The sequence below is a fragment of the Chelonia mydas genome, chromosome 2 (genome assembly GCF_015237465.2).
Source record: "Chelonia mydas isolate rCheMyd1 chromosome 2, rCheMyd1.pri.v2, whole genome shotgun sequence".
In the NCBI taxonomy this organism is placed as follows: Eukaryota; Metazoa; Chordata; order Testudines; family Cheloniidae; genus Chelonia; species Chelonia mydas.
The window spans coordinates 132,820,300-132,948,083 of NC_057850.1; the positions used below are offsets into that span (position 1 = coordinate 132,820,300).

Consider the following 127,784-nt stretch of genomic DNA (forward strand, 5'->3'; position numbering starts at 1 on the left):
AAACTGCAGAACTGGAATTAATTTGCAAACTGGACACCATTAAATTAGGCTTGAATAAAGACTGGGAGCGGATGGGTCATTACACAAAGTAAAAACTATTTCCCCATGCTAATTTTTCCCCTACTGTTACTCACACCTCCTTGTCAACTGTTTGAAATGGGCCATCCTGATTATTGCTACAAAAGTTTTTTTTCCTCCTGCTGATAATAGCCCACCTTAATTGATTGGTCTCATTACAGTTGGTATGGCAACACCCATTTTTTCATGTTCTCTGTGTACATAAAATCTTCCTACTGTATTTTCCACTGCATGCATCCAATGAAGTGGGTTTTAGCCCACAAAAGCTTATGCCCAAATAAATTTGCTAGTCTCTAGGGTGCTATAATTTTTCAGTTACACATAACACAAGACAGGCAACAAGTAGTAAGACTAGAGGGGAGAAATGCACAGACTATGTGGGAACAACAAAAATCAGACACCTGACTGCAAAGTTCTCATCTCTACCACGTAGGTGCTCCGATACTACAATAATGGGAGTCATGTAAGTACCTAGCTAGGTAGCTGGATAACGAGCTAAGGTATCTGCTATATCTTCCAACACATTCCAGTTTCGGTGTTTTAACTGTTGCCACCTATGGGCCCAACCCTGCAATCTTCACTCAGAGCAGCTGTTGCTGTCATAGGTAAGCGCTCACTGAAGAATACTCAAGGGCACAAGAGTAACTGGATCACACCACCACTCTCCTTCTCCATCCACTATCTCAGTTTCTTCACTTATTGTCTCCACTGAGGTGGCATCCACCACACTGTAGGCTTGTTCAGCGAAGTATAGGAGAAAATATAAGGGTCTGAAAGCAAATTGTCCACTCTGGAGCACCAGATAAAGGAAACACTGCAGTCAATATTAAAATTTAATATATTTGAAATAGATGTTTAGTTGAACATATGTATACAATGTAACTGAAAACTGAGTTTTTTGCATTAAAATATTTTCATGAGTGTAACATGCAAGGCCGTTTCTATTCTCTGAATATCCTGAAGTGTCCTGTTCCCACTGATGTCAGTCGTAGTTTTGCCACTGACCTCTACAGAAGCAAATTCCAAGTTTTTAGCAGTATTCAGGCTTCCACCATATTCTATGGATAACAATTATGCAAGTCTTTTGGGCTTGATGCCACAACCCTCACTTGCACATGTTGCCCTACAGGCACCAGGACTGCTCACATAAGTAAGGACTGCAAGTCTGCACCCTAAATATACCTGCACATTGCACAACTCAAAAAAACCCATGGATTTTTTAAAGTGTTTTGTTTAGGCTCATACATTTTAGTCTCAAGTACAATAACCCTTCTTACAAGCAAAAAGACAACAATGTTCAAGATAGAAAATTAATCAGAAAAAACTGCTTATGTACTATTTTTCCATTAAAGTCCAGGTGAAGTGAAACAACTAACGTAAATTTTTAATTTGTAAGTGTCTTCTCCTTTGCTATCGGTAACTTCTCCGGCAATTTCTTGGTTATTCCCATGCCACTAGTAAGTTGATAGAAACTGCAACAAGCCTTAAACCCCCCGTTTGATCTCAACATATTCTTTATCACAACGTTTGTTATGCTCTGCCCTTGCAGCTTCTAGGAACCTTTAACACAAAACATCATGCTAATAATTTTCCATAGGGTAGATATAACAAAAAGATAGAGCCATTACTTATTGCTAGTGTGTGAGATCTAAGTGTGGTCAATACATACTGTATACTCTAGTAAGCACGCTACACTCAGAATATCCAGAAGCCTGCAAATACTACATGGAAAAAACACAGTAACTACTTCAGACACTAGTTAAGAACTGGGGGTCAAATTCTGCCTCCCTTTATGCAGGTGAAAAATCAGGAATAACTGACAGCAGAAGTTGGCCCTCACCATTTAAAATGAAAAAACTTAAATCCCACGTAAATTGAGGAATTATCATCAGGCTGTTTTCAAAAAGCAGTTGTTATGGACTAAATATGCAAGAGAAGTTTAGAAGATAGTTCAAACAAACAGTACAACCCAATTTTCCATATTGCTGTGTTTTTTAGTATACCTTTAAATAAAATGACCCTAACAGGTGCAATCCTATTGGACAAAAAGTGCGTCGTAGAAGAGGACAGACACTCAATCACCACTGTCTGGTTTGCATTCCATTTAAAGTCATTTTTACTCCTATTCTGATCATTTGCATGCCACATTTCAGATTTAAACCAATTCATATGGCTATGATAGAAAATCCTGAAACTATGACCACATTGCAGGGCACTGCTGCATTACTATTCCAATTTATTTTTTTAGAACACTTGTGAAAGGTGCCAGATTGAAAGCCCTGAAGAATGGCTGGCCCACAGGAAAACCAGAGGCAGCAGTAGGGCTAGATTCACATTGCATGCTCATTTGGCTCAACCCCAGCCAGGTTTCTAGTGCAGTCTCCAGATCCATTCAAATCCTTAGCCTCTCCACTGAGACTTCCCATAAATATGCCAATTATGAGAACAACTTTTGTGATATGGGCATGTGTCCACTAGGAACTGGATTGACACTAGTTTATTTCACATACTCTCCCAAAATGCCACCGCATGTTAATGGCTTTCAGACAATACAGAGCTGAGGAGGATCTAAACTTCTGACCTCCAGGCAAACTACTCTACAACCCCAATCAAGTCTCTTTGCCATGCCCTTTCAGGGGAAATTATTATTATTATTTTTTCCATCATACCTACCCCCTAGTTTACACATTTTATATTCTATTATACATAATCCATTTAAGAGATTTGTTCCAGAGAGTGCCATGAAAATTCATTTACACCAAGCAACAGAGACCAACTTTATTTCCTAGTCAGGTATTCTTTAAAGGGAGGTTGTGTGTGGGGTTTACAGACCACACACAAAGGCTAAGGGAGTGAAGGAGCAGTACAGGGCCATCGGGCCCCGCCTCTCAGCAGCTTCAGAACATGCTCCAAAAGGAGGGCCTGCTTAAAAGGGGACTCTGACTGTCAAGCAGGAGAAGAGTGAAGAAGAGGCGACTTGCATGGAGGGAGCCAGTTTGCAGCTTCTGGGACAGAGCAAACCACAGGAGAAGGGTCTCGACTGTGGGTAAGACCTAACTGGAAGGCTGGGGGCTTGACCCTTTTCCCTCCCCTGCTCACTGACAAGGGAGAATCTCTGGACACTGAGAAGTGAGCTACCCGTTTGCTATCTGAACTGCTGAGACTTATGGGGAAACTCTCTGCTGGGAGGGGGCAGAGTGCTGCAATCATCCTCCAAAATGAAGAGAGAGAACGGGGATGTAGGAAGTGGCTCAGAGGAAGCTGGTCTGGGTTTATCAGCAAGAGACGCTCCTCTCCCCTTTCCCTTGGGTTGGGATCTGGTGGAGAGGGAGGACCCAGGTCTCTCTACCTTCTTCCCACCAGGGAACGACAGACCCTAACTCAGCCACCATGCCCATGGACCATCCAAGCAAGGCCATCTCAGGACTTTGGGGACTGCTGAGTCGTGGCATGCCCACTAGGCCTGCTAGCCCCAAGTCAGCCCACTACAAAGATCCTATTTGGAATTTCAGTTCAATCCTTTGTAACTCGAGATCCAAAGTACTGTAGGTTTCACCATGTAAATCTCATCATGACTTTATTTCAAAATAGTGTTGGAAATTTAACATCCAGGTGAGACTTGGATATCAAATTTATAAATCTGCCAAAATCTCTTGTTTACAAACTAGTCTCTTCACACATTCTGACTGGAATATTATAATGTCTGTCATCTTCAGTTATAAGAGTCACCACAGGCCAGTCCTCCTCTGGGTCATTGGGATAAAGTGTGATGAATTCATCAGTGCTGTATTTATACAATCGATAAACTCTGATGGTATACTGCAGAGCATACGCAAGAAGAAACATTTCCACCTAGGTTGGAAAAAAAAAAAATCAATTAGAATGTAATGCATAATACTAATGTGTATTTTTCCAGGCACATTATTCTGTACAAGAGGACCCTTAAAATGGAGAATGAAGCTCAGATACTGAGATTCCCTTGCATGAGGAAATTCGCTGAAATCCCATCCTCAGGGTGCAAGTACACAACGATTTCACACTGTGTACTCATTACACAGTATAGCCAAAATTTTTAATCTCAAGTGCTTAAGGCAGTGAAATAGTTTGTTCAAATGTTTGAAAATCAAGACACTTCATTTCAAAATGAAAGCTGTGTGTTCAAGGCTTTTGAAAGAAATAATGCCACTTATTTCAGTGCTTAAGGTATTTAGCTTTAAGCATTCCTGATAGAAAATTGTGGACCTACACCTGTATCATTTCCTGAACAGAGGCTACCAACCACTGAATGCTCCTTTACTCCACTGAGACAGACAGGAGTCAGTCCAAGTGCACTAGATGTTCAGAATTCAGTCTAAGACACGTAACTACAATGGGGTCAGATAGATTTGACTCCCCTTGGACAAAGCCTGAAGTCTTACATTTAAAAAACAAACTGTTTAAAGCACTTTGATATACATTTGCTTTAGTATAACTAAAGCAGCACTTAATACCTGCTATAATTTTTTAAACTTACACGTAAGAATTGTAAGACAGTGAGGGGGAACCTCTGCTTGATGCTGCTCGTGCTGTAGAAGTTGGATTATTTCAGGACTTTAGTTTCTAGTGCTACACATGTTAAAAGCAGTAACACTCTCTTTATAAAAGAAATAGAATTTTAAAAAATGAGAATGCATATGCACTCAGAATCCATGTCCCTACTCGTCTTTAGATAGTTTAATGTCCCTCAAAGGAGGGAAACGAGGACACGACTGCAGAAATTATTCTACAGACTAGGGACCGAATGGCTAGGCAGCAGTTCTGCGGAAAAGGACCTAGGGGTGACAGTGGACGAGAAGCTGGATATGAGTCAGCAGTGTGCCCTTGTTGCCAAGAAGGCCAATGGCATTTTGGGATGTATAAGTAGGGGCATAGCCAGCAGATCGAGGGACGTGATCGTTACCCTCTATTCGACACTGGTGAGGCCTCATCTGGAGTACTGTGTCCAGTTTTGGGCCCCACACTACAAGAAGGATGTGGATAAATTGGAAAGAGTCCAGCGAAGGGCAACAAAAATGATTAGGGGTCTAGAGCACATGACTTATGAGGAGAGGCTGAGGGAGCTGGGATTGTTTAGTCTGCAGAAGAGAAGAATAAGGGGGGATTTGATAGCTGCTTTCAACTACCTGAAAGGGGGTTCCAAAGAGGATGGCTTTAGACTGTTCTCAATGGTAGCAGATGACAGAACGAGGAGTAATGGTCTCAAGTTGCAATGGGGGAGGTTTAGATTGGATATTAGGAAAAACTTTTTCACTAAGAGGGTGGTGAAACACTGGAATGCGTTACCTAGGGAGGTGGTAGAATCTCCTTCCTTAGAGGTTTTTAAGGTCAGGCTTGACAAAGCCCTGGCTGGGATGATTTAACTGGGACTTGGTCCTGCTTTGAGCAGGGGGTTGGACTAGATGACCTTCTGGGGTCCCTTCCAACCCTGATATTCTATGATTCTATGATTCTATGAAATAGCTGGAATAGAGTTGAATTGTGCCTTTAAGGCACAGCGGTAAAAGCTAAGGCATGGTACTTCCCCAGGAAATGCCAGGAAGAACATGAGCGTTGCACCACCACCACACTTGAAGGTACGGTGGGCATCCACTCACATCTGCACCCAGCCAATTCTTCCAGTTGGAGCAAGGCCGATGGTAATGTGTGTATGCATGCAGGTTAGGACCATTGCCCCCGCCCCATTTCGTAGAGACTAGCACTGTCAGCATCATTAGCCTCTGTAGTCCTTGTGCTCAGCAAGACAAGAACCTTATTAGGCCTGTTGCCTGCATGGATGTGAGGTAGCAAAGGAAGGGTTTCCCCCAGTCCTTCCCACCTGTCTTGTGAACTCATACAGGGCCAGGCGTATCCTGTTCTAGTCATAACTTATCAGAACAGTCTCATTGATTTCAATAGGATGAGTCATCGAGTAAAGTTCAACTCCATGTGAGTAAGGGTGACAAAGCTGGACCCCAAGAAAAGCCAACAAGTTAAAGGCAGGTGATAGCCGACTTTACTTGAAAAAGGTGGAACTAAGCACCTAGTCAATGAGAGTTTAGTACAAAAACTTAAAAATGGGAACAGGATCCGGCCCTTAGCTATTCTTGATTAACAAATGCACGGTTGAGCACTGCACTTAGGGTTTTTATCCTGCAACTGCACTTCTGAGGGTAGTTACACTGATTTAAGGAATCTGGTCTTTTGAGATCAGGCTCCCTGATTGTTTTTTAAATGTTTGTACTACCTTTCACACCAATATCTTCATTAACCAGTTTGTGCTCTATACATTAAGTCATGGTTCACTTAGGTAGCTGCAATTCCTCAAGGATGAATTACGCCGTTTTTCAGGTAATCAAGACCAGTAAAAATGTCTATTAGACAATGGATTTATTATGCAGTTCTTGTTTCATATATGTTTGCCTTATGTAATTAATTCAGTACTGCTAGCTTTTCATATATTACAATTATATTTTATGTATTATATTATATATATATATATATACACACACACACACCCTTTATTTTGACATTTAAATCAACATTTTAAATAATTAAAGAGTAGTGGCGTTTTCTGGTACAATAATAATCGTTCAAGACAATCTAATTCTTCATTTACTTTACTAAAAAACCTATATGTAAAAAAAATGAGCAAAATTTCTTCTCCAGGAGTTATACGCTCCAGAAAACGGGTTTACAATTACAAGCACAGACCCTTAACTAGACCACCATTAACGAGTATGGCTATTATTCCATTTACTGAGCAGTTATCCTTTTACAAGCATCAAACCACATCAAACTTAAAGCTGCTACAGCTTTGCTGATTTCCCAAAGCATTTCAGAAAGTGTTTTTGTGCTGATTAGTTCTGCTTCTACCACAGCATGAAAGTCCTAGACACTAGAAAACTGCCCGTATACTAGAATGCATAAATAGCTCTCCTTACTTGCTCAAGGCCTCCAGTGTGACCTATTTGATTCAAGTGATTATTCATTAGCTGACTGGGGTTGCTGGATGTATCCCGGGCAAACAGTAGCCATGAAAACACTGGTACTTTCTTTCCTTTTTTATCATCGTCATATAATTCGATAGCTGTGTTCAGCATCAAAAATTTCACAGCTTCATAGAGACTGTACTCCTCCTCTTCATTTGTAAACAATTCGTCACAAGCTGTTTGTCTCTCTGTGGGACTTTTCATTTCACTCATACTCTCCCACTATAAAAGAAAACAGGATCATCAAGGTAAGTGACAGCATATCATTCATAATTGCAAAAGGAAAGAAGGACTTTTTCAAGTGTAGATTGCCACATTTTCAGCACAGCTACTTTGAATTAGATGTATAAAGGACTCTCATGCACTTACTTTTTTTACTTAAAAAAAATAAAATCCATTTATTTTAAATCCTCCCATAGCTGTAGCTGCTGCCTTTTTCCTGTAGCAACAAGTATCTGATGAGGCCGAGATCAACAGGAAAAAAAAGGAAAGGGGAAAAAGTAATGGGGTGGAGAGACAGATTCTGATAGAAGAGAGGCAGTAACCTTTTCATTGGCTGTAACAGTACCTATAATTTTCATATTCTCCCTGCATCTCAAATACCTACAGTGCTTTAGTTATTTAGCTCCTACTGCATATAACCAAACATTAGAATTTGACATAGTAAATCTGTGCCTATTTAAAATATTTAAAATAAAATTGTAAACGTATGCACACAAAAGACATGAATAATGGAACCAATAAAACAAACATTCTACTAAGCCAGGGGTTCTCAAATTGTGGATCGGGACCCTAAAGTGGGTTGCAACCCCATTTTAATGGGGTCGCCAGGGCTGGCTTAGATTTGCTGGGGCCTGGTGACGAAGATGAAGCCCGAGCCCTGCCGTCTGGTGACGAAGGTGAAGCCCAAGGGCTTCAGCCCTTGGCAGTAGGACTCAGGTTACATGCCCCTTGCCTGGAGCTGAAGCCCTTGGGCTTCGGTCTCCCAACCCAGGACAGTGGCACTTGGGCTTTGGGCCCCCCAACCCAGGGCAGCAAACTCAGGCTTCAGTCCCCACTCCTAGGGTCATGTAGTAATTTTTGTTGTCAGAAGGGGGTCACGGTGCAATGAAGTTTGGCTACCGTTGTACTAAGCAGATTCCATATTGTAATAAGAAAACAAATCAAATGCTAATCTATAAAGAGTACAACACTTGGGAAATGTTGGATAACGAATGATAAATGCTGTAACAGCTATATGTACATACATAAACATACACAAATGATAAGGGGAGTAAAGGATCATTTTGCTATGTAAAGATTCAGTCATTCTATCACTGCTTGCAGCCATCCACCACCCCACTAAGAGCATTTATCCAATAGTGAACACACCTCTGCTCTCACTAAGGATGTATGGTAAACATGAACCAAAATAGTGAGAGTGAACACAGAACTACGTATTTCTAGTAATAAAATTTTATCTTGACAACAGACTAGTCTATGCATCAGCTAATTCAAGAAGGGAAAAGAAAGTTCCCACAAATTAGGAAACACAAGAAGATTCATTAAAAATGTCACACTGTAGTGGTGAAGTATAGTTCCTCACACCCTTCTGGTATCTTATATTTATATGGCACCTTTCATCCCTAAGGCTTCTAAAAACACTTTACATGGTACTACATAAATGCAGGAAATCCCTTCACCCCTGGGACTGGGAACAGCAGCTAGGTGGCATGCCAGTAGATCGCCCAACAGCAATAGTGAGGGGGTAGATGGAGGTCTGTCCTAGCACTCTGGTCCAATATTTTCCAAGTCCTTAGAAACAAGGGATTTTTCCTGCCCATGAAGACTAGAAATGTCCTCCGTTTGTAAGGTCTCATCCAGAAAGCACACAGCTCTTCCCCAAATGAGCACTCTTACTTGGAACGCAATTATCTACCTAAGTAGAGTGAAAGGCTGAATCACCCTCACAGGAGTGTTACACTACCAAGTAGTGCCATATAATATGAATTGTGACACTAGGTCAGTGCAACACTTACTGTGTTGCAGTCATCCAACCCACATTGTCTTAAGCTGCTTCCTTCATTATGTGTGTGTTCTGTTCATCATAACATGAAGGTTTTATCAGTTCCGTAACTGTATGGCAGGAATATCCTGGCAAAACTGCTCTGGGAATAGGTTAAAGGCTTCCCACTTTTCTTGTGCCTTTAGGCAAAGAAATACTATGCCTTAACATGGAAGTGGTGAATTCTAAGATTTAAATATTAACTTAATACTAAAGAATTCTAAATTCCATTTTCTATTCTTAGAAGTTTTCTGTTGCCTTTAATTAGTGTCATAAATTCTAGATATATTAAGTAATTAGTTACCCTTCCTAGAATAATAATTTTATTCTGTTAGAATTTAGGTTGAATTGGTGGAGAGCTAAACATACTTATTTGTAACTCACTAAGGAAAGTGAACATATAATTTATCCAACCTTCTTCCTTAGAAGTATTAAGTAGTCTTTGATTTCGTCACTTAGTTCTCCCATCTTCCTGCCCAGTTTCTGTCTTAGCTGCCACTGTTTGATCCAATCGTATCTGCTCAACAGCTTTTCTGGAAGCTACAAAGTTGAGAAAGAAAAACGAACAACTTATTAAGTCAAATCTTGGAAGTAAAATTGTCAAATTGTGGTATTTTCCTGAAGATATTGCTACATATTCCTGCTTACAATGGTACCCTCATATATTCTTCAAAAAAGCGGTCGTGTACAAAAAGGATACGCCACCATTTTTTGCCCCTTTTTTAAAAAAAGAACGAGCTTGTTGCATCTCTTGTTGGACAATAGCTGGAATTAAATCAGCAGCTGGGAGATTAGCCCGTTACCAGGCCACGAGCCAGCCACAGATCCTTTCCAATGGCACAAATTTAATTAAAGCTCAGGTGAATGGTAACAGTCACCAACTGCTGGTGGTTTGAGGGACTGTGTGAAATTAATATTGGTTCAGTTCCACATTAAAAAAATATATAAATATATATATATATATATATATATACACACACACACACACACACGCACACGCACACGCACACACAAGCCAAGGACTGAATGGGGGATGAGGACTCTGCTAGTGGCGTCACACCCACCACTAAAAACAGACCACTTAGGCCACCTAAATAAAGCTAAGGTAAGGCCAAGGGTTCCCCCCCATATTATGAATATTTTGTAGTCTTCAGTATTCTTGAAGGAAGGCAAAAAGTTTTAGAAAATTGCAAAATACTGTAATTAACTCTTGCCTTCTATTTATCCTTTTTATTTTGGCCTACATGCCCAACCTGCACTTAAGGGGTTTCTTAAAACCTTATAATCAGCTTATAATCAGCACAGCTTATGCTCACGCTAAAGGACAGTCAAAGATCTGCACCGATTGTGAACTAACTGTCAAATACTAATGAGCTGAAATAATATAGTATTCAAAATTTGGTCCTAAATCAGTTTTAAGTGTCTTGAGAAAATAGTCCAAAGAAATACATATTCAACCCAAAGTGTCTGGTGTAACTGAACTCTAGAAGCAGTTAACATATGATCAAAGAAAGGCAGACTTGGTTTAAGATTTTCCTTGAAAGAAAAGAAAGGGATAACTTAGAAGATGCTAGCATCCACATCTGCATAGATCCTGATTTCTTGAAAATGTAAATTCTACCGTAATAGCATAGAAGGATGATCTACTCACCTTGTAGTTACTTGAGTTCTTCAAGATGTGCATGGACACCAGGGAGCGCCCATAGGGTCAAAAGAAGAACCCGAGGGGCTGTGCAGATCCAGAGGGACAGCTGGTGCACAGACAATCCAGGAAGTTTTTGGAGAGTGTTGGGGACAACTTCCTGGTGCTAGTGCTGGAGGAACCAAGTAGGGGCCGTGCTCCTCTTGTTCTGCTGCTCACAAACAAGGAAGAATTGGTAGGGGAAGTAGAAGTGGCTGGCAACCTGGGCAGCAGTGACCATGAGATGGTTTGAGTTCAGGATCCTGACAAAAGGAAGGAAGGAGAGCAGCACAATACAGACCCTGGACTTCAGAAAAGCAGACTCTGACTCCCTCAGGGAACTCATGGGCAGGATCCCCCGAGAGGCTAACATGAGCGGAAAAGGAGTCCAGGAGAGCTGGCTGTATTTTAAAGAAGCCTTGTTGAAGGCGCAGGAACAAACCATCCAGATGTGCAGAAATAGCAGCAAATATGGCAGGCGACCACCTTGGCTTAACAGAGAAATCTTCGGTGAGCTTAAACAAAAAGGAAGCTTACAAGAAGTGGAAACTTGGACAGATGACTAGGGAGGAGTATAAGAATATTGCTAGAGCATGCAGGGGTGTAATCAGGAAGGCCAAAGCACAAGTGGAGTTGCAGCAAGCAAAGAATGTGAAGGGTAACAAGAAGGGTTTCTACAGGTATGTTAGCAACAGAAGGTGGTCAGGGAAAGTGTGGGACCCTCACTGAATGGGGGAGGCAACCTAGTGACAGATGTGGAAAAAGCTGAAGTAATCAATGCTTTTTTTGCCTCTGTCTTCACAGAGGAGGTCAGCTCCCAGACTGCTGCACTGGGCAAGCCAGTATGGCGAGGCGGTGAGCAGCCCTCAGTGGTGAAAGAACAGGTTAAGGACTATTTAGAGAAATTGGACATGCACAATTCCATGGGGCCGGATGCAATGCATCCGAGAGTGCGGATGGAGTTGGTTGATGTGATTGCAAACCATTGGCCATTATCTCTGAAAGCTCTTGGCAATCAGGGGAGGTCATGGACAACTGGAAAAATACAAATATAGTGCCCATCTTTTAAAAAAAAGGGAAGAAGGAGAATACAGAGATCAACAGACCGGACAGCCTTAACTCAGTTCCTGGAAAAATCATGGAGCAGGTCCTCAAGGAATCCATTTTGAAGCACTTGGAGGAGAGGAAGGTGATCAGGAACAGTCAACATGGATTCACCAAAGGCAAGTCATGCCTGACCAACCTGATTGCCTTCTATGATGAGATAACTGGCTCTGCGGATATAGGGAAAGCGGTGGACTCCTATTCTGATCATTTGCATGCCACATTTCAGATTTAAACAGACATGATAAATCTTGACTTTAGCAAAGCTTTTGATACGGTCTCCCACAGTATTCTTGCCAGCAAGTTAAAGTATGGATTGGATGAATGGACCTGTTCAACGGGTCAACGGCTCGATGTCTAGTTGGCAGCCGGCATCAAGCGGAGTGCCCCAGGGGTCTGTCCTGGAGCTGGTTTTGTTCAACATCTTTATTAATGATCTGGATGATGGGATGGATTGCACCCTCGGCAAGTTCGTGGAAGACACTAAGCTGGAGGGTAGGGATAGGGTCCAGAGCAGGGGTGGGCAAACTACGGCCCAGATCCAGCCTGCAAGCTGTTTTAAGCTGGCCCAAGAGCTCCAGCACCACGTGGCTCCCGAAAGCTGCAGCATGGTCCCACTCTGGGACGCAGGGTCAGAAGCTGCAGTATGTGGCTCCCGGAAGCAGCTGCATGGCCCCGGGGTGCAGGGTCAGGGGCTGCTCCATGCGTAGGATCCGGAGAAGGGACATGCCACTGCTTCCGGGAGCTGCTTGATGTAAGTGCCACTTGGAGCCTGCCCCTGAGTTTCTCCCCACGCCCCAACCCCTTGCCCTGTTTCCCCTCCCGCTCTCCAAACCCCTCGATCCCAGCACGGAGCACCCTCCTGTACCCCAAACTCCTCATCCCCAGCCCCACCCCAGAGCCCGCACCAACTAGAGCCCTCACCCCAACCCCAATTTTGTGAGCATTCATGGCCTGCCATACAATTTCTATTCCCCGATGTGGCCCTCAGGCCAAAAAGTTTGCCTGCCCCTGGTCCAGAGTGACCTAGACAAACTGGAGGATTGGGCTAAAAGAACTCTGATGAGGTTCAACAAGGACAAGTGCAGAGTCCTGCAGAAAAGGAGCTGGGGATTACAGTGGACGAGAAGCTGGACAGGAGTCAACAGCGTGCCCTTGTTGCCAAGAAGGCTAATGGCACACTGAGCTGCATTAGTAGGAGCATTGCCAGCAGCTCAAGGGAAGTGACTATTCCCCGCTATTCGGTTCTGGTGAGGCCACATCTGGAGTATTGCGTCCCCGTTCCCCCCCCGCCCCCCCCCCCCCCCCCCCCACTACAGAAGGGATGTGGACAAATTTGAGAGAGTCCAGCAGAGGGCAATGAAAATGATGGCACACATGCCTTATGAGGAGAGGCTTAGGGAACTGGGCTTATTTAGTCTGCAGAAGAGAAGAGTGAGGGGGAATTTGATAGCAGCCTTCAACTGCCTGAAGCGGGGTTCCAAAGAGGATGGAGCTAGTTGTTCTCAGTGGTGGCCGATGACAGAACAAGGAGTAATGGTCTCAAGTTGCAGTGCGAGAGGTCTAGGTTGGATATTAGGAAAAAAAAACTTTCACAAGGAGGATGGTGAAGCACTGGAATGGGTTACTTCGGGAGGTGGTAGAATCTCCACCCTTAGAGGTTTTTAAGGCCCAGCTTGACAAAGCCCTGGCTGGGATGATTTAGTTGGGGTTGGTCCTGCTTTGAGCAGGACGTTGGACTAGATGATCTCCTGAGGTCTCTTCCAGTCCTAATCTTCTATGGATTCTAGAAGATCCTGTCAAAATGCCGGTTTCAAGGATAGCAGTGGCTGGGAAGGGAAAAACGACTGACCCTGTCTACCCTTTGTGTGTCCTCTGATGCTTGCATGGCAGTTTGTACTGTCACTGATGATAAAAGGCAGGGCTAGTCATCTGAACTGCAGCTTATTGGTTTCCTCTTGACTCCAGATGCATAAATACCAAGCAATCACAGTGGACTCACGATTCTTTCAACAGTTAGAGAGTGTTATCCATCGTAGCATTGAAGAAAATGATGGTCTCAAATAGAGGGTCCTCCACTGTCAGTTCAGACTCAAGAATTTCCAAAGAGAGCCACGGTAAGTTTCATTATTACAGCAGTCACCAGGGATCTCACTGCCACATCCACTACATCTTGGGCAGTCTGACGTGACAATCTCATTACTAGATTTCCTTTGTCAAACAGGGCCCAAAACTGGTCTTTAGTGTCCTAAGGCACCTTATCAGTGAACCCAGACAGCAGGTCATAGATGGCAAAAATCATACTTTACCATCAGAGCTTGTCAATTTGAGACTCAGAATTTCAGAGGCCAAGACCCAAAGAGACCAGGCTTCTCTCTCCCGTGGGCAGTGGGTTACCCCTAGAAACTATTTTTAAGAAGTCCCTTGTATTGTACTGTTGCTGCAGATGTAAATCGGTAGCAGTATTGCTGTCAGAAGTTACAAAACAGCTTTTCAACAGAAGTACACAGACAGTTATCACATTTGGGAAGTTTTAAAACTGGATTTAAGTAAAGGGATTAAAGCTTTATTGTCTCAAAAGTAGTAGAAAATTAGGGCACTGAGCCTTTCTATACCAAAACAGTTCTGCGATTAAAATATACAAACTATGACTGTACAATAAAGGAAACAAAATATCCATTTACTACTTACAAGTGCATTTGGCATTACAATAAAAACCTCAAGGTAAAGTATAAGTAACATTCAGAACATGTAAGAGTTCCTCAATTGCCCTTTTTAAGGGTACTTTCAACTTGTCTCATTAATGAAGTACCTGAAGCAATCAGAATGTTTCACGATAGCATTGTAATAAGAGCACTGTTCAACTGCCAAATACTTTGGCTTGGCTTGATTTAGAGCGTATGATAATTTTGACCAAACTCCGCAGACAATGAAAAACATATCTGTCATGGGTTCTGAACCTTGTGTATTAGACAGAATCTGCACAGCTACAAATAGCAAACCCTTCTTTTTTGAAAAGTGAATTTACTGCTGGTGAAGCAACAGAATGCAAGTACCAAAAGCTGAAACAGTCTAGTTATCCACAGAAGTAGTACAGAAACGTTTTTGACATAAGCTTCATCATACTACCAGTGCACCTTCAACTTGATGCAGGGAAGAGAACAGAGCTATAGGTGTATGAAGGAGTTACTGAACTCAATCTCTTTCCCTTAATACCAAAAGATTAAGGTTTCTAAGAGGAACAATACATTTAATCTGAAGGTATTTATTCACAAACTGTTGAAGTTGCACTGAAGACTAATTCAATAGAAATCTCAAATATTTAACTAAAATTAAGGCATATTAATTCTTTTGAATATTGTCAAACACAATAAATTCCATATAGTGACTTTCATGTTATATAAAATAAAGGAACCAAGAACAGTAGTTGAGGATGGATGGTCCTGTGGTCAAATAACTGGGCTGTGACTAAGGAGACTTGGGTTCAGTGCCCAGCTCTAAGAATCCCTTTATATCTCTCTCTCTGCTTCAATTTCCCACCCCCATCTTTAAAACTGGATTAATAGTTATGACAGATATTGCAACTCCATGCAGTATCTTCAAGGACCACTGTATTAAATTGATGAATGGTTTATATGTGAAGATGCTACTCTATGGGAGAGGGTTACCACAGCTCCTCTAGGAACTAAAAACAGTGTGTGTGTGTGCGCGTGTGTGGTGGGAGTGTGATTAAGGCACATCACTGAGACTACAACTCTAGAGATGTACGACTCCCTGGGGAGACTGGTTCAAACTGAGTTTTCCAGAGCCTCAAACAAAGTGACTTTGGTATAAAAAGCTGAGTTTTGAACTGACAGAGCGCGTTCCTTATGATCCAGCAAATGAATCTGAGCTTTTGTCCAAGGGGTCTGCTATCCTGCTGAAGGGTTGGAAAGACGTTGCCCTATTAGGCCCATCAGACAGAGGGGCTATTTCTGGTATGTTTATTGATAAGCATGTAGGAACTTTTGTAGGTATTCTGTGCCCCAAGAATAAATCTGCCTGCTGAGAAAGAGCTGTGTGGTAACTTGTAAATGCTGGCAGGTCACTGTTCATAGCCCTTGGAGAGAAAGAAAAGCCATGTTGCTGGCCTAGAGGAAGACTGGCTTGCTGGGGATCTCATACATAAGGCTACAGAGCTGCCTGCCATAAAAAAAACACTATCAGAAGGAAGTAGGACAAGGGTCCCTACCCAGAGACATGTGATGGCTGGAGACCTGAGCCCTGCCTGATCACTCCTGGAATCAATGACAGAAAAGGAATAGAGGTGCAGTTATCTCTGAATAGTACACCTTGATTTCACCAGAATGTTGTGATGATAGCTTCATCAGCGTTTTGCGTTGCTCATGCAATACAGTAATGAGGCCACAACATTGCGCAACAGAGAAAAAAAATGTTAGTTCTTACTTATCAGGAGATACAAGTTTGAAGCATACCAACGTTAAGTCCTCATTCTGAAGCCAGTCAGGAAGTTCAGAAGTTTGGCTCAGTGCCTGGAACAACGTTGCTCTGAGAGCACAATAGTTATCACCTCGCACTCTCCTTATAGAGGTAAACTTCTGAGAAACTGCTTCATATCCCTGTATAAGAATACAAAATAAACTGCAATAACCCTATGCATAAAATACATCAAACACCCTCATTAGTCCTGACATAATTGCTCAAGTTACAGATCTAGTTAACAGTCAACAGCATTTGGCCCAATATTCCACACAGAAAGCTCAAATGCCTTTATCTGAGAAATCTAATAGGAATAGAAGCTATAAAAAAGCAACAACCCACAGTAGCTGAAGTGAGAAACCAAACCAATCATTAGAAGGAGGAGTTTATTAGAAGGTTCAGGGAATTGCCAAAGTGACTTAAGGAGCACAAATCACAGACTTTCAAGGAGATCTGTGCTCCTGAGTCTCTCAGGCACTTTTGAAAATTCTGCCTATTGTACGTTTTGGACCAAAGGACATTACTAAAGATGCTGGCTGGACCATGTGAAATATCAGCATCAGAACTGGCCCGTTAATTAAAACGTGTAGAATGTTCCTGAACCAGCCGCCTACAACCTGCAGGTGTTCGCCTCACTGCAGAGTTGGGGCTCTCTGGCAGGTAAGTGTGGAGACACGTGCATGGACACTGCCTGAAGCACATTTCTGTGTAAATATAGAGGACTCCAGTTTTATAACAGCATTACATTAACAAAATTGTTAATTTTACATGTTGAAAAATTAGATTCTTCAACAATCATATAAAAATTGAGAGCTAATGAACGATAGCAAGCAAATAAAGGATCTTCATTTTCCCCCTCATTTTTTTAATCATACTCTTTGTTCAGCTACCCTCACTCCACCCAAAACCCCCTTTGTTAGCTGCCTCCGCCTCCTCCTCCCCCCCATCCACCAAAGTATAAACTTTTATTGGGGAGGGGGGGAGGGGGGGACTGCAAAAGAGAGACTGTGTATCTAGTAATGTTCTTGCCAAGACAAAACACATGACATAAGCCAAAAATATGATGCAGGAAGACACCCTGCATGACAGTGCTGAGAACTATGGCAATGGGTGCTTTAGAACTAGACGCACACTGATTGAAAAGAAAAAACCTTGAATGGCCCTAAGCAGACTTTATTTCTGTTGAAATTGGCAGATACATACAAAATCATACAATCCTCTGGTAAATGCAGCAGACAGTGTTTTGACACCCAGTTGCAAAAGTATGACAAAAAACAGCCTTGCTTTAGTTCAGCTGTTACTAAGCAAAATTGCCATAGAGGTGCGTCTTGTTTACACCGTACCTCACCAGACACTTGTTTTATTTAATGCCTTCTTCTATTATTGTATATTTATTTAATACTGCTTGGATTTCTGCTCCAGTATCAGAGTTTGTTTTAGGATATGCTTAAGAGATCATTTTAATGATAAAAAATAAGTTCTTGGGGTTTTTTCTATGAGTACTGCCAGTCACTCTGTTGCAGTGCACACTACCAATGCACTCACCAGCAGAACAAGGGAAGATACTTTACAATCAATTCTGCCCTCATTTTCTGTTTTCTTGGTCAGGCCTGAACTGAAGCCCAGCAACACTACACACTTCATTCAAAGGGTCAAATTCTGCTCTCATATCTTGCAGCAAGTTGCAAGAATAGAATCTGGCCTAATGACACTTAAAGCCCACTGCAAAGTAATAATAAGTACTCATGGTCAATAAAAAGGCTTTTAAAAGTTATTTTAAAAACAGTAGAAACTGCTTAGGACTCCAAACAAACAGAACATTTAAATTTAAGATTTTAAAAATAAATCAAATTTAAAACAAAAGCGCTCTATTCTCTAAGTTCTTATTCTATTCTCAGCTCCATCATCTGAGCATCTTTCAGCAGTTCATTAAGCAACATGACCAACATTTGTCACGTGTGGTTCATTCTCTTTTATTCTCCCTCCAGCAAGGAAGTGTGTGCATTTGAAGTGTTCTGGTAAATTTCTCCCCATCTAAAAGACATATGTTATTTGTTCATATTGAGAAAGCAAGGCCAAAGAACTAAGACTAAGCTGAAGATCAGTTCCTCCTTTGCTTATGTAAGAGGACCCTAAGTCTAGATTCTGTATTCTCTGTACTATAGTCAATGGCATTTACAGCTAAAGCAAAGTTTGGCCTTTATTTCTCTCATCAGCTCTCAGAGAGGACATTTATCTTTGAACTTAAGTAAAAAGTCTCTCTCATTTAAAGGGAAAAAACTGTATTTTATAAATCTCCTTGTGTATTCTGTTAATGATTTTGCAAACTATTTAGCAATCAAAACAGATATTCCAAGAACTAGTTAGTTAAAAAAAAAAATCAGAAAAAATTATGATTTTTAAATTCTCCCATTCTAGATCTACCTGAAAATAAAAATAAAAAAAAAAAAAAAAACAGCAGTTTTTCAAGAGAATTAAAGGCTCAGGTTAAAGTCTCAAACTTTTCTTTTTCAAAGTTATCATTTCTGGTCATCCACCCAGCCACAGTTGCTTTCAAACTGCAAAGAAAGTGTTGGCAGCCATTTGTTATACGCAGATAGAGGGTTTAAAATTGGTGGGAAGGAATCATCTCAATGACCTGGTACCACAAACATCTTCATGACAGAGGGTATCTATCAAAGTGCCTTTGTAGAAATAAAACCTTAATAAACGAAGTCTCTCAAAACTCTGTCACCACCCTCACCAGGTAAAGAAATTTAATAATTAAACAAACTATTGTGAACAGCACATAGTTCATACTTGTAAGCCAAATCAACATAAAAGAGTCATGCACTGGAGTAAGTGTTTCCACGATATGGGCCTATTTTAGCAAAAAGTTACAAAAAACCTTCGGGGGGGGAGGGGAGGGGGAGAGGGCGGGGTCATACCTTTTTCATACGTTTTGCCACCGCTGTATTGCCTCTCCATTCTTTTTGGCAGTACTCTATGATGTCCATTTCAGGTGCAACACTGAGTTTATTTTCTGCCAAGATTGATCACATATAATATACATTAAATTAAGGAGAAGTAAAAAACAGAGCTACACAATGAAGTGGTTGTACTTTATTCATCAATACAAACAAAAATAAAACCAGTGCTAATCAAAGAGAAACTGGTGTAGCACAGCTCATAGCCAATGATAAAAAAATAGTATCTTCTGTTAGTATCAGAAAAAAAAATGCTCAGGAAAGCTGTGAGCAAGCAAAAATTATGGTGTGATCCAGCAAGGAAGAGACCCCAGCAACTCCCCCTTCTCCTCCCCGCCCCTAGGAAGGGGGGGGAAAAAAAAAAAAAAAAGCGTGAGAAGGAAAGGGGAGACCAGTAAACTCTCTCCATCCCTCAGCAGCCAGACAGAATGAAAGGAGAGCTTCCCTCCCTCCCCTCAAAAAGTAAAGAGACAGAGGTGCAAGAACCCCACCCACATTTATCAAACACTTACTAGCCAAGTATGGAAGGAGAAGTTTATTTCCCCAGGGAGGGCTGAGGAACACAACCCTTCCTGGAAATCCCACAAACTTCCATTCCAAGTAGTTGGTAGTGGTGTGCTAGCAGTGAAGAACACAGGCCACAGATTCCAGCCGGGGGAACTTTCATATTGCCTATTAGCTAGTAGTGTTTGATAAATTTTTCAAGCACAACACACAATGGTCATCCATCATCAACTCTTTCAATTGGGTGTGAGGAAATTTTGAGAGCAAAAGAGAGAAAAATTACAGGTAGACTGTAAAAGTCCGATCGTAGCCAAAGTGATTTTATATTACATAGTTTTCACTGGATGAAAATGTGCATTGTGTTCAACTGTGAGCAGTAACCGCCATCACATTTACACACAGATACAGTTGAGCACAAGATCTTTGCAGATGAGGGCAACAAAGCTAGAAGTGTCATAACAATAAGCTATTCTACTGTATGTGTGTAATGCCATATACTAAAGTTCAAATGTACCTGAGGAGCCTGTCTCACAAACAGGTAATACTTTTTCTCTCTCTATTTCTTCTGCATCACGGTACATGTCCTCCTCACTGAAACAACATTGATACACACTTCATGTAACACCATAGATCTTGTTGGCATTGACATTTACTCCATTTACCACTCGATGTAGTACTTTAAATCATTCTCAAAAATATTACTAGAAAATTCAACGTTTTAAGATTATCTACATTTATTATGCATTTTTAAAGGAAATAAAATCTTAATTATGTGGTGAATGCTTCCGCTTTCCCCCCGCCCCCAAAAAGAGAGAGTTAGATCATATTCTCAGTTCCAGGACATCCATGCCAGTAATAGATTACTGCCTCCTGCCCTAACATGTGCTCTGCTGGTGATGTGAATCCCACTGGAGACAGCACAGAATGGTAAAATAAGTCCCCTTTTTATTTTGTAATTATTTTTACAATATTGGCCAACTCTAGCTATGTTTAAAAGGCCTTAATTACTGTTATTTATCATGTGTGATACACAAGTACTGTAAAAATATATAAATTAAAAATACAATACTTACCGTAACCCTATGCATAGGCTCTAACTGGGATTGAACGGCAGTAAAAAGCATGCTAAGGTGTCATACTGAGTAGGAGCCAGTAATCCATGATTGATTTGGATGTCATGAACTTGAAAGACAAAAGCATGTCTTAAATACTGATGTATTGCATATTCCTCTAACCCTGATTCTGCCAGGCATTCAGCATATAATTACATAGTAATCTGATGGTAACACAATCTCAGCCTTACAAAACTTCATGAATATTTACCATCAAGCATGTTATCTACTCATTTGCTCTTTACTAGAACGGAAAAAAATACTTTTACTCACACTTCAAAATCTTAACACTCCCTCCCTCCCCCCTGCTTTCCATGAGGAAGAAAAAAATTTTACAAGACTGCTATGTATTAGTCTCTACTAGCAATTATTCTAGTCTATGCTTCTACGTATTATTAATTAGCATCCAGTACAGTGCCTACAATATGCTTGGTGTTGTTCAAACAGAAACAAAAGTAGTGTCCTGCCCCAAAGAGCTTACACCCTGAAGACAAGACAGCTGAAGGGTAGAGAGAAAAGGTAAACAAATGGATTGGTGTGGTCAGGTGGTAACTGGATATGTTCTGTTAAAGTTTTAAGAATATGGATATGTTATTTACAGCCTTAATAACATGGTTATTTATAGCTCTTGATTTCTTTTATTCAAGTCTATGCCCACTTATCTTATAAAAACTAACTACAATTTCTGAAATTATTTGCAGAAATACCTTCATGGCCTAACTCATTAGTCCTCTCCACACCAGTCTGAACATGCTAACCACAACTGTGCTTAAAAGATCACGGTTTTAGGACAGTTTCCATGATTATTGTGGGGAGGAATCTTTTCGTCTGAAAACAGTAACGCTATAAACAGCCTGTTGCATAATTATAAGCTTTGTTTTCAGAAAAACCTTGCTCTCCACTAGTCGGAAAAAAAAAGTTAGACACAGCTGTGGCCAAACATAGTTGAGGCTAGCAAACTTTCATCTATAGAGCAGAAGACCTACAACAGTTTCAATTTAGACTTTACTAAGGCTTAAAACTGAATGACTGGAAGCCTGCATAGCTAAATACAATTTCGTTTCCAAGTGGACACATCTGTGTTTATGAATTTTATCTGTGACAGAACTGATTATCTGTACTACGTATAAAGAAGGACTCAACCAAGATTCTTCAAGGAGGCTCAGACAACCTTGGAAGACACCAAATGGTTAGCATCACAACATTATCTCAATATTAAATGCTTTTAAATAGTCTTATTTAACTATTTATACTCAGAGTCATAAGTCTCCTTCCTGAAGATTCAAGCAATAGCATAAATAGATTATAAACAGACAGAATTGTTCCTCTGTGACAAATCTTGATAAGACTGAGTTGTCTTAAAAGGGGAAAAGCTGTTAATGACATAAAATAGATCCTCATTAAAGATTATATATTTGGGAGTACACTCTCCACCAGCTGCAATTTAGGAACCTGAAAAATAGATTTCTGTACGTGCCAAGATATGATGAAACATTTCTAACAGAGATATCATAGACAGGCTCCTTTTTTCAGTATACTTGCTCAAAGGTGGTCAGACAGCCTTATGAATTCCACGAGAGTAATCCACAGTTAACAGGCATAATGGCTTTAAATAGTATTTCATCAAACATCTGTAAGTAGACATATTAAAGTTTCACAGCACCTTTTGATCTTAGGTGATGACAGCAAAGCTCGAACACATTTTCTGTAAAGTTCTCTTTGGAAACATACTCTATTATAGGGAAGGCTGATATTGACCTATATATGTCGGTTACCAAACTCTTTCCATTATAAGAGAGATACTTGCAAGTTCCCACTCCCCCTCACCACAAGTCTGCCCCAAGGAGAAAACTGAGGCCAGATAAGTGCCATTTCTTTGTCCTTGAAAATTCTGTTCATTTCTGTTCAGTTTGGCTGACATATAAACTTTGAGTCACCGTTTTCCTTTTGGGAGGAAGGTATGTTACCATTGAACATAATACTTTTTTTTTTTTTTTTTTTAAACCTTTTTTGTTTAAAAAAAAATCTAGTAAATTACATGTAAGAAAACTATACTAAAAGGCGGCTATTTAGGATGCGAAGTTGACCACTTGAAATTCTGACATTTCATAGACTCGTAGAACTGGAAGAGACCTTGAGAGATCATTTAGTCCAGTCCCCTGCACTCATGGCAGGACTAATTATCTAGACCAGAGGTGGGCAAACTACAGCCCACGGACCACATCCAGCCCACAGGAACATCCTGCCTGGCCCCTGAACTCCCGGCCGGAGAGGCTTGCCCCCGGCCCCTTCCCCATTGTTCCCCCTCCCATGCTGCTATGCCACCGTGGGGGCAGTGCAGCTGCGAGCTATTGCCGCTCTGAGCAGCATGGTAAGGGGGTGGCACGCAGACACAGCGGTGACAAGGTTAGGTAGCGGGTCCTGGGGGGCAGTCAGGGGACAGGGAACGGTTGGATGGGGCGGAGGTTCTGGGGCGGTCAGGGAACAGGGGCGTCGGATAGGGCATGGGAGTCCTGGGGGGCCTGTCAGGGGGCGGGGGTGTGGATAGGTCAGGGCAGTCAGGGTACAGGGAGCAGAGGGGGTTGGATAGGGGGTGGAATCCCAGGGGAGGGGCTCAGTTTGGGGTGGGGGGGTCTCAGGAGGGGGCAGTCAGGAGACGGGAGGGGACAAAGCCTTCCCTACCCAGCCCTCCATACAGTTTCACACCCCGATGTGGCCCTCGGGCCAAAAAGTTTGCCCACCCCTGATCGAGACCATTTTTGACAGGTGCTTGTCTAACCAGCTCTTAAAAATCTCCCATGATAGAGATTCCACAACCTCCCTAGACAATTTATTCCAGTGCTTAACCACACTGACAGTTAGGAAGTTTTTCCTAATGTCCAACCTAAACCTCCCTTGCTGCAATTTAAGCCCATTGCTTCTTGTCCTATCCTCAGAGGTTAAAAAAACAATTTTTCTTCCTCTTCCTTTTAAGAACCTTTTACATACTTGAAAACTGTTATGTCCCCTCTCAGTCTTCTCTTTTCCAGACTAAACAAACCCAATTCTTTCAAATCTTCCCTCTTAGGTCATGTTTTCTAGACCTTAAGTCATTTCTGTTGCTCTTCTCTGAGCTCTCTCCAGTTTGTCAATAGCCTTCCTGAAATGTGGTGCCTAGAACTGGACACGATACTCCAGTTGAGGCCTAATCAGAGCAAAGTAGAGCAGAAGAATTATTTCTTACAACACTCCTTCTAATACATCCCAGAATGATGTTCACCTTTTTTGCAACAGCATTACACCTTTGACTCATATTTAGCTTGTAGTCCACTATGACCCCCAGATCCCTTTCCACAGTACTCCTTCCAAGGCAATCATTTCCCATTTTGTATGTGTGCAGCTGATTGCTCCTTCCTAAGTCGAGTACTTTGCATTTGTCCTTATTGAATTTCATCCCATTTACTTAACACCATTTCTCCAGTTTGTCCAGATCATTTTGAATTTTAATCCTATCCTCTAAAGCACTTGCAACCCCTCCCAGCTTGGTGCCGTCCGCAAACTTTATAAGTGTACTCTGTATGCTATTATTTAAATCACTGATGAAGATATTGAACAGAACCAGACCCAGAGCCGATCCCTGTGGGACCCCACTCATTATGCCCTTGCAGCATGACTGTAAACCACTGATAACTACGCTCCGAGAATGATTTTCCGACCAGTTTTGCACCCACCTTATAGTAGCTCCATCTAGGTGGGATTTCCCTAGTTTATTGATGAGAAGGTCATGTGAGACAGTATTAAAAACTTTACTGAAGTCGAGATATACCACATCTAACGCTTCCCCCCTACACACAAGGCTTGCTACCCTGTCAAAGAAAGCAATCCGGTTGGTTTGACACGATTTGTTTTTGACAAAGCCATGCTGACTGTTACTTATCACCTTATTATCTTCTAGATGTTTGCAAACTGATTGCTTAATTATCTGTACCCGGAAAGAAGTTAAGCTGACTGGTCTGTAATTCCCTGGGTTGTCCTTATTTCCCTTTTTATAGATGGGCACTATATTTGCCCTTTTTCAGTCTTCTGGAATCTCTCCCCTCTTCCATGACTTCTCAAAGATAATTGTTAGTGGCTCAGATATCTCCTTAGTCAGCTCCTTGAGTATTTCATCAGGCCCTGGTGACTTGAAAACATCTAATTTGTCCAAGTAATTTTTAACTTGTTCTTTCCCTATTTTAGCCTCTTCTGATCCTACCTCATTTTCACTGGCATTCACTATGTGAGACGTCCAATCACCACCAACCTTCTTGGTGAAAACTGAAACAAGAAAGTCATGAAGCACCTCTGCCATTTCCAACCTTTCAATTGCTACGCAACCTTAATTCCGCTTTCCTGTGCGTATACATTAGGATAACTCCTTAGTTACATGATCACATGCTATTTTTTCAATTCAGTGCACAGGATGAATGGAACTCAGGGTTACGTGGCGAATGAGATTGTAAGTTCTCTGCCTCATCTGTTGCAGAAGCTCGGAGGCGTGTAGTGAATGAGATAGTGGACTGAAGGAAGAAAAAGGATAGTCCTATGGTTAAGTCCGATGAACACCACACAGAACTCGTTTGTATCCCTGCTTCCATCAGAGTTTCTATGTGATGCTGAGCAAGTCACTTAAACCAAAGTGTTTCCAGGTAATTGCGCGTTCCAAAATTTCCCAGGTGCCCAACTTTAATCATCCAGGACCTGATTTGCAGGAGTGCTAAGCAGTCAAAAACAACTGCAGATGAAGTAAATGGGAGCTGCAGATGTTTAGCATCTCTGTCAGTAAGGCAGTGTGGTCTGGAAAAATGAACAGAGTTTAAGGCCAGAAGAAACCAATGGATCATCTGCCTCCTGTACATCACAGGACACCGACTTCACCCTGCATCCATCCACACATTAACTGAAATTAGCCCAAAGTATTACACTCTCAGGAGACGAGACTATTGTGCGCCACGGGCAAAGAACAGGAGGGACCGAGGTGCACCATAGACCTAAGCACCCCACAAGGGCAGGGAAATGATTAAGTGAAATATACCTAGATGATCTTGGCAGGTGACGGCACCTACATGCTGCAGGAGAAGGTGAAACACCCCTGCCCCCTTTAGGTTTTCCCAATCTGACATAGGGGAAAATTCCATCCCGATTCCACATATGACAATCGGATCCTGAGCATGTGAGCAAGAACTAGCCAGAGAGAATGCTCAGTGCCACCTCAAAGCATTGGTCCACCCCACCCTGTGTCCCATTTCTCCAGCTGTGGCCATCTTTTATCCTTCAAAAGGACAAAAAAAAAAAAAAAAAAAAAAAAAGAGCCACCCACCCACCCACCACAATACATTGTGGGGTGAGGGGGAGGATCCCTTCCTGACCCCTGCTGGTGGCCAGCTGAAACCCTGAAGCATGAGCTTTTAGGAACATGAGACATAAACCAGAAGCAAGCCTCAGGGCTGCTGAGCTCTGTCCCCTACCATTACAACCAACCTTGTCACACAGTCGCACTCAAATTTGTCCTGCTCTCTCAAGTTGGTTTTTCCCCACAACTCCTATTGGTGAGAAGTCCCGAGTACTTATCCTGGTTCTGCAACTCATTCATTGTGTAGCCTCAGGCAAATCTCTCTCAGTGTTTCCATCAGCAAAATGGTGATAATGCTCTGACCTCTCAGTGGAGATCAATTCATTAATGTTTGTGACATACTCTGGTATTATGGGAATGAGTGCCCTACCAAAGACCAGGAGGAAATGAATAACTCTGTATTCGCAGCAGACTTTGGATGGTGTTCAGTAAATAGATATGGGATCACTAACAGTTATAAGAATAAAAATATTGGACAGCTACCTCATTCTCTTATCACTATCCAATCTGTGCACTGAATGAAGCAGAGGGTCCTATGGAAAAAAAATGCACTGGAACACAAGATTTAATGAACTGCCTGTATACAAAAGAACAAGGAAGGTGAATTGAAGTTAAATGAGCAACCTAACTTCTGACACTTCTAAGTTTCCAGTGTTCGACTTAGTCTAAATAATGTTGTTTTTTCCAGGAACGTTTTTTGTTTGCAATAGTTCATTGATTTCAGGGCAAGATAATATCCAATTCTTTTAGGATATTGCCCCACTTTCCGCTTGCAGGGTGTCAGCAAAATTGGTGTGAGCAGCACTTGCTTTAAAATTTTGAGTGAAAAACACTCTCAAGTTGAGTGTACACAAAAAAGGTTGCACCCACTGCAATTTCTGTGTGTATCTGGGTCAAAGGAAGAGACAGAAATTTCTTCTCAAAACAGGTGCCATTAGAAAACTTGAGAATACAATGGGCATAAAGGAAGATGACCTGAATAGAACAAGAACCCCTAACAGGCTGTAAGTAAAGCTTCTACTTTAAATTCAAACAAACATTAATAGTAATTCTTAAATAATAACACTTTCATGAAGCAGATTTTGTTCTATTGTAAAAACAGTCAGGAAGAAAGATGGTATCCAAGAACTTTAAAAGGGGGAGAAAGAGCTGCATGTTGTACACCCAAGGATACATATATCTGGGGTTATTTTTAGGAATCTTAATAGATGAAATAACAGAAGTGCAAAGAGGAGAAATGGTAAGTATGAGACCACCATGAACTAGGGCAGACCAAGAATTTTCAGTGCGACCAGAGAAAGAAAAAAAATGAACAAAAAAAACCAACCAAACCCTCCAACGGAGGGAGGTAGGGAGGAACAATGGCCCAATTCTGCTAACAATTATTAATATGACTAGTCTCCATTTACTTCAACAGGACTACTACACAAAGAAACATTACCAGGACTGAGACCAGAGGATTCAAAATACTGTATGAAGCGTCAGGGGGGTGGGGGGGAAGCTCCTGTTTTATTGCATTTTTACTACAGTTAATTACCATTTTCATTTTACTTTTTTAAAATGAGATCTTATTAAGGGAGGATTATGTAAATCCTTTTTAATGATGGTGATGATTAGATGTATTATTCATAATACTGATAAGTCCAGATACTCAACTGCATAAATTATATGGAAGCACAAAAGCCTTTATTACACAGCAACAGCTAATTTCAAAAATTAAAATAAATGAAAAAAATAGACTTCATGAAGTCTATGAGATCTATCTATGAGAAAACAGAAAATCTATTTATGTGCTGGAAGTTTCAAATACACAAAATTGGAATACTTGTTTAAGGGGATTACTTACTTAAATGGCAAGTTTGTGAAAACATGAAATAAGTAGCATTTTCAAGCCCATGGTCATACTTATTCACTTTTCTCAACTAAAATTAAAAGTAACGCTTTTTGATGAGTACCTTAGAAAAAACCATGAGGAAATGAATAATTTTGTACTCACTGTTCACATTGGATGGGTGTTTAGTAAATAAGGCATGGGTCACAGAATAATGAGGATAAAGCACTTCCTTGCTCTACCATTTTATCAATCTACACTAAGGAAAAGGAGCAGCCACATTTATTTATTTTCTTTTCACTTTCCACTGTTTATAATACCCATTTCAAACGTGAATAGGTTAATTTCCCTAAAGATTCCCACAGCCCTCCCCCTTTGAGGACACCCGTTTCTCTTTATGGAGCCTTTGCAGCAAATCCTCACTCAGACAAGTAGTCCCCAACTTAATCTTACTTCTCACGCAAGTAAGAGATCACAGATTTGGGCCTGACACACATTATTTATACACATACATACATGAGGGAGAGGTAGATTATATATAGATATATATAAATAAGAGAGAGAGTTGAGATTATTTCTGATCCTGCTCTCGCTTCAGTAAGGGCTTGTCTACACTCAAAATGCCAGAGCAGCACAGCTACGTTGCTGCAGCTATGCCCCTGCTGCACTTCAGTGTAGACACTACCTATGCCAACAGGAGGGATTCGCCCACTGGTGTAGGTAATCCACCTCCCTGAGAGGCCGTAGCAAGGTCTAACAGATCTAACAGTGTCAATGCAAGGACTCAGGTTGGCTCAACTACACCAACCAGGGGTGTGGATTTTATCTTATGCCAACCTAATTTGCTAGTGTACACCGGGCCTTACAGTTTTGCCTTTGTTGAGGGAAGCAAAATGTGCGTTCTTCACATACCAGCATTCCTCTATATCAGTGGTTCCCAAACTTGTTCCGCCGCTTCCAGCGGCTCCCATTAGCCTGGAGCAGCAAACCGCGGCCACTGGGAGCCGCGATCGGCCGAGCTTGCGGATGCGGCAGGTAAACAAACCGGCCCAGTCCGCCAGGGGCTTTCCCCGCCCAAGCGGCAGAACAAGTTTGGGAACCACGGCTCTATATTTAAGTAAAACCTTTCTTTAAAAAGTCAGGGTCAACAGATCAAAACTCTAGAAATACACAGGGTTGGAAAAGTTCTGGGAATAAAACTATTTAGTTAAACTAATCCTGAAGATACAGCAGAGGGTGCTCACAAAGTGATAGGCTAGTTCCCGTCCCGCCATCTGCCCACCTCCCTATTTTTTCTTAATTTGTCTTTTTAAAGATTGCAGATGATGTTTAAACACATCTACTCTTGTGGTCCTTGCAGACAGAACTTCCACAGAGTTCAAAATATCAGAGCACACAGCATTCTTTCGAAGCAGATGCTAAGAATCTTAAGATAATAAAATATATTCCTATTCCCAGTAGTTAGCCATGCCCCTAGAAGTAAGTGTTTATAAAATTGGTCCCTTGACTTACAGTACCACCTTGTATTCCTACAATTCTCAAGGCCCTGTATCCAGCCTAAAGATCTTCAAAGCTCATCAGCACGTCTTCTAGACTTGCCAAAGGGGACTGCTATGGAGTACCAAGAGATCCATCTACCCACAGGTTACTGAGATGCAGCCAAATCCCTTCAACACAGGAAGTGAAAGATTCAAGCTAAGTGTCATGCAGCAACACTAATTACCTACATGCAACTACTAATTTCTTTGGAATTTATGCCTATTTTACTTACATTAATATTACAAACAGAAATTAAAGTACCTGATTTTACAGAAAAGTTTCGATAAAAACTCACTTGTCTACAGATGACTCCTTTGCTGAAGAGCTACTTGACACCGACAGCTTTACTTCACAGTTTTTATGGGAATCGTGGCTGGTCAGGGATGCCTTCAGGTCATGTGCCTGAGCAGCTTTTCCATGTCCTGAATGAGCATGTTCTTTTTTGGTTTCTAACGCAGGTTTCTCTTTCTGGTCACCAGCTGTACTTGCTGAAGAAGGTTCATCACCGGGAATATATTTTTCCTTTTCATGTCTAGTCAAATTTATCATTGCAGTGTCTTTCTTCTGTGTTTCTTCTGCACTAGCCGAAGGGCCAGTGGACTTGCTTGTCTTTCGCTGAAACATACCCTGGCTTTGAAATACATAAATATGTAAGGTACATTCATGAGGATGAAGGAGTATATTTTTGCCAAAGGTACAATATTTTGACACAAAATATCTCCTGGCTGTTCTCAGTGTAAGATTAATGGATCATGTTTTCAGCATACAAAGCTGAAACAGTTTATCAGAAAATTTGGATATGAAGATGTATTTGATCATCTAGCCAACGCAGGATTCTTAGCTACAGTGTCTATTTTCTAACATGGTAGTTCTCAAGCTTTTTCATTCTACAGACTACTGCTCAAGCTAAAGTTGCTCTCTCAAACACCTGCCCTTTCAAATACGAAGTATCCCCTAAAAGGCCATTGGGATTAACCAATAGTCATGCACAAGTATAAGAATCACTATTTGATTGCTTTATCCATTCCAGTTTTAAGTTACTCCAGAGAAGGGACTTCTATAGATAGCAGAGAAAAATGTATATGTATCGGAAATAAAAAAACCCAGAAATCATTTCTACTATTGTAAAGTGTATTTACAATAAACACACATGAACTGTATCTCTTTCCTTATATCCTGCCCTTATATCCTGCTACACTTCTCCCTGCTTTATACATTGTACCTATTGTTCCCTTTATCTTTTGCTTTTATCACTCCTACCATTTGGCAATCTCTCAAATTAATGAATCCTGAGTCCAACTCCTGCAGGGCATTTCTGAAAATCTACATATTCTACTAAACCTGATAAACAGACACCATTTTATTCTAAGGTTTCAATATTCTAAGTATTTTACCTCTCCATACCTTTAGATTGTGAACTCTTTGCGGGAATGGATAACAACAACTACTGAAGTGCCATTTACATTTTTGGCTCTACATAAAAGAACACTGTGAAATCTGATCAGCTTAAAAAATGTAATTAAAAGTTTCAGATACCAGATTTTCCCTGGACTCCACTGTCAATTTTTTGGTCTCCCAATCTGTAAAAAATGTTTTTCTCTCTCTCTAATGTTATTTGAAGACCACAAATAGGACAAACTGAATATAGAGCAACAGTGAAATTGACTATATACAAACTATACCAGATGGAAAAATGTCTGTATCCACTTTACTATTTCAGTTATGGTAATCTTCAGCATCACTTACATCTTGTAATAGCAGCAGGTAAAATACGTACAGACACGTTTTAAGTTTGTCTCCATTAAAAAAAAAAGAAGAAGAAGTTTTTTACTTCTTTGATATCCTTAAAACATCCTTCTCCTGTTTTCATTTTTTCCCTTCAGACACTTACCCATGGGTAGGACGCTCTGCTCCTATTAGTTGACTCTTAATAAGGGAACAAAAAGGTAGACTGGCTAAATCACATGACTTCAATTATTAAACTAAGATTAAGCAACTAAAATGGGTGTGGAGGATTAATTGATGTTTGCAACCTACCTGAAAATGTTAAAGGCCAAGATTTATAATTATACGAAAAAACCTAAATGCAATATTCTAGTTGATTGATACTCTAAATCTGCTTCCAGTAGAACAGAACCTTTATATAATTTCTAAAGCTTTCCAACAAGGTTAATGCACAACGTTACACCTTTTAAATCACCCAATTCCATGCACTGTATCCGTTCAAACCTAGTATTTATTTACAGAATAATCAATCCTGACATAGAAAAGGAGTAGACAGATGCCAAAGAACACCCAATAAATGAAACAGTCTCAGCTAATATCCTTCCCGTGTGACTTTAAATATAGGCACAAAACCCAGAAAGGGTTTTCAGAAACCGCCCGCCCTGGCTTGACACGGCGCAGCTCGGGCGGGACCCACCGTGCTGGGAGCCCGCCGCGCGCGTCGTTACTCAGCCTGGATCTCTTGGTGCTGCCTGGGAAGCCGAAGTCACGCCGGGCTCACGGCAAGGTGGCCTCTAAGCACGGGCCTCTTCTCCGCGAGGCTGTGCGGATCCTCATGCAGCCACCGCGCCGGCTCCAGCAGCAGCTGCCAGCTCCTGCTCACTCGCCTGCCTCCCCCCCGCGCGGAGCTGCTCCTTGCCGAGAAGCAGCCCGGGGCGCCTGCTTGTTGAAAGTTGCTCTAAATTTCACAAAGTTGGGCGTCTGGGGGGGTTAGGACTGGAGCTCCCGCTGCTTTATTTTGGGCTGGGAGTGGGCTTCCGCCGGAAGTGTTTGCTTCTTATTCTGCCCCATGCAGGTTCCGGGGCGGCCGCGGAGGCTGTATGTGTTACTCAGCTTCCCGGGTTCACCAGTCGCCTCCCTTGGACTCCAGGGCGATGACTGGTGAACCCGGGAAGCTGAGTAGCACATACCGCCTCGGAACCTGCAGGGTGCATATAACAAGCTCAGCATTTGCATCCCCTAGCTGTTGGGGGGGGGGCGGGGGGGAGGGGCTCTGAAGTCTGAACGTCAAGCTGCAGTCACCCAAAACAGCTGGTGCAGCTGTTCCCCAGGCAGTCTGTGACTGGGAGGAGCAGGAGTGAGTGGAGGCACTGAGGGGTGCAGTCCCAGCCCAAGTAAGTATGGGGGGAGGTGGTGAAACCCGGCTGGCTAAGGGGAGCCATAGCCCCACCCCCCCGAGTGGGATGTTACAGCCCGGAAAAGGTGCACAGGAAGCCCACTGGGCTTGCAGGGTGGATGCTGCATTGCAAGTCCCACTCCTCCCACACCCACCCTGCAAGGAGCTTGGAGTAGAGGAGGGGGGATAGATGCTGGATTGGAAGTCCCACTCCTCTACCCTGAGCTCCTTGCAGGGTCGGGGGGGGGGGGGGGGGGGGCGGAACAGATCTGTATGCAAGTCCCAGTCCTCTACCCCTTTATTATTTCTAGCTCTAGTTTTGCTGCATACAACATTGTTACACATTACACTTACTAAAATAATACATGTGTGCGTGTTTACATTACTAAAAAAATTATGGAATTTGTATAAATATCCCCCCTTCCCTCCCTCTGAAATGGGTTGGGCTTGTTTTGAAAGGCAGAGCCATTTTTATTTTTTTTGAGACTTGGCAAGAAACACTCCCCTGCTCATTTCCACAGGTGACTGATTTGAGCTTGCATGTCAGAGAGCTCTGCAACACGTAAAGAGTTACCGAAACAGGAACATTAGTGTTGATCGTTAAACCTCGAAGGATTTTTATCAGTAAACTTGAGTCAACGCCGATTTCACCGTACATGCACAGACCAACAGAAAAACATTTCCAGCAATAATAATCAAAATGTACAGCTATGCAATGTAAGAAAAACACTGCTTGAGAACTGCTCAGAGTTGGTCACTAAATAATTATTGCCTCACATGCATACACAATTTCCTGCAAGTGTGAAAACAACAAGAAACAACAGTGCTTTAAAAAGACCATGGCTATTATCTGCCAAGCTCACAGACGAGTAAGCTATTGCAAGTCCCACTCCTCTACCATTCCGGCCCAGAGAGCAGCAGTGGCAGGTGAACAGCCCTGGTGCCAGCCAGGCCCAGAGGGGCTTTGCCTCCGCTAGGGCCGTGGAACCGGCTCAGCTACATTCACCATCACACAGTGACCTGATCAGACCAGCCCAGGCTGGGGACAGTGGGGGAGCTCCCTCAACACAGGGCCTACCCTCATCCGTTTCCTCAGCCCCCTGCCTCACGTCAGCAGACGGGGGGGGGGGGGCGGGGGGGTCTTGATGTCAGGCCTGTAGTCCTCATGCTACAACAGCGACCTGTTACCAGTTGCCATGACAGCCCCACGACACACTCGGACCTCTGCAGCCAGGGGTGCTCCCAGCTCAGACCGGCCAACCCATGCGGCAGCCATGGCACAAGGCGGACAAAGAAGAGAGCCAGCAGCCGAGGGGTTAAACTGCAGCGCTCCCTCATCCAGTGCAAACGCATTGCGCGTGACGTCCCTCCCCCCTTTTGTTCTTATACGGCTTCCAAAGCTTTTTGGCAACAACTCTGACTGCCCATGTGACATCACAATCCACAGCTTTGCTGATACAGAGCGTGCTCAGTAACACACACTGAAGCCGCCCAGTGCCCTCACGTGGGCAGAGTTAGGCCGCACTCCCTGCTGTGCGGCCAGGGGGGAGGAGAGGGCCAGGGTGGACTGACTGTACAGGTGGGTCAGGGGGCAGCATCAGGAACTCATTAGCATTGGTTTGGCAGGGGACACAGTGCTGACCTAACTTAGTCTGCTTTTTCGTGAAACTATCGTGCCTTATCTCCACTATGTTTTTACAGTGGGAAAGCTAATGCATGTTCGTTACCCCACAGTAAAAACATTTTCTTAGCAGTGAGGAGACACACTATGCTGACTCAGAGGTGTTTAATGCACCATTATTGTTCGTGGCTTGACAACTCTGACACTGATTGTGGGGAGAACATAATCAAAAGTATTTGCATCTGAATGTCTGCAGTGTGTGTGTGTGTGCGCACATGCACGTGCATTTCCCCCCCTCAATTTCCCTTATTCCCTTCCCTTTACTTACTAAAGGCTCATCTACATAGACACGCTAAAGCTGTGAAGTTAATGCCCAAGCAGGCCTGTCATAAATATAAAGGGAAGGGTAAACACCTTTAAAATCCCTCTTGGCCAGAGGAAAAAACCTTTCACCTGTAAAGGGTTAAGAAGCTAGGATGAACTCACTGGCACCTGACCAAAAATGACCAATGAGGAGACAAGATACTTTCAAAGCGGGGGGGGACAAAAAAGGAATGGAGTCTTAGAACTTAGTAAGTAATCTAGCTAGATATGCGTTAGAGTCTGTTTGTTTAAATGGCTGATAAAATAAGCTGTGCAGAATGGAATGTATATTCCTGTTTTTGTGTCTTTTTGTAACTTAAGGTTTTGCCTAGAGGGATTCTCTGTTTTGCATCTAATTACCCTGTAAGGTTTTTACCATCCTGATTTTACAGAGGTGATTCTTTTTACTTTTTCTTCAATTAAAATTCTTCTTTTAAGAACCTGATTGCTTCTTCATTGTTCTTAAGATCCAAGGGTTTGGGTCTGTGTTCACCTATGCAAATTGGTGAGGATTTTTATCAAGCCTTCCCCAGGAAAGGGGGTGTAGGGTTTGGGGAGGATTTGCGGGGAAAGACGTTTCCAAGTGGGCTCTTTCCCTCTTATATATTTGTTAGGCACTTGGTGGTGGCAGCAATAAAGTCCAAGGGCAAAAGGTAAAATAGTTTGTACCTTGGGGAAGTTTTAACCTAAGCTGGTAAAAATAAGCGTAGGGGGTTTTCATGCAGGTCCCCACATCTGTACCCTAGAGTTCAGAGTGGGGAAGGAACCTTGACAAGGCCAGAGCCCTGGCCCGCCTGCCACAGCTGCCTTGAGCTATGGGCCACCGCCTGGCCCGAACAGGCCCTGGCCTGCCCGCCACAGCCACTCCGGGCTGCTGGCTGGCCCAAGCTGGCCTGAGCCACAGCCTGCTGGCCAGCCTGAGCTGACCTGAGCACTGGCCCGCCAGATGACCCCAGCCTCCCCAAGTCCTGGGCAAGCCCTGAGCTCTCGCACACTTCGGGGGGGGGAAGTGGAGCGAGGTCGGGAAGAGCAGCATGGGCAGAGCCATGGGGGAAGAACAGAAAGTGGGAGCAGGGCCTTGGGGCGGGCCTTATTCTAGGCATCCAGATGCCTATCTCCCACCAAATCCCCAGAGCAACTCACCAATCAGGGCAGATAGGCTGGCAAATGCCTATTTTGTGGGTTAGGCCCAATCTGGTAGGAGTGCTCAGGGGCTGCCTACTAGATGGGGTTTCATTCAAAACCTGGCCAGAGAAGGAGGTGGGGTGGTTGTGCCACTGTTCACCTTATAACTTTTAGCATAGCGATTAGAGCACTCACCTGGATGTGGGAGACTCCAAGTGCAACTCCCTCCTTGGCAGAGGGAGAGAGAGGATTTGAACAGTGGTCTCCCACATCTCAGGTGAGTTCTCCAACCACTGGGCTAAAACTTACAAGGTAGGCACTACCACCAGCACCTCCTCCAGCTGCTTTGTGTGGAATTAGGCACCTGCCTAGCTCATTCTGACACAAAACAGCTTAGCGCCTAAGACGCCTGAGTCCAGGAGAGTGGTTCCCAGTTGCAGATAGCTCGCATGGATAGGTGCCTCCTTGCAGTCCCAACTTCTGTGAGAGGGGCAAGGCTTGGGACACGTGCCTCTCACTGGCATCTCCCATTGGCTACATTGGGGGAATCCAGCTAGTGAGCTGGCTTTTGTGAATAACGTTTTTAGAAGACAATTTGTCCCCATTCATTATATAGGGAGCACAGGCACCTAACTCAGCTTTTGTGAATGGCAGTGTTGTTCCTGTGATTTTCTAGCTAGACACTTAAAAATTAGGTGTTGTGATGCTCAGCATCACAATGCCTAAGTCCCGGTATGAATCTAGCCCTTATGCCCTTTCCTCACTGCTAAAAAGGGTGATTTTTTTTCTACCTCAAAGTAACTAAGGTACGTAAGCTATTCTGAGGTAAAAACACAGTGAGGTCAAGGCAGTTCAGTTTTAGCAGTGAGGAAAAGGCCTGAGACAATATCTCTGAAATAAGATCAGAGGGAAGTGTGCTCATGTGTGCAGAACTGCAAATTTTATGTTGAAAACTAGTTGTTCAATATGTGTAACAGTGAGAAAGGGGGAAGTCTGTATAAGGAACAAAGGTAATTTTTCTGCCTAATAGCTTGTGTTTAAAAAGTATACATAGTATTCCAAATACTGTTTACAATGTGTTATGCTGTTTTCAATGTTTTGTGTCTGTTAAGTGTTTGTTTAATATATAAATTGTTTGGACTAATCTGTACAGGAAAGACACTAATAAAGAATATCATCTCCATTCAGGGTTTTATATATAATAGTCCTGAGGTTTAGCTCTGTAGAATGCATTTCCAAACTGCAAAAATACCTTTCTTTATTTGTGTCTAAATTTAAAATAGAGATTTCACAATGGTAGCAATTTGTGCCTGCAGTGCCCCCATCCTTGTGTCTCTAACCTCTGTTTGCCAGAAGCTGGGAGTGGACAAGGGGTGGATCACTCCATGATTGCCTGTTCGTTCCCTCTGAAGCATCTGGCATTGGCCATTGTCAGAAGACAGGATACTGGGCTAGATGGACCATTGGTCTGACCCAGCACGACCGTTCTTATATTGTTAGCCAGACTACAAATTATGACAGGGCGGCAAAAACCAGTACCTAGAGATCAGTAACTGCTATCTGGTGCAAATTGTGCTGGGAGCAGTTTGAAAACAATACACCAACATCACCCCTTGCCTGTGATCTACAGTGTCCCTGCATCAGACGTGCAACTTCAGAAGCAACCCCAACATCAAAGAAAGTGATTGCAGAAGATGCACATTATCTCACTCCTGAACCACAAGTGTACAGTAAGCCTCTTCTTCTATCATGCTCAGCTGTTGATGCATGCATGAAAAATCTCTTTTCCCTTCCTCCACTTCTCCTATAGCAAATGTGCAGAACGCCTTAGCTCACTCCCATGCCCTGCCTTCAGCACATGCATGCTGACAATGGCCATTTCCTCCTCCTCCCCGCCCACTCCAGTGATATCATCAGCCCTGCTAAGATGCTGCTAGGCAGCCCAGAAGGAGTTGGGCCATACCAATTTCACAAGTGGGTAGTGAAGAAAGAGATAGGACTTGCGGGCAATAAAGAAGTCAGGAGGGAGCAGGTAGGTGGGATATAGAAGCTTGGGCAGGGATGGAGGCAGTGGGGTGCCATATGCAGCTTCCCATGGGCTCAGGGTACGCAGAAGAAGGGGAAGCCATGTTGAGTCACTCACACACCTGTCACACATGCACACAGGCAAACAGAGTTACTCCTGGGGGAATTCTGCGCCAAAAAATTAAAAATTCTGCACACAATGTTTTAAAATTCTTCACATTTTATTTGTCAAAATAACACTACATAATCACACCAGTTTCAATTATTTTGGCAATTTATTTCAAAATACCTGTCAGCAAGTATGTCTGTAACAATACAGACACACCCAAAAATTCCCCCAGGAATAGAGTGTTAAAGAAACCCCTATGACAGCCCAGTTCCTGTTTCTCTGCTCCACTCCAGAGCCCAGCTAGGGGGCCAGATGTCCACAACTCCCCCGCCCCCTGAGCCCAGTAGGGGGGCCAGACACCCACAAGCCCTCCACCCCCAGAGCCCAGCCAGGGTTCCCCCCCAAGCCAACACACCCAAACCTCCTCTCCCCCAGAGACCAGTTATGGGGGCACCCTGCTCAGATACCTGAACCCCCTCCCCCCAGAGATCCAGAGGGAGAAACAGCCTGATGCTTGGTCCCAGGCTTGCATGGAGTTTCCTGCGCGCTGCCATCTCCTTCCATCAGGGAGTGCTGGGAACTGCAGCTGCCAGGAACCCTCTAGCTCCCTCCCTCTCCCCGGCCTTGTCTTCTATGTGTGAGCTGGGCTTTGCTGGGTCCAGCAGCCTCTAGTGGCAGCCAGCAGCACTGCAGCCCGTTTCTGTGGGGGGAATGAAATTCTGAGTGCATGTTAATTTCTGCAAAATTTTGCATTGCGCAATGGCGCAGAATTCCCCCAGGAGTGCAGAGCGCAGGGGAAGGAGAAAACAAGAGTGCTCTGAATAAAGGAAAATGAGAAGGGACTAGAATGAGAGCCTGTCTGGGTAACACAGAGCCTGATATGTCTGGGGAGAAACAATCCAAGCCAGACCTGGGATGCAGCAGGGGGTAGGGAGGCAGATGAACACTTGTAGTGCTATGCAAATGCAAGCCTGGGCTGCAGTACATAAAGGCAGAATGGCATGACAAAGGAACTGCCCCTCTCCACTGCGCAGTGCACATGTTCAGTTTTAGGCAATTTCTGAGGAAGATACACAGAAATGGAAAGGGACTACAGAAGCAGTCCAAATTAACAAGAATTTATCGGAGACATGAAAAAAAGAGTGAAATATCATGTACATATCATTTATCATTGGGAGACATGAATAGTTAGCAGGTATTTGAATGGGGTGTGCCTGAAAAGGAAAGAGAAATTAAATTTAAGATAAAAGCAGAGGAAGCAACTCGATATAATAAGAGGAAATTATGAAAAGCCTATATAGGTTGAAAAAAATTAGTGATAGTAATTCCTTTGACATCTATGACTGAAAGAAGATAAATTGAAATAACTAATACTCTGAAAAGATTATAGAAAACCCATGCTATTATTTCCATAAGAAATTGCTATAGTAATGTCCAAACTATATTCACATGGAGGTTACGTAGAAAAAAAATCAGCCTTTACTGGAAAGTGAAATGTTAAGGAAATCACTTTTTCAGTGATATCACCAGTGACTTTCAATAGTCTAAAACAGTGTTTCTCAAATGCGTCCACCAGCGGCTTTTCTTGCAGCCACATTCTCCTGGGCAGTGATGAAAGGGTGGGGGAAGAGGGCAAAGTAGCACCCCCTCCTCCTCCCCAGTGCTCCTGGATGCATCGCCTTGGTGTTGGTTGCTGGAGCCAACAGCACGGGTTGGGCCCTGCTCTCTTCTGGAGTCACCTGGGGCACACTGCTGTAGGAGCAGGCAGCCTGTGAGTTCCCTACCGGCTCAGGGGCAGTGGGGCTCAGGCTTTCGGCTTCACCCCAGGCATGGTGGGGTGGCAGGCTCTGGCCACAGGGCTTTGGGCTCCAGCCCTGGGTTCTGACTGCGCAGAGGCAGGCCCCAGGCTCTGGCCCACGGGTCTCAAACATGTGGGCCGCATGCAGCCCACAGAGTTATTTGCTGCGGCCCGCCCAGCTCCCCGACCCCCCTTGCGCCCCCAGTGTGCCGCATCCCCGCTCCTCTGCCCACCTCCAGGCGCTTTCCACCACCAAACAGCTGTTTGGCAGCGCTTAACGCTTTCCAGGAGGGAGGAGGCAGGGCAGGGGTGGGGATTTGGGGAAGGGGTTGGAATGGGGTAGGGAGGGGGCGGAGTTGGGGTGGGGACTTTAGGGAAGGGGTGGGAAGAGGCAGGGGTGGGGCCTCATGGAAGGGGTGGAGTGGGGGCGGGGGGCTTTTGTATCTTTATATGAAAAGGTGTCAGTAATGCGGCCCTCGGGCCAATGTATTAGTCCTCACGTGGCCCTCATGGTGATTTGAGTTTGTGATCCCTGCTCTGGCCGCAGGGCTTCAGGCTCCAGCCCCCCCATTGCCTACCCCCCGCTCCGATCTCCTCTGGCCCCCACTGCCTTCCATGACCCTCCATCCAGGGCTTAATTTGAACCCAGGCTTGCCAGGGCTGAGTAAATCTGCTGTGAAGTGATACTTGTATGTTTGTTAATATCACTTTTCACAACAGACTTACTAGCTCGCAATAAGTAAGTTACAATGATTTGGTTTTCCTAAAGCTAATTAAGTATTTTAGGAAAAAGTGTGAGAGCAGCCACCAGCAAGAGTTGATGGCCGCACTCTGAGGCCACCAAAAAATTTGTCCTGAGAACCCTGAAAGGAGTTAATGCCTATGTACAGTCCAATACTCTTTTCTACAGCAATGTAGAATTAATCTGGGCAAAAACATGCTGAAGAAATCTAGGGGTAATAAACACTAAAATATAGGGAGAAAATAATCAGAGGAGGAAAAGGAAAAAACACAAAACTAAGTAACGTTTTCACTTTAGAGCAAATTGTTTCAAATGTTTTGAGATGAGCTATCCATTCGTAAGTATAGTACTCCAAGAGTTTCTTCTGCTAAGACAATGAGAACACTGCACAAGGACTGTATAATATAAAAGCGAAAACACTAATGACCACACTCATAACATTACAAACAAAAGACACATGAACGAAGGTCATAAATAGAAAAAAAAGACTAATAAAATAAATACTTTTTGGAACTACAAATACAAGTCAGGATTATGCTCAAAAATTTTTTGAATACAGTCAAGGCCTACACTGTTACATAGAGAAGAAAAATTATGAGGACATCAGTGTGAATAGACAAAAAGTGAGAAATGTAAGTTTTGAGAGAAAAACTAAAAAAACCCACCATTTTGATCAGATTTGCCATGGGATATGAAACCTTTCATTTATAGATCCCCAGTTCAAACGCAGCCAACCTTTGTAGTGACCAAAACCTGATAGCTACTCTGTGTCCTATATAAAGTGAGTTAATGGACTTAGTCTAGTTCCTAATGAACTGGTGCTTGCATCATAAAAACTATCACAATTAGGATCCCCATTGGCAATTTAAGATGAGAGGCCAAGAATCAAAGGGTCAGATAGTGCATTATTCTCAGTACTAGAGCTGGATCACTTAGTTCACTAGGATTGAAGTGTGTAGCAGGGGTGCTGAAGCAATTTTTATAGTGTGGGTGCTGAGAGCCATTGAACCAAACTGTAAACCCTGGATATAATGGGTTATATCCATTATTATTATCCAGCAGCACTCCTAACATCCCTAGTTCCAACACCTATGGTGGGGGCAACACTGGTAAATCTACATTTGCACAGCCATTGTTCCGGCTATATGAGTTCTATGTACAGATCTATTTTAAATCCTTTTCCTTTCACAAGCATCAAATTCACAAGCACCCACAAAGTTGAAAACTGATGGTAGAAAGGAATAAAGACTTTTGTCTTCATGCAGTATCTTTTTCCCTCAAAGGGATACAATTTTTCTAGATAATATAGGTGAGAATAAAAAGAGGAGTAAATACTTATACAATAGTTTGAAAATGTTCTCATATAGAAAAAGAGAAAAGAACTTCAATAACTAGAGAATGGGTATACATCTAGCACACAGTAGCATTTAGCACATATGTAGCTCACAATTTTTAAAGAGGAGGACACTTGTATAAGGATATCTGAAGTCAAAGTGATCTGGGATGGCACTATCCTCTGTAAAATAGTAATGTGCTTATCTGTTTAGACAAATACAGGGTGCTGGGTTATTTTTTAATATTCATTTTTAAAAATGCTTTGAATATACTGAGACATTCAAACAGAAGGCAATGCCATCAGAAACATATAAAATAAAACCCAAAACGTTACCTTAATTTGTCAGAGTCTTCAGAAATGTTACCATCTTGCTTTTCCTGGATTAAATCTCTGTTTGCTTCCCCTTTGCATGATTGTAGATTGCTCTCCTGTGGAACTTCTTGGTTTGAACAACTGTTTGACCTAGTCCTCTGTTTTAACATGGGTTTCTGTTCACCATTCGCTATTTCTGGGTTACTCTTTCTCTGGCAGCCATCCCAACTTCGCCAAGTGTTTCCCATGTTTCTATAAATAACATTTATATTTCAATGCCATTAGAATTATCGAAGTCAACATCTTCTAAGATTTTAATTATTTTCTTAAGACGTAGTCTTTATTGCAATTCTATTACCAGCATTTTAACAGTAACACACATGTAGGAGTACAGGCTAAGTTGTTGACAGCTGTCCAAATGTAATATTGAGTATCTCATTAATAAGTAGGGCTTTAAAATCTGCAGGATGATGCAAGCTAGGTAATTCTTCTTACTTGTAAAAGAGAAGAATATACTTTTTTTTTTTTTACACTAGTAATATATTGCTATATTGTCACTGACAGAATCTACTATATTGAGACCTGGTTACCACGAAAGATTGTATCTGCAAATTTTTTGCTCATTCTTTATGGAATTATCCCCACATGACACCCAGGCCTACACAAGGCACTGACTTGTGTTTAATTATCTCAGGTTCTTCCTTCACAAATTCTGAAATGTAAGTCAATCTAATGCTGTTAGTGGTTGCATTGATTAGACTGCCATACACTACTGTTGTGAACATGCCACATATACAATTAGGGTTGCCAACCCTCCAGGATTGGCTGGGAGTCTCCTGGAATTGGCATCAATCTCCTGGTGACTACTGAAAGCAATCCAGGAGTTTTTAATAGGATATTTTAAGAAAATGACATTATGTCATGTTGGGGGGAAAAAAAGCTCCTGAAATAGCTTCAGTCAGAGTTGGCAACCCTATACACAATGTGTGCGGTAATCTTTTTCACTTGCTAGTTATCTCATTAACTAGCACACCAAAGATCTGAACAATCGCCATTTGGCAATTCGGTGTTTATTACTGGTCACAGAACACTATTAGAACAGATATTTAAGATAGCACTATTCTTGTACAAATTCACCATGTCTGCAATAACTGAATAATAAACCAAATATACTGTTTCATTTACCCTTAAAGTGGAATGAATAAATGCAAAAAACACTCCTAAAAAAACCATGCAGAACAAATAAAAAAGGAAAGAATAAAATCGTTTAAAACTAAATGTATGGAAATATAATTCCACATTTGGAGTTGTCATCTCATAGATAATTAAGCACAGTATCCATTCATTTTGTTAAGCAACTTTCATGAAAGTTTGGATCCTGGTTCCTGGGAAGCCAGCCATCTCTGCAACAGACTGAAATCTACTTTATTAGATAGAAAAGGAAACTTTTAAAGAGTAGGCCCTAGTTCGTGTTTTATGATTTTGTTTTGTATTATAATCATTTGTTTCCATCATTCTCTCTTGTTCCTAGTGGAATCTCTATTCGTTCTTAAATAAACCTTCTTTCGTTGCATTACAAGGGCTGTGTAGTTTATATGAACGGTGGTTAAAGGTAAAACTAGGGAACACTGCTCTTTTGGGTGCGGAGGATCTCTGGGATTTCTGAGAGTGGCCAATTTCAGGGAAAAATCAAATGCACAACTACAAAATGGGGAATAACTGGCTAGGTGGTAGCACTGCTGAAAAGGATTTCAGATTTATAGTGGATAACAAATTGAATATGAGTCAACAATGTGATGCAAGCTGCGAAAAAAGTCTAATATTGTGGGGTGTATTAACAAGAGTGCCACACGTAAGATGTGGGAGGTAACTGTCCTGCTCCATTCAGCACTGGTGAGGCCTTAACTGGAGTATTGGGTCCAGTTCTGGGCACCACACTTTAGAAAACATGGAAAACTGGAGAGAGTCCAGAGGGTAGCAACAAAAATGATAAAAGCTTTAGAAAACCTGACCAAAGAGGAAAGATTTAAAAAACTGGGCATGTTTATTCTTGAGAAAAGAAGACTGACAGGGGGACTTGATAACAGTCTCCATATATGTTAAGGGATGCTGTAAAAACAATGAGAATCAATTATTCTCTGTGTCCATTGAAGGTAGGACAAGAAGCAATGGGCTTTATCTGCAGCAAGGGAGATTTAGGTTACATATTAGGAAAACTTTCTAATGATAAGGGTAATGAAGCTCTGTAACAGACTTCCAAGAGAGGTTGTGGAATCCTCATCATTGGAGGTTTTTAAGAACAGGTTAGACAAACATCTGGCAGGGATGATCTAGGTTTATTTGGTTCTGCCTCAGCCTAGAGGATTGGGCTTGATGACCTCTGGAGGTCCCTTCCAGCCCTACGTTTTTCCTAGGATTCCACCATTTACAGCTGAATGGGAGTCTGCCCCCCCATACTGGCGGATGATTTGGCCTTGGTAATAATATATGCCTTTGTTACCTCCCAACTGGACTACAGCAACATAGCCTATTTTGGCATAAAACAGTAGCCCACAGGAAACTACAACTAATACTGTGTGCAAACTTCAAAGATATCTTCAAATCACTACATTGGCTAGCCAAAGAATATCCTATCTAGTTGAAGATTTCAGCACTTACCTTCAAAATGCTTAAGGATTTGGGTCTACAATGCCTAAAAAAATCATCTAAAACACCAGGAGGATGACCATTATAACCTTGCTCCTCTGATGCAATGGAACTGTGTACTGGAAAAATAATTATTTTATGCAGGAGACACCTTTCTTGGAGGCTAATCCAAGACTGGAATGAATACTGGCAGAATCTACGAACTATTTTAAGCTTCACCATCTTCCATTCCAAGTGCAAGGCACACTTGTTCGACCTTGCCGTCACTAATAAAAGTACATACCACAGCATACATTAAAAAAAGAAAATCCACACACAATTAGGAAGAGGAAGAGAGAAAGAAGAAATCAGTGATATGAGAACTGAAATAAATACTGTGGTAATACATTTTTGCCCAAGAGCTCGCAACTGCTTAAATCTTGGTTTTCTAGCTAACTGGTACAGCTGTAGGGAAGCACGATGCTTTATCTCAGAGATCTTGACTGTCTCAACTCAAGCTTTATATACATACAGTGCCACTGACATGCAGACAGCTGATGGGTGAAAGGCAGCAGCCAGCACTAGACATTTTTGTGGGGAGAGCTCAATTTTGGCCAATGACCCACAGACAAGCCATTTCTCTTGTGAATATTTCCATGGAAGCTTGAATATCTATGCAGAATAGACAGAATGAATTGGGTGTTAGTTGCAATGTCTCATTTGATTTTAGTAAAAGTTAAGGGAGAGGGATTGGCTCACACACTCATCGAATGGCTTTAGCACCATTTTGAAGTTTAAGAAATTTACACGTGCAATGCTACACAACACAAAATTCAACAGAATACTGTGGCTAATTTTGTAGCTCTGATGCTCTCTCATAAACAAAATAAAACCACAATAGCTTCAGTGAGTCAGCATCCTGTACTTGTCAGTTTCTGCTTAGTGGACACACAGGCTGAGCTTTCATTTAAAATGACACCCAGCAAAGAAACTAGTAGTTCTGATTACTTAATTTTACCTTATTTAATCCATCTCAAGGCTTGTCAGATTTTTTTCTTCCTCATTGAACTGGCTCCTGTACACTACTTAAAAGTTGTTTTAAAGTCTTGTGGAGCACAGTCTGAAGCTCCAGGAGTGACTAATTCTGCTTATGACTTCTGGGGAATGCCCTTGAGAGAAAATAGATGGGAAATACCCACCAACTGATACAAAGTGTACAATACAAGATACATTATATGTTTTTGTGATTTATACAAACTTTTTTTCCCTTTTTATTTTTCAGTTTGACAGAATTTGCAGATCTGTTTCCAGAAAGATTTGCCTTCCACTTTTTGTGCTAAAGATATATAGTACTTTCTACACACGCTGACAATTTGCTATTTAATATTCTGAACTTCCTTGGTGGAAATAATAGATGGGCAATGGAATGTGAAAGAGTGGACATTTCTCACCATGGAATAGTTTAAACAATTACAATAATCTATCTTTATGGGCGACAGGGGATGGATAACTTGATGATTACCTGTTCTGTTCATTCCCTCTGGGGCACCTGACCTTGGCCACTGTTGGAAGACAGGATACTGAGCTAGATGGACCTTTGGTCTGACCCAACATGGCCGTTCTTATAGGAGGAATTTGATAATGCAGTTCTAGGAGCTCTAAGTAATTTAACCCTAAGTTCTCCACCCTGCCTGCTTGGTATTAGCATCTAACCTAGCAGGCTGTACATCTTCAGGATTTCACTTAACATGGTTCAGACTGTGCCCATCAGTAGTTCACCAGACTTCTCTGATCCTCCATTTTTTGCCTCTCTCAGTGCAAGTGAGGTTACTTCTGCTGCTCCTGCCGTCAAAAAAGCTTTCCTGTGTCTCTCTCCTTCATCAGCTTGCAATCATTTCACACCTTAGCTACAAGTATCTGTTTTCCCTTGCTATATACTATGCAAATTCTTTCCCCCGCTATTATTTATTATTCTAAAGTGGGATCATTTATGAAAATTCTATAAAGTGCTTTGTGATCAAATTTGTATGGCAGATGTTCTACCAATTATAAATGTGTAATTACTTATTTTATATATGGTAAAGTTTACCTAATTCCTTCTCTGAAGAGATGAAATTAGTCTTCTCTGCCCCTACATAAACTAAACCTCCCCCAAAAATTTCATTTTGGCTTCAAAGTCCAAATCAGTGGGTGGCCACAGACTGTGTTTTCCCTGGTTGGGTCCTTCTTGTCATATCTATGGTCCCCAAACCATGGCTAGTGCAACCGCAATGACCGTGTGTGTGTGTGTGTGTGTGTGTGTGTTATATTGCAGCTGGATTGCATATTTCGGCAAATTTGATAGCCATGCTTTTTGGGCGGCTCTGGCATCCTTCAGGCTTATTGGCAGCTGCATGCTGAGAGATGAGTTACAGCCTGTGTTAGAGGAGTGGGTGGAATAAATGTCTTTCTCTCCCTACGGCCTCTTCACATATTATTCCCACAGAAGACCATACCTGGCCAGGATTCTCATGCTCTGAAAGAAGAGAGTAAGAACTGGACAGATAAAGAGAGCATGTTGACTACTGTTATAATCTAAACAAAATGAAAGTCTGAAAAACTGATCACTTCTGCTCATGGGAAGTATTCTCAAAATACAACATGCTATCCAGTGATCCCGTACACTACCACCTCCCTCTCTTCAGGAACTTTCAGTTCAAGCCCTCTTCACCCCTGTGTTAAATATAACACGTTTCAAGCTTCCCCCAGAGGACCGCAACAAATTTCCATGTAACACAAAACCAGGAGGAGAAGCAAACATAGAAATGAAGAAATAATAAATAGAAGATTGGTTGGTATTAAATGTGAAATTGCTACAATGAGGGAGAGGAAATAAAAATAGATAGAAACAGAGAACATAACCAAGCAGATGCCCCATTCATGTCATTGAAGAAAGGATGGTTTGTTTTTAACCTGCTGTAATGTTATTTTTCATGCTTCCTACAGGAGGGTTTAGAATTGAGGTTAGGAAGAGAATTAATCCATGAGAAAATCACTGTCTTAAGTAGCAGTCCACAATAGGCAAATGTGCACTCAATGTGCAAATGAGATGTCTGATCATGTTCCTGAGTTAGGCCTGAGGATTTCACATTTTGCCCAGGAGAAAAGTCAGCTACCTGTGTACGACTTGTTAATTTTAGTTCCAGTCTTAGAGTAAAAAGTCTTCTACCACCGAACACATACATAGGCAGAGCACTCCTCCACCATTGTGCTGTAACCTGGAGGGAAGCCCCTCAAGGGACAAGGTAATTCAGTCTTCTTTACCAGTAAATCACTGGCCTCTGCTGAGACTGCTAATTGTGAGGGTAGTTTTTGGTGATAGGGATGCTGGTCTTCTAGAATTGTAACAACGCTAAACTTAATTTACACAAGACACATCAAACAGCTGCCAATCTGGGCTGAATCTGCAGCAATCTAGGCCTCAGTAAAACTCCTTACCATCCATCCCTCTCTCTCATAAAGCTTTCAAAGGTATCAAAGATCAAATACAAATCAAGTTTTCATTTAGTGATGGATGAGACCGTTTTCTCTGTTGCTCCCTTGCATAGTGTGTGGAAAGTTACCTAATGCCATTAAATAACAAATAAATACTACCAGTACACAATTGATTATCTGACACTTTGTGATCCTAGGAACACTTAAATTAAGCTTTCTTTAATCAATTTTTTTATTAATGTAAATGTTTATTTTCTTTAACTTAAAAAAAATTATGAAGTTTAAAATAGCATCACAAAGCCCCATCTCAAACAATAACAAGGGCTCCCTCAATCAGATTCTCAGGTAACAGTGTGAGGAGGAGTGTTAAGAAAAAGTGACTGAATTTTTTAAAAAGATGTTAATTACCTATACAAAAGTCTATAACCATAATTACATTTCAAGTGTCAGTTCAATACAGGAATAGCTATCAAGGTGGAGATTCAACTTCTGTAAATGCCTAGATTACATAATATATAGGGACAGACTTTTAAAAAACTGCTTAATAAAGTCAGAACATAAAATACAGAAACAACGTAATGCCAAATTCAAACCAAGTCTCTAATCAACAACATGATAAGGTTCATTTTCAATGGACCAAAGCTTAGTCTATCAAGATCATGCAAGAAGTCTTAAAAAAAGCAAATAACAAAGAGCATCACTAATAATGAAGCAAGCCAGTTGATTTTTCTGCTCTTCAACATGGATATCTTCACTTTATCCAAGATAATAGTCACAAGATATGTTACACTGTGTTTCCAAGCCAATATGGAACACTAAAAAGAAATACAACGCCTGCAGTCACTGTGCATACAGGGCACAGAAAAACCTCTCCCTTCCAGTTGGCAAGTTAGTCAGTTCAGTTGCCACCATCTGTGTGCATCTATTGCAAAAAAAGAAGTGTCAACCTTCTTGTGGGACAAATATTTTTAAACAGCCATAGGATTTAAACATCCCTGCACCCAATGACATTCAGCGACCCACATGTTAGATTGTCCACTGGATCAGCATGCATCATGGGGGGAAAGGGAGAGACGGGACAGAGAAATCCAGAGATCCAACTAAAAAGGAAATAAACCACATGGTCACTAGCCCCTGGCATTACTACTGATTAAGGGAACATGCACTTTGGTCATCACTTTCTATCTTGTTAAACTCAGACAGAACATGTCTCACAGTATACCAAGCAGACAGTAAAATCAGGTTAGGTTTAGAAAACATACCCTTCATGTCCACCCATGTTAACCCTTGCTCTCATCAAGCAAACGGCTAATGGCATCTTGAGTTCAGGACCCAGATGGTCCATGAGGTCATCATCCCCATTGGTCCCAGACCCACAGTCACTACGTCTCAGAGACATTAAGGGAGGTAGCCGCAAAGTGACTAACGGGGGGGAGGCTGTGAGGACTGGGAGGATGATAGTGGCTGCCGGGAAATCCCCACACCCACAGCCCTCAGCAGCCCGCTCAGAATGTGCTAGGTTTGCTCATAGAACACTGTGCTCCCCAACTCCAGAGACTGAAATGATCACTTTGCAGCACCTTCAAAGCATAGGGTTCCCTCTGCTGTTAGTATGTATTCACTGTGGGACTTCATTCAGATGACTCACAGATGTGCCCAGAGCCTTTCATAGATGCCACCTCAGTCCCAGGTGCATTCTTCCTAGTGGCTGCTTGGTTCTTCTCAGAAGGCTGCTTGATGAAACGTGTCAGGCTCCCACTTAGAAGCAAGCCAAACCCTCAGCCACAGACAAAATATCATCAATCACCAATTCTATACTTAAGGAAACTTTCCAAAGATTTAGAGGCAGTATTTGATAACCTCTCTATGAAAGGACAGGACCTGCTGAGGCTTTATATATTAGAAGGGATTCTTCTAATGGGACTAGTGACCTAACCATATCTTGTAAAATCGCTGGTCAGCAGCTCAATTCCCTATGAAAGGGAGCACATGAGAAATGGCAATGCTAACAGCTAACACAGAGGGAGGCAGAACAAGGACACACAGGTATCCATCACACAGCAACCAGATTAACAAGGCTCAGTGTGCTAACAAACAGCTTTGCTCATGCAAGAGGCACACATTATATTCTTACAAGTGATCTGCTTTCCCCTCGCCAGGGCACACTCCTTCATGGAAGCAGATTTTTGAAGGTGAGCTCTGCAAATCATCACCATAGATCAAGAACCTTACCACCTGTGAGAATGGGTGATGTCTGCACCCCACGGCTGGGGAGTCAAAGGAGTGCCAGCAAGGCTGGCCTGCAAGGCCAAAACTCCCCAAAACTACACCCACAACCAACACCAATCCGAAACAAAACAAAAAAACCCAAACCTTACATCAAACAAAGAGAAAGCAGCAACAGCAGCACCACTCAGCTCCAGCCTCACTCCCAAACAGACCCACAATCACTTGCAGGAGAGAGAGTGAAACTAGAAATAGCCCGATAAAAAGCCATGGTTAGCATTAATTGATACTAAAACAGAAGAAGAGCTCTGAGCACTGTTCCCTCTAAGCTGTGCGCATGTGTGCCACACACAGATCCTAAACTCCGTGCACACGGCGAAACACCGAGCGCATAAAAATTTGCACAGAAATTTTTTGCACACACGGCCAGTTAAAAATTAGAGGGAACACTGACCCTCAGAGGGAAATACAGATCCCCGCACCACCACCACCGAAAAAAAAAGTTGCACAGGTCTCTTCAATAATTACTTCTCATCTACTTCCCTTGATCTCTCTTTAAATCCAGTGTTTCCTTCAAAAAACTGGCAGATAAGAGTCTTTAGTAAAATATTTCGTAGACAGTCTTGGCTCCTTATCCTCAGGGTGTAGTAAATTTGGAATTAAAAATAAAACCACCTTGGCATCATAAATAAATATTTGCTTGTTTAATCCCTCCCAAAATATCTTCGTTTGCTCAGACAAGGGACTGCAACCCCAAACACAGACCCTCATTATTAGGCTATCCAATCTATTTCTTAATAGTTGAGACTAAAATTGTTTGCTTTTTAAAAGTATAAAACTCTCCCTTATACTTAAATCAAACTGCTGCAGAGAGTTAGCTGCTAGCTGACTCCGATTTATTTATATCTCTGCTCTCATCCTGGGTAATTTTGTCACACTTCCTTCTTCCTGATTCTCAGACCAAAACGGTTGCAGATCATAGAATAGAATAGCAGGGACCTCAGGAGGTCATCTCGTCCAACCCGCTGCTCAAAGCAGGACCAATCCCCAGTTTTTGCCCCAGATCCCTAAATAGCCCCCTCAAGAATTGAACTCACAACCCTGGGTTTAGCAGGCCAATGCTCAAACCACTGCGCTATCCCTCCCCCCTTTTGAGTTCTCCCCTCATGGAGAATTAAAACAGAGGCCGTTTTGTACCTTATTTGGTTTTCCATCGGCCTTCCTTGCTGTTCAGGCTTGCGATTACCTCCATTTTTCAACCTAGATCACCATGTCAGTTATAAACAGGAACATATCTTTCTTCACGCTTTGTCTTGTCTGGGTGCTTCAGATTCCTACCAGTGTCGATACAGTCGCTTTCACTTTCGCTTTTTCATCGCCTGCCACGGGACATACTTCAACGCCTGCCCATGTAATTATCTTTGACGTGACGTGGGGGTTTGTTGTTGTGTACGCGTCTCATCAGTACAATACATGCCAAAAATAACTCGTTAAACCTTTGCTTATTACAGCCAGGCACAGATCACACACCCGCCGCCACCACGTGCTGCAGTCACCCTGCTTCCCACTGGCAAGGTACGCTTCAAGGGGATATGTAAATCCCCATCTACCGCACTTCACTAGCCTTACCAAACGCACACGGGTATTTTAGAAAAAGCTGATAAGGTATACCAGCTTAGTCACTCTATTTAATTTAATTGACTGATGGTAAAAATACTGAAAAGACAAGCTCAAGTCGACTATTGTAATCTTCCAGACAGGAATCCATTTGGCCCAAAGTGTCTGTGGTGTGCTTGTTTATACTTTAGGTTATGTATTTCTCCTAGAATTCGCTCTACATTAAACATTTTAAAATACATGCTTGTTATATGTCTAGTTTTTAATTGGTTTAGCAGTTGAACTTTTATTTTGTTATGTAAAACACATCTTGTCACTCGTCAAATCTAAAGTATTACTAGGTAGGTTTAATGCGAAGATATTTTCTCTGTCTGTATGAACTAACTTACAAATCAAACTGATTTTCTTACACAACATGTACTTTTGGCAGAGGGACTTTCCTGCCTCTGTTCCACAACCGTTCGTGCCTTCCCCCAAACCCTTGCTAAGCACCATAGCCTTTCAGCTGGAATTTCAAAAGGGGATAATTTTTATACACTTCCTGTGCCAAAGTTAAATGTTTCACTGAGAGATTATAGAAAATGCAATTGCCCAAGGAAGAGTGAGTGTGTTAAACTGCAAGACTAGATTAAAACACTGAAGTGTGAAATAGAAGTCATCTTGACTATGTTTTTACATATACTAGCGCTCATGCAAGAAAGTTATTACCCATGCATGACTCACATAACCTCTAGTCTGAAGGCTTTGAAGTAGGGTGACCATATTTTCTAAAGTAAAAACGGGTCAGCCGGGGCTCGCCTGAGCCTGAGCCACCCCACACGCCCACAGGACTCGCCAGAGCCACCATCCCCCCACCGCCCAGGGCTGGGGCTGAGCTCCCCCCGAGCTCTGCGCCCCATGCCGCCCGTGGCCAGGTTGACACACCCCTCCCGGAGCTCCACGCTGTCTGCGGATGGGGCTGACCGCCCCCACCCCAGGGGGGCTGGAACAATTTGTATAGTGGGGATGCTGAGAGAGCCAATGAAAACTGTAAACAATGGAAACCACTTAAAGCCAGGGGGCACCTATGCCCCACACCCCTAGTTCCAGCACCTATACCCTCCCAAGCTCTGCGCTGCCTGGGGCTGAGCCTCCCCCTCCCTCCCGAGCTGTGTGCCCCATGCCACCCACAGCTGGGGTTCGGGCTGAGCACTGGAGCCCTGTGCTGCCTGCGGCTGGGGTGACCCCCCCGAGCTCCATGCCCCATGCTGCCCGAGGCAGTGGCTGGAGTTGGGACTGATACCCTCCCCTCAAGTTCCACGCCGCATGAGGCTGGGGCTGATCCCCCCAACCTCTATGCCGACCGCGGCTGGGGCTGACCCCCGCGAGGACTGGGGCTGAGCCCCATGCTACCTGGGGCTGCGACTGACCCCCAAGCCCTGCTGCCCAGCACCTCTCATCACCACCTCCTAACATTCCTCCATGCCCCCCCCCCCCCCGGGGGAGGCGCCCCCTACTTTTTTGGTAAACTGAGCATTTTTTTTTTTGCTTTTGCCAACTGATCAGTTTTGACAAATGCCCTTTTTTGTAAAAAAAAAAAAAAAAAAAAAGAAGAAGAAGAAGAAGAAAAGAAAAGTCGCAAGGGCAGGGACAGAGCTTAAAAAGGGGACTGTCCCGGCCAGAACAGGACGTACAGTCATCCTACTTTGAAAGGAGTTGGGAAGGAATTTTCCCAGCTAGGATGTGGCCTGGCTGAGGAAAGGAGGAAGTAGCGGGGACTTGGCTTAGCTCTGAGAGGCGGGGAGCAGTGGTCACAGCCAGAAGTTGGGAACAAGAGTAGTTCTAGCCAAAGGCTAGTGTGTGGAGATTTGCTGCTCACTAACTTTGCCCATTCAACCCTAATGGCAGTTGCCACAGAATATTAATGTTGTGCCCCATCCCTGAGCACTGGTAGGGGCTGGGGAGTGGTGGTAGCGGCAATCGCAAGCTGGAGAAGAGCCAGAGAAAGCCTCTCTGCCCTGTGGAGATTGGGGACATCATAGAGTAACAAAGCCTGGAGGCTTCCTGAGCAGCAGAGGAAAGGGATGGGCACTTTGGGGAGCGATACTTCAGTGGTTTAAGCATTGGCCTGCTAAACCCAAGGTTGAGAGTTCAATCCTTGAGGAGGCCATTTAGGGATCTGGGGCAAAAATTGGGATTTGTCCTGCTTTGAGCAGGGGGTTGGACTAGATGACCTCCTGAGGTCCCTTCCAACCCTGATATTCTATGATATTCTATGATTTCAGCCTCTGAAGGAAGGCAGCCTATTTCACAGAGAGAGGGTGAATCCCTATGGTCTGAGGCCTCATTGGACCCACGGTTTCCCCACACTCGCTAGTTAGCTCAGCAGAGTGCTGAGGGTACTGCCCTGTCTTGCTTCCTGCCCAAACTTTTAGGCTGTTAAGGAGATTTCGGCAGATGGTGCTTTGTCCCCTATATTGCCCCTTACTTCACGAGCATGATCCTTTGTACGTTAAGGAGGATGATCACCTGGCAGTTTCTTGCAGTTGCCAGATGCAGCTGCAGCTGTCCCAGCATCCTCTGGGATTCATTGTGGGATGTCAGATATGCTGAGTCCTTCAACAAGCAGCCCACCGGATGAGAAGACTGAGGGTGTCCCAGTCCTAAAAGGGGTTTTCAAGTCATAGGCCTTTCTTTTCTCTCCAATCTCTAGGTCAGCCAACAAAAGTATGGGATCTCCACCTTCTGGAGACAGCAGCGCTGGAGCTATGTAAGCTGGCAAGCCTATTAAATACAGGGTGGGGGATTACATAGCTGAAAGTGTTTTGTGCATTGTCTTCATCTGCTGGCAGGGAGGATCTATCCCCAAGTATCTGGACTGGCACAGAGGATTCAAAGAGAAATAAATAGTAAGCTTTAAGCTTTGAAATCTGCCCACAAGCTGAATCACTGCATAGGATATCACTGTCAGGCTACTGCCAATGTGGACCACAGCATAACTGTTACACCAAAAAAGAATCTCTAATCTGGAAGATGTGGGCAGTGATTGTGATTGCAACAAGATAGGGAAAAATTAAAGAATCCAATATCCTTTATCAGCCCTTGCCAGGCCCACTCTGAGCGCCATCACTACACGCTCTGTTCACTGTGAAATTCAATACGCAAGTCAATGCAGTTTGGTTCTTCCCGAAGATATCCTATTAAGCCCACATAAACAGTTTCTGTGCTCCTAAGTACTTCCTCATTTCCTTAGTGACTCTAGTGAAGCAGAACGGGTACATTACTCTGCCTCAAACTGGAAACCAAAGGCTGTGACCAGGGGGCACCACACAACAGGCAAAATTCAAATGTCAAATAAGGGCTTCTAATTGACTAATGTTCTTAGCCCAGAGTGCACCCAAAAATTAATTTTTGCAGATTTTCCACTGTAGTGACCCCCTAGACACAAAGTTGCCACAGGGACCCTTCGTGTAACTGATTTCTGCGTAGGTGGGGCCCGTCACTTGTAAATTCCAAGAAACAAATGATACCTACAACAGGTGCAAAACCATGATAAAACTCAATATGCAGTTTGCTTTTTAAAGGAGGAGGCACTTTATTTAAGAAAAGCATGGGGAGAATGAAAAATTAGGATAAATATGTTACAGACGACAAATGGAACCAGTAATGACAAACAAACACACCAGAACCACCACTCAGGAAGTATAGTTAATATGCCCAGATCCCTCCACTACTGGGTTGTGTGAGTGTGGGCACAATGCACCTCCTCTACCCAGATTTCCTTTCATCAGCTTCTTTCCACATCTTCCAACACGTACGGTTGTTTAAAATGAAGACAAAGGAGTAGCCTCATGTCCTTCTTGACCCACCCAGAGGCTGTGGAGCCAAGAGAGGAAAGGGGTGGAGGGCAGCAAACCAGGGTCATGGCCTGACCACTTTTAAGCAGGTACATGGAAAATAGAGTTGTCACCCAGCTGGTTTCTGACTGGCCTGGCCAGTTTTTCTACTCTCTTGTCAGCTACCTGTCAAGAGATGTAATCTCATGGGGAGGGGAGTTGGCTGCAGGTGAGAGGGGAAGAGGAAGGTCAGGTGGGAAAGGAGCAAATCTATGGCCTCCTCCACTTTAAATGGCACTCTGAAGCCCCTGGACCCACCCACCCTTTCCATGGGTCCTCTAGCAAAGAGAGGCGGCTTATACAAGTCTCTACTCCAGCATCATTTAGAGCAGCTGTTCCCAAACTGTTTGGGATTGCATTATCAGCAGATGGGGTCACAGTGATCCTTAGCGTGCGGAGGATGCCATTTTGCTCTGCACAGCATGACCTCACACATATGGTGCATCCTCCGCATAGTGTGACTTAGTACGTATGAGGTCACACTGTGTGGAGGATGCCATTTCGTGCTACAAAATGGCATCCTTCGTGCAGTGTGATCTCACACTTATGGCACATGTGAGATCATGCTGTGCATAGGATGCCATTTTGCTCTTCAAAATGGCAGCCTCCACACTGTCTCGGATTCTGGCAGCAAATAATTAAAATGGGGTTGTGCCAGCAAAAAGTTTGGGACCCCGATTTAGAGCCAGGGATGAGGTGACTAGAAATCTGGGTTATACCACCTTCTCCCTAGGAAGCTGGGAAATATCACACTAGGTGTCCATATGAATACCCAGCTATGGCAACTTGGATACTGGAGGTTCCATATTTCCCCTGTAACTTAACTGTCAGCACCTTCTAAAATCCCACATATTCCTGAGCTGGCCCGACCTGCAAACAAAATAATTATCCAAATACCATGCAGCATGATGTAACCCTTTTTTCCAAATAAAGGCCCATTCCATAAAGTTATGAATTTCATAAAGACAGCACAGGAAACCAAACAGGCTTAATTCTCTTACTAAGCTTCCTACATGAAAGACTGATAATGTGTATTTCACCTTTACTGAATTTGGTCCGATCTCTTGCTTCCTGAACCAGCACCTAAACCCTTGGCCATCTTTTGGAATATAGTCTATTGGTTGACTTATTTCTTGATATAAGGAGTGTGTTAATTTCTGTGAGGTATCCTCTTCTGCTCACTACCTTTGTCAAACTCCAGGTATCAAGTCTGGATCCAGATATAGCACTGGGCTTTGAAAGTGAAGATCAGGACACGTAGGTGAATGAAGACAGACACGGATAGATTTAAGTGGCAGCAGCCCCCAGCTTTATTGAAGTAACACTGGGGAAGGGTGCTAAAAGATCATAGATTTTCATAATGAGGTTTTCACAGTTAGCTATGCGCTACACAAACTAAGTATACTGTGGATAATATACACAGGGCCATTTACTTTAACTATATGCTCATTTTCTGCTTTCAAGCACTGTTAAGCAGACTGTAAATTGTGGAAAGAACTATTCATTCTGACTGCTGAATATGCAGAAATACTGCTTCATTTCGGTGATGAAATAGTAATGAATTGTTGCCAGTATCTGGAATGCTCTTCTACAATTCATAGCACTCCTTTACAAAATCGAGTAACTTATCAATATGGTGAAGTTCAAAGGTTAAAGGATGTAATGCAGAAAGAAACAATTTAAGAACATAAGAATGGCCATACTGGGTCAGACCAAAGGTCCATCCAGCCCCGTATCCTGTCTACTGACAGTGGCCAATGCCAGGTGCCCCAGAGAGAGTGAATCTAACAGGTAATGATCAAGTGATCTCTTTCCTGCCATTCATCTCCACCCTCTGACAAACAGAGGCTAGGGACACCATTCCTTACCCATCCTGGCTAATAGCCATTAATGGACTTAACCTCCATGAATTTATCCTGTTCTCTTTTAAACCCGCTTATAGTCCTAGCCTTCACAACCTCCTCAGGCAAGGAGTTCCACAGGTTGACTGTGCGGTAAGCGAAGAAGAACTTCCTTTTATTTGTTTTAAACCTGCTACCCATTCATTTCATTTGGTGGCCCCTAGTTCTTATATTATGGGAACAAGTAAATAACTTTTCCTTATTCACTTTCTCTACATCACTCATGATTTTATATTCCTCTATCATATCCCCCTTAGTCTCCTCTTTTCCAAGCTGAAAAGTCCTAGCCTCTTTAATCTCTCCTCATATGGGACCCGTTCCAAACCCCTAATCATTTTAGTTGCCCTTTTCTGAACCTTTTCTAATGCCAGTATATCTTTTTTAAGATGAGGGGACCACATCTGTACGCAGTATTCAAGATGTGGGTGTACCATGGATTTATATAAGGGCAATAAGATATTCGCCATCTTATTCTCTATCCCTTTTTTTAATGATTCCTAACATCCCTTTTGCTTTTTTGACTGCCACTGCACACTGCGTGGACGTCTACAGAGAACTATCCATGATGAGTCCCAAGATCTTTCTCCTGATTAGTTGTAGCTAAATTAGCCGCCATCATATTATATGTATAGTGGGAGTTATTTTTCCAATGCTCATTACTTTACATTTATCCACATTAAACTTCCTTTTGAAGTTCTTCACAGTCTGCTTTGGTCTTAACTATCTTGAGCAGTTTAGTATCATCTTCAAACTTTGCCACCTCACTGTTTACCCCTTTCTCCAGATCATTTATGAATAAGTTGAATAGGATTGGCCCTAGGACTGATCCTTGGGGAACACCACTAGTTACCCCTCTCCGTTCTGAAAATTTACCATTTATTCCCACCCTTTGTTCCCTGTCTTTTAACCAGTTCTCAATCCATGAAAGGATCTTCCCTCTTATCCCATGACAACTTAATTTACATAAGAGCCTTTGGTGAGGGACCTTGTCAAAGGCTTTCTGGAAATCTAAGTACACTATGTCCACTGGATCCCCCTTGTCCACATGTTTGTTGACCCCCTCAAAGAACTCTAATAGATTAGTAAGAAATGATTTCCCTTTATAGAAACCATGTTGACTTTTGTGCAACAATTTATGTTCTTCTATGTGTCTGACAATTTTATTCTTTACTATTGTTTCAACTAATTTACCCGGTACTGACATTAGACATACCGGTCTGTAATTGCCAGGATCACCTCTAGAGCTCTGCTTAAATATTGGTGTTACATTAGCTATCTTCCAGTCATTGGGTACAGTAGCTGATTTAAAGGACAGGTTACAAACCATAGTTAATAGTTCCACAATTTCACATTTCAGAACTCTTGGGTGAATGCCATCTGGTCTCAGTGACTTGTTACTGTTAAGTTTCTCAATTCATTCCAAAACCTCCTCTAGTGACACTTCAATTTGTGACAATTCCTCAGATTTGTCACCTACAAAAGACAGCTCAGGTTTGGTAATCTCCTTAACATCCTCAGCCGTGAAGACTGAAGCAAAGACTTCATTTAGTTTCTCTGCAATGACTTCATCATCTTTAAGTGCTCCTTTTGTATCTCGATCGTTCAGGGGCCCCACTGGTTATTTAGCAGGCTTCCTACTTCTGATGTACTTTAAAAACATTTTATTACCACCTTTTGAGTTTTTGGCTAGCTGTTCTTCAAACTCCTTTTTGGCTTTTCTTATTACATTTTTACATTTAATTTGGCAGTGTTTATACTCCTTTCTATTTACCTCATGAGGATCTGACTTCCGCTTTTTAAAAGATGCCTTTTTATCTCCCACTGCTTCTTTTACATGGTTGTTAAGCCACGGTGGCTCTTTTTTAGTTTTTTTACTGTGTTTTTTAATTTGGGGTATACATTTAAGTTGAGCCTCTATTATGGTGTCTTTGAAAAGCGTCCATGCAGCTTGCAGGGATTTCACTCTAGCCACTGTACCTTTTAATTTCTGTTTAACTAACCTCCGCATTTTTGCGTAGTTCCCCTTTCTGAAATTAAATGCCACAGTGTTGGGCTGTTGAGGTGTTCTTCCCACCACAGGAATGTTAAATGTTATTATATTATGGTCACTATTTCCAAGCGGTCCTGTTATCGTTACCTCTTGCACCAGATCCTGAGCTCCACTCAGGACTAGATCAAGAGTTGCCTCTCCCCTTATGGGTTCCTGTACCAGCTGCTCCAAGAAGCAGTCATTTAAAGTATCGAGAAATTTTGTTTCTGCATTTCGTACTGAGGCGACATGTACCCAGTCAATATGGGGATAATTGAAATCCCCCACTAATATTGAGTTTTTTTATTTTGATAGCTTCTCTAATCTCCGTTAGCATTTCATCGTCACTATCACTGTCCTGGTCAGGTGGTCGATAATAGATCCCTACTGTTATATTCTTATTAGAGCATGGAATTACTATCCAAAGAGATTCTATGGAACATGTGGATTCATTTAAGATTTTTATTTCATTTGATTCTACATTTTCTTTCACATACAGTGCCACTCCCCCCACCCCCACCGTGACCTGTTTTGTCCTTCCGATATATTTTGTACCCCGGAATGATTGTCCCCCATTGATTGTCCTCAGTCCACCAGGTTTCTGTGATGCCTATTATATCAATATCCTCTTTTAACATGAGGCACTCTAGTTCACCCATCTTATTATTTAGACTTCTAGCATTTGTGTACAAGCACTTTAAAAACTTGTCACTGTTTATTTGTCTGCCCTTTTTGGATGTGTCAGATTCTTTATGTGAATGTTTCTCGTCTGATCTGGCCCATACTTTATCCTCTTCCATCCCCTCCTCCTGACTAAAACCTAGAGAATCTCTATCAATAGACTCTCCTCTAAGAGAAGTCTCTGTCCGATCCACGTGCTCCTCTGCAGCAATCAGCTTTCCCCCATCTCTTAGTTTAAAAACTGCTTTGCAACCTTTTTAATGTTAAGTGCCAGCAGCCTGGATCCACTTTGGTTGAGGTGGAGCCCGTCCTTCCTGTATAGGCTCCCCCTATCCCAAAAGTTTCCCCAGTTCCTAGTGAATCCAAACCATTGTCTCATCCACGCATTGAGACTCTGAAGCTCTGCCTGCCTACCTGGCCCTGTGCATGCAACTGGAAGCATTTCTGAGAATGCCACCACAGAGGTCCTGGATTTCAGTCTCTTTCCTATTGCCCTTGTTTAATGCATCTGTTGAAATAAAGCAGAAAATGGTATAATCTCTGGACAGATACTGAATAATTCTCTGTATGGATTTTGGTGCCAAACCATGTTTATCCAGTGACTTTGCTTTTGTTTCTGCACTGTACATGTTTTGAGTGGTTGGAAAACGATTCCACAGTTGGGATGAGAGCTTGTTCCACAATCAAAGGAATTATTGCTCAAATGATGCCTCACTGCATGGTACACAGCGGTCATTTCTGCTGCTGTTATGGCTGCCTCTTCCTTTCGAGTTCAAGAAAATATTCGCTTTTTTCTTTTTAAAAAAACCTGCCAATTTGTTTTTCTTATACACAGCACCAGAATCACAGGTTTTGACATCTTTACCACTGTGAATACTGGAGAATTCCTGTAGAACTTTCTGGACAGAAGGCCTTCAGGCTATTATTTTGAGCTTGCGTAATCTACAGATATTTTCCCTCCCTATCTCTTCTATAGCTACACATTCCCGTCACTTTATTCCTCTAACTGTTGTGAAACTGCTATTGGTGTCTGGCACTTCTGACTGAGTTACACAAAGCTTGTAATTGATGTATTTAAAAAACACAAAACTATATACTTTCTTATCTCAAACCATATTCTGGCATTCTGTTTGTGAAACCACTGCCTCAGGCCCTTTGGAAGCAATTCACCACAGTGCATGCCCTCTGACCCTGGGCCCCCTCTAGATCCCCTACGTTTTCTCTGCAGGTCCTTCTCCTGTTACTCTTGACTCAGAGCATTAGGCCCAAACTCTCTCAACTTCCCTGATCTATCTGAATAGATGAGTTCTGCTGGGCCCCCTTCACTGTCTGGGGCTCTCCACAGAGCTCTCCCCTAACCCCTGGTGTCATCTCTCTGACAGAGCAGGTTCCCTTTTATAAGCCTGCCCCAAATAAAAATGGCTGGCCATGCAGGGGGCAAATGTCAGATGCAGGTCACCTCCCTTTGGAGGTGTGCCAGCCTGCCACCTTTGCACCTTGGGAGCAGGAGTGCTGGAAGCTCCCTAGAAGTGCAGGGCCATCAGCGCCTGGACCATGGGCCCTCCCCACATCTGCCCCTTCCCTCCCCTTAAAAGAGAGAAATGGGGCAGAGGAGGCGGAGAGGAGCAAGTGGTGGAAAGGGCCTCAGGGAAGAGGCGGAGTGAGGGTGGGGCCTCGGGGAAGAGTGGGGGCAGAGTCACAGGGGTTGGGTTGGAGCATTGGTGGGGCCTTGGGGGGAACAGCAGAGCAGGGGCATGGTCACAGTCTGGGTGCTGGTGGCCCCGCACTTCAAGGAGCTTCTGGCACTCCTGGGAGTAGCCTCTTCAAACAAAAGACTCATGTGCCACCTCTGCCAGGCTACCTGGTCAGCAGACCCAACCACTGGCCCAACCCCTTTTCCTGGGAAGTGGATAACTAGGCACAGCGGAGACTGAACCCACATACCCTTAAAAGGGACAGTCCACTCTGTGACAGATGGTATTGGAGTAGACTGGAGGAAGATTGTTGTTGGCTTCTCATACACTAAATTGTTTTCACTTGTGTGTACACCATGTGACTGAAGTCCTATCTGCAGTGAATGAGGCCCTCCTGCACCCCAGCAGAGCAGGAGAAGCCATTTGTAAGACCCATGTCCTAGACAGCCAGATTCAGAGACAGTCTGAATATAGGATCTTGCCATTCCTCTGTAGCAGATCTTGGCATGAAGGTAGAAGAGGTTGGCTGGTCAGTTCCAGTAATTCTGTGAACCAGAATTGCCTGGCCTCTGCTGGCACTATCACCCTGGCCATGTGGTATGATTTTGTTGAGTACATGTGGAATTAACTGAACGGGTGGAGAGGCACACAGGAATCCTCTGCTCCAGTGTAGGAACAGAAACTGTCAAGGATCCTTTGCCCACTCCTGCTCTGTAGCAATACAGAGAAGGCACTTGATATTGGTGCTGGTGGAAGGATGACACCATATGTTGAATATCACTGCCTGAGTTTTACTTTAAAATCATCTCTCTTGTTCCTGGCTTCATTCTTGTAACTAGCCACTGACACTGGGATGGGAAAGAACTTCTGCACAGTTATGTCCCTTTCCTTTATTGTAGCTAATGAGCACCACTTGTATTGGTGGAAACCAGAGGCCCGCTACCCTCCAATGCATTCAAATCAAATGTCAGGACCACTTATCTTCTCAAAATTCACTTTCCTTGCTCTGCCTGACAGAATTTTTCTAGTAATTATTGAAAAGACAGCATGTACCTGTTAACACACAAGGATGTGGTAAATTAATCAATCATTTTAAAATATAAGTTAAACACTATAGTTTTAAAGTATTAATACAGAAGGAATATTGATTGCTAAGAAAAAGTTAATAAAAACAGAGTACTAATTGCAGACATTTCTCTGTATGTAATAAACCAAATGCTCTCTCATACTTGTTCTAAATACTGACTTAGAAATACAAATAACAGTAATGAAGTAGCATTACTAGCAGCTTACCTTCCTTTTTGCTGTATTGACAACACAACTCAAGTACGCGTCCATTACCTAGATCAGATTATGAAAACCAAAGCAATTGAACATTTTAAATTTCTGAAATTAATCATTTCAGCACCATCCTCGTTTACTGTTATTATATCTTATCATCCAGCCAGTTTGTTGACCCACAGAATGAAGATTCATACAAGTTGAATTGTCTCACGTTTGCCTCCAGTCTGCCTTTAACTTGGTGGGATTGCATACATTTCACTAGAAAAGAAGTAAAATGCATTTCTTTGTTGATGTTCATAAATTAAAAACATACCATGCCACATAATTCTGATCAAATTTCCAAATATTATTAAGACATTACATCAACTTATCAAGAACTTACCTTTCTGATACCATGCCTTCTCTTCCAAATATTCCATAACCATATCTTTACGTTTGCTAGAACTGTTGCTTGTAACTTCGCAGCCATACAGTCCATCTCTTCAACCTCCCAGTTTGACCCCATGCTCTCATCAGGGTTCAAAGATGCATGAGCACATATTTTTAATAACTTCTGGGAGTATTGTTGTCTCAGTACCACCCACACCACTTTCTGTTTCAATGTCTTCGTCTGATGCTTCATTTCCTGTACATATTACTGGTGTCTTTTTTAAAGGGTTTTGATTTGTAGATACTGTGCATTGATCATAATCTCTTCCCTGATAAGATTTCTCATTTAATCATTAATCCATATTAGGTATTTTGTATATCCTCTGTAAGTGGGTTGCAGCTGTCCTCCATTTCTTGTTTTTGTTCTTGAATTGAGTAACATAATATGGTCCCCAGAGTCGAATTTTACTTTTCCATATCTAGAAATGTTTCTTTGACAATATTCTTTTTGCTGTTTGTCTTTTGTTCTGGAGTTGTTGTTTACAGCCATTCGACTGTCAGTATCCATTTTTTATTACAGGGTAGTACAATACTACTGGTGTATCTGGTTATCTGGACACCATAAAATTTCTGACTGTGTCAAGAAATGGAAAACGGTTTGTGTTCTGTAACTGAATAACAACAAATTAACTTGTATTAAAGCAACTAGTGATTTAAGACACATACCAATTAATAGGATGAAAATTCCTCTGGAAACCTGGCTTCTCAGCCATACCTAAGACGAAGGGGTGCTATTTTTGTTGACATCTAATGTTTCAATCGCAAACAAAATAAAAGGAGTACTTGTGGCACCTTAGAGACTAACAAATTTATTTGAGCATCAGCTTTTGTGAGCTACAGCTCACTTCATCGGATGCTGTAGCTCACGAAAGCTTATGCTCAAATAAATTTGTTAGTCTCTAAGGTGCCACAAGTCCTCCTTTTCTTTTTGCGAATACAGACTAACACGGCTACTACTCTGAAACCAAACAAAATAAAGTTAGTCCAAAAATTCATCCTAGTCCTCTTGGTTAGCCATCTGCCTTAACACTCTAAACATTGAAGGATAACTCAGTTTGTTAAAACAAGTACTTGAGAAAATGTCTGGAGCTATCTGCTTGATATAGACTCTGCAAAATGTTAAGTGGAAGCACTGTACATTTTATATTGCTAGGACTAATTTCTGTTTTAAATTTCAGAAGATAGTAACATTTTCAGTGGAATAATTCAATTTGGAAGATTTGCTCACAATATTCAATTTATGACACAGTCCCCTTTACTTACTGTTGGGATTCCCTCCAAGACCTCTTTCCACTTGGTTTCCCCAAGAACTCAATTCAAGTCCAGACTTCGTCACTCAGATATTTTTTATTTGGCACACACCAATGCTACACTGAGTTGATCAGACTCAAACTCAGGAGGGTGGATGCAGGGTATATCACAGCCCTAAAGTTACACAGGAACTCTCTTTTTATATACATTTACACATCCCATTGCATTTATTATGAATTGCATCATACATTTTTGGAATGGTTTGGTTTCTTTGCAGCATGCTCTGTCCACGTGCTGTCCATGTTCCTCTTTACCTCATCTCGATAGTCTTAACTTATTTTGTCTTGTTTCTAGTTCACAGTAAATAGTTCGGGTGCTCTCCCTCTTATCTTAGCTGGCTCAGACACACTGTCTTTTTAGACTACTGACCTGTTTATTTCTCTTATTTAGCACAAATGTCCTGTTTTCAGCCTAATAATTCATTTACCTCCCAAATCCTATTTCCACAAAATAAGGCCTCTCCCCATGTGTTAATTACTCATGTCAGGCCAGGCCTCAGCTACACTTACCACGAGTACTTTTAAAATATTTTCCCTAAAATTACCTTTGGTATGGGGTTGTGAAGGTATGTTCTATCTTCAGTGCTTCACACAGGGAAAGCTGGGGGGAAAAACATTTTCAATAAACTTTCCTTCCAATGTATGTATTTATGTTATGCATAATTACAATGATTTGTCTAATGTGAATCATTACCTAATTATTGAACTTGGAACCATGATCTGTGTATATCCCGTCTGGACATGCAGGTCACTACATAACTTCACAGACCTTCCTTGCCACATCATGTACTTTCTTGTTTCTAATTGAAAATGCTTTCATTCATCTTGTAAAATTAGTAGCAATATATACTTGTACCCTTTCTCTGTTGCTCTGAATGGTCTGATTAAGTCCATTCCAACCAATTCCCATGGTTTAATGATGTATGTGCATTAATATAGAGTAGAATTACAATTTGAATTCCTCCAAGGATCTTTTTTATAAGGTAACGTAGTGAGCAAAGAGAACAAAGTGATTTTTGCAATAGTTAGCCCTTTTTCAAAAGTACATAACATAGGTATAAGGCTAGTCAACAACCCCACAATTTACATCTTCCATAGATTCACAGAAAGATAGGGCTGGAAAGGACCTGAAAAAAAGCATCAAATCCAACCCCCTGCTCTGAGGCAGGACCAAGTAAATCTGACAGGTGTTTGTCCAACCTGTTTTTAAAAACCTTTAATGATGTGGGTTCCACAACCTCCCTTCAAAGCATATTCCAGAGCTTAAGGACCCTTATAGTTAAAAAGTTGATCCTAATATCTAACCCAAATCTCCCTTGCTGCAGATTAAGCTTATAACTTCTTTTCCCACCTTCAGTGGACATGGCGAACAAGTGATCACCGTCCTCTTTATAACAACCTTTAACTTATCTGAAAACTTATCAGATTCCCCTCAGTCTTCTTTTCTCAAGACTAAATGTGCTCCATGTTTTAACCTTTCCTCCATAGGTCAGGTTTTCTAAACCTTTTATCATTTTTGTTGCTCTTCTCTGGACTTGCAACAATTTGTTCACATTTTTCCTAAAGTGCAGTGCCCAGAATTGGACGCAGTATTCCAGCTGAGGCCTCAACAATGTGGGGTAGAGCAGGATAAATACCTCCCATGTCCTATATACAACACTCCCATTAACACACTCCAGAATGATAGTAGCTTGTTTGCAACTAGATTACATGGTTGACTCCTATTCAATTTGTGATCCACTATAACCCCCAGATCCTTTCAGCAGTACTACCACCTAGCCAGTTATTCCCCATTTTGTAGTTATGCATTTGATTTTTCCTTCCTAAGTGAAGTACTGTGCACTTATCTTTATTGAATTTCATCTTGTTAAATTCAGACCAATTCTCCAGTTTATCAATCCTGATCATTTTAAATTCTAACACCATCCTCCAAAGTCCTTACAACCCCTCCCAGCTTGAGGTCATCTGCAGATTTTATAAGCACACTCTCTACTCCATCATCCATCTGATGAATGAAAATATTGAATAGTACTGGATCCACAACTGACAAGAGCACCTGCTTGTTACTGAGACAACACAATTCCACAATGAGTTCTGTTGAATTCTAAATGAATGTGCTGGGCCAGCGTAGTGAGCAATGGAAATCATTGTGGCACTGAGTTGTCTCAGTAGCAAGAGTGTTGACTTGTTACTGACAATTAGATGCTTTACTCTGTTGCAATAATAAACATGCGGTTAGCCTGGTTACTGTTTACATGTTTTCTGAGTTGTTTTTAAGGAAAAAATTCATACTGCCTATCATGTCGCCGTAGTTTGCAATCAAAACATTCATAATGCTTTGCGAATGAGGTCATAACCACATTTGTTAATTAATAGAGGTAGGAGACATGTACGAGTTTAAAATGCACCTTAATGCGTTGCAAGATGGTATCTAGATGAAATTATTTTCTTCCTTTCTGATAATGCAAACCACTCGTGTCCTAGTTTTGAAAAGCACATGCAATATCATCAACATACATGTTTGAAAAAATAACAGCAAGGAGGGAGAGCTTACATTTTCACATCTAATGTATAAACGTAGTTCCTTTCTGAATTAATTTTAAGTGTAATCTAAATTAAAATTAAATATTTGAGAATTTTGTTTTAGTTACAATATCCACTCTTTGATGTCATTTGTCATTCCAAGCCAGTCATAACTTAAATTCATAGATTCATACATATTTAGGTCAGAAGGGACCATTATGATCGTCTAGTCTGACCTCCTGCACAATGCAGGCCACAGAATCTCACCCAGCCACTCCTGTAACAAACCTCTCACCTATGTCTGAGCTACTGAAGTCCTCAAATCGTGGTTTAAAGACTTGGAGGTGCAGAGAATCCTCCAGCAAGTGACCTGTGCCCCACGCTGCAGAGGAAGGCGAAAACCCCCCAGGGCCTCTGCCCATCTGCCCTGGAGGAAAATTCCTTCCCGACCCCAAATATGGCGATCAGTCTTGTTTTGAATATTCCACTACTGTTGGGAGAAAAGTTTTATTTTGTTGTTATATCCCTTACACCATCTTGGATCCCTTTAACAACAACAGGGAATCCATACTTGTTGCCCTTCTTCCTCAGCCCCTGTTACGCCTTTGGCGCCCTTTTTGCCCTAAGGCGGGAAACTGGGTAGATCACCTGATCGGTAATCTGCCCAGCAACTGTATGTTATAAAAGGGCCAGCACGTCTGGCAGACGGGGCTGCCCATCTTAGATGGACAGCAGCAGTGGCAGCAGCGCATGCTGCTTCCGAGAGGCAGAGTGCTACTGCTTACCCTGGAGGGTTGACATTAGTACAACGCATAGGGTTGTAGGGAGTGTTTCTTACCTGCGTGCAAGAACAAGCCATCATCTGCCGTTCTGATCCTGCCTCAGGCATCCACCCACGATGATGCAGGGAAGAAGAGCTGCAAGAAAAACAAGACCGAGCTTCCATCAGCCTGTACCTGAGGTCCTGCCCTCCACCTGCCTTACCATCCAGATCGGGACTGGAGCCAGCCCTGTCATGCACCGGTGCCAGGGATAAAGCTACAAGATATGGATTTGTCCTCCATGTAACCTACCTGGAATCAACCTTTGGAAGGGAGCTAAGCCCTCTTTGTCACAGCCGGTGGCCCTTTTATATTCGGTTCCCTTGTTTTCTCAGTTATAATTTGGGAGTCCTTATAGTTACCTACCTCTTACTTACCTGAGTGTGACAGACCCAGACCAGTGGGGTACAGGAGTCGGGTAGAAGGCAAATATATTGGCCACTGGATGAACAGTTTTCTGTTCCCTGAGTGACCAGAGCAGGGGCTGCACTAGAGCAATCAAGAACCTGCTAGAACCAATTAAGACAGGCAAGCTAATTAAGACACCTGGCGCCAATTAAGAACATACTAGACTCAGTTATGGCAGGCAGACTAATCAGGACACCTGGTTTAAGAAGGACCTCCCATCAGTTAGAGGAGGGTGTGCAAAGAGCAGGGAGTGAGAAGGCATGCTGCTGGAGGATGGAGGAGTACAAGCGTGATCAGGCTTCAGGAGGAAGATCCTGCAGTGAGGGTAAAGAAGGTGTTGGGAGGAGGCCATGGGGAAGTAGCTCAGGGAGTTGTAGCTGTCACGCAGCTGTTACAAGAAGACGCTGTAGACAGTTGCAATCCACAGGGCCCTGGGCTGGAACCCGGAGTAGAGGGCAGGCCCGGGTTCTCCCCATTCCCCTCAACTCCCTATTTGAGACAAGAGGAGGTGACCTGGACTGTGGGTCCCACCAGAGGGGAAGGTCCCTGGCCTATCCTGCGACCCAGTAGGTGGGTCAGCAGAGACTCCAGGGATTGTTCTCCTCCCTTTCCCCATGCTGGCCAGTGATGAGGTTAGCTGAGTGAACGGCAGGTTTGAGCCACTAGCAAAAGTGGCCAAACTGAGGGCGGCCGTGAATCTCTGAGGCAAACAAATACGTCAATAAGCGCAGGACCCACCAAGGCAGAGGAGGAACTTTGTCACATGAATTAGTCTTACCCTTATTCCAATCAACCTGTTCTTGTTTTGCACCCTATCCGTTATCAGTTTTTCCTCTGGGGGAAGTAAGACCCTGATGATAGACTTGGGAGGGAGGAGACGTTCCTGAGACTTGTCCTCTGGCCAAGTATAAAATCCAGTCAACACTACGTACACCTATTGAACTGTCGTGGTACATTTGGAACAGTTCTAAGGCTTCCTTTTTGGTGTACACAACTTTCAACTTTTTACCTTAAGGAAAAGTTCCCTTTCTGCTACCCACAAAAGATTAAGATGTAATGATGACATACATTATTGCAGTTTAAAAATATTACTTAGTTTTAAGAGATTATCTACATAAGAAGTTATACATCCATATAAGCCTTAAGGGCTTGATTATTAAGGCTAAAACCTTATTGTGTGGATTGTGCTCCTAATTCCACTGATGTTAATTTTATAATGCCAAATAACTTCAATGGTTAATGAACAGGCCTATCATCTATATGCTGAAGATTTAATTATATTTTGCAATTGAAATAATAAAAATTATGTCTCTCCTTCCAATGAAAGTCAGCGGAATATTGACGCAAGCTAAGGTTCTGTTTTTTATTCATGATTTCAAGATGTATGTTATTCTTTTTGTATTGCTAAGCCTGCACAGTTCGATCCTCAACAGATTTCCCTAAGTATTTGTCACAGAAGATATTTCACATATTATTGACATATTTTGATAATTGCAAAGATAGAATATCTATACACATAGTAAGCAGACTCTTTTCAGACACGTGATCATAATAAGGCACACTGAACAATACAGTATTCACAGGGCATGCCAATGCTACCAAAGGGATATTAGAGCTATGTTCCTAAATGAAAATAAAGTGTTATTTGAATAAATGAGCTCACATATGAAATTACCAAAGTGCACAAATAATTACTGGGAGCATGAAATGTAACAGCACAAAGACAGTAAGAAATGTTAAAAAAAAATCATAGTGTAACTTGTCAAAACCACATAGTATGATGTAAATCAGTAGAATCTGCAAAAAAGAAATTTAGAGCAGACATACAGGATAATATCATGACAAGAAAAGGCAGGAAATATCTTTAAAAAGAAAAAATGGCTGGAGGGTTTTTTTATTCCTTCAGCAGTCATGCAAGTCAAACCTGATGTAATCGTGGGTGCAAGTGTAACTTTCTGGGAACTGAGGAGTTAACACTGATAGGTGCACCGACTGTTTACAGAAAAGTGATGTATGTATAGCAATTAGGAAACACTCCTTTTTTCCTGCAGCTTAGCTTAACTGTTTGCTGAAAGACAGGTGAGAGTTCTTTATTTCCAGAAATAAGTCAGGGCTATTATATGGGGATACCCTAAATTACTGTGTTAACAGTTCCAAGTGAGCTTCAGAGAGTGATCACTCTGGGCAAGGTCCACAGTACCAACTTTTGACAGTATTATAATGTCAAGGGTGTGATTTTTTTTATGACACTTTAATACCAGCAAACCCTTTCTAGTGTAGACTATGCCTCAGTTTCTTAGTAAACAGCTTGCATCTCAGCTCAGTATGCACCAAGGGTGACCACACAGTAAATGTGAATGATCGGGATGAGGGTGGGGGTAATAGGCACCGATATAAGACAAAGCCCTGAATATCGAGACTGTCCCTATAAAATTGGGACATCTGGTCACCTGTGTGCATTGGTGGGATTCAAGGTCTCTGGTTGGGGGTGAAGGTTTAGGTCACCTCCAGAGGTGGGGGAAGGGATTGTCCTATTGTTTCACAGTTGTTAAATTCTCCTAAGCTTCTCATCCCCATTTTGGCTGATTGGTTTGTTCCCATCCCCTTGCGTAATATTCTTTGCTATAAATCGGTGGAACACCCCTGTGTGTGTACCTGGGTTTTGTATCAGGAGCCGCCAGACCCACGTAAGCAAAGGGACAGATGCCGGCCCCGGAGAGTAATAGGTGCAGGCTCACTACCTTAGGAGATCAACCAGCAGAGATGGGGGTGGGGGGGGGGGGGTTGGCACAACATTCAATTATGAATCCTGCAACCAGGATATTTGAAGGTGAGCGATCCAATATCCTGCGTGATCAGCCCACTGATATAAAAGAATATGAAGCATGACCAGGATCAGCCCAGGCAGGCGAGGAATGAAGCAATAATATGCAGAAGGGATTTATTCACTGAAAGGGTTTGGCGGATATACATACCGAGCCATACACCCAACCCTGCAGAGATCAAATTCTAACATCTATAATCGCACCAGAACTGGAGGCAGTGAACGTGGTGAAACTTTAACAGTACGGTGACCCCAGTTTAACTTGTAAATCCACTCTGCGTTCGCTGATTATATGCACCACACGTGTTTTGTTAACCTCTAACATCTTACCAACACGGGTCTGTGATCCCCTCTTCAACCGCTTCCTACATGTAAAAAGAGAAGGGGGGAGGAAGGGGGTGTGTGTTGGGCGGGGAAGGGTAGAGGGCAAAGTGGATAAGTTTGAACACTGTGCAGTGCAAAACAAAGAGCTTTTCTGAAAAATAACCAATTTATTCAACTCATAACAAACACTGGTAAAAATTTTGCCCTTGCTGTTTTAAAGGAACTAATTGTGGCGACCATGACAGAATGTCGAGGGAAGGGAAACATGCTTTTAAAGAATCCCTGCAAACTTTGGAATTCTGAATGCAGTGACATGAAATGGAACATATACAGGTCACCTTCAAATGCCCCTTGATAACCTTCAGTTATGGGGGGAGCGGGAAAACAGAAATACACAGACTGCCCAAAACAATCACTGCATAACAAAGGCACCATGGTGACTGCAGCTGGAGCTGGGTTGCCAGGTCTCAGGGCTCCTGGCCCCTGTGGCTGCCGCCAGAGCTCTGGACGCCAGCCTTGGGGCTTCCACCCCCCACCCCACTCCTGCCACGGCTCTGGGTGCCCCGATTCAGGGCTTCCACCAGGTGGCTGCAGCTGGGGCTTGGGGCTTCCACCCCCTGCAGCTCCACCTGGGGCTCAGGGCACCCAGCTAGGGGCTTCTGCCCCCTGCGGATTTTGTCAGGGTCCCTGTGTTAATCTGCCAAGGGACTAGCAGCTAGGAGCCACCAGCTGAGGCACTCCCAGCAGCTGCGACCCACCTCCTCTAGCTTCAGGAAAGTTGGTGGCTGCTGCCTTCAAAGCCCAGCACAGAAGTGAGAGTGGCAGTCTGTGACACCCTCCCACCCCCAGAACAACTTTCAAACAACCCCCCCGCCATTATTCAATTTTGGGTCAGGACCCCCACCGTTACACCATGAAATTTTAGATGTAAATATCTGAACCCATGAAATTGACTAATTAAAAAACCCCATGGCCTTGAAATTGACCAAAATGGTCTGTGCATTTGATAGGGCCCTAGTTACCGGTTTTTATACTGTGCTAATCACTATAGTATCTGAGCACCTTCCAATAGTGCTTTAAGCAACATGACCACACATCTGTCATGTTGTGGAAGTGTCTTTTTGAAAAATAGAAAATACTTGTGGCTATCAGTTTATATGAGAAAAGGTTGATTTCTTCAGTGTTGATTGGACGATTGCGGGTTTGAAGGGCAGACTCGGCTCTCAGACCTAACAGGGTTGAACACTCGGCATATAGGGACAGTTGATATATAAATGACAACGTTTAGTTCCTCCTGCTTCTTACCCAGTCTCCTAGGAATGGTGCATAAACAATTCAGTTTCTTCTCTTCACATTTCTTTACCACCTCTAGTCAATATCTTCCCAACACCCTGAGTTAGAACCCCATTTGACCGCTTAGTACCCTCCCTTTGTATTGTTAGAGGAATGTCCTCCTAGCTGCGTCACTAGTCTCCAAACCGTGAGATTATCCCCCACTTCTGAGATGCCGCCTGCCCCACTGGTACAGCCCCTCTCCCACTGGAAGGTGCCACTCCAGCCCTGAGGCTGCAGTACAACCCTGGAGCAGCTTAGCTCCACTCCCCGCCTTGTGGTGGAGGAACCCATTCCCTGAGAGTTTCTGTGAGCCAGGCCCTGCGGGGATGGGGGAGGGAAGGTTGGCTCATCACAGGCTCAATACACTCTGAAAGGGGCCTAAGAGAGCAATGCTGATGAATGATATTTGGCCATCACCCCACAACAGTGCTAACAGCATTCTGAGGTTGAGTGTCATCCATGCTGTGTACAGTACACCATAGCATTTCACTGAGAGCAAGGATGGGTTATCTGTAGCCAGGGAGAAATTCACAGGGTCAGACGCTTCCCTCCATTGGCAGTGTAGGGGGAGAAAGACAACGACTCTGCATCTGCAGTGGCACGGGATTGCTGGCTTTGCAGCATGCTCTGTAACGGGACTCTCCACTCACCGCTAGTCAGGCACCTCGCCCTGGCCGTTCTGGTGAATCATGTTCTGGTGAATTTCCCTCCCACCTGCCAGCCATCCAAACTGCAGCTGCTGAGATGATCTTCCTCTCCTGGTACTGTCTTCCCCACTTTCCCAAGTCTGGCTCTGGCTGCCCTTTTTCCATGTCCAGTTTGGACTTCTCCTTCTTACCTCAAAGCTCCCTATGCAAACATCTCCCTGTGTAAAAATATCTCCACCTCAGCCATCTGCTCCTCCCCTCCCACTCCCATCTTACAGACCCTTCTTCCTGCAGCATCCTGCTGCTACTGGGAAGGACCCAGCAACCTCCGCTCAGGCTCCCCTTTCTATTCATTCCATCACACTCACCTGGTACCTCTCCTACACTCCTAGAGTGACCCCTTTAGCTTGAGTGAGAGGGGCTTGTGCTGACGGACCCTGGTTCAAGCCACACCAATGCCCGTGGTGTCTGTATGTGGCCAGGGTTTTACTTACCTATCATTGTAGGTTGTTCAGCCCATTCCCAGCCATCTGTGGCACATCTTTTGCTTCTTGCCATCTCTGTGATGTCGGTCCTTCATCTGTACAAGGACACGGCATATCAAGGCCAATCCAGCAGCTCCCATCCGGTCTTCACCTCCATGATAGACAGGGCACCCCAGCCTGACCACAGAAAGACAGGGTGGTGTTCTTCAGGGGAACCTGCTGGAGCTCCAGTCTCCCCTGCTCCACCTCACCCCCACACACTAAGGGTTTTCAGAAGATACTGCTAATCTCAGCTAAACAAAGCAGCTAAAATGAGGTCAGTGTGGGTGGATTTACTGAATAGACTGGTTCTAAGAGAAGAGGAGATTCCTTCTCTGCTCTCATGAGATTCCCATAGGAAAAGTATCTGATGACAGGGTGGGGACAATGCAAGCCCTCAGCCCCTGGAAGGCAGGAAATCAGGACTCTGGGAGTTAAGGGTTGTCTCTGTCCTGCTGGAGGGAGCAGAGCTGGAGACCAGAAAGGGCACTGGTGTAATTATATGAAAGACAGTGACCTCCACCTGTGAAGGTGGCTGAAGCTTCTTGCAGGCAATAGAGTCCAGGATCCTTACACCTCCTTTGGCGTTGCTTTTCCTAGGAATAAAATCAACACAGTACAATGAGAATGTCTGAGTGCCAGGGCTGGGATCCAGGGATAAGGGATGCTCTCCGTCAGGAACCTGATCTTTGTCCCAAGAGCCACCCTCATAGACTCATAGATATTAAGATCAGAAGGGACCATTATGAACATCTAGTCTGACCTCCTGCACAACGCAGGCCACAGAATCTCACCACAGAATACCCACTCCTGCTATAAACCTCTCACCTATGTCTGAGCTATTGAAGTCCTCAAATCATGGTTTAAAGACTTCAATGTGCAGAGAATCCTCCAGCAAGTGACCTGTGCCCCATGCTGCAGAGGAAGGCGAAAACCCCCCAGGGCCTCTTCCAATCTGACCTGGAGGAAAATTCCTTCCCGACCCCAAATATGGCAATCAGCTGAACCCTGAGCATGTGGGCAAGATTCACCAGCCAGATACCCAGGAAAGAATTCTCTGTAGTAACTCAGATCCCACCCCATCTAACATCCCATCACAGGCCATTGGGCCTATTTACCATGAATAGTTAAAGATCAATTAATTGCCAAAATCATGTTATCCCATCATACCATCTCCTCCATAAACTTATCGAGTTTAATCTTAAAGCCAGATAGGTCTTTTTCCTCCACTGCTTCCCTTGGAAGGCTGTTCCAGAACTTCACTCCTCTGATGGTTAGAAACCTTCGTCTAATTTCAAGTCTAAACTTCCTGATGGCTAGTTTATATCCATTTGTTCTTGTGTCCACGCTGGTACTGAGCTTAAATAATTCCTCTCCCTCCCTGGTATTTATCCCTCTGATATATTTATAGAGAGCAATCATATCTCCCCTCAGCCTTCTTTTGGTTAGGCTAAATAAGCCAAGCTCCTTGAGTCTCCTTTCATAAGACAGGTTTTCCATTCCTTGGATCATCCTAGTAGCCCTTCTCTGTACCTGTTCCAGTTTGAATTCATCCTTCTTAAACATGGGAGACCAGAACTGCACACAGTATTCCAGATGAGGTCTCACCAGTGCCTTATATAACGGTACTAATACCTCCTTATCTCTACTGGAAATACCTCTCCTGATGCATCCCAAGACCGCATTAGCTTTTTTCACAGCCATATCACATTGGCGGCTCATAGTCATCCTATGATCAACCAATACTCCAAGGTCCTTCTCCTCCTCCGTTACTTCTAATTGATGTGTCCCCAGCTTATAACTAAAATTCTTGTTATTAATCCCTAAATGCATGACCTTACACTTCTCACTATTAAATTTCATCCTATTACTATTACTCCAGTTTACGAGGTCATCCAGATCCTCCTGTATGATATCCCGGTCCTTCTCTAAATTGGCAATACCTCCCAACTTTGTATCATCCACAAACTTTATTAGCACACTCCCACTTTTTGTGCGGAGGTCAGTAATAAAAAGATTAAATAAGATTGGTCCCAAAACCAGTCCCTGAGGAACTCCACTGGTAACCTCCCTCCAGCCTGACAGTTGACCTTTCAGTATGACCCGTTATAGTCTCCCCTTTAGCCAGTTCCTTATCCACCTTTCAGTTTTCATATTGATCCCCATCTTTTCCAATTTAACTAATAATTCCCCATGTGGCACCGTATCAAACGCCTTACTGAAATCTAGGTAAATTAGATCCACTGAGTTTCCTTTGTCTAAAAAATCTGTTACTTTCTCAAAGAAGGAGATCATGTTGGCTTGGCACGATCTACCTTTTGTAAAACCATGTTGTATTTTGTCCCATTTACCATTGACCTCAATGTCCTTAACTACCTTCTCCTTCAAAATTTTTTCCAAGACCTTGCATACTACAGTTGTCAAACTAACAGGCCTGTAGTTACCCGGATCGCTTTTTTTCCTCTTTCTTAAAAATAGGAACTATGTTAGCAATCCTCCAGTCATACGGTACAACCCCTGAGTTTACAGATTCATTAAAAATTCTTGCTAATGGGCTTGCAATTTCATGTGCCAATTCCTTTAATATTCTTGGATGAAGATTATCTGGGCCCCCCGATTTAGTCCTGTTAAGCTGTTCGAATTTCGCTTCTACCTCAGATATGGTAATATCTACCTCCATATCCTCATTCCCATTTGTCATGCTACCATTATCCCTAAGATCCTCATTAGCCTCATTAAAGACTGAGGCAAAGTATTTGTTTAGATATTGGGCCATGCCTAGATTATCCTTAACCTCCACCCCATCCTCAGTGTTTAGCGGTCCAACTTCTTCTTTCTTTGTTTTCTTCTTATTTATATGACTATAGAACCTTTTACTATTGGTTTTAATTCCCTTTGCAAGGTCCAACTCTACTTGACATTTAGCCTTTCTCACTTTAACCCTACATGTTCTGACCTCAATAAGGTAGCTTTCCTTGCTGATCCCTCCCTTCTTCCACTCCCTGTATGCTTTCTGCTTTTTCTTAATCACCTCCCTGAGATGCTTGCTCATCCAGCTTGATTTACAATTCCTGCCTATGAATTTTTTCCCCTTTCTTGGGATGCAGGCTTCCAATAGCTTCTGCAGCTTTGACTTGAAGTAATCCCAGGCCTCCTCTGCGTTTAGATCCATAAATTCTTCAGTTCAATCCACTTCCCTAACTAATTTCCTTAATTTTTGAAAGTCAGCCCTTTTGAAATCAGAAACCCTAGTCGCAGATTTATTTTTGTTTATCCTTCCATTCAGTTTGAACTGAATTAGCTCATGATCACTTGAACCAAGGTTGTCCCCTGCAACCATTTCTTCTATGAGGTCCTCACTACTCACCAAAACAAAATCTAAAATGGCATCCCCTCTTGTCTGTTCAGCAACTACTTGATGAAGGAATCCATCAGCTATCCCTCCTCAGAGCCTCCACCTGCTGCCCGTGATGACAAGGAGAAGAAAAAGGAGGGCAAGGAGAACCTCATGCCCCAGACAAAGGGGATTCGGGAGCAGAGGGAAGACCCTACCCCACCCAGAAGTGAGAGGGTTTCTCTCAGCACTGCAGACTCTATCTCACCTCCCACCTGCCGCTCTCCCCCATGTACAGTGAGACAGAGCAGTACCTGCAGCAGGGAGTATGAGCTGCTGGACATGCGAGGGGGTGGCCTTTAAGGATGTCCCATGGTGCACAGCCCCTGCAGTGCCTTGGACACCTGGCACAAGCACCGGATGTAAAATAGGTGGGCCATCACTTTATTTGTAACATCCTCCTCCTGCAAGGGAACAAGGATTAGTCAGAGACTCAGACACCCCTGGCAACGAAGGGTAATAACGGCACCTGGAGCCTGCAAAATTTCCACCCAGCCCCACATCTAAGGGACAGATTCCCCCACCCCAACCCCTGAGATGAAGTCTTGTCTCCTCACTAATGATCCAACCTGACTCCCACCACTGTAGAGTGAACTCTTCCCCCATTCCTCTCAGCCCCCTATGAGGGCTGTTCTACCTCCAAACCCATCCAGGGAAGCATCTCAGCTCCCCGGAATCCTCTCAACCACCCCTCTCCCTCCAGCTGAGGGGTTGGGAGGCTTTTGGAGCAGTGAAGAGGGGTGAGAGGAAGTTGACACCTTTCCCCAAGTGACCCCCGGTCCTTATGGTGAAGCCATGGATGGTAGCTCTGGTGAACGGGCCACATGGGCAGCTTCTGCTGACTGAATCCTCCAGTTCTCCCAGAGCAGGCCCAGACCGGCCAGCCGCAGGGCGAGCTTTCCCCGACCCACACGCCTGAGCCCAGCCTGGTTAGTCTTCGTGGCTCTTTCAGTACTTGGCCTCCAAGGTTGCCAGTGATGGGGCAGCTACGGATGGTGGCTCAGATAACATGGACACTAGACCACTAGGAACCTGCCTGAGGCCCTGAGAGGAAGAAAGGCTCATAGAGGTCATAAGGGGCACAAGCATGAGCAATGGCAGCTTGTCCTGTTGATGTGATGCCTGTTATGAAATAGCCTTCCTGGACAGCTGGGTCTGAACTCCTTTGATCTGCTCAGGGGACAAGCTGGCACCTAACAATGGCACCTGCCATGACTCATTTGTCCCCTTGCTCCCAGGTTAGTGAAAGGGTACTGGATAGTAGTGACTTTCTGTGGCCTGGAGGAGAAAGGCCCTGGGTCCCTCCGCAAAGCTAGATCAATCCTTCTCTGGTTACCTCATCCCCTATCAGCTGGCCAGCTTCCCCCATGATGGAGAAAGCTAGGACCAGCCAGCCTGGCTGACATATAGCCGGGGGTCGTGGATGGCCAGCAGCGCTGCCTGCAGGAAGGATCTGTTCTGGCCTTCTGAGAAGATCTCTCCGAAGACCTAAAACCAACACCACCAGAGCCCTTGGCAATTGCCCAGAACGAGGCTCCAAATCCCTCTAGTGGCTCACAGGAGCGTCAGAGTACTGCTGCAGCCAAGGCGGCTAATTCCCCACGAGGACCTTTGGGGTCCCATAACCCAGATAAGCACCTTCAATAAGAGGTTGCAGGCACTGAGGCCTTTAATAGCTCTTTCCGGAGCAGGATTCAAGGCAGGTGCCATGACATGCTGGGAATGTGTCTCTGTGCATGAGCCTGGCGCGCTCTGGAACGTAGCTCACAAAGACCACACAGGACCCTCTACTGCTTCCAGCAGCGATATCTTCTGGAGCTCACACGCTAGAGGTATGGGCCTTTCAGAGCTGCCTCCATTCCCACTCTCCACCCCACTCACATTCCCACGAGCCTTGCATACAGTGCAGTAATTCAACCCAGGGTAGAAGCTCAGTGTCGCTGACCCAACTCCCAGGGCAGGTGCAGATTCTGCTTCCTGACTCGCGATGGTGCTTGGCAAACCCCACACCCTTCCTGTGCTTCCACAGCGTTCAGGAAATTCAATGAGGATCTGGTCAGGCAATAGCTGGGTGTGTCCTTCCCAACGCACTGACCCAGTAGCTCCCCTCTCAGACACTTGGGTGCCAGCCAGGGAGTCAGCGAGTGGAGCCGGATTATGCTACGTGGCAATGGATCCATGTAACAGACACAAACCATGGCCGTTAGTAAGGCTCCAACCCAGGATCCTCAGCCTCTCGCAGCGGAACACTATCAGCTTGAAATAAGTGGCAGGCTCTTGTCCTGTATCCAGGACACAGCTACTGCAGGGGGAGACAGAGCTCTGCACCTGAGCTGGTGCAGTGCACTGGTTGAGAGTCCTTACCTCCCCCACCCTGGCCATATTCCTGTAGCCCAGGCGGTTGGTGTCCTTGAGACCCTCCCGGCACCACAGCTCCTTGGCATCTCTGATGTTCAGCCCTGGGAGAGAAAGACACACACATCTGTGATGTTTGGCATTCTAGTTTCAGTGCCTGTCTCCTTCTGTTTCCATTGCTGGGTGCCCCAATGGAATCGCATGGGCACCACCAGGTGGTTTAGTACCTGGAGGGGGATTTGTCCCATTCATCACAGAAATCAGGTGACCCTTACAGTCACTGTGTTCTGGGAGTGGGTGCCTGAAAATGACAGCATCTAATGCTGAGAACCCCCCACTCCCACAGAAGTCAGGATCTGGCTCTAGGTAACCAACTGGTGACATCCTACAAGTTTTGTGTCCTTCCCCTGTGGTCCCTGCTCCTGCCCCTGACTTCCCTGTGGACTCTTTCCCTCCATGTGTTTCAATAGCTCCATTCCTGTCCCCTCACCAGCTGGCAGCCCTGTGGATGGGCTCATTTCCCTGGGGTGGGGAACAGAGCCGGGCTCTGAGATAAAACAGCCAATTTCCCTGGCACTTTCACACTCATCTCTCTGATTCAGGGAGCAGGGAAGAGAAAGAATCAGATTCTAAGCTGGTGTTGGTCTCAGAGGAGGGGGTCCCATTGCCAAGCAGAGTGAGTCTCAAAGGATGGTCCTTGTTTCTATTGGGGTCTCATTGCCCAGCTGGGTTTGTTACCCCTCTTCTGAAGCAGTAGCTGGTAGAGCCAGTAAATCCTCTCCTGGCTTGACGGCTGATGTCATCTGGTGGGTCAGTGATAATAGAGACCCAGCTGTGCCACAAGGTAGCCCACCTTGGGGAAGTCAGATGAGCTCTGATGGAAGGAGGAGGAGAGAGGAATCCATCACCATTGTACCTTCAGCTCTCCATCTCCCCTTGGCCAGGAGTCTCTCTCCTCCCACTCCATCTGTAGGAGGGGCTGGGCTGGGGGAGAGGAGCTACAGCTAGAGATCTCATTCTCTCTGCCCCCAGGGGAGCTTGGAATAAAGGGACCAGGAAAAGGGCCCTCTATGAGGATTCGCTCCCCAGCTGCTCCAGAATGACAAGGGCCCTGAGGCCATGCATGAATCTGCCAGCCAGTGGGCTCTGGAGCACAGTCCCTTATGGACCCAGGGGGAACCACTTAGCCAGGAGACTCAAGCATAGTTGATTCTCAGTTCTGACTCTGGCTCCACCCAGGGACCCTCTCAATCTAGAACCCCTGCAGCTGCAAATCCCACAGCCTGTCAGAGCCAGCCCTGACTACACAGGATGCTGGGGTCAAGTGTCACTTACATCGAATCCTGGGAGACAGGTGGCAAATTGGAGCAGGGCAGTGCTGCTCCATATGGTCCTGGCTCTCTCCTGCTTCTCTCTGGAGTGCATCCAGAAACTGACATGCTGTGGGAGAAGGAGGCAGGTGAGGGTCAATGGGCAGGTGTACATCCTCTACAAACGAGCCTCTCCCCCTCCCCATGGGGAGACGTTGTGCTCAGGGTGGAATAGCTGACTGGCTGATCCCAGAACTTTAAAAGAGGTTCTTGCACCCAGGACGCTGCCCAGGTCCTGCTGGGCAGAAGCTGTCATTGTCTCTCCAGACTGGGATGATGTTTGGTCTTGGGGCTGGTCCATCCTCTCTTTACCCCTGACAGATGAACAGCACATCAGGATCAAGGCACAGGCCCTGGCCCCTCCCCAGATGCAAAGGCCTTGGTGGGATGGAGGGAGTGGCTGTGAGGACAGTGTCCATAGGACGAAAGAGCGGATTCCCTGAGGATCCTCCTGTACTCAGGGTCTTCCTAGAAAGGAGCCAGTGACTTTTCTCAGAGGCCCATGTCCTGGATCTCACAGGACTTTCAGTCTCTCAGTCCCCAGCCAGGCCTGGTGCCCACTGTTAGTGCATAACAGAACTATGCAGAGCTCTGGCTTACAGTACCAGATCTTTCCCTCTCTCCCCCAAAAGGCAGAAGAGTCCCAACATTGCACTGCACAGACAGCTCTGGCAAAGTGTGGCCCGCTGGGTCCCTGCTGGGAGGACACAATGGAAACGTGGCTCTTCCAGTCTCTCCTTTGCAGCCCTCCCACGGGGTTAAGGGGAAATTCCCCCCAGACCCTGCCATTGTGCTCACCTCCAAGAGGTGCTCCAGCTTATCCGTGGTGGGGGTTTCTGTCAGCAGGCTCCTCAGCATAACATCCAAGCTGTCTGCATAGGCCTTGGGCAGAGCCTGCAAGAGGAGGGAACACCAATGAGTCATGGGATCTGGGGCTACACTGGTCAGGGGATGATTAGAAGGGTTCTCTGGGGAGCCCTGGCAAGACCCCAAAGACACATCCTGGCCTCTCCCATTCAGATCTCCCCAGGGACACTTAGCAAGAGTTCATGGCCAGATGCCAGCTGGCTCTTCAATCCTTGCCCTTAGGAGTTCTCTGCAGAGGGCCAGGGACATAGCAGGTTATGGAACAGCTAAACTGCAATGGATGGGAGCGAGGCGCCCGGACAGAGTCCAGGCAGCAAAGCACAGAATGAGGAAGGAAGGAGAGGATCTGCCAAGGACGGGTAACACTATCCCCTCTGGAGGGAAGGGGTCTTCCCTGCCATTTTGTTAACCCCCGGGCCTGTTCCCAGCTCTGCTCACCCCTCCCCTATTTTCAGCAGCTCCACCAAACCAAGGGAGTAGGGACCACAGGCCGCTCCTGCTCCTGGAACAGAGAAGTAGGATGGTGACCTACCTGGAAGTGAGCAGTGTCCTTCCCTGGGCGCATGGTAAAAACGCTGTACAAGACAGCTCGCAGGAGGCCTGATTCCAGCTCCAGGTCCAGTTTGCTGGCAGGAAAGAGGAGCCTGTATTCGACTTTGCAGCACCAGAGTGGCGCTGGCACCACCATGGACATGAATTGTCAGGGAAATAGGCACAGGGCAGCAAAAACGGAAATGGAGGTGCCAAGGAGTGCAGTGACCTGGCTGAAGTCACAGACCCAGTCTGTGAGAGGGCTGCAATAGGGCCCATTCCCCTGATTTCACCACTGGACCCTGCTGCCCCTGTTATGTGCTCCCCGGTGATCCTCTCCCTAAGGCCACTGTAACATTACTGGAGTGAAATCAACCACACAGCCAGGAAATGTCAGGGTTCCCTCCCCACTCTAAACTCTAGGGTACAGATGTGGGGACCTGCATGAAAGACCCCCTAAGCTTATTTCTACCAGCTTAGGGTAAAACTTCCCCAAGGCACAAACTCTTTGCCCTTAGAGGGTACGCTGCCACCACCAAGTGATTTAACAAAGAATCAGGAAAAGGACCACTTGGAGTTCCTATTCCCCAAAAATATCACCCCAAGCTCTTATACCCTCTTTCCTGGGGAGGCTTGAGAATAATATCCTAACCAATTGGTTACAAAGTGATCACAGACCCAAACCCCTGGGTCTTATGACCACAGAGAAATCAGTCAGGCTCTGAAAAGAAACAGAACTTTATTAGAAAGAAAAGAGGTAAAAGGAACACCTCTGTGAAATTAGAATGGAAGATAATCTCACAGGCAGTCAGATTCAAAACATAGAGAATCCCTCTAGGCAAATCTTAAGTTACAAAAAGACACAAAAACAGGGACACACATTCCCTCCAGCACAGTGAATTTCACAAGCCAAAAACAAAAAAAAATCTAATGCATTTTCTAGCTAGATTACTTACTAACTCTATAGGAGTTGGATTGCTTGCTTTCTTGATCTGCCCCTGGCAGAGGCATCACACAGACAGAAAAAGCCTTTCTCCCCCGGCCCAGATTTGAAAGTATCTTGTCCCCTTATTGATCATTTTGGTCAGGTGCCAGCCAGGTTACTTGAGCTTCTTAACCCTTTACAGGTAAGAGGATTTTATAGTACTGTATCAGAGCTTCATAACCCCTTCCCTTTATATTTATGTCCCCCCCATTAGGGGCTTATGACTTCTCTGGGACAAGGCCCCCCTGGAAGGACTGGCGGGGGGGGGGGGGGGGGGCAGGATAGACTCAGCACCAGCTCAGATGCGGGCTTTTTGTACCTCATCTCTGCCCTGGAGATGCTGCTGGATGACCCTGATGGCAGCTTCCTCCGGGGACACGTCCTCCTCGTCCTCCAGCTGGACACTGGGGCGTCCTGTACCAGGTAGAGAAGGAGAGAGGGTGACTCCTGCTGCTGCTTAGGGGAAGGACGGGGTGCAGTGGAGAGAGAAGGCTTAATGTGCCCCCCTCCTCTGTAAGGAACCCCAGGGCAGAAAGCCCCACCCTGCCTCTCCCATAGACACCCTCAGCCCCATCAGCCTCAGGGCCCCATGGCAGTCAGGCCTTCCCCCAACATCATCAGGGCCCCGCGAAGCTGGAGCTCCGTTGACTCCACCCAGAATGCCCTGAGGACTGACAACTTAGCGAACCAATGGGCACACAATGTTACTAGCCCCACCACCCGAGTCCTTCTCCGTTTCCCATGGGTCTCCCCTCCCCTTCAGCCTCAGGGCTCACACACTCCTCTGAGGTGCTGCTGGCACCTCAGGAGTAGGCGGAGCTGCTGGTGCCAGAGCAGAGTTCGCCCATCTCCTACCCTCCTGGGCGCCTGGCTCCTCTGCTGCCTGGAGAGGAAGCCCCAGAGCCACCTTGCCCAGCTCCCACCCTGTCCTGGCTCCCTCCTGCACAGCTGCACCCTGGGCCACCTCCATGATGGCCCGGAAGGTGCATCAGGGCCTGCTCAGGGAGCTGGTGTCTTCCTCCTTCCACCACTTGGCCTGGCCACAAGCTGCTTCCCCGCCAGCGGGGACAGAGGGGCCGCTCTCCTCTTGGGGAAGCCGGTAGCTGCTTCCCACTGGCTCTGAAGCCAGCTGCACAGCCTTCTTCTGCAGCATCTGCCTGAGCCTCTCCATCCTGGAACTGAGTGGGGAGCAGCCATGAGTCTGGGGTCAAGGCAGCCTCTCACTAACAGTCCTGTCTTCTCCGCCCCCACCTCTCCTTCCCCTCACTGCACGCCCCACCATGGGGCACAGGGATGGCAATCTACACACGCTTGTTAGGATATAGATATTCAGGCCTGTCTGTAAAGGCCTATACTCTAAGAATTTTGGTGTATTCTTATCACTTGGCTAGTTATAGAGGTATAAAAGAGAGAATCAAAATCACTGTCTGCTGGTGTAAGGGCCTTCTCTTACTGTGACAGTCTGAGGCCCTGTGCTTAGGCTAAGGCCTTTGGCTAAGCAGCAGAGGCAGCCATAAGCTAGGAAGCGACCGGTCACATCCTCACATTCCAAACTAGTCACATTGAAAGAAGGTGCTATTGGGCTCTTAGGAATACAATCCTGTCCTGATAATGCCTATCACCTCCAGAGAAAGGGAAGTGCCTAGAAAATGTAAAAGGAAACAGCATCCTGTCTGGCAAGAACTCACTTATCAATACTGGGATGTGAAATCCTCACTTCTGTATTGTTTTCTCATTATAGTTCCCACTTTGCTATTGTTTGTCTGTATAATCTCTGTCTGGTTCTGTGATTGTTCCTGTCTGCTGTATAATTAATTTTGCTGGGTGTAAAGTAATTAAGGTGGTGGGATATAATTGGTTACATAATCATGTTACAATATGTTAGGATTGGTTAGTTAAATTTCAGGAAAATGATTGGTTAAGGTATAGCTAAGCAGAACTCAAGTTTTACTATATAATCTGTAGTCAATGAGGAAGTGAGGGGGCGTGGGTGGCTGGGTGGGGGTGGGCATGGGCATGCGGGTGAGGGAGATGGCAACAGGGAATGGGGGTAAGGAAATTGGAATCATGTTTTGCTAAAGGGAGAGATGGGAACAGGGAATGGGGGTGGAGAAATTGGAATCATGTTTTGCTAAAGGGGAAAATGGGAACAGGGAATGGGAGTAAGGAAACTGGAATCCTGTTTTGCTAAGGGCAGGAATGGGAACAGGGACACAGGTGTAAGGCTCTGTGGTGTCAGAGCTGGGAAGGAGGATACTAAGGAAGGAAACTGGAATCATGCTTGCTGGAAGTTCACCCCAATAAACATCGGATTGTTTGCACCTTTGGACTTCGGGTATTGTTGCTCTCTGTTCATGCGAGAAGGACCAGGGAAGTGAGTGGGTGAAGGAATAAGCCCCCTAACAACGCTGGCAGCAGCTCACAGCACAGGCTGCTCCCAAAGCTCCCCCTCCTCACTGAGGCACTGTGACACAGGGGGAGTCCCACACTTTCAGAGCAATGGGGCTTTCAGTCTGTTTGGACAAGCAGCTCCCTCCTCCCACCCAGGCCACACGCCCTCCCTGGCTACAAAAAGACCAGAACCCAGGAAGGAGTCTGAGTTTGCTCTGGGAACTCGTCCCCAGCTAAACTTCACAAGGTTCCAATCATATGAGGCATGCGTCCCCCTCAGTTCCCACTGAGTTCAGTGGGAAAGTGGGTGTTCAGCAGCTGGCAGGGTCTGACCCCCCCCCAGAGACTCCTACAAGGGAAGAGCTGGGAGTCCTATTGCTGGGCTATTTCCACCATGCTGGAGATGGCTCTGGAGAACACCCTGCAAGAAACACGCTGCCCTGGCCCAGAGCAAAGGGCTGCAGGGGGCTGTGTTAGCAAATCTAGTCTCACTGGGAGGAGATCCCCCCTCCTCCTCCCACCATTTCTGCCTCTCCCCAAGCAGAACAGGGAAGCCTCTGAGGAAATGCTACCTGCCACTCACTAGTTGTAGATGGCGCAGTGCTGGGTAGCAGATGCTCAGAGTTGGTCTGTTCCTGGCCCTCTTCCTCGCTCTCCCACACCAAGGTGGGCTGAAAAGGGAGCTGCACAATGCCCTGCCAGCAGGGAGACCGACAGTGGCTGTGAAAACAAAATCATGTTTTATTGCCAAGGGATGGTTAAACTCAGGCTAGCAGCCGGGGTCCAGAACACTGACATACTGTGGGCAGGACGCCTCCCATCTCAAGGTCTCCTAGCACCTCACACACATTCCTGAAGCCTGACAAGCCAAGGGCTGTAGGGGAGGGACTCCAAGCGCACTGATAGAAAACTGTGGCCTGGGCAGGGGAAGCCACTGCCTCAGGGTCGCACTGGGAGTCAGTGACAGAGCCAGGGATGGAGTCCAGGAGCCTGTGTTCAGTCCCCTACACTAAGCACTAGAGGAACGTTCTTTTCCAGAGCTGGCAGTTGCAGCCAGTCTCCCTGGCTCTGAGAGGGAGTGTGACCAGCTGGAGTGACTGAGGCAGGGGATTGGGGGTCAGGACTCCTGGCTTTCATTGGCCATTTTCCTATTGACTTATGGGACCTTGGCAAGCCATTCCCCCTCTCTGTGTTTCAGTCCCCAGCAGTAAAATGAGGATCTAATACTTACTCACTATTGTAAAGCGCTGTGAGATTTCCCCAGGAAAAGTCACTCTGTAAGTGCTATGCAGCACTGGACCATCAACGGTCAGATCCAAATTCCTAGAGTTTAGATCTGGGCTTTGAGTTCAACCCCGTACAGAGTGAGGAGCCCAGCCCTAGACCTTGGATTGAGGATCAGCCCTTCTTGGGGTGGGAATTGAGTTAGAAGGCTTTTCTGTCCCTCGCCAGGTGGATTAACAATAGAGGGTTTTTAAAATATGAACCGGGTTTTTCAAATTAAACTCACCACGGTTTTTTTCGTTAAAAATAAGCCTGCTTCAAATTCAATTTGAATTTGACAATCTATGTTAAGGCCTAAATTTGTTATAATCTCTTAAAATAATTTCAAGAGAATAGAAAGAAATCCATCTTAAGTAGTACATGTTTACTGGCAAGTTTTAAGGATAGTCAAACGACTGAAGCACCCGGAACCAGAGTTCGTGGAAGTGCTAGAACAGCAGTAGCCCTTCCTGTGAAAGTGCAGAAGGAATATTTTCTTCCTTTCAGTTTATTCATCTAGTTCAGTTCAATGACTAGTTAATTGAATTTAAAAAGAACACTGGGAGTTGACAAAGAAGGCAAACTTGTTTTCTTCCTTCAATCTAGGAATAAACAGTAGGTGTGAGGGGATGAGATCTACCCACTGAAAAATCTGGAAGAACCTGGTGACCAGAATGTATCAATTCAGTTCACTAACTACAGCTAATATTTCCTTTCTTTAAGAAATCGGGTAGTTTTAAATGCAAAACATTTTTGATGAATGTTTTTTTCTTATGCTTCTCTTTTCTGGCTCGGCCACAGCATTGCTGTGTAAACACCTCTTGCTCTTTACCTCAGTTTCACCACCTCTGTTCGGGATAGAGACACTTCTCTAACTCCTAGCAGTAGTGCGATTTGAGTAGGTCATGAGAGTTAGACACCTACAGGGGGTTCTTGGTTTTGAAACAACCATTCATTTTAATCACCTTGATTGTAGGAGAACTACTACATTCACGAGAATCATAAACTGCTCATATTCCATTAAAGAACGGAAGGCATCAAAATTCATCATATCACCAATTTGTTATGAATTATTTACTCATTCTTAAAAGAGGGTTGGACGCTTTTTTTGTTTCATGGTCTCTGTGTATATAATGTCTTCTGCAGTTTCCACTGTATGCATCCGATGAAGTGAGCTGTAGCTCACGAAAGCTCATGCTCAAATAAATTGGTTAGTCTCTAAGGTGCCACAAGTACTCCTTTTCTTTTTTTGTTATATAGGCCCAGTTCCCACTGCTGAACCAGTACCAATTACACTGGATAATGTCGCAAAACCTATATTTTATTGTCAAATCATGTAAGCCATTCCTCTTCTCCTCTTCTTGTTTTATAAGTTTCAGATCAACAAAATCTTCCCCTTGACAGTCACTGCCCCTGTGGCGCTGCAGGCAGAGTAGCCTGAGCAGTAACATTGTGACATCACGGGTAACTCAGCCACGCATCACTCATTTCACTCCAGTAACCCTGAGCATAAACCCTAAACCTGCTACCTGTCTTGGTCATCTCTCCCATTGAAACCTGCGGAATCATTTGCTGACTCCTTTTAACCAATGGGGTTGAATTATGCAAATCACCTGCACAGAATTAGCATTGACTGGCTCAGTTAACTCTGATGTCACAGTGCACCTCTACCTGCAGCACCAATTAAATGGGCACAGTGCAGAAACCAAGCTCTGCTGGTGGTTTCTTTTTCTGGTTGTCACCAGAATCAACAAGGTTCTTCCCACTGATGCCTGCCTAGAAATTCCCTGAAATTTTGGAATCAATTGGACATAGTCTCCAAAAATTATCGCATTACAGATAGACAAAGAAATGCCATTGAATTCAGCATTAGGCCTCACTACACTCAGCCAACAATGACTTTAACTCCCTTTTAACTCAGTAATAACCCCCAGCTCACCCAATCAGCATGGAGACTCTCAGGGACTGGAGGCTGAGCATTCTCAACAGGTGGCCAAAAGACAGCACTAGTCACGACAGGAGATCACTCTGGTGGAGATCTCCGTCAGCGCACTATTCCAGCACCATGTCTTTGTGAGGGCCTCCTACAATGACAGCTGGAGAACAGCCCCACCTGCCTCAGGAAGAAGAGCAGCAGAGAGAAATGGAACAAGAGAAGAGAAAAGAAAAGACAAGACAAGAGGAAAGGAGGAAAAGAGAAACAAAAATGGACAAATTCCAAACGCCTCAGTGAGTCAAAGATTCCAAGCTCAGAAAAATCAACTCTGACCATCTAGTCTATATAGAACTTCCCTTAAAGTATTTCCTGTTTGAATTAGAGCGCATATTTTAGAAAAACAGCTAATCTTGATTTTAAAAATGCTAGTTGTGGAGGGTCCATCACAACCCTGGGTTAATTACTTCAAACCCTGACTGTTAAAAATGTTTGCCTTATTTCCAGTCTGAATTTGTCTAGCTTCAACTCGCAGCCATTGGATCTTGTTATACCTTTGTCTGCTCAAGTGAAGAGCCCATTAGCAAATAGTTGTTCTCTTATGCTCATCTTTTAACCTTTTCTTTGTTAAGCTAAATAGATTGAGCTCCTTGAACCTATCTTTATAAGGCATGTTTTCTAATCTTTTAATCTTTCTTGTGGTTCTTCTCTGAACTCTGTCAAATTTATCAACATCAGTCTCAAATTGTGGACACCAGAACTGGACACAATATTCCAGTAGTGGTCGCACCAGTGCCCAGTACAGAGATACAGAACCTCTCTACTTCTACCTGAGATTCTGCTATGGATGGGTCCCAGGGTCGCATTTGCCCTTTTGGCCAAAGTGTCTTAGTGGGAGCTCATGGTCAGTTGATTATCCACCATGACCCCAAGTCTTTTTCAGGGTCACTATTTCCCATGATAGAGTCCCCCCGGGGACAGAGTCCCCCTCTTGTACATATAGCCTATATTTTTTGTTCCTAAAGGGAAACTTTACATTTGGACATACTAAAATGTATGTATTTGCTTGTGCTCAGGTAACTAAGCAATCGAGATGGCTCCATATGAGTGACATGTCCTCTTCATTATTTACCACTCCCCTGATCTTTCTGTCATCGGCAGATTTTACAGTGATGATTGTATATTTGCTTCCAAGTCACTGATCAAAATTTTAGGTAGTGTACATCCAAGAACCAATCCCTGCAGGACCCTACTAGAAAGACACCCTCTCGATAATGATTCCTTATTTACAATTACATTTTGAGACCTATTAGGTAGCCCGTTCCTAAGGAGCGGAGTCCGAGTTGGGACATTTTTCTGACAACTTTACTTGTGTTTTCCGAACCTAGAACTCGGCTGGCAACGTATGGATCAGGCTGAATTGGTTCCAACCCTCACTGAGAATCTTACCTTCTACACAGGGGATGTCTGCTTTCTCCAAAATCAACACCGAAAGGAGAAACACTTCCAAAGAAGCTCCTCCTTTGCACTCAGATGCGTGAACACAAATCCTCTCTTAGTCCTCTAGGAGAGACTGCGAGAAGGAGGCTTGCTGCAACAGGGCTACAGGAGTCTCCAAAGTTCCCACTGCCCTGCACCCCTATCCTGCCTGGCTGATGTCAAGGGAGCTCTGTGAGGTCACAGCCTCCTCACCACCTCTGCCCAATAGGCTGAGTTCCTACCAAAGGCCCTTGTGAAGTCACTGCCACACCCACCTGTCCCTTGCAGGGCTGATGTCTGCCCCTGGACAGCCCAGTAGGATGTTTGAGCTGCTCCCCAGATCACCCCACATGCTCGTTATTGATTCTGGGGAGCAAATAGGCTACCCAGAGTCTGTTCCTCACTCCACACTGAGTTTTTCATAGATTCATAGATTTTTTTTGGCCATTAGATCTCCTAATGAGGCCTCTATTTCACAAACCATGAAATTTCACACCCTTACCCCCATATTAAGCCCAATAGCTTGTGTTTCACTAAAACATGCCTTCCAAAAAGGCAGCCAAGTGTGATGTGAGGCCATCAGGAAACAGAGAATCCACCTCTTCCCTAGGTAATTTCTTCCACTCGTTAATCTCCCTCACTCCTAGATTAGGACTGGGCATTTGCTGTATTCAGATGTGTTGTTTGAATGGGCTGACTTGTCCTCATCATTATTTACCACGACACCAATCTTAATGCCACCTGCAGATGTTACCGGCTGTGATGTGATATTGACTTCCAGATCGTTGGTGTAAATGCTGAAGACAGTTAGTGGCTGGGAATCTGTTCACCCCCCGCCCCCCTAGGCACCACACACCCACTCCCCCCTGTAGTACAGGAAAAGGGCATCCAGCCCTACTCTCATATGGTTTCAAAAACACGCTTGGCAGCAGTTTCAACCATGGGGTTATGAACCACGCATGGGGGTCCCCTGTTAACAAACACATTTCACATCTAGAGTGTCAACAGGCTGCAGTTCTATGCATCTGAGTATCCCACCTTCTAAACTGGTATGATAAACCCACCTTGATTATCTTCATTTAAAATTGGGGGGACTGTATGGCACAGGGAAATGAAGTGACTTGCTTGTGGTCACACAGTGATTCAATGGAAAAGCCTGGACGAGAACAATGTATTTGTTCTGGTTCCCAGACCAGGCCCTGGTCCCTTGTGTTCCTTGCCTCTCTGGTCTAAAATTCAGGAAGCATCTTACTGGATGCTTTTCCTTCTTCTCCATTTCGCTTAGCTCCACATCCCCAGCGAGGAAGGATTTTTTGTTACCCAGCTGGCTCTAACATATGTGGTTATTGTCACAGACTGAGTCCCCCGAGTGGACACTTATCAGACTGCATCAATCGGACCCAACCTCTGGATCCAGCTCTCTGGATCTTTTCGGGGGGTGGGGGTGAGGGTGGGGGAGGGTTTGCTGATTGTTCCATAGGGAGGAAGTCCTGTTGGGAGGGCAGGGGAGCAGAGAGATGGGGGAAGAAGCGATAGGGTGTGTGTCTGGAGGTCCAGACAGAAGGGCTGCAGCAAGCAGGCCCTCACAGATTGAAGTAGCGGAGAACCTGCCTGAAGCCTGGGAGGGACAGAGCTGGGGATCAGGGACACCCCAGCACAGGAGCCAGGAGGAGCACTGTGCTAGGGTGGATTTGCATGAGAAGGACAAATCGGAGCTGGACCCAGTATCACTGCTGCCCAGAGCTGTATGGGGCCGTGAGTACTGGGGCTTGTGACTTTGCATTGGGAATAAGGAGGGAGGCTGTTAGCTAGTTAAGTGGGGAGGTTGTCGCATGTCGCTCTGTGTGGCTTTGCAGAGAGCAGCAGAAGACGACACTGGAGGGGTTTGTTGGGGAAACTTTACTGGCGTCAAAGACGACCAGGAGCACCCAAGACTCACCACTGGACAGGAACTTTGCCCAGGACTCCTGAACTCTGTGTGCAGACACATTGCTCAGTGTCAGCCCTTTCAGAGTGTGGTACCACTGGGCCTGTAGGGCCTTGTGTTGAATGTAACCCTGTTTTACTGCTTCCCCTATCTTTACCCCTGTTGTTTTTCTCCTCTGTAAATATCTGTTTCCCTTTCCTGTAGGCATTGTACTCTTCCAATGTGTGTGTGTGTTCACTCTATTGGAAGAGAAGGTTAAAGGACTAGGGAACCAAGTATCAACCCTGCGCTGCATCAGAGAACATGAAGATTTTCTGGATAGAAGTCTGTTTGGTGCTTGAAGCACAATATGCTGAAGAATCAAAGAGTGCAGTGCAGAATGGGGAAGAATATTGGCAGCAGGTGACCTCCAGAAGAAGAAAGAGGAGAACCTATGTACCCCCAATGCAGATAGAGGTGCAAAACCGTTTTCAGGCTCTCTGCACAGCAAATGCAAAAAAGCAAACGCAATATGGGTTGCATAAAGAGAGGCATACCATGCAAGTCATAGGAGATGATGGTATTGCTCTACTCAGCGCTGGTTACGGCTCAGCTGGAGTACTGTGTCCAATTTTGGTCACTGCTGTATGAAAAGGATGTAGAGAAACTGGAAAGGATCCAGAGGCGAGTGACAAAAATGATCAAAGGTGTGGAATGTAAGTCATATGAACAAAGGCTGGATGAATTGGGTATGTTTAGATTGGAAAAGAGGGAAATGATAGCAAGCTTCAAATACTTGAAAGGCTTTCATAAGGAAGATAGAGAAAAATTGTTCTCTTGCCACAGAGGGCAGGACAAGAGGCAATGGGTTCAAACTATAGCATAGCAGATTTAGATTAAATCTCCAGAAATACTTCATAACTAAGATTTTATCAATGATGATTGTATATTTGCTTCCAAATCACTGATCAAAATGTTAAATAGCATTAGCGCCAAGAACCAATCCCTGCAGGATCCTACTAGAAAGATACTTGCCTGATAACGATTCCTCCTTTACAATTACATTTGGAGACCTATTAGGTAGCCCGTTACTAAGGGGCGGAGTCCAAGTTGGGACATTTTTCTGACAACTTTACTTGTGTTTTCCGAACCTAGAACTCGGCTGGCAATGCATGAACAAGTTCCATCCCTCACTGAGAATCTTACCTTCTACACAGGGGATGTCTGCTTTCTCCAAAATCAACACAGGAAGGTGAAAACTCCCAAAGAAGCTCCTCCTTAGCACTCAGGTGCGTGAACACAAATCCGCTCTTGGTCCTCAAGGAGAGACCGTGAGAAGGAGGGTTGCTTCAGCAAGGCTACAGGGGTCTCCGAGGTTCCCCCTGACCTGCACCCCTGTACTGCATGTCTGATGTCAAGGGAGCTCTGTGAGGTCACAGCCTCCTCACCACCTCTGCCCAATAGGCTGAATTCCTGCCAAAAGCCCTTGTGAAGTCACTGCCACACCCACCTCTCCTTTGCAGGGCTGATGTCTGCCCCTGGACAGCCAGGTTGGATGTTTGAGCTGCTCCCCCGATCACCCCACTTGCTCACTCTTGATTCTGGGGAACAAGCAGGCTTTCCAGTATAACAGCAGAGTCTGTTCCTCATCCCGCACTGAGTTTTTCATAGATTTGTAGGCCATTAGATCTCCTAATCCAGCCTCTATTTCACAAGTCATGAAATTTCAGACACTTACCCCATATTAAGCTCAATTCCTTGTGTTTCACTGAAACCCACCTTCCAGAAAGACAACCAGTTGTGATGTGAGGCCATCAGGAAACAGAGACTCCACCTCTTCCCTTGGTAATTTGTTCCATTGGTTTGTCTCCGTCACTGTCAAAAATTCTTGCCTCACTTCTAATTTGAATTTCTCTGGCTTCAGCTGACAGCCGTTGCTTCTTGTTGTGCCTTTCTTGGCTAGACTGAAGAGCATTTTGGTACTCATTATTTTCTCTCCATGAAAGGAGTTCTACACAGAAATAAAGTCATCTCTCAACCTACTTCTATAGCTAGGCCCCTACCAATTATAAAGGACAGTGAAATTAGCCCTGCCCTGTGAAATCCCATCTTCCCGTGCCGGCTGGGAGCATCCCGCTAGTCCACTGGGCTGGGGACAGGACAAGATTTTCCCCTGCACAATTGCTCTCGGGGGGGCTACCAGACTCACCTGTAGACGCAGCGCATTAGTGAGATCGGTACACCCTCACATCTGTGCTGCAGCAACCCTGGAGTTGGGCTCAGGGCTTTGGCCCCGGCAGCTTCTGCCCAGGCTTGGGGATTCTGCCCCCACCCCCACCTGCTCCTGTTCCGGCCAGGGCTCTGGGTGCCCAGGCTCAGGGCTTCTGGCCCCTGAGGCTGCAGCCAGGGTTTGGGGCACCCAGCCTCATGTCTTGAACTCCCGAAAACTCCAGCCAGGTGCCCGAGCTTGGGGCTTCTGCCTCCCCCCTACACACACACACTCCTGCCAGGGATCTGGGCACCTGGGCTCAGGGCTTCTGCCCGGCAGCTGCAGTGGCGGCTCGAGGCTTCAGCCCCCGCGGCTGGAGCCAGAACTTGAGGCACTCAGGCTCAGGGCTGCTGCTCCGCAGCTGCAATGGGGACTGGGGTGCCGGGCTTGAGGCTTCCACCCTCCAATTCTCTCCTGCCAGGGCTCTGGCTGCCCAGGCTCGGGGCTTACTCCCCCTGTGGCTCCTGCTGGGGCTCAGGTGCCTATTTTTCTGGGGCCCCCGAAATTGGCCAGGGCCCCTGCATTAATCTGCCAGGGAACCAGTAGCTAAGAGCCCCAGCTGAGGTGCTCCCACCAGCTGGGACCCACCTCCACATCCGGGAGCCTCCTCTAGCTTCAGGAAGGTTAGTGGCTGCTGCCTTCAGAATCCAGCACTGAAGGCAACACAGAAGTGAGGGGGGAAATGCTGTGACACCTCCCCCAAACAACTTTTGACCTCCCCGCATTATCCCATTTTGGGTCAGGACTCCCATGGTTTCAGCACTGTGAAATTTCAGATGTAAACATCTGAAATGGTGAAATTGACTAATTTAAAAACCCTCTGCCCGTGCAATTGACCAAAATGGTCTGTGAATTTGGTAGGGCCCTAGTTATTATGGATGCCCTAGCAGCTTTGCACTCCCAGTTCACCTGAAAGACCATTGAGAATTCATGCTACATGAGAAATTTCCTAGAATAAACTACCAGGATTGGGAAAAAATGAAGGAAATCAACCAAAGCCTAAGCTAGGATGGAGAGCATTCATCCAAGCAGTGTTTCAACCCCTCCACTCCCACCTGTCTGCCTGCCGTGAAATGGGGGGATACAGAGGGGCATGGATTTCTGTTTGTGAACTTTCTAAAGACTAGGAGTACTTGTGGCACCTTAGAGACTAACAAATTTATTTAGTCTCTAAGGTGCCACAAGTCCTCCTTTTCTTTTTGCGAATACAGACTAACACGGCTGCTACTCTGAAACCTTTCTAAAGACTGTAGGCTTTAGCACAAACCATACAGCCCAGACTCTGAATTCTTGAAAAAACATCCATTTTGGATTGTGCACAGCAGAGGCTGGTTGAAGGGGAGGGGAAGGTGGAGGAGGGAGGGTGAGGGGACAGGCTGGGCAAATGGCATGGCGTGGCGTCTGCACTGTACCACAGACACACACACAACGATGCATGGAATATTGTCCAGGACAGTAAATTATTTGGCCATAATTTACAAAGTCCTGAGTTTTGAAAGTACAATTTATCCAGGAAAAAAATCGGGGTGGGGGGTAGGAGAGTTGCAGTTACCAGCCTGGACTTCCGGTCTCTGGCCAGGCGCATCCCCCTCTTTAGGGTTTTCACTGGTGTCTTCTCCAAACTGCTCCTTCTGATATAATTTGACGACCACATCCTGGCCTTCACGGTCATTTGCAGGATCTTCTTTGTTCCCAGCTGCAGCACCCCCCTCGTTATCCTGTCTGATAATGAGCCCGCCATGGTTCAGCAAAATGGCATGTGTCATGATAGGCCCTCTGCTGAGAGCCCTCGATGTAGGGATAATACTCCCTTTTTCTTTTTTTTTTAATAAGTTCTTTCCCTTGTTTCCTATGAGTTGCCCTGTGTAACCGTTGGTTGTCCTAGGATATCTATTCTGCCTAGTAACAGAGCGAGAGAGAGACCCCACCCTTTTTGGTGCCACGTGCAGCCCAGGAAGTGGGCTGTGTGCAGAAAGTCAGTTGGCTGTCAATGGACTGGCAGTTGGCTGACAGTTCGTTGCTCGCGGCTCAGGGACAGCTTGGGCGGAGCAATCAAGGTGCTGCTGTCTATTCCACCACTTGAGAGGCAGACGAGGCCCTTGAATTGTCCTTACCCACGCACACTGCCCCTTATAGCGGCAGCATAGCGCACTCACTCTGCCCAGCGGGGGTAATTTGCTCAACCTCTTGAAGATGAGCGGAAGAGGAGGAGAGAGACGTACCTTGTGAAGGGATCTTACCTTCCCACCTCCCACTCTTCTCTTTCTCTCCTTTTTAGGCAACTGCCAAACTTATTATCTTTGTTATTAAGGTGTTAGGTAATAAATGTTATCTGGTTTGTGTTATTTACCTGTCAGTTCTGATTTTAAATACACCCAGTGACAGATACGGAGGGTTCGATCCTGTAAAAAGGGGTAGGATTTGAGGCCTAGGTTTCGTTACTCCCCTGAATTTTATAGATTTTAAGAGACCTGTCTGTAACACTGACAGCGCCCAATCTAGATCTGAATAGGAAGGGCACGTGCAAGGTGCATTTCCTGACTTTTTATTGGAGTCCTGGACCTTCTGATGCTGCTTCAAATGTTTCATTCTCTCTCAGCGCTGAACAGCAGAATGCTCCATGTCCAACTCTGCCAGCCGTTGGCTCTGCGACATACAGCTGTGTAGTGCTGCTTCTCTGAGAGAAACTGTGGACACAGCTAGAATCCTGCCACCTATTGACGACAATGTTGGTGTGTTCCTTCCGCCGACTAGCTGCTCACAGGGTTGTGATCGTTTTAAGCTACTGTGAGTTTGGAGGCTGCAGCATGTGACTTCTGGTGCACACAGGGGGAGTGGGAAGATAACAGACAGGTCAGGAAGATATGGGTACAGGGAACGGTGGGAATTGCAGTGGAGGACTATTCCGACTCGAAACCAGGAAACCACACCTTCACAACATTCACACTGCAAAGTGGGCAGATATGGGGGTGGGCCCACTGCAAAGATGTGGGTCTTTGCAGTCCAGCTGTCCTAGGCCCCAAAGAAAAAGTTTCACAGCCTGCTTTTTAAAGTGATGTGCTCTCCAAGATGAGAAAGCCAATCCTGTGCCAGGAGCCCCAGAACACTGATCAAAACCTAACGGCTCTCAGGAATGTTGAGGACTTGGAGCGGGGATTGAGGTCAGGTGTTTATTGTTTTGCACAGATGTGTAACTCTTGTGCTGTCTAAGGCCTTGGCTACACTTGCGAGTTACAGCGCAATAAAGGAGCCCCGGGCACACTAGCTCACTCCCTGTCCACACTGGCAAGGCACGTAGAGCACTCTGACTCCGCGGCTACAGCGCTGCTGGTACTCCACCTCGGCAAGTGGAATAGTGTTTGCTGCACCCCTGCTGGAGCGCCGCAGCACCAGTGTGGATGCCCTGATCCTATAGTGAGCTCTGATCGGCCTCCAGAAGTGTCCCACAATGCCTGTGCTAGCCACTCTGGTCATCACTTTGAACTCTACTGCCCTGCCCTCAGGTGACCAACCGTCAGACCCACCATTTAAATTCTCTGGGAATTTTGAAAAATCCCTTCCTGTTTGCTCAGCCAGGCGTGCAGTGCTATCAGTGAATCTCTCCAGGTGACCATGCCTCCACGCACCAGGAGAGCCCCAGTATGGAGCAATGACGAGTTGCTGGACCTCATCAGTGTTTGGGAGGAGGAAGCTGTCCCGTCCCAGCTGCACTCCAGCCATAGGAATTACGATACCTTCTGGCAGATATCAAGGGACATGATGGAAAGGGGCCATGACCGGGATGCACTGCAGTGCAGGGTTAAAATGAAGGAGCTGCAGAATGCCTACCACAAAGCCCGCGAGGCAAACCGCCACTCCAGTGCTGCCCCTGTGACCTGCCGTTTCTACAAAGAGCTGGACGTGATACTTGGGGGCGACCCCATCTCCACTCTGGGGACCACCATGGACACTTCAGAGCCCAGTGCAACAAGGCAGGAGGAGGGGGAGGAGGAAGAGAAGCAAAACGGGAGCGAGAGTGCTGAGGCAGAGGAAGACACCCTGGAATCCCTACATGCATGCAACCAGGAGCTGTTCTCAAGCCAGGAGGAAGGTAGCCAGTTGGCTTTACAGATGAAACCTTGAGATCTCAGCCGTCCGTGTTATCACCGACCAAAAGACTCCGAAGAATCAGAAAGAGGCCACATAGAAGCAAGGAAGACATGTTGCATGAAGTAATGCAGCATTCAAGTAATGAGAATCAAAAAGTGCAGGAGTGGCGGGAGAGTGAAAGGAGAGTCCACCAGCAGAATGCGGATCGCCGGCACCAAAGCACGGACCGGCTGCTAAGCATCATGGAGCGCCAAGCGCACTCAACACAGTCGCTCGTAGCAATGCAGCCGGAGCACTACCATGCCCGCCCCCACCCCCACAGCCCTTGTCCCAAAACTCTTTCCCTTGTGCCCCCATGTCACCTCCAACCCACTTTCCCCAACATCCGGGTTTTTACCGCCACCAGCTGCTTTCAACACCTGGAGCTTCACCACTCAGTCCTGAAAACTACAACCCTTACCCACTGCACTCAACCCCCATCACCAGGCAATATAGCCATCCTGAAGTGCAGCACTCATTGCACAGCACTCCAGACAGGACATACGCAAATCTGTGGTTGTACCGTTCCCCACCCCCTTGCCCTTTCTGTTTCCCAAGCAGTTGTGTCTCTTTTCAATAAATGGATTTTTTGGCTTTGAAAACATTCTTTATTATTGCATAAAGTGAAAGATACCTTAGCCCAGGAAAGCAACAGGCACTGCAAGTCAGCGTATCAAACACAGATTCCAACTAACACTGGAACCACTGCACTTCACTCCCATGCAGGGCATCAAACATTACCGGTGGCTTTCAACCTCAAATTGCTCCCTCAAGGCATCCCTAATCCTTGCAGCCCCACGCTGGGCCTGCTAATAGCCCTGCTCTCTGGCTGTTCAAATTCAGCCTCCAAGTGTTGAACCTCCAAGTTCCATGCCTGAGTGAATCTTTCATCCTTCCCTTCACAAATGTTATGGAGGGTACAGCATGCGGATATAACCGCTGGGATGCCCGTCATTGGCCAGGTCCAGCTTCCCATACAGAGAGCACCCAGTGGAGCTTTAAAGGGCCAAAAGCACACTCCACAGTCATTCTGCACCGGCTCAGCATGTTGTTGAACCGCTCCTTGCTGCTGTCAAGGCTCCTTGTGTAGGGTTTCATGAGCCACGGCATGAAAGGGTAAGCGGGGTCTCCAAGGATCACAATGGGCATTTCAACTTCCCCTATGGTGATCTTCTGGTCTGGGAAAAAAGTGCCAGCTTGCAGCTTCCTGAACAGACCAGTGTTCGAAAGATGCGTACGTCAGGCATCTTTCCAGGCCAGTCTGCGTTAATGTCAATGAAATGCCCATGATGATCCACAAGCTCCCAGAGAACCATTGAGAAATACCCCTTCCGATTAACGTACTCGGAGACTAGGTGGGCTGGTGCCAGAATTGGAATATGCGTGCCATCTATCACCTCTCCACAGTTAGGGAACCCCATTTGTGCAAAGTCAGCCACAATGTCATGCACGTTACACAGAGTCACGGTTCTTCTGTGCAGGATCCGATTAATGGCCCTGCAAACTTGCATCAACACGATTCCAACGGTCGACTTCCGCACTCCAAACTGGTTAGCGACTGATCAGTAGCCGTCTGGAGTTGCCAGCTTCCAGATTGCAACAGCCACCCGCTTCTCCACCGTCAGGGCAGCTCTCAATCTAATGTCCTGGCACCGCAGGGTGGGGGCGAGCTCCTCAGACAGTGGAGTGGAGAAGTGGCTTTTCTCATCCGAAAGTTCTGCAGCCACTGCTCATCATCCCAGACGTGCATGACGATGTGATCCCACCACTCAGTGCTTGTTTCCCGAGCCCAAAAGCAGCGTTCCACGGTGGTGAGCATGTCCACGAATGCCACAAGCAAACTCATGTCATATACATTCCTTGAGTCGATATCATCGTCGGAGCCCTCACTGTCACTTTGGATCATGAGGAATAACTGGACTGCCAAACATGACGTGCTGGCGAGACTCATCAGCATACTCCTCAGCAGTTCGGGCTTGTCAAGTTTCCTTCCCCACTCTGAACTCTAGGGTACAGATGTGGGGACCTGCATGAAAACCCCCTACGCTTATTTTTACCAGCTTAGGTTAAAACTTCCCCAAGGTACAAACTATTTTACCTTTTGCCCTTGGACTTTATTGCTGCCACCACCAAGCATCTAACAAATATACAACAGGGAAAGAGCCCGCTTGGAAACGTCTTTCCCCCCCAAATCCTCCCCAAACCCTACACCCCCTTTCCTGGGGAAGGCTTGATAAAAATCCTCACCAATTTGCATAGGTGAACACAGACCCAAACCCTTGGATCTTAAGAACAATGAAAAAGCAATCAGGTTCTTAAAAGAAGAATTTTAATTGAAGAAAAAGTAAAAGAATCACCTCTGTAAAATCAGGATGCTTAATACCTTACAGGGTAATCAGATTCAAAACATAGAGAATCCCTCTAGGCAAAACCTTAAGTTACAAAAAGACACAAAACCAGGAATATACATTCCCTCCAGCACAGCTTATTTTATCAGCCATTTAAACAAAACAGAATCTAACGCATATCTAGCTAGATTACTTACTAAGTTCTAAGACTCCATTCCTTTTCTGTTCCTGGCAAAACAACACACAGACAAAGAGAACCTTTGTTTCTCCCCCACTCCAGCTTTGAAAGTATCTTGTCTCCTCATTGGTCATTTTGGTCAGGTGCCAGCGAGGTTATTCTAGCTTCTTAACCCTTTACAGGTGAAAGGGTTTTTCCTCTGTCCAGGAGGGATTTTAAAGGTGTTTACCCTTCCCTTTATATTTATGACAGGGCTCCATTCCCGCAGACCGAAAGGGAAGACCGAGCGCGCAGTACAAAAAACATTGAAAGATGGCGCCAAATGTGGACGGAAGCAAAGGGAATGCTAGGATGCAAACCAATGCATCATGGGGTGTTGGGACAGGACCCAGAATGCCCCACACTCCCCACCCCCTTCCCGCAAGCCACAGAGCCAGAATGGGAAGAGGTGCTCTGCAGGATAGCTGCCCATAATGCACCATTCTCAATGCCTCTGCAAGTGCCGCAAATGTGGCCACGCCAGTGCGCTTGCAGCTATCAGTGTGGACAGACTGCAGCGCTTTCCCTACTGCGCTTTACGAAGGTGGGTTTAACTCACAGCGCTCTACATCTGCAAGTGTAGCCATGCCCTAAGAGTAAAGTGTGTATGTTTAAGAAGTTACTTTGCAAATCCTGTGGTTCCTCCCTTTAACTGCTCTGTGGTCCCTGAGGGGCTAAACTGGAAAGAGAAGTAAACAGAGATGAAGGGGGAATCTGGTAAAAGGTGGAAAGTGCCTGGAGAGGCTTGGGATGTCCCAGGACTGGCTTTAGGTGCAGTCTCAAAGACAGACAGTCCCAGTTGTCCCCCTCCCATCTCCTCATCTGGTCTGTCTCTCTCCAGCATCCTGGCCTCCTGTACCTATCTAACTCCCCAGGCTCCTCATCCATTCGCAATCTCCAGCCCCAGCTCCTGCTTTCAATCTCTTTGCCCAGCCAGGCCCAGTTCTCCAGAATCCCAGCTCTTCATCAGATCCATCTGCCATTCCCCCTCACCTCCTTTGTGGTCATGGTATATGGAGGTACCAATGACATAGGGAAGGATAGGAGAGAGGTCTTGGAGGCCAAATTTAGGTTGCTGGGTAAGAAATTGAAGTCCAGGACCTCCATGGTAGCATTCTCTGAAATGCTGCCAGTTCCACACGCAGGGCCAGTTAGACAGGCAGAACTGCAGGTTCTCAATGCATGGGTGAGACAATGATGTAGGGAGGAGAAGTTTAGATTTATTAGGAACTGAGGAATCTTTTGGGAAAGGGGAAGCCTAAACAGGAAGGATGGGCTCCGCCTAAACCAAAGTGGAACCACATTGCTGGCACTTAAAATTAAAAACGTCGTAGAGTAGTTTTTAAACTAAGGGCTGGGGGAAAGCTGACATATGTGGAGGAGCATGTGGTTCGAACAGAGACATCTCTTAGGGGAGGATCTATTAATGGAGATTCTTTGTGTTCTAGTAAGGAGGAGAGGATGGACGATAAAATACTGCTAGGATTGGATGAGAAACAATCAAATGAAAAAGAGTCCCATTCATTTACATCACAAAATGGCAGACAGCTGAAAAGTAACAATTTTAAGTGCTTATATACAAATGCTAGAAGTCTAAATAATAAGACTGCTAAACTAGAGTGCCTCATATTAAATGAGGATATTGATACAGTAGACATCACAGAAACTTGGTGGAATGAGGATAATCAATGGGACACAGTAATACCAGGCTACAAAATATATCGGAAGGACAGAACAGGCCGTGCTGGTGGGGGAGTGGCACTATATGTGAAAGAAAGCATAGAATCAAATGAAGTAAAAAGCTTAAATGAACCAAACTGTACCATACAATCTCTATGGATAGTTATTCTATGCTTGAACAATAAGAATATAGTGGTGGGGATATACTACAGACCACCTAACCGGGATGGTGATAGTGACCGTGAAATGCTCAGGGAGATTAGAAAGGCTACAAAAATAAAAAACTCAATAATAATGGGGCATTTCAACTATACTGACGGGATACATGTCACCTCAGGACTGGATGCAGAGAGAGTTTCTTGACACCTTAAATGACTGCTTCTTGGAGCAGCTAGTCTTGGAACCCACAAAAAGAGAGGCAATTCTTGATTTAGTCCTAAGTGGAGCACAGGATCTGGTCCAAGAGGTGAATATAGCTGAACCGCTTGGTAATAGTGACCATAATATAATTAGATTTAACATCCTCGTTGCAGGGAAAACACCACAGCAGCCCAACAGAATAGCACTTAATTTTGGAAAGGGGAACTACACAAAAATGAAGAGGTTAGTTAAACAAAAATTAAAAGGTACAGTGCCAAAAGTGAAATCCCTGCAAGCTGCATGGAAACTTTTTACAGACCCCATAATAGAGGCTCAACTTAAATATATACCCCAAATTAAAAAACATAGTAAGAGAACCAAAAACATGCCACCATGGCTAAACAACAAAGTAAAAGAAGCAGCGAGAGGCAAAAAGGCACCCTTTAAAAAGTGGAAGTTAAATCCTAGGGAGGAAAATAGAAAGGAGCATAAACTCTGGCAAATGAAGTGTAAAACTATAATGAGGAAGGCCAAGAAAGAATTTGAAGAACAGCTAGCCAAAGACTCAGAAAGTAACAGCAATTTTTTTTAAAGTACATCAGAAGCAGGAAGTCTGCTAAACCACTAGTGGCCATGGACAATCGAGATGCAAAAGGAGCACTCAAGGACCATAAGGCCATTGCAGAGAAATGAAATCAATTCTTTGTATCGGTCTTCAAGGCTAAGGATGTGCGGGAGATTCCCAAACCTGAGCCATTCTTATTAGGTGACATATCTGTGGAACTATCCCAGATTGAGATGTCATTAGAGGAGGTTTTGGAACAAATTGATAAATTATACTGTAATAAGTCACCAGGACCAGATGTTATTCACCCAAGAGTTCTGAAGGAACTCAAATGTGAAATTACAGAACTACTAACTGTGGGAGATTAAATCAGCTTCTGTACCAGACGACTGGAGGATAGCTAATGTGATGCCAATTTTTAAAAAAGCTCCAAAGGTGATCCTGGCAATTACAGGTTGGGAAGCCAAACTTCATTACCAGGCAAACTGGTTGAAACTATAGTAAAGAACAGAATTATCAGATACATAGATGAACATGATTTGTTGGGGAAGAGTCAACATTTTTTTTGTAAAGGGAAATCATGCCTCACCAATCTATTAGTATTCTCTGAGGGGGTCAACAAGCATGTGGACAAAGGTGATCCAGTGGATATAGCGTACTTAGATTTTCAGAAAGTCTTTGACAAGGACCCTCACCAAAGGCTCTTAAGCAAAGTTAGCTGTTATGGGATAAGAGGGAAGGTCCCCTCATGGATCGGTAATTGGTAAAAAGATAGGAAACAAAGGATAGGAATAAATGGTCAGTTTTCAGAACGGAGAGAGGTAAATAGCGGTGTCCCCCAGGGGTCTGTTCTGGGACGAGTCCTATTCAACATATTCATAAATGATCTGGAAAAAAAGGGTAAACAGTGAGGTGGCAAAATTCGCAGATGATACAAAACTACTCAAGAAAGTTAAGTCCAAAGCAGACTGTGAAGAGCAACAAAGCGATCTCACAAAACTGGGTGACTGGGCTACAAAAATGGCAGATGAAATTCAGTGTTGATAAATGCAAAGTAATGCACTTTAGAAAACATAATCCCAACTATATATATAAAATGATGGGGTCTAACTTAGCTGTTACCACTCAAGAGAGAGATCTTGGAGTCATTGTGGATAGTTCTCTGAAAACATCCACTCAATGTTCAGCGGCAGTCGAAAAAGAGAACAGAATGTTGGGAACCATTAAGAAGTGGCTAGATAATAAGACAGAAAATATCATATTGCCTCTATATAAATCTATGTTACACTCACATCTTGAATACTGCGTGCAGATGTGGTCAAAAATATATATATTGGAATTGGAAAAGGCACAGAAAAGAGCAATGAAAATGATTAAGGGTATGCAAGAGCTTCCATATGAGGAGCAATTAATAAGACTGGGACTTTTCAGCTGTGAAAATAGATGACTAAGGGGGGCTATGATAGAGGTCTATAAAATTATGACTGGTGTGGAGCAAGTAAATAAGGAAGTATAATTTACTCTTTCTCATAACACGAGAACTAGGGGTCACCGACTGAAATTAAAAGGCAGCAGGTTTAAAACAAACAAAAGGAAGTATTTCTTCACACCATGCAGTCAACCTGTGGAACTCTTTGCCAGAGGGAATGTTATGAAGGTCAAGACTATAACAGGGTTCAAAAAAGGACTAGATAAATTCATGGAGGATAGGTCTACCAATGGCTGTTAGCCAGGATTGGCAGGGATGGTGTCCCTAGTCTCTGTTTGCCAGAAGCTGGGAATGGGCAACAGAGGATGGATGAGTTGATGATTACCTGTTCTGTTCATTCCCTCTGAAGCACTTGGCACTGGCCATTGTCCGAAGATAGGCTACTGGGCTAGATCAACCTTTGGTCTGACCACTATGGTCGTTCTTATGTTCTTCCACCCACCCCACTGGTTCTCACTCCTCTCTGCTCTCTGGCTGCAAGTCTCCTTGCTCACTCAGGTCTACTCTCCGCCCTCCCCTCAACTCCAAATGCCAGTTTCCTTCACCTCCTGCCAGCTTCCAGGATCCCTTAGGCTTTTTGTCCCAACCTACTCACCCCTGTCCCCTAGTCTCTGCATTTGAATCTAGTACTTCCTCGTCCGGGCCCAGTGGGATGGGGGAGGTGGGTAATTGAGAGCACAGGAGAGACAGGCTCTCTGCTCTCAGTTCAGGTATCTGGACCCAGCACAGATCGCAGCAGCTGAGAGCTGCAATTGTAGGGAAAGTCCTGCTCAGCCCCAGGCTGGAGCATGCCAGTGCAGACACAATTGCCAGGGGGAATGGAGCTGCTAACCTCAAAGAAGTCTCTATTGGGTCTGTGTGAACTCTGACTTTTCAAAGACTTCTCATTTGGTCAATTTAGGTAGATTTTAGGAGACAGCAAAAGCCGCATCCCTGGCACAAAGGCCACCTCCTTGGGAAATTTCAAGTCCCTGCTCCAAAGCCTGGGGGCACTAGAGCTTTTCAAAGAAAATGTCATCAGAAGTGTTTAGCATTGGTAAGCACTGTCTACATAGACTAAGGCCCAGAAGGGACCATTGTGGTCATCTCGTCCCCGCCTATAACAGACCCATAACATCTGGCCTAGCCTCATTCTCACTAAGAGCTGAATGACTTTGACTACATGTTTCAGGAAATATTCAGCCTCAAGGCAGACACCCAGCATGGGAAATTTCAGCCCAGCCAGTTACAGTTTGACAATGTTATAAGCAACTGAAAACAAAGGCTTATCGTGGGAAGCACTGGGCAACCTTAATAACAGGCAGTGCTGGCAGAGCCCCCTATAATGTGAGGCACTCATAGCTGGGCTGGAGCAATGGGATGTCAGTCAGGGCCAGCAAAGGTCACGATGTCAGAAATCGTCCTGATTTGAATTCACACGCCAGAAATCTTCTTTGCATTGCCCCACAGCCCCTCCCCAACTTCAAAAACAACTTTTGACAACTAGCTCCAGGGTCTGACCCCTCCAGGCGATTGGCTCAAAGGGCTGAGCAAGCCAATCCCGATGGGGTGCAATGGAAGTCGGGGCGCTGAACACCTGCCATGACTCGGCCTTTGGTATGTCATACAGCCAGTCGGTGGAAACCATACCACACTCTGCCAGTTCAGCCCGGCCACAAGCAGGAGTGACCCCTGTTAACTGCTAGTGGATTGGCCACTGCTTACACCTGGGTTGAAGTTGGTCTTTTATGTTAGCTCTGTTTTCTTTGTACCAGCTTGTGCCATCAGATTTTTTGCTGCCTGCCCAAGGTAAATAAGATGCGAGAGCAGAATCATGTCCAGAGTCCAAAAAACAGGAATTAATCCAGAAACAATAAATTAATTATAAAATGCTGTTAATACCTGGAGTGACCCCACCAGAAAGCCAAATAGCCTGAAGACAAACCACGGAGCAGGTACTTTAGGAATGATTCTTTAGAGTTGGTATTCTAAAGGCTGGTGCTGGTGTCAGGAAGGGCAGGGTGGGGTCACTTCTCTCCCCAACCTGCCTAAACACCCACTGTAACCCCTTTGGGGTTTAGACAGCATGGCCCCTTTAAATCTTTTCCCGGGGGACGGGGTGTTGATTGTTCTATGAGGAGAAAGTCGTGTTGGGAGGGCAGGGGAGCGGGGAGGGGGGAAGAGCACAACAGGGTATTTAAGCCCTCATGCTGGTGTCGCAACTTTTTGTTAAAAACAGGCAAATTGTCACGTATTTTCTGTCTCCCCCCAGTCGGTACTGGTGGGTCCTGCTGCTGGCTGGATCCCTGCTTGCCAGCCACCTGCCCACCAGCGTTGAGTGGGGGGATCCAGTGGCTGACAATGGGGATGGGTGTGCAAAGCTGCTGGCAGGGTGTTCCCCCTCTCGCTGTCCTCTCCCTGCTTTGCCCCTTCACCTTGCCCCTCAGCCCCACTGCTCCTCCATATCTGCACCAGCAGGGAGTGTCCCGCTCCCAGCACTGTGCGGAGAACCAGCCCCTGGTCGGAGTGCTCAGCTCACCAACAGCCTGGCCAGCAGGCTACTTCTTTCCCCCACTGCCTCTGGCTGGGCTGGCACCACAGGAAAGCTCAAGACTCTCAGCTTGGGGTGTTGGCCAGGAGGAGCCAAGCCCTGCATGTGCCAAAGCCCCAGGCAGTGCTGGCACAGGGAAGCCTTTCTGCCCCTCAGCTAAGCTCTGGAGTGGCGGCGGGGGGAGGGAAGCGATTTCCAGCCTGTTTGCATCCCTACCCAGCAGACTCCACAGCAGTTCCCCGGACAGAGGCCTAGCACCCTCTGCACCCACCCCCACCCCGGAGCACAGGGTTTGGTCCGTCCCCTAGGCACCCTCCCCTGCTGAGCCACCTCACTGGCCAGGTTCACTCAAGCCCCTGCAGTCAGGTTCCCTGGGCACAATGCATCCATAGGGCTTAACCCCTTCCTGCTTGCGCTGTAGCCAGGGGACAGGAGGCAGCTGGGTTATATCGGTGGCCAGCAGCAGCCTGGAGGTGTTAGCTGCCTTTCAACACTGTGTGGGCAGGAAGGAACAAGGTGCTTCCAGCCACGGGCAGGGGGAGAGGGGGAAGAGATGAGCTCTGCAAAGACATGGGCCAGGTCATCCCTCCCCACCCCCTCACCCCCGCTGTGGCTGGAAGCAGCTCCCATCCCTTCCCTCCTGCACAGTGCGGAAAGGCTGTTGCTGGCCACATTCTGGTGTGAACCCTGGCAGAAATCTGGGGTGGGGGGGCATGTGAACTTGTGTGCCACCCCCCCCCCCCCCACACACACACAGGTTGCCTTGGGAAGATGTGGTACCAGGTACCAGGAGAGGCGGGTCTGGCCCAGGGGCCCAGCCAGGCATGGAGGGCGGAGAGCGCCAGGCAGGGAGGGTCGAGCCTGTCGGTCAACCTGTCACCCCCGTGTCAGAGAGGTGCACAGGAGTGTGTGTGTGTCACCTCTCTCCATGTGAACCCTAAAGCCTAAAAGATAAGAAGGGAAATAAAAGGAATCCAACTACTCAGTGTTTCTTTTTAACAGGGGCTCAGTCAACTTGATGTTAATTTTAACATTTGTACTGTATCGTTCTGATTGATTGCAGCTGAACTTGCTTGAATACGAGTAATTTTACCAGGTGTCCCATATTCAGCATAGGGAAATATGGTCACGCTAAATAAGAGGGAGGCTGTTAGCTTGTTACATGGGGAGGTTGGCACTCTGTGTGGCTTTGCAGAGAATGACAGAAGAGGGCACCAGAGAGGTTCGTTGGGGAAACTTTACTGGCGCTGAACACAACCTTGAGCACCCAAGACTCACCACTGGACTGGAACTTTGCTCAAGACTCCTGAACTCTGTGTGTAGACACATTGCTCGGTGTCAGCCCTTTCAGACTGTGCTACCACTGGGCCTGTGGGGCCTTGTGTTGAATGTAACCCTGTTTTTGACCATTCCCCCTAGCTTTCCCCCTGGTGTTTTTCTCCTTTCATCCCTCTCTAAATAAATATTTCCCTTTCCTGTATTCTTTGTACTCTTCTGGTTCACACTGGGGACAGGTGTCTCTGGGGGGGAAGGGGCTTTCCCTGCTGCATTCCTGCACGTACCTTTGCTTGGCCAGAGCTACTTGCAGAGCAGACTCTATGTTGGCCACGAGGGCGCTAAAATTACACAACAACAAAAACAGGAGAGAAATTTCTCTCTAAAGATCAAAAAATAACAAAGAAGGAAGAACCCAGAACCACTGGAACTACAACCAAAAGGCTAGATATCCCCTTGAAAAGGAACTAACGATGAGTTTATATAAAGCAGGAGGGGCAGGGTAATTGGTGGTTGAAGGCAGGAGGGCACTGTCTGTCCCTTATTTCTCTGATGCTCCCACCTGGGAACTGTTCTTAAACATTTACAAATATTCCTTTTCTCTCTCTTGGTGCTACTGAGTGCACGCCAGAAGCACTTCAACTCAGAAATGGGCATCTGGCTGAAACACCTTTTGGGTAGCGGCCATTAGATCAATAAATCAGACATTGTTCTTCAATGGAGGGAAGGGATCTTCTTACTGAGCATGTGAGACTATTACTGGTATTGAAAAGGCTGCACATTTGCTTCATTTACTTCAAGGAGCAACATGCCCTGTAATCTGACCACTACACTCCATTTAGCTATATGCAGGACTAAGCTCTTATAATGACAAGCACGGTGTGACTGGCCCCTTTAAAAAGAAGCTGTGCCCAGTGCCACTGTGACTGAACCTGCTGCCCAACTGGGTTTAAAGGAAGGCACCTGAGGAAGTGGTGGTAGAGAGTTAGAGGCTCCTACAGATGAGTTTGATACACCAGGGGAACAAAACTTCAGCCAGGTAGGGCTGGAAATGGCCTCCTAAAAAGAACAAGGGGCCAGGAAGAAGAGAAACTTTGGCTTTCTTCCTTGATGGCTGCTAGCCTATGTAGGTTTTTATACCATTCTAATCACCACAGTGTCTGAGCATTAAGTAGTGCATTAAGTGAGTAGTGCATTAAGGACCGTAACCACACGTGTGTCGTGTTGGGGTAGTGCCTTGTTTAAAAATAGAAAATACTTGTAGCTATCCATTTATATGAGAAAAGGTTGCTTTCTTCAGTGTTGATTGGACGATTGCGGCTTTGAAGGGCAGACTCGGCTCTCAGACCTAACAGGGTTGAACACTCAGCATATAGGGACAGTTGATATAAGCAGTGCTTGTAGCACAGCCAACAATCCAGAATCTTCCTAAAGTTCTAAGTTCTGCATATTGATCACACACACACACAGAGAAGCAACACGAAAATCATTCCGGTTGCAAAGTCAAGCACTTGAAAGTTGGGAAATGCCAGACACAAAGCTGCCACTGTAGCAGGTGACTTTAACAGTCCAGTCACGCAAATCATGCCCCCAGGTTGCAATAATACCAATTCTATCAAATGTAGTTATCAATGAGAACGTTTAGTTCCTCCTGCTTCTTACCCAGTCTCCTAGCAATGGTGCATAAACAATTCAGTTTCTTCTCTTCACATTTCTTTACCATCTCTAGTCAATATCTTCCCAACACCCTGAGTTAGAACCCCATTTGACAGCTTAGTACCCTCCCTTTGTACTGTTAGAGGAATGTCCTCCTACCTGCGTCACTAGTCTCCAAACCGTGAGATTATCCCCCACTTCTGAGATGCAGCCTGCCCCACTGGTACAGCCCCTCTCCCACTGGAAGGTGCCACTCCAGCCCAGAGGCTGCAGTACAACCCTGGAGCAGCTTAGCTTCACTCCCCGGCTTGTGGTGGAGGAACCCATTCCCTGAGAGTTTCTGTGAGCCAAGCCCTGCGGGGATGGGGGAGGGAAGATTGGCTCATCACAGGCTCAATACACTCTGAAAAGGGCCTAAGAGAGCAATGCTGATGAATGATATTTGGCCATCACCCCACAACAGTGCTAACAGCATTCTGAGGTTGAGTGTCATCCATGCTGTGTACAGTACACCATAGCATTTCACTGAGAGCAAGGATGGGTTATCTGTAGCCAGGGAGAAATTCACAGGGTCAGACGCTTCCCTCCATTGGCAGTGTAGGGGGAGAAAGACAACGACTCTGCATCTGCAGTAGCACGGGATTGCTGGCTTTGCAGCATGCTCTGTAACGGGACTCTCCACTCACCGCTAGTCAGGCACCTCGCCCTGGCCGTTCTGGTGAATTTCCCTCCCACCTGCCAGCCATCCAAACTGCAGCTGCTGAGATGATCTTCCTCTCCTGGTGCTGTCTTCCCCACTTTCCCAAGTCTGGCTCTGGCTGCCCTTTTTCCATGTCCAGTTTGGACTTCTCCTTCTTACCTCCAAAGCTCCCTATGCAAACATCTCCCTGTGTAAAAATATCTCCACCTCAGTCATCTGCTCCTCCCCTCCCACTCCCATCTTACAGACCCTTCTTCCTGCAGCATCCTGCTGCTACTGGGAAGGACCCAGCAACCTCCGCTCAGGCTCCCCTTTCTATTCATTCAATCACACTCACCTGGTACCTCTCCTACACTCCTAGAGTGACCCCTTTAGCCTGAGTGAGAGGGGCTTGTGCTGACGGACCCTGGTTCAAGCCACACCAATGCCGTGGTGTCTGTATGTGGCCAGGGTTTTACTTACCTATCATTGTAGGTTGTTCAGCCCATTCCCAGCCATCTGTGGCACATCTTTTGCTTCTTGCCACCTCTGTGATGTCGGTCCTTCATCTGTACAAGGACACGGCATATCAAGGCCAATCCAGCAGCTCCCATCCGGTCTTCACCTCCATGATAGACAGGGCACCCCAGCCTGACCACAGAAAGACAGGGTGGTGTTCTTCAGGGGAATCTGCTGGAGCTCCAGTCTCCCCTGCTCCACCTCACCCCCACACACTAAGGGTTTTCAGAAGATACTGCTAATCTCAGCTAAACAAAGCAGCTAAAATGAGGTCAGTGTGGGTGGATTCACTGAATAGACTGGTTCTAAGAGAAGAGAAGATTCCTTCTCTGCTCTCATGAGATTCCCATAGGAAAAGTAACTGATGACAGGGTAGGGACAATACAAGCCCTCAGCCCCTGGAAAGGCAGGAAATCAGGACTCTGGGAGTTAAGGCTTGTCTCTGTCCTCCTGGAGGGAGCAGAGCTGGAGACCAGAAAGGGCCCTGGTGTAATTGTATGAAAGACAGTGACCTCTTCCTGTGAAGGTGGCTGAAGCTTCTTGCAAGCAATAGAGTCCAGGATCCTTAGGCCTCCTTTGGCTATGCTTTTCTTAGGAATAAAATCAACACAGTACAACGAGAACAACGTCTGAGTCCCAGGGCTGGGATCCAGGGATAAGGGATGCTCTCAGCCAGGCTGCGTACCAGGAACTGGATCTTTGTCCCAAGAGCTGCAATCACCCAGATGAGTGAGTAGTTCCTACCTCTGTGACGGAGGTGTGGTTTTCCGTCTAAGCATCACTGAGAGCCAGCTCCTCTCAGTTTGACAGGATGAGGTCATTGCTCCCCAAGCTGGGCCAGCTGCAGGCTGCATTGATGTAGGAGGCATGGACAGATCCCAAAGCCTGGAAGACAGAGAAGGGAGGAAGCCCCTGCTCATTTACCGTTCAGGGAAGGGAGGGGAGAATGAAGGGCAGAAAGTGAAGCTGCCCTGTGGGTAGGGCACTAGAGTAGAACCCAGTCCCGTTCCCAGATCCACCCCATGTTTGTAGGTGTGACTTTAGAGAGGTCCATCACCTTCATTCCCTGTCTGTAAAATGGAGATAATAGTTTCTCCCACAAACACACAGGAGGTAAGGGGAGGACAGTCCCATTATCTGCATGGGGCTCAGGCAGTCTGTGCACAGATTGTGCCAGAGTGAGGGAAGAGACCCAGATTTTGCTCCCTACAAGCAGGAGAGGAGATGGGATCAGAAGACCAAGGAAGGGGGATGGGGTAGGAACTGCTGCCACAGACGGAGCTTATGGATTTGGTCAGTGCCAGACCCTTGGTACCTCCTTTCAGTAAATGGTTTCCTTACTCAGAAGACTGGCCCCTCCTGTTATCGGCAGTCCGCATACTATTTGAAGACCTTCGTAGTGTCCTCGAATGCCCCCTTAGTTCTTCTTGAATGTGATAGATTCGTTGAACCAGATTGCTAGCCAGGAATTTCGGAGAGGCCATTGCTGTGTACAATGAAATCAGGGGGAAATCTATAGTTAGCAAAAAAAAAAAAAAAAGGTGTCATTGGCAAATTTGGAGCTGATCTGTCCTTTCAGCTGAAGGTACACAGTCACAGGGGGATGGAGTGTGCCATCTTGGTTAGTTGTTCTATGATAGTCAGTTCCACCACGTGGCCATTTGATTCAGGGAGTTCTACAATGAAATCCCTGGCAATGGCTGCCCATGGCCGGGGCAGGGTCTCCAGAGGCATGAGGTGCCAAGAAGTTTGGTGTGTGGTGCCTTGGTAAAAGCTCAGAAGTCACTAGTCAACATATCTGAATTTCAGCCCACGTCCGGCACCACCAAACGAAGCAGGAGGTTAGGCAGGAGATTTTGAAACACCCAAAGTGCCCTGTTGGGAGGTGTCCTGTTTCAGATGTAGTACCTTCAACGGGGGACATCCTGGCAGAACATACAGGCAGTCCTCAGTAAATGTTATTGGGTCCCACATGGAATGTTGTTTCTCATTCCCTGGGCAGCAGGTCATGCTAGGAGGCTGATTTAATAAGCACGATTAGAGCTTGAGGTATGGCAACATTAAGCACGTTGCAGGGCTTGAGGAGGAAGGGCTGTTCCTGACTAGCTTTCTCCCTTCTTGATTATATTCTCCATTAGGGGATAGGGTCATTCTTAGTTCCAGTTGGGCAGTTAAGTAATCTTGAAATTGAAGCAGGAAAAGAATATGGTCTAGCTGAATTGTCCCGATTCAGTGCTTTGGCTTTGAGCAGATTCTGGAGGCTTTTGTGTACAACCTTGTGCTGGGTATCGAGGCCCCTTCAGCTACTCACACCAATCTTCAAATAAGGATTTAATCAGAACCTACTAATTATCAAGGGACTCTATAGTTTTTGTCTGTGGGGTGAGCCTCCAGGAGCGGTATGCACAGGGGTGCAGCAGGTGCTGGGAGCCATGCCTCAGAGAGCATGGCCGCGATTGATATATTAGATGTGTCAACTTCTATGATGAATGCTCCAGTTGGATTGGGGTGCGCCAGAACAGGTGCAGCGGTTAAGGCAATTTTGAGCTGTTTGAGGGCTTGTTGGGACTTGGGTGACCAAACAAATTTGACAGTCTTGTGGAGGAGAGCTATCATGGGGGTTATTTCTTCTGAGAACTCTGGGCCGAAGCAGCAGTAAAATTGGTGAAGCCTAGGAAGCACTGCTCTTTTTGAGTACTTCAAGCTTCCTCCCAGTTGTGGATGGCTTTCACCTTATTTGCATCAATCTTAATGCCTTCTGGGGAGAGGATGTACCCCAAAAACTCCATGGAGAGTTGGCTAGAGGTACACTTTTCCAATTTTGTACAGAGACCATGCTGCCGCAACCTCTCTGGGGTCTGTTGTGGGGCACATGCTGCTCTGGGTTCTCCAAAAAGAGAAGTATGTCATCTAAATAGATGACAATGTATTGATCCAGAATGTCCCCAAATACATCACTGATGAAGTGTTGCAAGGTCAATCCAAATGGCATTACCAATTAAAGTGTCTATAAAATGTATTGAAATCTCTCTTCCATTTGTCCACCGCCCAAATGAGTGTTAGATTGTAAGTCCTTGGAAGTCTAGTCTGATGAATGCCCGTACAGGTTTCATGTGATCCAAAAATTCTGGGATTAAGAATAGGGGATAATGGTTCCAAACTTTCACTTTGTTCAGGGGCTGGTATTCTACAGAGAGGCATAGAGTCCCTCCTTTCTTCTTTCCAAAGAGGGCCAGGGCCTCTGTGGGAAATGCTTAATAGTAAATAAACCCTTTGGATCCGTTTTCATGATTTTACGCAGGGAGAGCCACTAGTTCTGGTTCGGACATTGCATAAATACAGCCAAAGGCAACTTTCGGGCAAGGTTTAGGTCAATAGGGCAGTCATAATCTTGGTGCAGAGGTAATGTGTCCTCCTTTCTTTCAAAGATGTCCACATAATCCTGGTATTTATCAGGAATGTCGGGTGTCAGAGCCAAGAATGGTGGAGTAGGTCCAGGGGCAGAGGCTGGTTAAGGAAACCCCTACATTTTCAGTCACCTCCATTGAGCCATTCCTGCAGGGGCAGCACAGGGCCAGGCTCAGGTAGCAAGGCCTTGAGTCACACCTGGTATCCCCATTTACGTACAGGCCACTTACTTCTGGAAAGCCTGCTTTTCTGCAATAAGTCGCACCACCTGATGTCACATGTTGCATCTGATAATTAGGTCTAGTGGTTGGAGCCGAGGTCACAGCTAGACATAGGATTGCACCTAGGCTAAGAGTGGTGCCAGAATCAAGATCCAGGAACACGCCAGAGATGGTGGTGTGATCAGAGTCTGTAGACAAACCAGAATCAGAACTGGAGCCAGAGTCCAAGTGCAGGCCAAGGGTCAAAGCCGGGTGATCAGAGTCCAAAGTTAAGCCAAGTCAATATCAAGCCAGAGTCCAGATACAGGCGGAAGGTTGAAGCCGGGTAGCCAGAGTCCGAGGGCTTGGGGAGGATCAGGAGGAGGAGGCAAGGCTGGAGCCGGTCAGTTGTGGGGCTGGAGCAAGGCTAGAATACGGCAAGGATAATGCTGAGCCAGAGTTGGTAGCCAATGTCAAGAGCCAAGGGTCAGGCCGAAGTCAGCAGCAAGAGACCGGAGCCGAGGGTCAAGACAGTCAATAGCCGGGAACCAGAGGGTAGGGCAGGGCGGTGCATGGAGGCAGAAACCAGGAATAACATGGGGACTGTCTCAGCAGCAGGGCAGGGGTCTGCCTTGTTGTCCAGATGACTTGAGGGTACTCCCAGGCACTGCCCACCCGGAGCCCTAGACACCTGGGTTCAAGTCCCATGCATCCTCACTTGGGGACTCTCTTCCAAGGAATAAAAGAAGGTCAGCAAGATGACAAAGATGTCTATGTTCTTGGGCTGGGATCCAGGCCAAGGGGAACTCCCACCAAGGCTAGGTGTCATGGCCTCCTCACCATCCCTTGCTCCTGTTCATTTCATACTCAGAGACTCCCTAGCAGGAGGGAAGAATAAAGGGCAGAAAGTGAAGCTGCCCCTGGGGGGAAGGCACTAGCCTGGGACCCAGTCCAGTTTCCAGATCTACACCCAGGATTGTGTTACCAGGTACCACAGCCCTTCCTCTGTGTCTTTGTCCCCACCTGTCAGATGGGGAGGATCCTTCACTTCCCAGGGTGCTTGGGGGGAGTTTCATTCCTGGCTGGGAAGAGTTCAGATACAATGTGGGTGGATTGGGCCCCCGGTGCAGGGTGGATCGGACATTCACTAGCTCAAAGGTGATACGGGCCAGGGGAACCTCTGAGCAGTGAGCACAGGGGAGGGGTTCCACATCAGACCACCACTCCCAGACTGCAGTGGTTATTGATGATAAACCATGGTTCTACCGATGTTCTCATTTGTAGTTGTCCTGGGCTGGGCCAGCCCCATGGTGCTGAAAGCCTGATGCTTCATAAAGGCCTCTGGGCATGGGGCAGGAGGGTCGGGGAGGGCATGTGGTGAGAGGGAGGTGGCGTTCTAGGTTTGGCTCTCTGAGGGCAGATTCCTCCTGTGGCCCCTTGGCATGAAGGAGGGACTGAGGGGCCCTGCCACAGCAGCCCCGGGTCAGGAATTGTTTCAGATGTGACACTAGACCATTCCCCCTGCTTTAATGCAGAGCTTTCAGAGCTCCACTGGGGGACATGGGCCTAACATGCAGGCCCTTCTGCATCAGGCTGGGCAGGGAGAGCTTGGCATGGGAGAAGGGGTGATGGCAGAGAGGCCAAGGCCAAGAAAAAGAGGGTGGGGAGAACCTCATGCCCCAGACAAAGGGGATTTGGGAGCAGAGGGAAGGCCCCCCCGCACCCAGAAGGGAGAGGGTTTCACTCAGTGCTGTCACCTCTATCTCCACTCCCACTAGCTCCTCTCCCCCATGTATAGTGAGACAGAGCAGTACCTGCAGCAGGGAGTGTGAGCTGCTGGGCATGTGAGGTGGGGGCCCTTTAAGGGTGTCCCATGGGGCAAAGCGCATGCAGTGCCTTGGGCACCTGGCACAAACACCAGATGTAAAATAGGTAGGCCATCACTTTGTCTGTAATATCCTCCTCCTGCAAGGGAACAAGGATTAGTCAGAGATTCAGACACTCCCGGCAACGAAGGGTAATAACGGCACCTGGAGCCAGCTAAATTTCCACCCAGCCCCTCGCCACATCTGAGGGATGGATTCTCCCACCCAACCCCCGAGATGAAGTCTTGTCTCCTCTCTAGTGACCTCCAATCCCACTCCCGCAATTGCAGAATGAACTCCTTCCCCATTCCTCTCAGTCCCCGCATTAGAGCTGTTCTACCTCCAAACCCATCTGGGGAACGAGCTCAGCTCCCCAGAATCCTCTCAGCCACCCCCTACCCCTCCAGCTATGGGTTTGGAAGGCTTCTGGCAGCAGGGAAGTTGGGTGAGAGGAAGTTGACATCTTTCCCCAAGTGACCCCTGGTGCTTATGGTGAAGCCATGGACGGTAGCTCTGGTGAATGGGCCACATGGGTGGCTTCTGATGACTGAATCCTCCAGTTCTCCCAGAGGAGGCCCAGCCTGGCCAGCAGCAGGGCAAACTTTCCCCGGCCCATGTGCCCCAGCCCAGCCTGGTTAGTCTTCATGGCGCTTTCAATCCCTGGCCTCCAAGGCTGCCAGTGGTGGGGCAGCTCTGGATGGTGGCTCAGATGACGTGGACACTAGACCACTAGGAACTGGCCTGAGACCCTGAGGGGAGGTCATAGAGGTCATAAGGGGCACTAGCACAAGTAATGGCAGCTTGTCCTGTTGATGTGATGCCTGTTATGAAATAGCCTTCCTGGAGAGCTGGGTCTGAACTGCTTTGATCTGCTCAGGGGACAAGCTGACGCCTAACAATGGCACCTGCCGTGACTCATTCGTTTCCTTGCTCCCAGGTCAGCAAATGGGGATGGGATAGCAGTGACCTTCTGTGGACTGGAGGTGAAAGGCCCTGGGTCCCTCCCAAAAGCTAGATTAATCCTTCTCTGGTTACCTCATCCCCTATCAGCTGGCCGGCTTCCCCCATGATGGAGAAAGCTAGGACCCCCCCAGCCTGGCTGACATGTAGCTGGGGGTAGTGGATGGCCAGCAGAGCCACCTGCAGGAAGGATCTTCTCTGCCCTTCTGAGAAGATCTCTCCGAAGACCTAAAACCAACAGCATGAGAGCCATTGGCAATTGCCCAGAACCAGGCTCCAAATCCATCTAGTGGCTCATGTGGAGAGCCGGAGTCCTGCTGCAGCCAAGCCAGCTAATTCCCCACGAGGACCTTTGGGGTCCCATGGCCCAGGGAACCCCCTTCAGTAAGAGGTTGCAGGCACTGAGGCCTCTCATAGCTCTTTCTGGAGCAGGATTCAGTGCAGGTGCCATGACATGCTGGGAATGCGTCCATGTGCATGAGCCTGGCACGCTCTGGAATGTAGCTCACAAAGACCACACAGGACCCTCTACTGCTTCCAGTAGCGATATCTCCTGGAGCTCACATGCTAGAGGTATGGGCCTTTCAGAACTGCCTCCATTCCCCACCCCACTGACATTTCCATGAGCCTTACGTACGGTGAAGTAATTCAGCCCAGCGTAGGAGCTCAGTGTCTCTGACCCAAGTCCCAGGGCAGGCGCAGATACTGCTTCCTGACTCATGATGGTGCTAAGCAAACTCCACACCCTTCTTGTTCTTCCACAGGGTGCAGGGAATCCAACAAGGTTCTGGTCACGCAATAGCTGGGTGTATCCTTCCCAACTCACTGACCCAGTGGCTCCCATCTCGGATACTCAAGTGTCAGCCAGGGAGTCACTGAGCGAAGCCGGATCCCTCGAGATACAATCCGCTATTAACTCAACGTCCTAGAGGTTTCCTGTTATGCCACTTATCAATGGATCTATGTAACACACACAAACCATGGCCGTTAGCAAAGCTCCAACACAGGATCCTCAGCCTCTTGCAGCTGAACACTGTCAGCTGGAAATAAGTAGCAGGCTCTTGCCCTGTATCCAGGACACAGCCACTGCAGGGAGACACAGCTCCGCATTTGAGCTGCTGCAATGCACCAGCTGAGAGTCCTTACCTCCCCCACCTTGGCCATATTCCTGTAACCAAGGCACTTGGTGTTCTCGAGCCCCTCCTGGCACCACAGCTCCTTGGCATCTCTGATGTTCAGCCCTTGGAGAGAAAGATATGCAGGTTTGTGAGGTTTGCCATTCTGGTTTCAGTGCCTGTCTCCTTCTGTTCCCATTGCTGGGTGCACACTGGCTGGGGCTTCGCAGCATCCATGCCCAAATGAAATCGCAGGGTCACCACCAGGTGGTTTAGTACCTGGAGGGAGATTTGTCCCATTCATCACAGATATCAGGTGACCCTTACGGTCATTGTGTTCTGGGAGTGGGTGCCTGAAAATGACGGCATCTAATGCTGAGAACCCCCCACTCCCACTGTAGTCAAGATCTGGCCCTAGGTAACCAACTGGTGACATCCTACAAGTTTTGTATGCGTCCCCTGTAGTCCCTGCTCCTGCCCCTGACTTCCATGTGGGCTCTTTCCCTCCATGTGTTTCAATAGCTCCATTCCTGTCCCCTCACCAGCTGGCAGCCCCATGGATGGACTGATTTTCCTGGGGTGGGGGACAGAGCTGGGCTCTGAGATAAAACAGCCAATTTCCCTGGCACTTTCACACTCATCTCCCTGATTCAGGGAGCAGGGAAGAGAAATAATCAGCATCTACGCTGGGGTCCATCTCAGAGGAGGGGGCTTCCTTCTATAGGCTCCCATTGCCCAGCAAAATGAGTCTCAAATGAGGGACCTTGTTTCTATTGGGGTCCCTCTGCCCAGCTCCGGTTGGTCTAAAAGGAGAGGCCTTAGTTCTATAGGAGTCCCAATGTCCATCTGCAGGTAGTCTCTGAGGATTCATTTCTATAAGGTGCCATTGCCCAGTTGGGTTTCTTACCCCTCTTCTGCAGCAGTAGCTGGTAGAGCCAGTAAATCCCACCCCTGGTTTGCCGGCTGATATCATCTGGTGGGTCAGTGATATACAGACCCAGCTGTGCCACAAGGTAGCCCACCTTGGGGAAGTCAGATGAGCTCTGATGGAAGGAGGAGGAGAGGGGAATCCATCAACATTCTACCTTCAGCTCTCCATCTGCCCTGGGCCAGGAGTCTCTCTCCTCCCACTCCATCTGTAGGAGGGGCTGGGGGAGAGGAGCTACAGCTAGAGATCTCATTCTCTCTGCCCCCAGGGGAGCTTGGAATAAAGGGACCAGGGAAAGGGCCCTCTATGAGGATTCGCTCCTCAGCTGCTCCAGAATTACAAGGGCCCTGAGGCCAAGCATGAATCTGCCAGCCAGTGGGCTCTGGAGCACAGTCCCTTACAGACCCAGGGGGAAAAACTTAGCCAGGAGATGAGGGACATGATTCAAGCATAGTTGAATCTCAGTTCTGACTCTGGCTCCACACAGGAGCCATCAAAATCTAGAACCCCTGCAGCTGCAAATCCCACAGCCTGTCAGAGGCAGCCCTGCCTATGCAGGATGCCGGGGTCAAAGGTCACATCAAATCCAGGGAGGCAAGCAGTGAATTGCAGCAGGGCAGTGCTACTCCCTATGGCCCTGGATCTCTCTTGCTTCTCTCTGGAGTGCATCCAGAAATTGACATGCTGTGGGAGAAGGAGGCAGGTGAGTGTCAGTAGGCAGGTGCACATGCTTTACAAATGAGCTTGTCGTCCTCCCCATGGGGCTGAGACATTGTGCTCAAGGTGGAATAGCTGACTGGCTGACCGCAGAACTTTAAAAGGGGCTTCTTGCAACCAGGACGCTGCCCAGGTCCTGCTGGGCACAGGCTGTCATTGTCTCTCTAGATGGGGAAAATGTTAGGCCTGGGGCTGGTCCATCCTCTCTGTACCTGATCCATGAACAGCACATCAGGATCAAGGCACATGCCCTGGCTCCTCCCCAGATGCAAAGGCCTTGGTGGGATGGAGGGAGTGGCCGTGAGGACAATCCCTTTGGGAACTGCAGTGTCCATATCAGAAGAGCTGATTCCCTGAGGATCCTCCTGTACTCAGGGTCTTCCTAGAAAGGAGCCAGTGACTTTTCTCAGAGGCCCATGTCCTGGATCTCACAGGACTTTCAGTCTCTCAGTCCCCAGCCAGGCCTGGTGCCCACTGTTAGTGCTTAATAGAACTATGCAGAGCTCTGGCTTACAGTCCCAGATCTTTCCCTCTCTCCCCCAAAAGGCAGAAGAGTCCCAACATTGCACTGCACAGACAGCTCTGGCAAAGTCTGGCCTGCTGGGTCCCAGCTGGGAGGACACAATGGAAACGTGGCTCTTCCAGTCTCTCCTTTGCAGCCCTCCCACAGGGTTAAGGGGAAATTCCCCCCAGACCCTGCCATTGTGCTCACCTCCAAGAGGTGCTCCAGCTTGTCCATGGTGGGGGTTTCTGTCAGCAGGCTCCTCAGCATGACATCCATGCTGTCTGTATAGCCCTTGGGCAGAGCCTGCAAGAGGAGGGAGCACCCGTCCGTCATGGGATCTAGGGCTACGCTGGTCAGGGGATGATTAGAAGGGTTCTCTGGGGAGCCCTGGCAAGACCCCAAAGACACATCCTGGCCTCTCCCATTCAGATCACCCCAGGGACACTTAGCAAGAGTTCATGGCCAGATGCCAGCTGGCTCTTCAATCCTTGCCCTTAGCAATTCTCTGCAGAGGGCCAGGGACCTAGCAGGGTATGGAACAGCCAAACTGCAATGGATAGGAGCGAGGCACCCGGACAGAGTCCTGGCAGCAAAGCACAGAATGAGGAAGGAAGGAGAGGATCTGCCAAGGGTGGGTAACACTATCCCCTCTGGAGGGAAGGGGCGCTCTCTGCCATTTTCTTAACCCCCAGACCTGTTCCCAGCTCTGCTCACCCCTCCCCTATTTTCAGTAGCTCCACCAAACTAAGGGAGTAGGGACCACAGGACTGCTCCTGCAGCAGAGAAGGAGGATAGTGACCTACCCGGAAGTGAACAGTGTCCTTCCCTGGGCGCATGGTAAAAAACGCTGTACAGGACAGCTCGCAGGAGGGCTGATTCCAGCTCCAGGTCCAGTTTGCTGGCAGGATTGAAGAGCCTGTATTCGACTTTGCAGCACCAGAGTGGCGCTGGCACCACCATGGACATGAAACATGAGGGAAATAGGCACCGGCCAGCAAAAATGGAAATGGAGGTGCCAAGGAGACTAGTGACCAGGCTGAAGTCACAGAGCCAGACACTGGCAGGGCTGAAACAGAGCCCGTTCCCCTTATCTCACCCTAGACCCTGCTGCCCCTATTATATGTCCCCCCACCCCGATGATCCTCTCCCTAAGGCCATTGTAACGTTACTGGAGTGAAATGAACCACGCAGCCTGGAAAGAGTGAACGTTCCCGCCTCCTTGGCCGGAGGATGTGAACAGCCACAATTGGAGGGGGAGTGGGAGGATCTGTGACTCCTGGGTTAGGGCAGCTGGACAGGAGGGTCCTGGTACCTGAGGTGGCAAACTGCAGCCATAGAGCTCAAGAGGATGGAGCTTAGCTCAGACTCCAGGGGAACATCTTCAATCTGCTCTTGGGAGACCCAAAGGAGACAAAAGCAGTGGATGAGATCCTGGCCCCGCTGACCCACAGGCACTTCCCAGAGAGGAGGCTGCCAGCATAATCCTGCCCCCCGCCGAGCCAATCCAGCTGGGCCCCCACATTCCTTCCACCTTTCAAACTTACTCCCTCCCTCTCCAGCTGGGACCACCCAATTCTTTCCGCCCCTCAGCCGCCCCTCCAGCCCTACAATTCCCCCACTGCCAGCTCTGTATCTGTGACAGAATTTCCCCTTTCCCTGCTCCCCAATCCTCAGCCCCAAGAATCCCTGTCCTCTGCTGCCCCCTCCAGCCCCACCATCTCCCAGAACTGGCCCAGGGGAGGCCTCTCTTAGTCCCATGTCTAGCTCCCTCCCCCCGGGGTCTCACTCACCGCAATGCTCTCCACAAGGGACGCTTTGGAGCAGTGCGGCTGCAGGGTGTCCTGCCCCTGCTTTTGTGCAGGGAAGCACAGAGTGGGAATAGCGTGCAGGAAGTGGAGCTGCTTGGCCCTGTCCTGCATAGACGAGGAGTGGCATTGGGGGAGAGAGAGAGCCTGTTAGGTAGGGACCTCCCCACTCCACCCAAACCGGCTCCAGGGCCCAGGTCCTCCTTTGGGTTGGACAGGAAAAGCCCAAAATCACAGTGTCCTCCTGCAAGGGAGGGCTTCTAACTGGGACAATGGCTGTGGGGGGAGGAGACCCTGCCCTACGTGGGACAAACACCCTCTCTTCGGGGTCACAGATAACGGGGGTTATGGCTTCTCTGGGACAAGACCCCCCCTGGAAGGGCTGGTGGGGGCAGGATAGACTCAGCACCAACTCAGCTCGGAAATTTTTGTACCTCATCTCTGCCCTGGCAATGCTGCTGGATGACCCTGATGGCAGCTTCCTCTGGGGACACGTCCTCCTCTTCCTCCTCAACCTCCAGCTGGACACTGGGGGTCCCTGCACCAGGCAGAGGAGGACAGAGGGTGACTCCTGCTGCTGCCGAGGGGAAGGACGGGGTGCAGTGGAGAGAGAAAGCTTAATGTGCCCCCCTCCTCTGTAAGGAACCCCAGGGCAGAAAGGGCCTCACCCTGCCCCTCCCAGAGATGCCCTCAGCCCCATCAGCTTCAGGGCCCCATGGCAGTCAGGCCACCCCGCAAAATCATCAGGGGCCCGGGAGGCTGGAGTGCCCCCGACTCTGCCAAGAATGCCCTGCACCGGGCAGGGCTGTGCCACTCCCACTAGTGTCAGCAGGGCTCACGTGGCTGAGACCTGACGCCTTTCTGAACCAATGGGCACACCGTGTTACTAGCCCCCCCGCCCCAGTCACTCTCCCTTTCCCTTGGGATTCCCCTCACCAGTACTGTGGGAGCCTTCAGCCTCAGGGCTCTCACACTCCTCGGAGGTGCTGCTGGCCCTTGGGAGTAGGTGGAGCTGCTGGTGCTAGAGCAGGGGTTGCCCCTCTCCTGTCCTAGGCAGGGTGGGGACTCTTTAGTGGCGAGGCAGGGGCATGGCTCCTGCTGGGCCCTGGCGCTGGGCTCCTGGCTCGTCTGCTTCCTGGAGAGGAAGCCCCAGAGCTGCCTTGCCTGGCTTCCACCCTGTCCTGGCTCCCTCCTGCAGAGCTGCACCCTGGGCCACCTCCATTTTGGCCCCGAAGGTGTCTCAGGGCCTGCTCTGGGAGCTGGTGTCTTCCTCCTCCAGAACGCCAGGCACGTCCACCACTTGGCCACAAGCTGCTTCCCCGCCAGCGGGGACAGAGGGGCCGCTCTTCTCTTGGGGAAGCCGGTAGCTGCTTCCCACTGGCTCTGGAGCCTTCTTCCCAGCATCTGCTTCAGCCTCTTCATCCTGGAACTGAGTGGGGAGCAGCCGTGAGTCTGGGGTCAAGGCAGTCTCCCACTAACAGGCCTGTCTGCTCCGCCCCCACCTCTCCTCCACTGGGGCAACTCCGCCTCACTGCACACCCTACCATGGGGCACAGGGACTGCAATCTACACACACTGGCAGCAGCTCACAGCACAGGCTGCTCCCAAAGCTCCCCCTCCTCACTGAGGCACTGTGACACAGGGGGAGTCTCATCCTTTCGGAGCAGTGGGGTTTTCAGTCTGTTTGGACAAGCAGCTCCCTCCTCCTGCCCAGGCGACACGCCCTCCCTGGCTAGAGAAAGACCAGAACCCAGGAAGGAGTCTGAGGTTGCCCTGGGAACTCGTCCCCAGCTAAATTTCACACGGTTCCATTCATATGAGGCATGAGTCCCCCTCAGTTCCCACTGAGTTTAGTGCAGTAGTGGGTGTTCAGCAGCTGGCAGGGGCTGACCCCCCAGATACTCCTACAAGGGAAGAGCTGGGAGCCCTATTGCTGGGATATTTCCACCATGCTAGAGATAGCTCTGAAGAACACCCTACAAGAAACACGCTGCCCAGGCCCAGAGCGAAGGGCTGCAGGGGGCTCTGTTAGCAAATCTAGTCTCACCGGGAAGAGATCCCCCCTCCTCCTTCCACCATTTCTGCCTCTCCCCAAGCAGAACAGGGAAGCCTCTGAGGAAATGCTATCTGCCACTCACTAGGTCTAGATGGCGCAGTGCTGGGTGGCAGATGCTCAGAGTTGGTCTGTTCCTGGCCCTCTTCCTCGCTCTCCCGCACCAAGGTGGGCTGAAAAGGGAGCTGCACAATGCCCTGCCAGCAGGGAGACCGACAGTGGCTGTGAAAACAAAATCATGTTTTATTGCCAAGGGATGGTTAAACTCAGGCTAGCAGCCGGGGTCCAGAACTCTGACATACTGCGGGCAGGACGCCTCCCATCTCAAGGTCTCCTAGCACGTCACACACATTCCTGAAGCCTGACAAGCCAAGGGCTGTAGGGGAGGGACTCCAAGCGCACTGATAGAAAACTGTGGCCTGGGCAGGGGAAGCCACTGCCTCAGGGTCACACTGGGAGTCAGTGACAGAGCCAGGGATGGAGCCCAGGAGCCTGTGTCCAGTCCCCTACACTAACCACTAGAGGAACGTTCTTTTCCAGAGCTGGCAATTGCAAGCAGGACCCTGTTCCCAGTCTCCCTGACTCTGAGAGGGAGTGTGACCGGCTGGAGAGACTGAGGCAAGGGATTGGGGGTCAGGACTCCTGGCTTTTATTGGTGGTTTTTCTGTTGAGTTATGGGACCTTGGGCAAGCTATTCCCCTTCTCTGTGTTTCAGCCTGCAGCAGTAAAATGAGGATCTAATACTTACTCACTATTGTAAAGCGCTGTGAGATTTACCCAGGAAAAGTCGCTCTGTAAGTGCTTTGCAGCACTGGACCATCCACGGTCATATCCAGATTCCTAGAGTGAGGAGCGTTTAGATCCTGGCTTTCAGTTCAGCCCAGTACAGAGAGAGGAGCCCATCCTAAAGTTTGGATTGAGGAGGTTAACACCTCCTGGGTGGGGAGATGAGCTAAGAGGCATCTCCATACCCAGCTGGGTCAATATAAATAGATGATTTTTAAAATATACTCTGGATTTGTAATGAAATTAGCCACAGGTTTGTTTATCAAAATTAAATTTGAAATTGACAAGGGCTAAATTTATGACAATCTCTGAAAATAATTTAAAAAGAAGAGAAAAATAGCGTTAAGCAGAGCATGTTCATTGCAAAGTTTTTAAGACAGTCAAACCACTGAAGTGATGGCTAAGCTCTGGCACCAAAGATAGCTGAAATGCTA

At 46.0% G+C, this 127,784-nt stretch overlaps 1 protein-coding gene and 1 long non-coding RNA gene across 6 annotated transcripts; one reads left to right on the forward strand and one right to left on the reverse strand.

Annotated features, from left to right (window-relative positions):
- Window positions 1–898: 898 nt before the first annotated feature.
- OTULIN (OTU deubiquitinase with linear linkage specificity) lies at window positions 899–51,930 on the reverse strand. 4 transcript variants are annotated; one of them, XM_027827388.3, is made up of 9 exons: window positions 51,791–51,930; window positions 42,290–42,520; window positions 30,012–30,347; window positions 20,378–20,454; window positions 19,321–19,415; window positions 16,390–16,533; window positions 9,544–9,669; window positions 7,038–7,307; window positions 899–3,930 (listed from the first exon to the last, which is right to left on the reverse strand). In XM_027827388.3, exons 1-9 carry the CDS (start codon window positions 51,805–51,807, stop codon window positions 3,736–3,738), a joined length of 1,491 nt encoding a protein of 496 aa, XP_027683189.2. In that variant the 5' UTR covers window positions 51,808–51,930; the 3' UTR covers window positions 899–3,735. The 4 variants fall into 4 exon arrangements, with proteins under 4 accessions (XP_027683189.2, XP_043396180.1, XP_007065087.2 ...); XM_043540245.1 differs by lacking the exon at window positions 42,290–42,520 and having other exon boundaries at window positions 51,791–51,923; XM_007065025.4 differs by lacking the exons at window positions 42,290–42,520; window positions 51,791–51,930 and adding an exon at window positions 32,139–32,488 and having other exon boundaries at window positions 30,012–30,343.
- Window positions 51,931–51,979: 49 nt separating this feature from the next.
- LOC119565639 lies at window positions 51,980–69,269 on the forward strand. 2 transcript variants are annotated; one of them, XR_006288768.1, is made up of 4 exons: window positions 51,980–52,004; window positions 52,105–52,168; window positions 54,903–54,959; window positions 68,822–69,269. It is a non-coding gene; the product is annotated as an uncharacterized LOC119565639 (long non-coding RNA). The 2 variants fall into 2 exon arrangements; XR_005224438.2 differs by lacking the exon at window positions 51,980–52,004 and having other exon boundaries at window positions 52,035–52,168.
- Window positions 69,270–127,784: the final 58,515 nt, after the last annotated feature.

Excerpts from the sequence above, each read along its gene's own strand:
- OTULIN (XM_027827388.3), bottom strand. Across the intron at positions 19,416-20,377 it reads TTGTGAGACAGGCTCCTCAG|AAAATAAACTCAGTGTTGCA; the intron begins GTACATTTGAAC and ends CAATCTTGGCAG. Across the intron at positions 3,931-7,037 it reads ACACTGGAGGCCTTGAGCAA|GTGGAAATGTTTCTTCTTGC; the intron begins GTAAGGAGAGCT and ends TTTCCAACCTAG.